Source organism: Electrona antarctica (assembly GCF_951216825.1).
Source record: "Electrona antarctica genome assembly, chromosome: 14".
NCBI classification, from domain to species: Eukaryota; Metazoa; Chordata; class Actinopteri; order Myctophiformes; family Myctophidae; genus Electrona; species Electrona antarctica.
In genome coordinates this window covers 25378313-25522491 of record NC_136795.1, presented here as the reverse complement: position 1 = coordinate 25522491, position 144179 = coordinate 25378313, and the positions used below count along the sequence as shown (strand labels likewise).

Genomic DNA, 144179 nt, shown 5'->3' with positions numbered 1-144179 from the left:
GCCTACCATACCAGGCCTCAGGCCTCAGGCCTACCATTGCGTGGCGTGGCACATCTATGCATGGAGTGAAAGGGGGTGTTGTTGAGAAGAACCACACGCATACTCACTATGCATATTTCCTTTGGGAAACCCAGCCATTTGGACAGTGGAAGGGAACTGGCACTGAACTGTAACTGCATCAAGTTGAATATATATATAGACCAATTTTATTATATTTTTATAAATAAAATTTCGAACAAATATTCGAAAGACATCATTTTATTGATTGCTAGTACCGACTGGTAATCTCCTATTTCTCTCTTATTGAATGAATAGTGTGATGGAGGCGTGACGTGACACACAGAATTGCAGGTTTTCAGTAAATGCGACCTACAGTCGCAATTACACATATGTGTGTATATGTCTCATGTCATTCTAAATCACCTGGGACATAAAGGCAAGCCTACACAGGTTTAGACTGCACAGTGTTAGCTCCCCTGTGGCTGACTCCCGCATGTCCCCCGGGACCTGATGCTTTGATGTGAACACTCAGACTTTCTTCTCATCCCCACCTCACTTCCATCGCCAGTGTTTATTATTGGCTGTAACTGGAAAGCCTCTGGTCTCTCACACCTCTCTCTGCCAAGGTCGGCACTGGCAAAGTCCTACTGCCCAAACAAGTAACAGGCCTCCTGTATTTGGGCTTACACTTAAGTTTGTGTATATCCAATCGCGGGGACGAGGAAGGAAACATTGTGCAAAAGGTTTGGATCAAAAAGCATTGTTATATCGCTCCCTGGCCCTGGCTCTGCCTCTGTCTGTGTTGAATGGCTATTGTCATTGTGAGAGAGAGCTAGGGACCCTTTTGACCCAATCCAGTCAATACATTATACAGTGAGGGAGATTATATTTTCTCCCTTCCTCTCTGAAGAATACAGTTGTCATCTGGTGGTTCCGCATGGTGCCTCCAGCTCCCTTGATGCTGTGCCTTTTTCCATGACCTGTGGCCCCAGAGTTGAGACAGTGTCATAGGCAGGAAGGACCCAAGGAGCACAAGGCTCCAGTGTGCAGCCGTCGCTCTGTATAATCCTCAGTGTTCATTTAACTCTTCAGAGTGTACAAATGGACCCTTTATGGTCCATTCGCACACTCAGTATTTTACTGGGCAGGGAGGCCAAGGATGGAAAATGTGGAAGGGGAGTGGAGTTTTAGCCAAGTTTGGTGATGTTGTTACAGCTGTGCCTCCGTTGCATTATGACCTCACCGGCCACGTCCAATCAAATCTAAAAGAACACATTGGCTGCAGCCAATCAAAACCGTAATAATTCAGACAATTAATATAAGGACCATGCACTGTAGAGAACCAAGCATTATTTATCTTGCTTCATTATTATTATTCCTATACATAAAGAAAACCAGAAAAAACACTGTATATAACACAAATAGTTTGTGTATAAAACAAGATGGAATTTCACAATCATATCAATGAATGATCAAGAAAGCTATAGTTTAAAAGTAGCTGCTGAAGTCGAGATGGAGCCATATAATGCTGCTCCAACAAATGATGACTAATATGGCATAAACCTAAAGCATGACGTCTTATAAGTCTCATTTTGAAATAGTTTCAAAGGAGCCATAATGTCAAATAGGCCCATCGGCCTTGGAGTTTTCACGTGATGATGACTGTTAACGGTTTGTGAGCTCACTCTGCTTTTGCCAACAGGGCTGGTTCTGCCTGGTGACTCATGCTATTAGGGATACAATATAGGCTCAACATCAGAGCAGGGGAGCAGATATAGACCTCTGCATCGGCATCGCACAGCCAGTGACTTACTAGACTGCTAGTTGGAACCAGCAGCACTGAGGACATTGCTCTTTGTGAAAAGCACACAAGTAGTCTTATTTCCCCAAAGGGATCACAAGAGAGTCTTCCTTAGCTTGCTCCTATGAGCAATGGGGAAATGTGAAAGGCAGGGCTGCTTTTACTATACAGTAAAGCCTGTCTAATCTCAGAGCACTGCACATCTCTGTGTGTGTGTGTGTGTGACGTGTGTGTGTGTGTGTGTGTGTGTGTGTGTGTGTGTGTGTGTGTGTGTGTGTGTGTGTGTGTGTGTGTGTGTGTGTGCGTGCGCGTGTGTGTGTGTGTGTGTGCAAGTTTGAGTGCTATGTGTGCGTCCGAGTGCGTGCGTGCGTGTGACGTGCGTGCATATTTTGTCTGCTCCACTGCCTGTGGGGGTATGTTTCAAGTCCATGGACAAAGTTGCAGTCTTGGAGAAGATCCAGTGTTTATCTTAAAAGCCAGAATCTGGCGTTGCAGCTGCCACAGAGAAAGCTCCATAAAGTGATGAATAACACGAAGGAAAGCTGGACTAAATTAACAGATTGCATGAATTCTTCGACGACTGGCTGCAATCATGTTAACTTAATGCATATTGGATGAGATACTTTCATATACGGTTTGACACCAACAGAACCACAATATTTGAGATAGCATTTCACTTAGTGACGATTGTTATTTAGAAACACATAGACACCATTTGTTTTCCATGGTTTATGTACTGTATTGTTTTATACTATGTCTTTCTGTCCTTTTCACTAGGTTTTCTATTTCCAAAAATTCCCAATTATCTCAGCATTTGCACTGCTGACCCAGACAAGTTCAAATAACACAGCTTGATTGTGAGGTTCCAACTCTGAGAAACAGTTCAAACCTCCTGGGACTTTAAGGAGACCCTGTAATGGAGAATGTGCATTTGCTCTCCAGCTTTGGTCCTTCTGGAGGTGAATTGATTTAACGGCCACCGTGAAATATCGCTCCTATCGTGGCCTTGGACCACACTTGCCCCCTAACCCTCTCAAGCCCCCCAGCCCCCCCACCCCCGCCCCCTCTAAAGAGCCCTGGATTCCAGGAAAAGTTGAAGTGAAGTTCTGGCTTCCATAAATCACAGTTCTACTCCCCAGCCGTTCCCTGCAGAGCACCAAGAGTGAAACATCATCCTCATCCCTTTCCCCGCCCCTCTCTCCATCGCCACCTCCCTGTGCAGACTGTGTGGAGTTGCACTGGAGAGTTTCTTCACCACTTTGCCACAACCTCTCCAGGTGTCTTTTCCACTTTCAGCTGGTCACTCTGTGCTCTGATCTTTATGGCCCAGTCTGTCCCACCTCAGTGGCATCAAAGTTGTGCTGCTAGCTTCTATCTGTCCCCCTGTCTTTAATTTACTAATTAGTGTTATACTGCATGTGGTCAAACTGTGTTTATTCCTTTATTGCCCCCTCAATATGCCGCGGTGCCGTTCACTGCTCACTGACTCTTATCTCTGACAGTTACAGTATTTCACAGGGCGCGCACGGCCTCAAATCTTGAAGACCTTGAGGGACCACTGCTGCAAAATGCTTTTAGGAACACTATAGTGTAGCTTATAATGAGTGCTTTTAAAGAGGTCACAACTTGAACATATGAGCTGTTTCCTGTAGGCCTACGTTATATAATACAAGACCCTCGCATTGGGGGGAAAAAAGTTACACAAGTTCTGTTTTTTCTTTCTCTTTTATTATTTTACCAGGAATATAGCCACTGAAATTCAAATTCTGAAATTCAATTCAAGGGAGTCATGTCCAAGACAGCAGCACCAAACGTTTCATGTAAACCGTCAGTCAGCTCTGTTTTATTGTGTGAGTGGAAAAGTGTTTTATTGATTGGCCTGTGATTATGTTTAAAAGGAGAGTGTGGCCCAACCCCTGTGAGCAATGGCTCTGTCTGTGCATGCCCATCTGACGAAGCCAAGCCGATTAATAAGCAGGGATAGGTTCACATGTGAGTGACATGTCCCACAAAGGGCAGAGTTTCTGGGACAGTCAGGCCGAGGGCTCACGACAGGAACTCTCGGCCTGGCTCTCATGAATAGCACATAAACAGAGAACATCCGTAAACAGTTTCGAAGGACCCGTTTGGAGTTTGTTCCAAATGGGTGGATGGGTGGGAAGGAGGGATGGAGCGAAGCAAAGCGACAGGGACTGCCTGGAGGGGTGAGAGCGTGAAGCACTGCAGCTGATCTTCCCTCCATGGCGGCCCGATGGGGAGGAGCAACGTCAGCCCTGCCTCTGTGTTCCTCTGGGACGCTCTGCCTGTACAAACAAACCGACTCCGGGCCTCTGGGCCTAATGGGAACCAGACCTGCTCACCAACCAAACCCCCTCTCTCTTTCCCTCGCCCTCCTCCCCGCGGCCCGCCTCTCTCTGATCCCTCTCCCCACACACACCCAATACTCCACCACCAACACACACTCCAGCTGATGGACGCACTTCAATTATTCCAAACAGACCTGAAACTATTCCTTCTGCTAATTTTCCCACATAGTAACGACTCATGACGTTCCAACTTTTCACTCCACACACTGACCCCTGTGACCACAGCAACCAAACGCTAATGTACTGACCTTTACTAATCTCCTCAGACAGGCTCCTCCTCTTCTCTCTCTCTCTCTCTCTCTCTCTCTCTCGCTCACACACACCCTCTCTCTCACATGCTCTCTCTCTCTCTCCATCTCTCTGTTCTCAATCTCTCACTCTCTCTGTCTGTTTCACTCTGCCTCGCTCTCTCTCCATCTCTGTTTCGGTCTCTCTGTTTCTCTCTCTCTCTCTCTCTCTCTCTCTCTCTCTCTCTCTCTCTCTCTCTCTCTCTCTCTCTCTCTCTCTTCTGTCTCCCATCCCCCCAAATTAAATTAAATAAGACAATACAATATTCAACAAAAGATAATATGTGACACTGCCAGATAAATGTGTGAAGAAATGTATTTCCGGTATGGGTATTGAAAGAAAATGAAACATAACATATTGATAACAAGGGAATATATTGAGTAAAATATGGTTGAATGAATATTTAACATCAAAATGTAGTGTACTGAAAAGATTTTGTTTGTTTTGTGCAGTTACAGTTTTTCACTATTGTTAACACACAAAAATAGAAAATTTGGCACAATTTGCACAACCTTCACTTCATGTACCTAATCGCTTGACACAATTTGCACTACTTCACACTCCCTTATCTGCGTTCCTTCTTTACACTCTGATGTCAATTACACACTACCTTGTGCAAACACTACACACAATGTTCTGTTTTTGTACACAAAATCTCAAAGCATCAACCTACAACACACAAATATTCAAATCTCTAAACATTTAGGTCTTTTGAGCAATTTGCTGTCTGGGACAATGTGAGCCCACTGGGCTGCTCAAGTGCGTGAGTGGTTCCATGCCCCCATGCAGGACCACATTCTCCTTTCCGGAATCCTTTTCAGCTTGGAGATATATGAACGGAACAGAGCTGGTATGGGTCCACTGCTCCAGGCCATTGTAGCTTGTAGCAACGTTAGTGTTGAGGCCTGTCATGACGGGGCTGAGCAGGCCGGTTTACAGTAATGTAAATTGTACGTAAAAATGAAAAAACAAACAAAAAGAAAAATATATTTTGGCTGCATATTTGACTGCTCTTTTATGTTTGACTATGAAAAAAGTAGGCCTACACTTAGTCATTTTACAAAAGGAGAAATGGCTCATTCTCCAGTCATTGTGTATTTGTTACCATTCATATGGTGTGTTCCTACGATTGTGTTTTCAATTTTGCACTTCATTGTGCTGTAAATGCTTGGCAGTGTGCAGCATATGCTTAGGTGTGTATACTAATGTGTGTATGGCTGTGTGTACAAAATTAAAAGAGATAAGAGATTTGATGGCAAAGAGTCATCATGCAAAAGGAGTGTCAGGGTTTAGCATTTGTTTTGAGAAACATGTGTTACCAATTGTGAAAAACTGTAAACCATATGGTCATTCATATTCTGTTGTTGACAAGGTTTGATCATAGGGGGAGCTGTGAGGAAAAGCCATGTTAGCAATAGTTCCAGGAAGTAAGGTAGCAGGAACATCTATGAAGGTACAGGAAGTGAGGCGACCAAAATAATGTTTGGTTGTGATTTGTCAAAGAGACTATTTTAAGGCCAATACTGAACCGTAATCAAAAATTGATGAATCACAGAAGAAAAAAATGCAATGCATTGAGTTTTTATTTTACTTTATGTATTACTTGATTTTCGAAAAATTGAAGATGTCCAATTTTTGGTTCGATTTATTTTTGGGATAACATTTTTGATACTTGACCCATTGGAGACATTGAAAGGAACTTTAAAAGATCCGAGTTTGAACATTTTCATTTTGAAATACCGGTATACCGATTGGTCAATTGAACTGAATTATTATTTTGTTTGATTAAAGATTAAGTCGGATAAAGATATTGCAATTTAACTTCAAAAGCAACAGGTTTTCTTTTTCCTTTTGGTCTGCGATGGTTATAGATATGTATTTATTATACCCTAAGGTGCTGTGACATTTCAGGCCCACATGCCAGTCTGATGAAGGTCATGTGAGCCTGAAACATCACACACTTTAGGTTGCAATAAATGCATCCTTCTCCAAATGGAGCCCATCCTTGTGCAAGCGTTTCTTCATTATTTTTGTTCAGTATCACGGTTTGTAACATGGTCGGTATCATGGTCACTATCATGGTCAATACCCCCCCCAGAACCTCTCTACAGATTGTGTTATTTCTTTTTGTCCTTTCTTTTTTTATTTTTGCCTAGCCAGATTTAGGATCTCTTTCTGGCATGTCAGATAATATCACCAGACAGTTACACACTTTGGTAGTAACAGCATAATTAGATCTCCAAACCGATGACGGAAACATGCCCTAATCACTGATTCTGTAGGGGTCCGAGACGAGAGGCATCGTGATCTGCCTTGGGGTGCTGAGTGAGCACAGCCCATCTCCGGCTAGCAATCTGAATGTTCTCATTGTGAGGGTTCAGAGTTTATCTGTGAATGTCCTCCCAGTCTCACTGCTGTCTCTTATGTGAATGTTCTGTTTCACTCTGGTACGAATACTGGCATGGTGTCAGTAGGCTGAGAGAAACAGCCCTTAGCTTCCACATGGAACGTGCATACAACACAAAGAAAACTGATTGTGAAAGACAACCAACAACATTTGATTTCACTTCATCAGAATATTCTTTGAGCGTCCCAAGATGTATGTTTCACATAATTAAATAACAAAACAATATTGAACAAAAACCCAATACAAATACAGCAGTATATTACACCAGACATTCTGCAGTGTATCAATTGAATCACTCCCTTTTACATCAGCCAGTACTTAGACCATACACATGAACACTGAGGAACAAAAGACTGTGGAACAAAAGAGTTCCACAGTCTGTTCAGTTGAGCCCGTGGGACTCTAAATCTTTTGTTTGATGGCACAAGATGATATTCTTCAAATAAAATATGAGAGTGGGCGGATGTAGTACCTGCCAGAGACAGAATTATTTTAGTATATACACAGCTTGAAAACCTGACTGAAGCGTTTGACCCACAATCTTTGAGCAGTCTAGCCAAAGTCTAGTTTTAACCAGAGACAACTTTTCTACAGATTTTTCCTTCCTTTGTACTGGAGGAAGCTATTAAGTATCTATTTAGTACTCACTGTGGATATTAACCGCTTCTGTGAATGAAAAGGAAAAAACAATAAATACAAAAGTTTGAAAAAACAAACAAACAAACAACTGTACAATGCACTGATTCCATATACTGCATAACACCAACACCTATCTGTATTCTAATGTTTAAGCTGCATGTTCAATATGATGAAGTGTTTTCTTTAAACAAAAATGTGAAAATAAACAAACAAACAAACAAACATCCACATATAACATATAAACATATATAAACAGGAGAAGACGTGTTCTTTCTGTGTGCTATATGGACAGTAAGCGGATAGAGGATATGAGCTCACTGCTACATTCATGAGGCGGCGTTCTAATTTTGACCTCTTTCTAACACCAGCCCAAGAAGATCGTGTTTAGCTTCCTTGTGCTACTCTATTTCCTCTTTTCACCATGCACATAATGGTGCATGTGTGTACACTTCATCATACGTATGTGCGTTTTCTTGTTCTCCCATTATCATGGGTGACATCGTTCCTTTTTCGATGCATGTCAGAATGGGCTCGAGCCTCAAGCTGGTGATGAACTGCCTGGCAGTACAATAGTACACAGATCTGTTGAATAGAGCCATGCCTCAAGTGATTGGAAGTGAATCACAGACACTGCACATGACTGTTGACTGGGCCCTGCCTAAATGCTCACTCACATCTGGGCACAACAAACACGCCAATGTCCCTGTGGGCAGACGGCAGTGATGAGCTGAACTTAACAGCTCACAGTATCTCCCTAATAGCATGGCGAGCCCTCTGGGATGTTCTGTTTTTCTCCTTTTCCACACATTTGCTGTGGGCCTTCTGGCAGCCAGAGCCGATGTCTTAAGTAGAAACCGACCAATGTCAGATTGCTGAGTCCGATGCCGATCCAGAGAGTCCTAGACCAAAGAGTATACCGATGTTTTGATCGATATTTTAGAAAGAGTGTTACTTTTATTGTGATAGTTACTGTAGTCAGTGTACTGTACTGTACTGTACTGTACGGTACCGTTTTATTATTAGTTATATTGTTATCGTTATAATGCTCAGTGTGAAAGGCCCTTTAGGCTGCTCAACAGTGCCACTTTAGGTCACCCGGCTGTATTGCAGCTGTTCGTACCCCAAACAGACAGACATAGACACATATACTGTACATAGGGACCCATTGGAGTGTTTGGCACCACTCAAACAGACAGACATAGACACATACTGTACATAGGGACCCATTGGAGTGTTTGGCACCACTCAAACAGACAGACATAGACACATACTGTACATAGGGACCCATTGGAGTGTTTGGCACCACTCAAAAAGAAAAGAAAAAAGAATGAAAGAAACAGATATTAAACTCTGCAACCTTTTCTTTTCTTTTTTTTATGTTTTTTTTGTGGCTTTCGCCTTTATTTTATATTTTTTATGGAGGGACATTTCCTGTCAGCCTACTGTCTGTTGGCTGACAGGAAATGGGGAGAGAGATGGGGGGAAGACATGCAGTAAAGGCCGTCGGGATCGGGAGTCGAACCCGCGGCACACTGCCAGACTGGATTACCAGCCAAGGTGCCTGGACCATTGAGCCATGGCCCAGGCCTCTGCAACCTTTTCTAATCAATTGAGGGAAAAAAAGATTTGCAGTATATTAAACTTCAATGAATGAAAATAAATTCTAACTTTAATTATACAATGGAAAACGGGTTATTAATAATACAATATAATAGGAAACGAGTAAATATAACATACACGCAAAACATTTTCAAAGTTCTAAAAAGGTAAAAAATGGCATTATTGTCAAAACAGTCAAATGATGGTCGGTATATCGACCAAACAGACATATCGGTCGAGCTCTAGTCTTTAGTGCCGTGCAAGCTGTGAGAGTGCATGATGGCCAAGCCCAGACGGGCTTCAGTTCAAAGCCCTCTGGAGCTGAAGGTGTGTTTCTGCACCGTCAGCAGCACAAACCAAGACATGCAGGTACCAGAACGTGTTGCAACGTCGCTCAGCCTCGTATCATTTAAGAGATTAAGAAAAGCAGAGGTGTGTCTGGGAAGCTAGATACATTTGTTTGAAAGTGATCTCCAATGTACATATGCATGCGTTTGTGTCTTTTGTTTTTCTATCCTTGTGGGGATCCTTGTGGGGAAACCCCCCCCCCCCCCACAAGGATAGTAAAACCAGAAACAAAAAAACAACCTTGTGGGGACATTTTTCTGGCCCCCATGAGGTATTGTTTTGTTATGGCTAAGAAAGATTTGAAAGGTTAACACGGTTACAATTATGAAAAGATTCAGGTTAGGCATGTAGGCGTTCTGCTTAGAGTTAGTTTGAAGCGTTTTTTTTGTTTAGGGTTTATTTTATGGTTAGAGATTACCTCATAGGTTAAGGATAGCCTAGGGTTAGGTTGGGCCAAGGTTAAAGCCTCATAACGTTTTTTGAATGAATTAATTTAAATTTTGTCTGTGTATGTTAATGCATACAATATAATTGGGGTATTCTGTCTCCCAGCTCTTCTTTTGATTGATTGATTAATTGATTGATTGATATTTGTATTGATTATGAATCCGAATCAGAAGCCTTTATTTGCCATACATAAACGTAAACATGTTAGGAATTTGTTTCGGTAGTGAATTACAAACATGTCACATCTAACATACATGAGACATTTAGATTGTGTCAAGGTCATGTCTCACCTAGACACATGGAAAGGTTTGACCTCATGGTCAAGATTCAATTTCAAGGTTCAAGGTTCACTTTATTTGTCTCCCTTAGGCGAAATGTGTCTTGGAGACAGAGTCACAGCTGTATACATTACACATTCACAAAAACAAAAAGAAAAACCCCATTTATCTCCTGAGAAAGCAGGCCGGCTCTATCAGCTCAATGGTATACAAATATCAGCAAATACCAGGTTAAAATTCAGGGTAGAAGAGAAAAGTTACATAGTGCTGCTTCAGAATTGGCACATCACAGGTTTACGGAAGCAAAAAGGTGGGTGAAAATTCTATTCATTTATGCATAGTTCCATCGTATTGTTATTTCCATAGGAAAAAAGAGAGGGAAGAATAAGAATGGGGGTAGGGGGAGCAAGGGGAAAACAAATCAATCAAGAAAAACAAACCAATTATCTACATATTATTTACACAATAGTAGCCTACCTGATATTGAAAAATAGATACAAAGATAGTAAGACGTGTGTGTGCGTGTGTGTGCGTGTGCGTGTGCGCGTGCGTGCGTGCGTGCAAGTGTGTGTGCATGTTTGTACATGCGCCTGTGTGTATCTGACTGAATGTGTGTGGGTGATAATTATACATTACCCTGAGGATACCTTTGCCCTGAACAGATCGACTGTATATGTACTCACATGTCAGAGTAAGAATCAATACTGTGGAAATTCACCACCGTCACCCTCACAACATTCAACAGTTTCATGTTTAGTGAGTCACTATATCGCTCTATCTGCAACACAGCAGCCAGAGCGAAACATTTACATTCCTTGATTTCTTATCATAACATGTCTATTATTAGCAGCTTTTGCCTGTTTTTCCACTTGCCCAGATGTAGCCATGTCTTGCAATGTAACAAATAACCTAGAATTTAAGTGTAGGTGGGCAGGTGGGTGTGTTCAGTTCAGACACGTTGAATCAGCGTTGGCCTCGATCCGCACTGATGTCATTTGTTGAAGTAACAGTAACTGGCAGGAAGAGTCGAACAAACATTGAAGGTCGTTGGCCCAGTCGAGGGAAATAGTCACTGGTCAGTTGGTCTGTGTCACTGATGTTTCAAAATAGGGATGACTCTACCGTGTGAGACTATGGAGAAACATCAGTTTCTTTGTTTACAGATGGTTGAATAATATGCCCTATATATCTTTCATTGTGCGCAAAAGCGGTCTCCTATTTCATCCTTCCTTTTATTTTCCTCTCTTTAATTCGACTACTTCCTCCTCATTGTTCCATTGGCAACATAGCAGCCCCCCCCAGAGAGTAAGAGGACATCAGGACACCTGGAGCCAGCTTTCATTCTGGTTCAAGTATGGTTAATGCCACATGTCTACAGCAGTGGTTCTCAAAGTGGGTGCCGTGGTGGCACCCTAGGGTGCTGTGACGCAAGTCCAGAGGTGCCTTTTTGGAATTGATCAATATCACTTCAGTTTAACCACTTATACCCTATACTTAGTAAGATGAACCACTAAACTTCCTCGCCAAAAATAGCAGATCTAAGCTTGTAGATCTGCTATATTTGGTGAATTTTCCCCCCAGAATAGGGATGCTGTGGTTCAAGTGGTTAAATGTTAAGTGTGAAGTTATTTTCAATCTGTCATAATGGAAACTACAATAGAGGGTATGCGCGTGACATCATCATCAAACCAGGAAGTTATGCAGGAACGACTACTGAGTGGCAAAAAACTACTTTCTGAAATTCTGGCCTTGACAACCCAGACATCCAAACAGAAAAGTCCTATCTGATTGCATTAAACAACGTTAAACAATGTTAAACTCACTTTGCATGTTGCTTTGCCACTCGATTTGCCACTCACTTTAAGCATGCGCATACCCTCTATTCTCTCAAGTTTTCCTCGTGACACCTCGTGATACTGTATCTTACGGGAAAAGATTTTTCATATTTACGTACCGTGATATGACATGAATGTAAGGTTCTATAAAGTAACAATGTAATTCAGGGGTGCTGTGGATGAAAAATATATTTACAGGGGTGACCTGAGATGAAAAAAGGTTGAGAACCACTGGTCTACAGTACAGTCTCAGGGAACCACTGGTCTACAGTACAGTCTCAGGGAACCACTGGTCTACAGTACAGTCTCAGGGAACCACTGGTCTACAGTACAGTCTCAGGCTGACGATGAAGATGAAGATGAAGATGGTCCGCCGGCTAGTGAGAATCAAGCGAGTGAAATGACTCCACACCCCCACACGACCCCAGAACACTCTCCCCACTCTCTCTCTCTCTCTCTCTCTCTCTCTCTCTCTCTCTCTCTCTCTCTCTCTCTCTCTCTCTCTCTCTCATCAAAATATGTGGGGATGTGTGGGATTACTCTCGCAGGAGGAACATGAACCCTCTGACTTCCTGCCCACTGATGAGGTCACCAGTCTCAGTGGGAGTGTCTGTGAAATGCCTGCTCGATAACGGCTCCGATGGCAGGGTGGTGTGTAGTGGGGAGATGTAGCAATGGAGGGGTGGATGACAAGTTGATGTGGGGGACTGGGGGATGGAAGAGAGTAGTAGGAGGAGGAGGAGAGACGCCTGTCCAGTGTCTGTCTCCAGTGAGCCCCAGGCAAAGCACAGCATGTGTTCACGTTATGGAGAGAACTCAGTTCTCTCTTAAAAAAGAAAAAAACAGACGGAGGGCAGGGGGGGTGAATACAGCGTGGCCAGGAAAATCTCACGAAATGGCGGCGACCGGTCCAGGGCTGGCTGAGAAACGCTGCTGATTTTCATTTCTTACAGATGGTTCTATGAGTAATTGGCTTGCGCGAGGCCATCCACGGAGTAAGGGGGAGGCATGGGGGAGCACGGGGGAGGCCCTGCAAAAATCCCCACAGTTGTTGTAAATCGATCTATGAATTCTTGCTACGCATCAGTGCTCTGTCAAAGCAGAACGATCCCCTTCACCCCCCTGAGGCTGACTTTGTTACATGGCCTGGCAGCGTGGGGTCTTCCATAAACCAGATTATGGTCCCGTGAGTGTTTACAGCGCGCATGCCGTCACGGCGATGCAGTCTCAAGGTCTTGAGGGCCATCTATATGTGATATGGAGAGTCCAGGACCCTGTGTGTCACATGCTGTTCCCTGTCAGCTGGTCTGCTTCTCATTTCACTGTGCTTCTCATTAACCACTTAAAACCCTATATTGGCCGGGGTCCCCTAAGGCTCTATACTACAGTAGGTCCACCCCTTTTCCCCTCAACACCAAATCTCTTCCTCAAAATAGCCGACAGATCTACAAGCTTGCTATTTCCGCCCGGATGTTCATCCATAATATACTGTAGACTCTACAGTATAGACATTAACCACGTGAACCCTTACTCTACAGTGTAGAGTAAGGGTTCACGTGGTTAATGTCTCGAGGGCCTGCTATCTGATAAAAAGAAGAGTCCGTAACCCGTCACATGCTGTTCCCTATCGGCTTCTCATTCTGAGTGTGCTGAAGGTCAGGTTTCTCTGAGGTGACTCCTGTTCCCCCCACGCGGCCCTGGGCAGGAGGACAGCTGGGCTGCTGCTGTGAGCCTGATAACCACCTGGTGTCCTGAGCCTGAGGCTGCAGGTACGACCAAGAGGGAAGGAGGGGATGTTCTCCATTGGCTGTGTCCCTCCCTGCACACAAAGCCATCTTGTGTGAAGGCAGGGCCCGGCCCAGCTCAGATGGAAGTGCTCTGTTGCCAAGGATCCATGATCTCTACATCCTGCTGCCTTGTGAAAGACCCCTTCAAACAAGTTTGCATGAACAAAGACCCATATAGACGCTGCGTGCTGCACAAGAGCGTAGCACACACATGCACATGCTGTACAGACACATGCGTGTACATGCACAATTGCACACATACGCACGCATGCCGCCACACACACACACACACACACACACACACACACACACACACACACACACACACACACACATCAATATCTCCCTCAATCTTTCTTTCTGCATCCTTGTCTGCCACCCTCATTCGTACTCCAAGTATTTCTCAAGAGGTCATGCTTTCATACCCAGACTCACACACAACAATGTAATTAAACCATTCCCAGTAAAACACACACACACACGCACACGCGCACACACACACACACACACACACACACACACACACACACACACACACACACACACACACACACACACACACACACACACACACACACACACACACACACACACACACACACACACACACACACACACACACACACACACACTCCCCCCTCATCGCCTCCCTGTGTCTCACCCCTGGGCAGTAACAGCATAATGCCTTCCAGATGTTTAGCTGTCGTATTCTTCCATGCATTTTTTTTGTTGCCAAGCCTTGGAAGTGAGTGCCCCTCACCCTCTCTCTCATAGTGCTAACGGTGCCCAGGGGGGTTGGGGAATAGGAGGGAGGAGTGGGGTTGGGGGGATCACAAGAACCTTTCAAGCCTCCTGCTGGGTCTGCAAAAAAAGACCTATGCATGCATCCTTTCCCTTTCACAGGGTAATCAATGATCTGCCCCCATGCCGGTTGGTGGGATTTCCAATGAAAAGACGCATAAATGGGTGTGGCTCACAATCACATCCTGATCACATTTGAGTGGAGGAGGTACTGTAACCGAGTCCCTCTGCAGCTGTCCCCTAGCCAGACGGGTGGTGGGTGGTGGCAATCGTATTATCTGGTTTTGTTTGCCTGGATAAATGGGAATGGCCTCTAGGCATGGTTCGATTTTGTTAAAAGGTACAGAGGTGGGCCATTTTCTTAACCACATGATCCCTATATATGTCGTCATATGCCGACAACAAACTCTGAAAATGGGAAAAACACCTCGCATGGCAACGTGTTGTGATTCTGAAAGTAATACAGAAGCAGGGCCGAAACATATCCCCACCAGCGATAACAATTAATGACCAGCGGAGGAATATCAAAAGCAAAGGCTGGTCGAACCCTTTGTGTCAGCCACTCCTCTTTATAACCCCACCACTCTTCCCTTTGTACTTCCCTTAGGCCTTAGCATGCTCCCTGCGACTAATTCATACTTTGTCGCTCAATGAAAACAGATCTTCAGCGGGGGGAAAAAAACGCATTGCATCCATGACACATTTTCAGTGGAGGATCTGTTGATTTCGTCGGGGGGGTCAGCCCATTAGTCGACTCCAGTGGCTATCTAGTGTAGAAAATCCATGATCGGCCTCGAGAGGCTGCTTATATTACGGTCTCCCTTTACGCTCCCTCCTTCAACTCTCCTCATTGACCGTCCCGTATACTAAGTTATCTTGTGTCATAGGCTCAGATTTATCGGCCCATACAATGTTCCAAGCTGTGGTCGATTAGTCTGTGAAATATCAGTATGCTCCATATCAGATCCTCTGGGACCATGGACTCTACTATAGTAATCCTCCTCTTTAAAACCAGCATCGGTTTCAACCAGGGATGCACTGATATGCCGGCCACATATTGGTATCGGCCAATATTTGCCTCGCCGACTATACCATCGGCATGTCTGCATACGTTGACATTCACAGATGGCAGTAGCAGATGTTTATCTGTTGTTGCTGGCCAGGTTGGGGTGTTGGGTATATATGTTGAACAGTTATTCTTTATAATGAAAATAAATTCTTCCTGGCACAAAAGGGGGAATAAATGACATTAAAAACGTATACATATAGGTGTCTGTATCAGTTATCGACCAAATTGTGTATGTGTATTGGCATCGGCCCAGAATTTCCATCCCTAGTTTCAACCTATGGGCTCCGATTCTCTCTATATCTCGTTTTGCTTGGCAACCTATAGCGATAGGTGGTTTTAGCAGATAGTCGGGGTGGGCGGGGGGTGGGGGGGTCTGTCTTTCTTCATCACACTGGAAAATGAACCAAAAGAGAAACACATACCAGTGTATTTCTCTTCTGGCATGGGGCACATGTAGGGACGCTGATGTGAGCCAACCCAACAACAGCATGGCAGGCCATGGGTCCGGTGGGTCCTGGGGCCATGAGTGAGGCCATAGCCTCAGACCGAAACCAGAGAAAATGGGCTGCAAAAGAGTAGGAAAAAACCTCCGGGCTGAGCAGCACTGTGAGAATGTGTCCATCTGTAGCGCGTTTTGGAACTGGCCCAAGACAAACAAGTTAAAATTAAACCACAGAAAGACAACCGCTCTCCATGTTTAAAGTACTCGCAAACAGGGGATTACCGTGTTACCATCGCGAAAGGTCTGAGAAATAGTCCATTTTGTGGTTTGTCTACAACCACAATGGAACCAATTGTCACAGTACCCCCCTGTCTGGAGAGCAGTTCAGGACTATATAGGCCTATGGAATTATTAACAGATCAATAACCAAGCCCCCTGTCTGAATACATGAAAGTCCTTTTGAACAGTTAACAGTGAATGAAATGGCTTACTTAAGAGAAGCTGTTACATAAAAGGAAAACAGTCTTTTCCAAAATGAGATACCGATTTGGAAAAACACCTAGCACATTTCTGCTGACAAAGTATAACTCATAACAGAAACACTTTTGTTACTACTGCCTATACAACCTGAAAGTAATTCAATCAGCATTTGCTGAAATGGAAAAGTTATATTTGAAATAAAATTGGTCATGAAAGGCTGCTCCAGCCTTCAAAAACATTTGAAAATCACTCCATGATTGTTATTTGAGCTAAAATGGCACATTGCGTGACAGGAATTCACAAACAAAAATGAAAGTTGAAAAAACTACTGTGATGCAAACCAATTAACCAAACTTTCTTCAGTTTTTAAATCGACCATTTCCTGCCAAATGTCCCTATAAAACCCTCTTTATCTAGTAAAACAGACGCAAGTTGGCTGTACTTGGTCTCAGGGGTGTGTACAGATAGACACCAGTGGTGCTAAAGCACCTGCCCTTTTGCCCTCTGGACAGAAAAGCCCTTTTGAATGTTCGTTTTTTGTACAGTTTGTTCATTTTATTTTTGTTTTGTACAGTGTATAATGTATGTGGCCCATGGTGACATCGAAAGCGTCTAATATATTATTTATGCCCCAAAATCTAGGCTAGGCCTAGCCCTATAGTAGATGGATCCAGCGAATGTTCCCCCCAGAAACAGGGGCCACTATAATATAATATAATAGGGCTCCATTTTCGTCACCGCTAAACCCCTTACCCCTAAACTACTTTGCCTTTTTTTTTTTTACTATTTTGAAGAACATTTTTGAATAGTTCAACTAGCCAATCTACATTGACACGTTGTGAGCTTGTAGACTGACCATTTTAACTATTCAAAAATGTTTTGCAAAATAGTAAAAATAGGCAAAGAAGTTTAGGGATAAGGGGTTTAGCGGTGACGAGAATGGAGCCCTTAAGTGTTTAACCCACTAAACTGGGAAGGCATCTTGTGTCATTTAAGATTTTAACCAACACAATAACCATTATTTTACAATTTGGCTATATTCAAAAATAGCAGCTATACAAGCTCTAAGCTTAGCCTGCCGCCATTAATTAATCCCTCGATTGCGTATTGCCATGGTTTAATCACGCGTGACACTTACTTTGAAGAGCCAAATATCCGTAATCGCATTTTACTATGAAACCATTCCGTGTGTGTTGACGAAGCTGGTGCTCGTTCTCTCGGTCGGTGGTGGAAAAAGTGGACCGCGAGTATCACAGCGCCTGCTACAGGCCGTTGAAAACGCTTGTCTGGGACAAAGCGTCCTCTGCAATGTCGCTTCTGTGAGATAAAGCCGTCTGAAAACAGAGCCGACAATGTTAGTGGATGCGCGCGCATTTTCAAAATGGCCGCGCCCATTGTGTCAGAAGCATAACAAAGCTAACTGACGGTAGATTTCGATACGATCGTATTAAAACATGCATTAATGAATACATCGCTGTTAAAACGGCTTTTCCGTTTGTGGCAGGCTACAAGATTCTACGTTTTAAAATTCCTATGTTCCTGGCGGGTAAACGATTAAGCAATTCTTTTTAACTAAAATCTTTGCTTCTGGGAGTTCCTGGAACAAAATATTTTCAATCCAATCCAATCCACTTCATTTATAAAGCACATTTTACAACTCAGAGTTTACAAAGTGCTGTACAGAAGAATAAAACTAAATACACTGTAGCTAAACACAGAAAACAACAGCAAACACACGAAAAATACAAAACGGATACAAAACATGGACCATGGAAACTCAACCGGGGTTAAAAGCCAAGGTGTAGAGGTGGGTCTTTAGGTGGGATTTAAAGGTCTCAATTTTGACCACTGATGTAGCAGCAACATACGTTTTTCAGAAAACTGTTAGAAGACATTTGTAGAATCGGCCTCTGGTCTTAATGGGTTAAAGATGACTCGCAGCTTAGTTCAGTATTATGTGCTTGTTGACAACGGGGGGAAATGAGCAATCTCCTTATGGTTTAGATTAGCGAGGGTGTAGGAACCCGGCCACACGTGTGACGCATTCTCATTCCCGGCTGCCACTTATAATGATGAATTCAAGGTAAATGTGAGAAACAGCCATCACATGTTCCCATCCAGTTCATTCTGACCTCACTAATTGTGTTTTCCCATGGGCTTAGTTGTGGCCTCCCAGTGCATGTATGTGGTTGCTGTGGTCGCCCCAACCATCCATATAGGACACCTATTTATAAATGCCCCCTCTCTAAACCTGAGCCCGGGAGCACAGTCAAATCTTGTGAACCTGGCCTCTCCTACCATCCTCTGTAGCCTACAACTATACAGCAACATGCACCTCTTGACTATTAGGGACAGGGGTGAGACAGGGGTGGCAGAAAAGAAGAGGGAGGACTAGAATGGGAGTTTTGTTTAATGCTATGGTGTCATCTAGTGGTGGTCATTAACAGTGTCTCAAATTTACTGTTGAGCCAAATTGAAAATAATCTGGAATTCTGTACCATATCAACTATGAAAGGTTTGCATGCTACCACCTTGACCTTTAAATAAAAGAAGACATACAGCATGCCTTCTTCACAAGCTTTTAATCATGCATCAAGCATTTTGTTGGGTAGCCTATGTGGGTTACTGAACAACTTGTATTTTGTATTATACTATTATTCTCTAATCTCTAATAATAATAATAATAATAATAATAATAATAATAATAATAATAATAATAATAATTCATAATAACAACAATAATAACAACTTGTTAGGCTACTTATTCTTTTTAAGTCTGTTTGTTTTTATGTTTTATTTTATCTGATATGTTATGATGTATGTGTTGTGTCATGTTGTGTCGCTGTGTCATTTATGATCTTTATTCTTTTTTAAGCACATGAGTCTACTGTCATATGGAATGTGTCTATACAGCCTAAATCATTTGACTCAGCGAGAGTAAACAACTTCATCAGAATGATGACTTGGGTGCGTATAGTCTTTCTGTTGGCTAATCAGTGGTAAGATTTTTCTCAGGGTAAATTATTGTCCATACTGTACAACTGATACATTCTCTAAATGTACTAACTTGTACACGTTATATAATAATGGTTTGGCAGTCATTTCACTGGAGACTCCTTGAACATTGTGAACCACATGGTGGAGCCAGAGATCAGCAAGAGTGTTTCTGTGTTTGGGGACAGATCACTGTTGAATACCTGGCTCAAACATGCATGCAGTGTACTCTAGGTCTAGGGCAGCTGCAGCAACTATAACTGTAGTACGCCCTTGCTTACATATCTCCCCAGTAACATAGGTCAAAAGATCAACACGTTCACATATGCTTTTCCTGTGTTCACATACTGTATGCTCTCCTCCCACCAAGGGATGCATTTCACCTCATGGACAGATGCCATATTGTTGAGTTTTGGATATCGTGCCAAAAGAAGGGGCAGGAGTCTTTCTCTCAGGAACAGTATACACAACCCTGTGCAGTCGTTTCAATATTTAGTTTCTTTTCCCTGGCGCATTATATAATCATTTACAATCCCCCATACATCCCACGCTGAGCCCCCTTTCACAAAAAGGGCAGATCAAATAATACAGCAAGTCCATGTTCATCATGTGTGTCAGTGTTTTATCATCCGTATATGCTATATTCATTGTGCTTATGTAGTCTTTTCTTTCTTTTCTTTTTTTTTTGTAACCCATTTTTCACCCCTGTGTCAATTATCTAATGTGATCCTGGGCTCTACATACCCTCCGCTTATGTAGTCTTAAGCATGATTCATGCTTAATTGCACAATTGTTAATGTAAATAACTGATTTGTAAAATGTGATGCATCAACAACTTTTTAACCTAGTTTATGCTATTTTAATCTGTGGAAAGTGTGCTCTACAATGTCCCATTGTTTTAATACAAGTACACCGTTCGTGTAGCCTACTTTGTCTGCAGTCCAGCTTTACGTTTTAATAGCCCTATGCTAAGTTGTCTCTGTGTCAAAGAACATTCTTCGTATAATGTGAGTATGGTACTAGTTTATAGAGGCTAACTATTCCCATATGACTATGATGTCAAGTGTTGTGTTTCCAGAGCAACAATACCTCAATTTTGGACCATCCTATGATCCTATACATCCCCAATCCCCTAGAGATAAGAGTAGTGGCCACTAGACTACCATCCTCCACTTATCTGCCACTGGGGAGGAAGGCTGGGCAAACCTGGCTATCATCAGAATGCAGGAAAGGGTAAAAGAGGTCACCTCAACATTAACACACAGACAGACAAACACGCATGCATGTGCGCACACACACACACACACACACACACACACACACACACACACACACACGCACGCACGCACGCACACACACACACACACACACACACACACACACACACACACACACACACACACACAGAGTACAAGACGTACCACATATTGTTTTTGGAGAAGCACTGACTCAGCTGGAGAGGAGTAATGATGAGGCCCCTTTATGGGAATGTAACTTGTTGTTTGTAGCCTTGACACCCAAGAGATTGACAACATCAACACACTTCTCCATTTCCAAACAGGAAAGAATGCTTGAAAAGAAGAAAGAAAGAAAATAAAGGCTAGAGAGAGAACAGTCAGAAAGCGGGAAATATATGGGGGAAGGGGCAGAGTGGAAAGAAGAATTGTGTCTTCTATCCCCTCTTCCCCTTCCCCCAAAGAAAAAAAAAGAGCTAATGAAAAAAGAATTTGAGGCCAACCCCCAAAATGACTGCCTCATGCTGACAAACAAAACACCAATCTGGTCAACGCATCAGATGAAAGACAGAAGGTGTTTGAGGAGGAGGAGGAAGGGGATGCATATCTATTATCTGAGGATAGTAAAATAGTGGTTTCGGATGCCATCAGCAGAGACCAGAGGAAGCTGCTGTGAAATCCAAACCATGTTTTCTGTGACAAGTGCTATCTAAAGCATAGTTAACACTTTGGCCTCTGATTTTTGAAATCTGCCTTCCTGTCACGTCGTCGTCTGCCATTTGTTTGAGTGGATGTTTCCCGTTCCTTATCTGGTTCCTGCATGCATTAAACTTTCCCCGAGCAGTGAGCTTACCGTAATAATTATTGTTGACTGGTCTCCAGAATTTCCATCACTAACTATTTAACCATGTGGTTTCTTGTATTCTCTTCTTGGGCATGTTGCACACCTCAGAAGAATGTTAAAGGAGGCCTCTGTGATTATAGGGAAAGCTGTGAACCCAACCCCCCCATGCACCGGGAGTTCAGTCCTGGCCAGGAAATGGCAACTGTTCATCACAGCTCTATTAATACCAGTGATATTTCACTGGAAGTGTTTGACACTAGTGAAGATTATTTTACTATAATTGGCAAGACAACAGAAAGTGAGAAAGTTGAGAATGGGAAGATCCCCTAAAGATTGAATGGAATCATGGGTAACACTTTACACAAGTGTTATATTTGTCACTAGAGTTATCCTAAATGACTAATAATTTTAACTAAGCTCTATAAACATAGACAAGCCAAAATACTGACCCAATCATTATTGTATTAACAGCATAGAAGAATGCAATAAATGCATTTAGTTATGTGCTCCTCATGAACTACTTCTTATTTCACTTCGTAGGCTATGCTCCTTTTTCGGCCAGACCGCACCAATGCAACACTGCGGCTGCCATTGGGGATAATGGTTGCAACATCTTGCAAGTAGTTGTGAAATGCTTACCATTCGTTTACATAATTCAAGCCTCATATATGCGGAAGCATGACCAACTGTTTAGGTTTGTGGTGAGAGAGTATAGTAAACACGCTCAAAACGGCAGTATGGGCAGGTAATTTTTGAGCAGTCCACCATTGGGCAGGCTATTAAAGAGAATTGTGTCTGACCCTTCCTGAGTATGAGTTGAGTATGAGTTGTGTGTCTGGGAGGTACAGGGTCTCTGTGTGGAGCTATAATAGGTTCAAGCACTGCAGGTTTTGTCCCTCTGTCAATCACACAGAGGGGGAGAGCGCCAGGTAGAAGGTTTTGAGTTGTTGCACTAGGTATGTTGGTTGGTTGGGGTGATACATTATGCTGCTGCTGATGTAGGCCTAAATGACTGTTAGGGCTGTAGGCTACGTGTCACGGTGTGCCTTATTGTCTCCACCAGGCCGAAGGCATGGGGAGAGAGTATGTTTTGCACTCCGTCCGTCCGTCCGTGTGTCTGTCCGTCCGTCCGTCCGTCCGTGTGTCCGTCTGTGAACAGCTAATCTCTGGCACCATTAACCCGGTCGCTGCCACATTTCTCACACACACTCCCTGGATGCCAACGATGAACCTCTGCCCCCAAATTTCCAGACCGGCCTGTTATAGCGCCACCAGGAGGCCGCTTTGTGCAAAACAAGTTTTTGGACAGTACACCTACAGATTTTGTCCAAACATCATGCAAATTGGTACACAGTCTCTCTAGAGCCATTCAACGAAACGGGTCTTTCAGATTTCTCAGACTCCATCCTGATTGGCTAAGATTGGCTTCCAAAGTTTGCAGGAGTGCTCAGTTTCAAACAAAATGCTGCAAATCATGAACACATCGTGTGATTTCCGTTAAATTGCGCACGCACATTCCCACCAGGCCGAGGAAGAAATGCCATGTGAACATTTTCAATTCTCAGCCTCATGGTGGCGCTATAACTGGCCGAAAAGGGTTTTTACCTCCAACTGCACGGATTTGTGGATAACTTTGTATGCCAACTCCCTAGAGGCCAAGGAAAAACCTTTGCCTGGAATTTTTCACATCTGCTCTTTATAGCGCCACCAGGAGGCCGACATAATGTAAAACACATTTTCTAATATTACTCCTTCAGATGTTATCCAAATTTCACGCAAATCGGTACACATGCTCTCCATAGTCATGTGATCAAGACGGGTTTGTTTGATTTCTCAAAATCCACCTTCATTGCCTACGATTGGCTTCTAAACTTTTCAGGAGTAGCCCGCTTTGTATCTGTTTTGTACAAAACTACTCAACGCAGCGTCCGATTGCGGTGAAACTGTGCATGCATATTCCCACTATAGGCTGAGGAAGAAATGCCACTTGACAGTTTTCAAATCAGCCTCATGGTGGCGCTACAACAGGCTACAACAGGCCGTGTCACACACACACACACACACACACACACACACACACACACACACACACACACACACACACACACACACACACACACACACACACACACACGATTATATTACTCCTAAACATTTTGCCAAACATCACACACGCTCCTATCCTCCTGGTGGAGACCTGTGCCCAGAAGGGCACTTTTTCTAGTTGTTTTTTGTTTTTGTACTGTATTATATTGTATGCTGCTGGTTCTTGTCTCCAAGACAAATTTCTCCCAAGGGAGACAAAATAAAGTAACATTAAACCTTGAACCTTGAGAGTCGGCTAATAGTTTGTCTATATACTCACGCCGAAAAACAAAAAATCAAAAAAACAGAAGATGCTATTGGAGAACCTAATTTGGATAGGGACACATGATCTGATGCAGGACAATGTCACTATGACAGAAAGAGACAACATGCATAGCACTCCTTTTCCTATAGTGACATTTCCTAGATTGACTATCACTTTCCTTCCAGACAAAGCACAACACTGCTGTTCTTCATGGTGGAAGTATTTGCCTCATTCACAGCAGCCTCATCAGCCTCAATCTAATGTCAAACTGGTGTTGAGAGCTTGCATTATTACTAGCTATGTTTTTGTAAGAAATAGGCCCCACCTTGAATCGGTTACAGGCAAGCTGTATAGGCATGTTATTGTCACATGACACACAAGAGTAATTTGATGAAAAACGAAATCACGTTTCTGCAACAGCGACTTTTTGTTGCATTTGTGGTGCCCCATACATATATAGTCTCTCCGCTGATTATAGGCCGCTTAGTGTGTGATTAAAATTTGGGGCAGACGGCGGTCCAGGCACCTAGGCTGGTAATCCGCTGGTTCGAGTGCCGATCCCGACGACCTTTGCTGTGTCTTCCCCCCCATCTCTCTCCCTGTTTCCTGTCAACCTACTGTAATTTATAAATAAAGGCAAAAAGCCCCCCAAAAATATCTTTAAAAAAGAAACCATTTGGTGCAGATACAATTTTTTGTGGCAAAATTGGCACCTCCCGTGCCATTATTTTTGAAAGCCAGTCCTAGCCAATCAGAATCGAATATGAATGTGGACCAATTTGGACAAAATCTGTAGGAGTAAAAAGGAATGACGGTCCAGTCATACATAGACATACAATTCCAGTGATTGTATTTGTATTACAGTTCAGGGAAGGGCTCTCCAAGGTGTTTGTTTCAGTCGGATGAGCTCTCCTTTTCGTTAGTAGGCTGCGCCTTTCCTGTAAGTATTCAAATTCCAGGAAACCCTGTCCAGTGGCTCACATGGTCAAGCCACTCAACCAACATAGCAAAGGCCCCTCAAATGCCAATAGTAACACAAAGAATCTATGGACACAGAGGAACCTCTGTTGAGCTCATATATTCCCCATGATCATATTACAGTAGAGCTTTTGCCCAGTCAGTTTGTGACTGCACCTTGTTCCTGTTCGCAGATGACTCGGCACTGCTGCATCATGGTCTCGGACAGGAACATGCAGTTTGCATGTTGAAAAGGCCCTCAGCTCTGAACTCGGTAGAATCTGCAACTGGCTCGCTGATAACAAACTATCTTTACACCTGGGAAAAACTGAATCCATTCTCTTTGGATCAAATAATAATCTCAGCAAGGCAGATGGCTTCTTTGTTAGAGTGGGTGACAATATTATCACACGAAAAGATGAAATTACCTTCCTAGGTTCCATCCTGGAGGAAAATCTTTCCGGTGATAAAATGGCCACCAACGTAATAAAAAAAGTCAACCAAAGAACAAGATTCCCATACAGGATCTCCTCACTGGTCAACAAAAACACCCTGAAGACCCTAACAGGAGCCCTCGTACAAGGTTTCTTCGACTACGCTTGCACCTCTTGGGCACAGCACCTCAAAGGCCCTTAAAACAAGGCTCCAGGCTTCCCAAAACAAACTGCATGGTCAGGCTACTACTTGGCCTCACTCCCCAAACCCACCTCACCCCTGCCCACTTTGACAGGCTGGAATGGCTTAGGGTTGACGACAGAGTACAGCATCTTGCAATGGGTCTGGGACAAGATTTGATATACCACCAAGATAGCCATGTACCTGTCTAAATACTTCCTTAATGTCAACGAAGTCCACATCCACAACACCAGAGGGAGTTCAACTAACTAACCATGTGCAACCGAGATTCGGCACAAAAAAGGGGCTAAATTCTTTGAGCTCCTATGCCACCAAAATGTGGAACGCCCTACCAACAGTCATTAAGACATGTGAATCCCTTGACTCCTTCAAACTGCTCTCAAAGGGCACCTACGGATGGCTGCAATTCGAAACTGGCCCCCGTAAAATCTGAATCTATATTTGTACGTCTCTAAATGTTATGATGAATTGAACATGGTGGACCCTATTGTAAACAAGTGTAATGAAATGTAATGTAACAAATGAAATGTACTGTAATTCTCCAAACTGTTAATAAATAATAATAATATAATGAATAATAATAAATACTTCAATCAATCAATCAGTAAATTCACAACAGATATATTGTTGTAACATGTTGTAGTAGCATTGTGTGGTTCTCTGTATTCACAAATTGTGTTTCTTAATATTTCAATGCCTGTGTGTTCAACATGCAGTGAGGTGGAGTCATGGACTGGCCAGTGGCCACCAAAGCTGACGCGGGTTTCGTTCTGAACAAGCCGGCCAAGCACAAGGTCACCTTATCAGTGTCCATTCACAGCATTATCTATAGTATGAGTCAGAGAACTCAGAGGTAGACTGGGACCTGAGACAGATGACACCACTCATGTACAGTGCAGAGTCACTGGAGAACTCCTGCCTGGTGTCAGGAGTATGAGTTGTACTTGAGCATGAAAGTTATTTGCTAGTTAATATGTGGCAAGATGAATGCAAATATTTGATTCATTTTTGAAAGAAGGAAGATGTACTCTCTTCCAGTCCACCAGAAAAGTGGTCAAAGGCACTTTGTTTCTCACTAAAAATAACTTGCTGCTTAGTTTGAATATGACTCATTTTGGCAAATGACACTTTGAGAAGATTTGCTTCATAAATATACGGTACAGCAGGCTATATTTTTCCATTATTGAGATATATGTCTATTTATGATTGCCATTTAAGTATGACGCTTATCTTAAACTTAACTGCTGAAAAATCACACAAAACCACAATTCATAAAAATGCTATTCTGAGGTTGGTGTTGTCGTGGAATTCTGGATCAATCAGCAATATGAGGCAATAGGATATTCTAGATGTGATGGTTATGCTTTAATCATTAAAGTTTAAGATATCATGGGGAGAAATACAATAACAATCAGGTCGGTGGTACGGTAGTTCTGCCGAGACGCACAGGGCTCAGACCTGCATAGTTATACTGTACAGTTGGGTGCCACCGATAGTGTCCCTTATCATTTGACCCATTTAGGCCTGACCTCAAATTTAAAAAAAATCCTTCTAAATCCTCCAGTTTTCTGAAATAAATATTTTCACGATTTTTCAAAAATAGCAGACCTACAAGCTCGTAGCGCGCCACTCGGTGGCACGCTATGAGCTTGTAGATCTGCTATTTTTCAATAGCTAAATTATAACATAATGTTTAAAACACCAAAAGGGGTTCCCGCCCAAAATGGGTTAACTGTCCTTTTGCGCAGATCACGCAAACCTCAGCTAAAAGAAAAGGACAATATCGATGGCCTCCAACTGTATACTGTAGCTGCTTCAAGGACAAGCTGAACCATAGCAAGGTATGCTTTAACATAAACAATATAGTTATCAGGCCTAGTGGAGACATCTAGGCTCTTACAGTCTACCAAATATCATTATCAAGATATTATCAAGTATTATATGTGATGGTAAAATATAGCGGTTAGATAAGAAACCATAACAATATAGTAAAATGAATAATTATTCCACAGTGTTCTCAATTAGATTTCATAATTCAGATCCATTGTGCCATAATCCATAAGCTCCCACATGTATGTACATGCATGGGGCTGGGGGATTAGCCTATGGCACAGTGGACCTAAATACAAAATCTAAGTGAGAAGTTATGAGAACACTAATATCAGAATAGCTTATTCTCAATATTTTGATGACGTGTGGTAAGTTTTGATTAATGAATCATCCTATCCTAATCAACTTATCAAGAGTGACATAGAACCCACACATCACAAAAACTGGTATGCTCCTTTAATGTTGTGCCTGGAATCATTACTTTATGTACTTATCTAACCAGTGGGCTCATCACATTCCAGTCTTTTTTTCTTCTTTTCATTGTCCTTTGTGAGCTCACTGCATGTGCACATCATCAAGAGCAGTGTAAAAGGGGAAAGCCTACAACAGTTTTTACCCTTTGGCTATGACTCAATCCCCCTAAATCTAATTTAAGGGGATTTGTTGTGAATCATATGTCATATGGAGGTTGCTTTCGTTTCCCTTTTCCATTCAATCAGTTCCTTGAAAACATTTCTTTCAGTTTCATTGTGCATGGGTTTCTTTCATCACAGTCTTGCATTATACTGTTAGACATCCAACAGAGATTGAGACATGGAGAAAGTGGAAATGATAACGATCAGAGTCTAGGGGCATCGTTTTGAGAGTGAGGGGATATGCACACTTTTGTTTTGTTTGGAAGCACTCTGCTTACTTTTCTGTGCCTTTAATCCACGTCGCCAGGAAACACATGGCCCTGCTCGGATCGGAAGTGTGCATGTAATGTGTGTGAAACACTTCATGAAAATCATGAAAACCTTTTCTTGTCATGCGAGTCGGGGTGTGCATGGATTTTCTGTTGCAAATGCAGAGGGAAAGTAGGACATGCCACACCTCCATGTTGTTATACTCTTGTGAATAGGGAGTGTTTTCAGGACATGATTGGAATCCAAATGCTTGTTTTCTTGACACAACCCCGCTGTTTCATGGAGTCCTCCAACACACATCTACTGTTCTTCTACTGATTAAACTCCCTGTGCTGATATTTATTTTTAATAACCCTTGACCATAACCCAGATTAAAGACAACAAAGGGCACGCAGCTGTAAATTCTCAGAAATCTTGGTCTTCTCTGTATACAAAATTGCTTCGTGGTTGATCACACACAGAAACACTGTGTTAATTTAACACTGAGAGAGATTTAACAATTTGGACAATCAAAATTAAATCATCACAGAACTTTACTGTGCAGCAGCAACATAAAAGGGGAATAAAAACAAACAAACAAGCAAACTGATTCTTATACAAATTGCCTATACAATTCTGTCACTTTCATTCTGCCAGGTTTTGAAACTGTGGAGAACATGAGTTCATAAGGTTTTGTTGATGTGCTCCTATAGTGACTCTGCATTCAGATGTGTAGGCCTTTGGCTGGTGCCATAGGCCAGTGGTTCTCAACCTGTGGGTCAGGACCCCCAAGAAAGAAAGACAAAAGAAAAGGAATGAAATTAAATGGAAAAAACAACAAAAAAGACCATTACTGCATCAAAAGGAATCAACAAAATATAATAAATGAAATAAAATACACACCTCATGACACAAGGCATTGTGAGCTTATAGCTAGTTTCACAATATTTAAATGCGGAACTTGCCTTTGACATACCGTTTGCCACAGTTCCATCATGATTAAACTCTGTCATATTATGATGGCGAAGCATGCCAAAAATAGCCAATGACACAAAGGCCTACTAGAAATCTGTCCTTGATAACTCAGAACTCTGGAAATTCCAAAACATTCCAAAGCACTCATGACCTCAGTGAATAATGGCAGTTGAGCTTACACAAATATCCTAATTTATTTGATATGAGAAGAGAGCCAACACAAAACAATATGAAATATCAATGATATCCAATTTCTTTACCCTAATGAATTCTATGACTGCAAAAATCTATTGCACTGTATGTGGTCCCACTGATGTCTCTGACATGTTTATCTAAGCTTATAACCCAAAAATGTATTTCATCCCTCATGAATGTTGAAGTTAAGCAAATATGATCGCTGAATTTAGTGAGTATAGCCTATAATCTTATCTTATCTGACTTTGCTTACTGAATAATACAACTAAATATGGCAATATTAGAGCAGCAAAATAGCATTTTTCATTGGAGAGTAGGAGTAAATATATGCATGGTTGACCTCAAGTGTGGGCATAATGATATGAGCAGCATGAATCTCAGAAAAACATGAGCACTTGTATTGTCATCTTAGTAAAAGGATCATGTTATGCTACCCTCGGATAACTGGATGTGGAGACTTTATTATACTACAAAATTGAATGAGTCCTGAATAGAATGTCTGACAGTATAACTTAAGTGTTACATACAATAGCCTAATAAAGAGCATGCACTTCAAGCTGCTGTAGCCTACACATAAAGTACAGAAACTTTAGACTAGGGAGAGAGACAGAGATGGGTGCAGAGAGGAGGGGTGGGGGCGGAGAGAGAGAAAGAGAGAGGGCGAGGAGGCGGTTTAAATAGTCTACTCTGTCTGATGATGCGTGTACTACTGCTGTGGGGGTATTCCAGTGAACCTATACCACGTGTTTTACCGTTAGAGTTGTAGGTAGTCTGGTCGGTGACGCGAGGTTTAGTAGATAGGCTCATAGGCGAGTCCATCACACTAGCTTAACTTCAGGAGAGCGAAGCGAAGGGGCGCTCAGTTGGACTTTAAAGGCATCACTTTGCTGTGTCACTTTGCTTTGTCTGTTGTTTCAAGGACTGTTTGAACAAATGAGTGGAAGTACATTTATAAGACTGTGTGTGGGGTTTCTCCTCGGTGCGACAGGTATGTTTATGTCCAATTCATTCATTTTCGGATTGCTTGCATGTTCTTCTCTTCGTGATCTATTTGTTTGACTATAACCGTTCACACATTATAATTAGGCCTACATTACATTGTATTACATTGCATTTGTATTGTATCATATTATATTACATTATAGCCTATTATATTGGCCTAACATTCTGAATGTTAGTTTGTTTCAAAAACGATTGTCAACAAAACAACATCAACATCATACAACAGTGGTACGGGAAAAAATAAATACACGGTGGTGTAGGCTACTTTATCAAAGAAGTGTATGTTTTCGCAAGTTTAGCTTGAAGCTTTAGAGAACTTTTGGAATACCTATGTGTTGTGTTAACCAGAAGAGGGCGGTATTGTAGTGAAAATGCGTAGATTTAGCTGGTTTGTAGCAAAATAAACATTTGGCTTTTTCGTTCACCTTCATTGTAAATAGGCTACTTTTTACACGTTAAAGTAGCCCTACTGCATACAGAATCTTAAGTGAGAGAAAGGTATGTGCACTCCCACAAAAAGTAGTAGGCCTAGTCTACTAGGCTAAACGTAAAAATTGGATTTCTCATAGTCATAAATTATGACTATGCACATTTCAGAATATTTGTTTGGACTATAATGAGTTGAGACGAAAAATGTGATCATTAGGCTACTTAAATAAGAATGAGAATCAACTTTATTGTCACATCAGGGTCTTTTTAAAGACTATTTGGTCTCTTTAGGCCTATTATTTATTTATTAGATGTAGGCCTATCATCATTTGTATTAATGATCTATAGGCCTATGTCTGCAAAGTGGGCTAAAAGCTGTCAAATGTGGAGTGGAGTAAAAAACTACAATATTTGCCAACGAGAAAGGAGTAGAATAAAGTACAACTTTTTTTACTTCTTTAATTTAGTAAAGTAAAGGTAGGCCTACCTCACAATTGTAGCCTACTTAAGTAGGCCTACAGTAAGCTACTTGAGTAAATACTTGTAATGAATGTTGCAGGCTACAAGGCCGCCTGTTGTTGACTGTCTCAACTGGTCTAAACATTCATTAAAACAAAATATGTGCTATTTGCACCTGACCATATGGTGGTGTTGGTGACCAGACTTTCTCCTTGTCCTCAAAGGTTCTCAAAGTGGGGTCCAGGAACCTCCAGGCGTCCATGGGAGGGGTTCCAGGGAGTCCCCTGCAAAAGCAGTTAATATAGCATCACAATCTTTTTAACCACTTTATCCAATATGTTGGCTATTCAAAAATATCAGATCTACAAGCTCAAAGCACGCCACTTCGTTCCATGCTGCGAGCGTGTACATCTGCTATTTGTTAAAAATATTGATGTTTGACACAAAACATTTTCAGATGGGGGTGTGTGGCCAAATATATATAGGCCTATCAATTATCATCAGGTCCTTGACATGAAAAAAGTTTGAGAACTACTGCTATAGTGTACACACAAGTCTCAAGGTAGATGGATTGGACCGTTATGTGTATGAAATGAGTAAGTGTATATGATTGCCAATCCTTCTGCAAGCATATCAAATCAATAGCATGGATGCAGCCAACCATGTTCCTTCCATTTATTGATTGACGTTGCCACTCTCGGCTTGAATATAATTCTAAAGCCTATTTTATTTGTATAATTTGCCAACGGCTTATCATGTAATTGAAGGTATGCCTGTGATCGACATGAAGCCCATTTCCACCAATGTTATGGAAAAAACTGAGATCCTGTAGGTCAGTGGTTCCCAAACGACCCCCGGGACCCCCAGGGGGGTCGGGACCCCCAGGGGGGTCGGACCCCCTGGGGTCATCTGGGGACCCCCTGGGGTCCCCAGATGATTAGCTTAAACAGGGTATACAGGGCATCTGCACATTTCTAATGCGACAATTTAAGGACTTTTAAGATCTTTTTAATACTAAATTGGCCAAAGTTTCAAATATTCCGTAAGAATTAGGCAAACATTGTGGAAATTAGCTTGTAGATCGGCTACTTCCAAATAACAGATTTAGATGTATACAGGTTTAAAGTGGTTAAACAGGTTTTGATGCAATACATTTTGCTGGGGACCCCCTGGAACTCCCTCAAGGACGACTGGAGGGTCCTTGATTACCCATGGACCAATATTTTAACAGTAAATATCAGTACAAATGCAGTAAAGATTCATTTATACATTGTTGTACAAATAGTGTTCCTCAGTGTTCACTCATCAAGGTAACACTGAAAGCAACCATTATAATAAGTCTTTGTATTGTTATTGGCTGTGTATGAAACAGTGGTGGAAAGTAATTAAGTACATTTACTTTAGTACTGTACTTAAAGGGGAATACCACTCATTTTCAACATTTTACTATGTCATTAATATACCTTAGAGTTGTTGTGTGGAAATAATAAAAAGGTTCCCCCATTCTGTGTTGCCTAGAACTGGAGGTCTGAAACGTGATCAGTAACATTACGAAGTTCATCTTTGTGATGAGATTATTCCCCTTTAAATACAATCTTGAGGAAGTTTACTTGAGTATTTCCAATTTTCTGTACTTTTACTTCTACGTCACTACATCTCAGAGGCAAATATTGTACTTTTACTCCATTACAATTAATTGAAAACTTCAGTTACTACTTTGTAGATTTTGATTATCGTTACAAAACATACAGTAACCACTTCAGCCCTATATATATTTCGGCCATTTGAAAATAGCCGAGCTTGTAGATCTGCTAAGTTTTCTATACATTTGAAAAATTGAAATGAGACATTCTGCATAATGAGTACTTTTACTTTTGGTACTTTAAGACATTTCGATGGGGGCGCAATTTTGCCAGCCGTAGACGGTGCTTTGTATATATCAACAAATGTTTATTCAGAGAACTGTTAGGATTTAGAAGGCATCTGTAGAATGCATTACTTATACACTTACATTAGGCTATATTTTAGTTTACCGTATTGAATTTCATTATACATTTCCTTAGAATCTATGTATGTATTCATGGTATTACATCTTTAGGTTATTTCCAGAGAAAGCTTGTGTAACATCTTGAAAACAGAAGTACATTTTGTGTAATGTATAGTCACTATGTTGTCACTGCCAGTAATAGAGAACATATATACTGTAGTCTGAGCTATACCCACTGTTTTTCAAAAGGAGAGGGTCAATAATAAGAGAGAATCATAAGTTTAGTAGAATGTAGAAAGTAGAATGATTTGGTTCTAAATGTGTGTTTTGGCATGGGATTGATAACACACAGAAAGCTACCACCTCTGCAATGCTGTCACATATTTTCTAGCACTGTGGGGTACCTATGACAATTATTCCCCCCAGATGGTGCCCATGGCCCAAATTTGGGATGCTGGCTCACAGACTATAACTGTGCTACCAACAGCCATTAAGACATGCAAATCCCTTGACTCCTTCAAAAACTCTCAAAGGGCACCTACGGACGGATGCAATTCGAAACTGGCCCCCGTAAAATCTGAATCCCCCCCTCACCCCCTTACTGTACTGTATATATTTATTTTCCATTTTTACCTCCTTACATGATTTCCTGTTTTTTTTTAGGGGCGCCAGCCCCTCCTATACACATATTTAATGTTTGTCTTTAGTTCAATCCTTCCAATAATAGACTATGCTGACATTGTTTATCAAAATACTTCTGAAACAAACCTCTATCCTCTTAATGTAACTTATAATAACCTCTGCAGATTCATACTAAGATGTCCTTATATGACCCATCACTGTGTTATGTATGAGACCCTCAACTGGTTAACTCTCAAATCTAGAAGGCACTTTCATTGGCTGATATTCATCTTCAAATGCATTCACTTTAACTACCCTGAATATTTAAAACAGTATTTGCATCCCTTTAGCTCACCATATAATCTGAGGAACACAGAGTATGCCTACCTCATTGTCTATTAGAAAAGAAGTCGGCCGACGTGCTTTCAAATACAAAGCTCCGGATGACTGGAACAATCTCCCCAGTTCTCTTAGATCGATTAACTCCCTCAATATCTTTAATTAAAGTCTCTATCCTTACTTATCTTCAAATACCCTGCTCCTGCTTCTGATGTGCCTCAGTTTGTTTCTTACATACAAACCTGCGAATATACTGTCATTTGACATCTATGCATGTGCACGTTTGTAGTTGTGTACTTATTTCATGTCATTAATGCATTTTACTGCATGTGCATACGTAACAGTCTGTTTTTGATTTGATCTCTGATTTTTGATTTATGTTCATTATATGAGTACTAATGTGCCTTATTCTCTGGGTGATTAGGTGGGGTGGGAGCGGCCAGCTTGGGAGAGCTTTCTGTTTTGTTTTGGCATGGATGTATTTGTTGTAACGTTTTTGTCTACTGTATATATATTGTATATAATATATTAGCGCCCCTCACTTCACACGGATGTGATTTTTTTTATATAGAAGTGTATATTTGTCTAAATGTGTCTAAATTTAAATTTAAATGTGTCTTCACTTAGTAAGAGACCACACCTTCGCTCAAGATTAACAGTTTATTGAAACAGAATGAGATGAATGCGGAGTGGAGTGAGGAACCCAAGGTAGGGCGAGACTCAGGGTGGGGGCGTATAGTCTCTGGAGCTGACGGTCATCTTTGCTCTGCTCGGAAAGAGCGGTTGGTCGTCTCTGCTCCGTCACTGGATTCCTAGAGAATCGAGGCGGAAGGAGGAGGTTGGGGTGGAGGAGGATGGCGATTTTGAAGAATAGTGAAAATAGCCGATCTACAAGTGCAGTACTCACAACCCATGTTTGGTCTGTCGTGGAGCAGAACAAACAACTTGGTTGAGAGACTGCAGGTGTATTTATACTGTGGTGATTGCACCGGGGATTGGCCGGGTGATAATGAAAGGCAGGTGAGTTTGATGAGGAGGGAGGAGTTGTTGATAATGAGGGAGGAGTGGTTAAGGACAAGCGGAAGGAGGTCTCTTCTCCCGAAACTACGTTGTATAAATACAACTTCCCTAAATTTGTCTAAATGTTCTGATGAATTGAAAATCAGACCTGTCTTAAGTGAGTGGTACTGTACTGTACTGTACTGTACTGTACTGTACTGTACTGTACTGTACTGTACTGTACTGTACTGTACTGTACTGTACTGTACTGTACTGTACTGTACTGTACTGTACTGTACTGTACTGTATAAGCCCTCCCCCCTGGCCTGTGTGTGTCTGTGTGTTAGGCTGTGCAACAGTGACACTTGGTGGTGAACAAACGCTATAGCGCTATTTCCGTGCTCAGACACAGCCAGGGACACAGGGACAGACCCAGGGACACAGCCACACACATAGCTGTCTATAGGAGTGGTTGCACCACTCAAAAAGGTGTAATGCTTTATCAGTGTGTCGTTCACAGTAACAGTCTTTGTAATGAGTTGTGCTTTCATGTGAAATGTACCCATTCTGCAAACTGTTAATAAATACTTCAATCAATCAATCAATCAATCAATCAATCAATCAATCAATCAATTCCGGACTTTTACTTGTAATGGAGTATTTCTATATTGCAGTGTCGATACTGCCACTGAACGCAAACAATAATACGTCTTTGTATTATCATTGGCTGTGTAGGAGTCCATGCCTCCTGTCCTATCGAGCTGAGCCCTCCCAGTGTTGTGGTGAGATATGGAGAGTCTGTCTCGGCTAACTGCACCACCTCAGAAACGGAACATGACGGCATGGGTTGGGAGTCTAAATCCGGGAAAAATGAACCTGTGTACGACGTCACCAGTGTTGTCTGGGATGTCGCAAATCTACAAGAATGGGATACCAGGCCAATATGCTACATCTACGTCATAGATGGAGAACAGTGTCACAAGACATTACCAGTCGTCGTTTACAGTAAGTCTTGATTGTACCAGTGTTAATTTCATAGACTAAATCTTTTCGTGGACTACCCTTTTCCACTGGAAAAAGAACTAAGCTATGATGACTAAAACTAAGACTAAATATAGGCTAAAAGATACAAACTAGACAAAAATATCAGGGAGGCACTATAGTGGAGAATAAATCCAGTAGATTGTAAAGACGTATGGTTGCGCTCTGAAAGTAGCAGATCTACAAGTACACAGCATGCAACCAACTGAACCAAGTGTAAAATCAGGAATTACGACGCCATCAAGGCATGCCAAAATCCATTTTTGGCGACAAAATCAACTGTAGATTTAGTCGATAAAAATCTTATGATATTTAGTCGACTAAAACTAGACTAAAACTAAAGCATTTTAGATGAATAAAATATGACTAAAACGAAAAGTTGCTGTCAAAATTAACACTGGATTGTATTGTCTTTGCACAGCACAGAATGAGACTTATTATACGTAGGCTCTACCACAGTTTCTCATATTTTATGTCTTACAGCCTTTCCAGACAGCATCAGCATCAGCTCAAATGCAGACTCTGCTGTGATGTCTGAGGGGGAGCAATACACCATCACGTGTGACATCCCTCGCATAGCTCCTGTTCAACATCTCACTGTGACGTGGTACAAAGGAAATGACACCAAACTCAGCACGCAATCTTTTGCTGATCGCACCAGCCTAAAAAACCAGACTGTGGCCGCTAATTTCACCTTTCATGCCAGTAGAGGGTATGATGGAGCCCGTTTGAGATGTGAGGCTTCTTTGAACCTAGGACCAGTAGGAGGACCTCAGCTTTCTATCTTTTCAGAGGAGTATCCGATTAAGGTTCACTGTAAGTATATCACATTTTTGTGTTGCTTCGTAATGCTTCGTAATGACTTAGCTCTGACATTTGAACCTCTTGAATTCAGTGGTATACAAGTCAGAGTTTGGATAAAGCTTACACCGTTAACAACTACTATTACATAGTAGTTAGTAACCCAGAACAAGTTGCTACTTCTAGAAATTGTTCAGTAATCTTTCTTGGACCACACAGCTGTTATAAGACCAAGGCACATAGTACCAGAACAACCCCCCAACAACCCCCCACCTGTCTGTTTTTTGTTTTCTTCTTTTCATGCAATACTTTTCTGCAAAGAATTTGGAATAATTTGTTGCAAAATGTTCCACTCTCTTTAGATGGACCAGACATAGCATGTTCTAACATCACAATATCGGAGGGTCAGAATTTGGAGGACCAGTGTTCTGTGACAGGAAATCCGTCTCCAACCATCACATGGTTTAAAGATGGACATCCCATCGATCAAGCAGTCGATCTGTCGAGGCACAATGCAGGCCTCTACACCATTGAAGCTAAAGGCTATATCAATACCAACAGAACTGTGCATGTCTTTGTGATGTGTAAGTCTCACATTCAGCCTTCACATACACCAGAGCCTATAACCGAGATAGACTGATTTCATTACATTAACGGTCCCATCAAAACTGGGAAAGCATCTATGTCATTTTAGATTTTAGCCATATTTTATACTTTGTGCTATTCCAAAATAGTAGATATACAAGCTCATAGTGCCAGTTTCATGCCACGCTATGAGCTTGTAGATCTGCTTTTTTTTATATCGAAAATGTGTGTAAATCTTTTAACATACTTTGTTTTTTATGCAAACATATTTAACTCAAATATTTGCCTCTGAAGGTCCCTGGAACTAAATATTTTGAGATGGGGGTCTCCGAACAAATACATAGGCCTGGGGGTCCTTCACACGAAAACGTTTGAGCACCACTGAAAACACAAGTTTCAGAAAACTGTTAGGGTTTAGAATTTGTAGAATCATCACAATCCGGAACTTTTTAAATTAATACAATATTATTAGCACATTGGCATTGATTGGATATGGTCCATTGAGAAATGTGTAAGGTAGGATACCTACTGGTTAACAAGTACAGTAGTAGCCTGAAGCTAATAAGCTCAATATGGCAAAAAAGGGATTGCCTCTTGAAAAAGTGGTAGAATTGCAGGAGACCAGGGTTCGAATGTTGTTCATTGAATGCTTCTCACTGTCCACTGAGATCTGTTGTTTTTTCAACTTAGGGCTCCATCTTGCGACACCCTTATCCCTTATCCCTAAACTAATTTGCCATTTTTTACTATTTTAAAAAACCTTTTAAAATATTTCTGAAACTAGCCGATCTACATTGAGACATTGTGAGCTTGTAGATCGGCTATTTGAACTATTTTAAAAGGTTTTTTTAAATAGTAAAAAATGGCAAATTAGTTCAGGGATAAAGGATAAGGGGTGGCGCAAGATATAGCCCTAGGTCGCTAGCCCCTCCAGCTTTGTGTGTGTTTGTAGCACGGAATGTGATGATTTGATTGGCTGATGTATGATGATAAGAGCGCCCGCGGCCCCTCACTTCACACAAGTGTGATTTTTTTCTTTATGGATTGCTTTCAGATGGACCAGAGATTCATTGTCCCAGCACCTACATTGGTGTTGAATATGCTCCCATCAACATTAGCTGTATGGATAACATTATTGGATACCCGTCACCTTCTATAACTACATACAGAGACCGAGACTGGGAAGAAGTCGTGTCCCTCCCAGAGAACCCATCAAGACACGACGCAGGACTCTATACGATCATAGCTTCAAACGGATATTCGAATGTCAGTCACAACTTGAGGATTGATGTCTCATGTAAGTTACTGCATATCACTGAAAAATCTCAAGATGTACTGATGAATGAATTGCATTGTGTGTGTGTGTGTGTGTGTGTGTGTGTGTGTGTGTGTGTGTGTGTGTGTGTGTGTGTGTGTGTGTGTGTGTGTGTGTGTGTGTGTGTGTATAACCACTTTCAATGTAGACATGTAATTTTAGGTGAAAATTGGCACTTAAAATAGAGAAAATAGCAGATGTATATGGTCTATTTTCGCTATTCCTCATATGACAAAGTAACCTTGTATCTCCAAATTTCAACATTTAGTTTTTTCATAATTGAATGTCCTACTCGTCACTACAGTGTTACACTGTGACTGTGAGCTATTTTTGCCACTGTCACTTTAATGTGAAAGTGTGTACGCACGTGGGTTTGTTTATAAATATTGAACCAATGAAAAGTATTTATTAACAAGAGCTTGTGACTAAATTTGTGACTAAATAATAACTACATTGGATAAAGTAGAGCGTTTCTTCCATTTTCTTGAAAGTAACAGTTTTGGACATTATACAATGTTTCCACCTGACAGTGACGATATGACATTTTATTTTAGATCTAACCTACCATGTATCATGTACCTCCAGATCCACCATCAGCAATAGTTGAGCTTGAGGACGATGAAGTTGACGTTGGTTCTTCTGTGGAGCTGAAGTGCGTCTCCAACAGCAACCCACGGCCTGAATATTCCTGGATTTATTTCCGGGCTGCCAATGTAGAGGTGAAAAATGAAGATTATGTATCCATTCTCCTCATCCACAATGCCACTGCCAACAACATGGGGTCCTACACGTGCATTGCCTGGAACACCAGAGGAAATGTCTCTAGAACAGCCAGAGTCACAGTTAAAGGTAAGGATCAGGTCCTTGTGTATAGACTACAGCACTGGTTGTACTGATTGGGTTGTCATTTAGGGATGTCGGATTGGACTTGAGGATAAAAAGTGAGGACGCCACTTGAGGATAAAAAGTGAGGACAGAAAAGTGAGGACGTCACTAGTCACTTCACACAGGTGTGATTTGTTTTGCTGCCGATCCGATTACGATCATTTGAAAATGACGTGATCGGCGGCAGTGGCTCAGGGGTAGAGTGTCCACTTGGCAACTGTAAGGTTCGATCCCGGGCTCCCCCAGAGTTAAGGTGGCCTTACACTAGCCGATTTTTTTCAATATGAAATCTGATAGCACCACACACTACAGGATAATCGGAGCGGGGCAGAGCAAATATCAAACATTCTTGATGTTGATCGGGCCGATCCCGATCGCGCTTTGAGCGGCCCCGAGCAGATCGATTGAGTCGGGCACCCCCCGAGCGTCAAAAAATGCCCGATTATCGGCTAGTGTAAGGCCATACCTTTAGTGTCGAAGTGTCCTTGAGCAAGACGATGAACCCCTAATTGCTTGCGGTGAGCAGGTTGGGGTTTCCTCCGCCACCGGTGTATGAATGTGTGTGTGTGAAGAATGTAATGCACAATCTATGTAAAGCGCCTTGGATAAAGGCGAAATTAAAAAGGCTATGAATCACTGGTTAGACAGGTACCATATACCTGTAGGACAGTGGTTCCCAAACTTTTTCATGTCAAGGACCCCCAAATCAACATTTATTAGGCCACGGACCCCCCATTTGAAAACATATGCCAGTGACCCCGATAAGGGAGGATTTTTACGGCTCTAGCAGTGATTCCGAAACAAGGACCCCCCTAGTTTCACACGCATTATGCTACGGACCCCCGATTTAATGGCATTTCTATCTCTGGTACCCCAATTTATATTGTAAAACCACTGTTAATTTAACTCTGAGGCTTCGTACACACCTTTCGGACACACAGATCTGTCCGACCGACCACTGATTACATTTTTATGATTTGATGCCTCCATGTCCCACAATGCTTTGCGCGATTTGGGCGGTGCTACGACACGCGGAAATAGATGCACATATGTCCAGTGTAGTTTTCTTGACTGCAGCAGCAGCTAGCGGTAGTTTGTCGAGGCCGTTTTTCACACTCAAAGTTCACTTGAAGGTCCGGATCAAGGACCAAGGACCAAATATTTGCATTTTGATTTTGGTCCGTTTGGTGTTCACACTGGACTTTGTAAAGCGTACCAAATATGTAAACAAATGACACGTGGACATGTTAAGCGAACCAAATAGTGAAAAAAAGAAAAGAGACGGAGGGAAAAATAACATGAGGGGGTTCGGGGAAATCACTGTCTACAATTTTTGGGCGCAACCTTCAGTCACACAGAGAGAAGAGAACAGCAACATGAATCATGATTGCAGGCAGCAACAACTTGAAATTGCATTAATTCTTAATAATTATTTTATTAGCCAAATAAGACAACAGATGAACAGAGGAGCAGGTGTTTGAACAATAATGTGCTTGCTGCTGGTGCATACAATTCACCGGAGACGTATAGCCTACAACAAAGTATCCCCGAATCCCGATAAAAAGGACTTTTCTTCCATGTGTGCACCTTAACCTGATTCGATATAGGCCTATGTTATTTCTGCGCATCAAATCGACGGGCATTTCCATGCCATCTTATGGTTGCATGTCGAACCAATGCTCCGTCGGACCATAGTATGCCTCCCCAGCTGCGCTGCAGTTGACCTATAACACGTCTTTTGCTATAGTGATGTAATCAATTCATCATTTAGGACCACCTGTGTAGCTTATTTAACATTTGCTCCATTGGCTCTTTATGCGTGCGGCCGTGCGCTAGAGCGAGACAGGATGATTTTAAATATTTCTCTGTCTGCGTCTCTCCCATAGAGCTATAAAATATATCGGGTCTCTCCCCCCACATGTGCGCGCGTCATAACTTTGCGTGGTGGCGGTGGCGCATGCTTAAAATAAACAGATCTACAAGCTTACATCGTGTAGCATACCATAAGTACCATTCGTGTCGATAACTTGTACATCTGTTATATTTGCGCATGTGAACCTCGTACGCTGCCATTACATTTCTACTCTAGGCTACTCATAGACATATATGCGTCTACTATTAAAATCAATAGTGATCCCCGTAAAAAAGACTTGCTTTTAGAACTAATTATTAATGCAGCCTCACAACTGCCGAGGCCCGACGGCTATTTTGGCTATCGTCCTGTATTTCTGTATATAGAATAGAACTTAGTACCAGACTGGACTCTCACTGGAGACAGCCCTGCGCAACTTGGACTCTCCAAGTTACGCACGGCCGTAGCCAAAAGAAGACATACAAACAAGCGATATAGTCTGTGTCACGTAACTCAGAAGACTACAGCCTAAACCCCACCCAGTGCTGTCAAGAACGGAAGTTCTCTCCTATTAGTTGGCGGTTAAAAACCACCCTTCTGTCCGATCTGAAGTCCCACCCTGTTCGTTGGCTGTTTTGACTACAAGGTGTCCGATGTGTTTGTTGTGCCCTCCGCCCCCACATCGGACAGGTTTGTCCGATCAAACGACGTGACTCCCATTGAAAATGAATTGGAGCAGCAATCAAATAGCAATCAGGCATCGCACACGGACCAAACATTTGTTCTTTAGGTGTGTACGCAGCCTGAGGCCTAGTTCACACCTACACAACAAATGTTTGGTCCGTGTGTGATGCCTGATTGCTTTTTGATTGCTGCTCCAATTCATTTTCAATGGGAGTCACATGGTTTGACCAAACATTTTTGTTTGATGAGGGGGGAGCAATCAGCAATCAGCCATCAAACACAAATGTTTGATCAAACCATGTGACTCCCATTGGAAAAGCATTGTGGTGGCCCAAAAAAACAAAAAAACGACCAAACATTGCTTGATTGGTGTTTGGTACGTGTGAATGCAGCCTCAGGCCTAGTTCACACCTACACAACAAATGTTCGGTCCGTGTGTGATGCCTGATTGCTTTTTGATTGCTGCTCCAATTCATTTTCAATGGGAGTCACATGGTTTGACCAAACATTTTTGTTTGATGAGGGGGGAGCATTCAGCAATCAGCGATCAAACACAAATGTTTGATCAAACCATGTGACTCCCATTGGAAAAGCATTGTGGTGGCCCAAAAAAACAAAAAAACGACCAAACATTGCTTGATTGGTGTTTGGTACGTGTGAATGAGGCCTGAGAGTGTACAAATGGAACCAAATGGACCCGTTAGGGTAACTCTCAGAGTTACAGACCCATAAGGGTCCATTTGGTTCCTAACTATATCTCTAATTGAGCTAGGTACCCCCTGTAACTCCCTCAAGTACCCCTAGGGGTTCCCGGACCCCACTTTGGGAACCACTGCCATAGGATACAGATACACATTCTGATTTTACACCACAATGTAGGCTATGTTGTGGCAGCTGATATAAGCATAGAATATTGCCTGAGCTATATTGTTTTCATAAAGTAAACAAATTTAGAATTTACGGTTATTTGGCAGTTTTCTCCCGTTAAGATTTGTATTAAACCATCATTCTAAGAGCACCACTAAAAAACATGACACTGCGTAGGCATACTGTAACAGGCTTTTACATTTATAGATACAGGCGGTGTCTGCACTCTGCAGCCTAGTGGGGGAGGGTTCTTTCCTTCCTCTCCTTTACTCCTATGATATTTAGCTGGAAGTCGTGTAATAGACTCAGCACGGCCACCACCAGTAGCTGCCTGCTTGGCTGCCTGCTTCCCAAGGCAAAGGGCTCTGAGTCTGCGGCCAGCAGTGAACTTAAAGCAAAGGAAAACTTTTGTTCAAGCGGAACATAACGGGAGGGGGCGGCAGCTTTTCAACGCGTCGGAAAACCCTCTTCTTCTAAAATCTAAATGGAGGATTTGCACTCTGTTCAGTCTGTTGTTCTTCTCTCAGTCGTTTTGATTTTGGAGTTGCTGTCGCTTTCAAACGGGTCAGAAACAAGTAAGTAAAAGTGGGCCAATTACTGAGATCACGTTTCCCTTGTTTTGGTTGAAAAGTCATTACGGTAGTTAGAAAGAAGGGTGACGGTGTGTCGCGTGCCGAAAATAGCCAATGAATCTACAATCTCACAACGCGTCGCATAGCAACGCGTTGTGAGCTTGTAGATCGGCTGTTTTCGGCGCGACACTGGCATAATAAAATAACCTAAAGGAGAAAGTCTTTGTTTTAGGAGCAACAAGCGCGTGCTCGCCTACGCCGCGCGTGCATACAACCATACGGGAAAATTGGCCCAGGCATGCCTAGATGCTGCTGCTGTGACGCGTGAAAGGAAAACGTTCATATTGTTGAAATTAGGCCTATTAGCTGCTGGGTCAGGTGTGGTCTTCAGAAGGCCAGGGCTTGAACCTGGAGGAAAATAGCGCCGTTAAAGCTAGGTCTGATAAAGTTGGCATCAAGCACCCACTTTCATGAGTGTGTGTGTGTGTGTGTGTGTGTGTGCGTGTGTGTGTACGTACAGTGTGTGTGTGTGTGTGTGTGTGTGTGTGTGTGTGTGTGTGTATGCGTGCGCGTCGTGCGTGTGGGTGGGTGGGTGTATCCTTCCTGATCCCGAGCCCTTTTCCTGTATTTTTAGTCTACTGAGTCACAGCCTTTGTTTTAAGTGACTTAACCATTGTATCTCAGCTTTGAACATTGGAGTGTTGTTGTGTAGACATGGAAAGAGAGCGAATAGGGGGGGATAAAGGAATGCAATGACAGTTTCCGCCTCACTTTTAATTCCACAGGTGTGACGGCAGAATGCCCCATCAAAATAACGCCAGAAAGGATGGTGGTACAGTATCGAGGCAGTGGGGTTGCAACATGCAACTCCATTGCCCCCATATCCAGTTCCAAAGAAATATCCTGGAGGGTCCTTCAAGGCAAAATCATTGGAACCCAGTGGTCTGTGAACATCCATGAAGATTGGGATGCAAGGCCCGTTTGTGTCGCAACATTTGACGGAATTGGACAATGCGAGAAAGCTCTGGACTTCACTATGTATAGTAAGTATTTAATGTTATGCCGTTTTTTTTAATGTTTCAACTTAAAATAGAGAAATTTCAAATTTAAACAATTGACTTGATACACATTTCCTCCCAAGAATCCCCAGACAGTGTTTCCATCCATGTTGTGAACCAAACTGGACCGCTGGTTGAGGGGACATACCAACTGCGATGTGACATCATCAACGTGGCTCCCGTACAGAAACTCACCGTGAAGTGGCTTCCCATCGGAACCTTCGCAACGTCATACAGCGAAGAGACAAGGACAGCATATGACACGTCGTCCACAAGGGCACCATATAATGTATCATCCACCATCAACATCAGTCTGGACAGAAGTCATAATGGAGCCGAGTTCAGATGCGAGGCTCATTTGGATTTGGGACCAGAAGGACCACAGACTCCTCTAACCATGACTTCCAGTCTCCTAAACATCACCGTCTACTGTGAGAGCAATATGTGTGTGTGTGTGTGTGTGTGTGTGTGTGTGTGTGTGTGCGTGCGTGCGTGCGTGCGTGCGTGCGTGCATGCGTGCGTGCCTAGTCCTTACCTGTTCTAATATATGAACACCAAATTAGGTACAGTGTGGGGAATACGATGTAATAGATAGACATTATTGATTGGGAGGGAATTGTTAATGGATGAGCTTGGGAAAGGCACTAATATTATTAGGCAAGTGGTCTGCGTGCGTACATTCCCTGGGGGGGGGGTCTGCAGCATGTGTATATTCCTGAGACTGACATAAATACGTCTCTGTGTGGCTGAGACACGCATGCATGCACGCATGGCATACGCCCCAGAGTTTGTTAGTTATGTTAGAACATTGCAAAGTTGTCGCTATGATATCGGGGAGAGCGAGAGTGAATCCATGTTACTTGTCAGTATGGCTAAAGCCAGGCTAGAGGCTTGGGGACTGAAGGTGCGTTCAAACCTGAAGATATATATGTTTCCAGTTGCTTCAGTCGCTTCACTTTGGTCCCGCAGGTGTAAAAAAAAAAGGGGGGGGGGGGAAGTCCTTTCACGCCAGCTCACTCGTTTCTATGCAAGAGCTGTAGCTGTCTTCCCCCTCTTTTGAGTGGTGGATTATATTATCGATATATTATGATACAACAGATATAAAAAGTACACAGTAATTAAACTTTGGGAGTGTATTAAACCAAATGGGGCCACTTGCGCCAGCTCACTCGTTTCCATGCAATAGCGAAGAGCTGTAGCTGTCTTCCCCCTTCCTCGAGTGGTGGATTATATTCTCGAACCAATGCTCATTCCATTTTGTGGTCTTTCCACCGGGTGCAGCAGATGAAATAGGGGTGTCACAGTGGCAGTGGCAGTCGCAGCGCTGGGCCAGGTGCGAAATTGTATAGGCCACTGTTTGTTGTGTTGCAGCTGTAGCAGAGGAAGCATGACAGTGGCGTAACACAGAGAATGGTGGCCTGTGATGCAGGTGATGCTAGGGGGCGGGCGTGTGAGGTGTCGCATTTGCCCATGTAATGTGCTTTACAGAGTCAAACGTAATCGACGCAAGAAGCATTACACAACGGAGGGTGAGAGAAATGTCTCCCCTTACGTCAGCTCCCTTGCGTGATCCGTCGCAACCTTTGGCAGCAGAGAGGAAGAAGGCTTTTCCTCCTCTGCTCAAGTTGCTCAACCCCTCTTTCTTGAAAGAGGATGACACTTCCGCCGGCACATTGAGTTGTAAACGTAAACACGATCGGCATGGATATATCACATTGAAAGTTAAACAGGACAACATGACATCATCGTTCGAAGCACTGCTTTGCATACTTGTCATACTTATCAGGCCTGAACTGCAGGCCACTTACAAGCTTACAAGGCGTTGCGGAGTGAGCTTGTAGATTGGCTCGTAACAAAAATAAAGTTGCACGTGTATCAGTACAGTTTGTACAATCCAATCTAGTGGACGAATAATTGATTGAACATCATAGGCACATTATAGAGTCTATAATGTGCCTATGATGTTCAATCAATTATTATTATATATTACTATAATATAGACCGACACAAGCCTACAATAGCGCAGACTATGTAATGACTAAATAACGTTGCGTTTTTTTTGTGTGCTTTTGACTCACCCTCCGTAAGGCAAAAACAGACTGTTGAGGCCTTAAGTCAATGAGAAATTTTAATTCACTAATATATTAATTATTAATTATTAATTCGTTAAATGGAATTTAGGGCTTCGTTAAGACCTCATAATGTTATGGTCAATGCCTGTGTGAAAAGTGATAGCGATTGGTGCAGCCAGTGAGGAGCAGTGACAGAGTTTCAGACAGACAATAATAGACATTCATTCAGACATTGAGTGAATTATAGTTACATTAGGATGTAACTATAAATACAGTTTGAGATGTCCAATACTTAAGTACATAGTATACTAACCATGGGTTATCATGTAACAGCAAAAGTATTATTGCCATGTACAGATCATGTAAAACATTTTCTGCCTATATATATATACAAGAAAAAATATCACATCTGGGACCCAGATTAGAGGAAGAAAATCTCTGCCCATGCAGTTCCACATACCTCATGTCTATACCTGTGTGTCTCTCTCTCTTTGTAGATGGACCCATAATCAACACCACAAAACTTCCAACGAGGATACCAGTGTTCAGAGGTTATCCCGTGGACCTCGTCTGCGAGGCCGATGGTCACCCGCCGCCAAAGATCCAGTGGTTCCGCAGCTCAGTGCTCCGTATGACCGGAGGCAACCTCACCGTGTCCGAAGCCGGTCGCTACACTTGCAATGCCACTAATGATGTTGCTTCCAGAGCCTTTACGGTGGAGGTGATTTTAAAAGGTAACAATATTTTAATTATATTTAAATCATTTAGTAGTTTAAAGAAAATGAGAGATAGAAAGTGTAGTTGTGCATGATTGTTCTTCTGTAAAATATGATATTTTCCCGTTATTAGGAAAACTGGATCTCTGGCACACTGTTTGAAGCTAGAAAGTGTACATAGTTGAGTTGTGTGGCTTATATCCTTTAGGTCAGGACATGCATAACACAAAAACAGTAAAATCCGACATCCGACAAAAAACACCAGCAATAATAGAGTTAAGTTATAGAGAGACTTAGAGGTTTATTGTTAGTTCAATTGTTTTTGCATTTGCATGATTTATACAGTTAAGGCCAAGTTATACTTGCCGTGTCTGTGTAGCTGCGAGGATCCACCAGTGTCTTATGACATGAATATTGTCACAGGCTCATGTTAGTGGGGACATCCGTGTGGATCAGAGATATTATGACAGTGTTGTACTTTATGTACGGACAAAACTGGGTTTGAGGAGAGGTTGAGTGAGGAGATCTGTCGCTGTCCATTGTATTTATTATAATTTTTATAATTATGCAAATAAAATGCTGCGAAGTCAACAAAATCGGACATCGCACCACTTGGTGCAAAGTTGCGAACACTCGCTTGGCACGGTCACTCGCTCAGCTGGTGCCTTGCTCTGGCGTGCCTCACTGGGCTCAAGTCCACTTCTGATGCCATGCTTGCCTTGTTGTAAACTTGTTTTGCACGTGTTTTTAATGGTAACATGGCCTTTTTATCTTTCACGTCCGCATCAGTATGTGACGAGTTGGGAGTGAGAATGTGTTGCACAAGTCCTTCAGTTGTCTAGAAGATTATTAGATTGTGTATTGCATTAAGGGCCGTGTCGCTCTTGCTCTTGTACACATGCGCATCTGTAGACATTTTTTTTAATAGCGATATGCTGTTCGTGGACCCTCGCACGTGGACGCAAAAAGTATAATGAGGCCTTTAAAACTGTGCTTTATAAAGTTTATATTACATATTAACCTTGCAAGTGTCATACCTTTCATAATGTTCATTTACACATCTTGCTTCTTACCATTGCCATATTTTCCTTTTCTTTTACAACGCTTTATCCGGGTTACTAAATAAATACTCAATAGATTAATAATGAGCTCTCAAAATTCCCCCAATGGTTTTCCTCAGTTACTCTGTGCTCCTTTGTCCCTGTTCTATATGTCTTGGTAACTACTTAGAAATTGTATAATCCCTCAGCCTCCAGAGTCACCACTAGTCTCTTATAGTCAGTCACCACAGGTTTCATAGTTGCATCCTTATGGCACAGGTTTGACACCTTCGGGGGTCAGAAATGGAGGCGCTTCTACGTGAACAAGCCTACTTGGCCTGTTAGCATATTAATGGGGGTGTTGGTGTGTTTCTGTGTTTCTGTCTCTTTCATCGCAGAGGACTACCTGCCCCTCATAGCAGGCTTTGTGGCCGTCACTGTAGTGGTGATCTCTGTCATCTTCGTCTTCATCTACTCAATCTACTACAAGAACACCAGGACGCGAAGCTACAGTCTCAAAAAGCCCAAACTGAGCACCCCGAATGGCAACGTAGCTCATAACGGCTTGGACATGCAGCTCCCCATCCCCATGACCAAACTCTCTTAGCCTCACATCCGTTTCTACCACAAGATGGAGGGCTATGACTGCTTTAAATTGCAGAACCCCTCAAACACTTAAGTTGTGTGTGTGTGGGGGGGGGGGGGGGGGGGGGGGGGGGGGAATACCACGTACTGCTGTGTTTACATGGATTCAGGCAGACGGTAGAGGGCAAACAGTATATCATTATACTGGGAGAGAGCACACTGTAAAATTAGGTGATGCTGGTAGAACATTCCGGCAAAGGTATTGACGAGAATAGGATGTGGCTGAATTAAGAAAAATTCAACCGAGATGTATACCTCAAACCTGTCTTCACTTCCTGGATGAGCTGATGAAATTCACCATATATTTTGTGCTGTTGCAGAATGGGATGCACCTATGTGGGCTTTTTTTCTGTCCCTTTTTTACACAAACATAAACACAAATACACAAAGTGTAGTTCTTCACTATCCATGTTGAAAAGTAATCATAGAGAGAAAGGTGCATTCATATACATACCGTATCACAAAATAATTGTATTTTATAATCCTCATCATCCTCATTCCTCACACTACCTAGTGCCATTCTGTTGGACTGCTAATTTTTCCTGTGACGTTGTGTCTCTACGTCTGCCTGAATCCATGTGAATCAGCTGGAAGACTCAGGAATAGATACATAACCATCTGGAGGTATCCCTGATCCCTGTCAACCTCCCATAGTACATGCACTTTGTGTCCTTACATACAAGTTGCTTTCTATGAAGTCTGTATTAAGATAACATCTCACCAAGGCGATCCACTCTCTCCATTTCGTTTTGGAAAGCCTGAATATGAAATTCAGTAGTTTCAGCTTGGGATGTTGGGTTAAGTGTAGGCTACTACTGAAGTAACCTGACTCCGCCAGATGGGGCAGCAGAGAGTACACTGGGTTCCCCCCTCGGAGCAGGAGGGGGGGAACCCAGTGTACTCTCTGCTGATGATGTAATGCAGTAAGCATTACATCATAGTCAAGTCAAGTCTTATGGCATGTCAGAGAAAATGTCCTCTCGGCACAAAGGGCTCACGATGCTATTATGTAAGGTTGCTTTCTTTGTTTCTGATGATTTGATCTCAGATTGACGTTGGGTTCTTACCCTCCGATCCTGACACTGTAATGTGATGTTTGTATAAACAGTAAAAGCTTTCAAAATCGTAGCACAGAGCTGCAAGTGATGTCCTGGGGTTTTGGAATAGTGTTGACAAAACTTCACTAACATGAGATGCACTGTTTCTCTCTCATCCCTTACTTTCTTCCTTTAATGTGTGACATTGATCATTTGAAAGAGCATGCCAATGTAGACCGATCTGTGAACATTTGTGCCTGCACATGCCAAGTCCACTGAGTTTCTCAACCTCTTTGTAACTAGCCTACTCATTCTGCACTCACTCTGCACTATAGGAGTTTGTGGCTTCACTGTTTTACTGTCTTATACTGTAGTTATACTGTGTGTAAAGCCCAATTTATACTTTGTACATCAGCGCTGCACACTGAAAATAGCAGATAAGCCTGTGATGCGTTGAACTTGTAGATCTGCTATTTTTGTGAGCTTGTAGCTCTGCAATTTCCGGATAGATTAAGTATTAGGGTCAGAGGTTATGAAGAGACATACCATGTGTTTGAACTATGATCCAAATGAGTACCAACATGTTAATTAAATATGATGTTTGTACAGTCATATCAATATTTTATGCAGATGTAAATCATATTTATTTTTGGAGACAAGAACACTGTATAGTAGAAATTGGACTGCAAGGAGGGATTTGATGCAATGAAAGAGTGATGAGAAAATTAGACATTCCTTGATATTTGATTATTTCAAATAATGGGATGGGATGGATAAGTTGTAAGTATTAAAGCCCTACCTCTAAGTGTACAATATGATCTTTGGAGGTAGCCCCCTGTGAATACTGCTGTAAAGTATTTTTTTTCATCATTTGGTGTAAAACTATGTAATTATTAAAAAAATGTTTTGTTTTTAAAAATGTCATGTTACTACCGGTATATATATATGAATAGTGTCAGTCTGGACAATGCAACTAAGGAGGCATAAAAAATGTCCTAAGGCTTACATGAATAACATTTACACATCTTTGAGTGTTTTATTATATATTTCATGAACAATGTTATCTATAAGAACTAGGCTTATATCAATGTTGTTAAGAAATATCATCATCATCATCAGAAGTTTAATGTTAGAATGATATTCACCTGTGCCCCTGTTCCAAAAATGTGTTTTGCAAAACAGGCCAATGTGAAAAGAGTGGGATATGTTCCTCAGCCTAGTAGGAAAGTCTGTGAAAGATTTCACGTAAATTGCATGCTGCGTTCGCAGCGTTCATGATTTGAGGGTTTTTTGTTCAAAACGGGCCAATCCTGCAAAATTTGAAAGCCTATCGGACAGATCCGTCTTGAACACATGATTATAGAGATAGTGTGTAACGATTTGCGATTTGTTTGGACAGAATCTGGAGGAGTAATATTAAAAAATGTGTTTTTCAAAAGTCGGCCTCCTGGTGGCGCTATAACAGGCCGTTCTGGAAAATTTGGCAGAGGTTCATCGTTGGCCTCCAGGGAGTGTGTGTGAGAAATTTGGCATCGACCAGGTTAACGGTGCCGGAGATTAGCTGGTAACAGACGGACGGACGGACACACACACACACACGGACGGAGTGCAAAACATACTCTCTCCCCATGCCTTCGGCCTGGTGGAGACAAAAATAGGATAGCACGAAGGCCTTGTAATGGCAGCTTTCGATATTACTAGTAAGTAAACAACATCAGGAAGAAGCAGGACTCAACCATCAGGATTCAAACTCCATTATTTTATTGTATAGGGGCCTATGTCATCACACCGGAGAGACTATAGTGTCTCCCTCCAGAGCTTCCCCCAGCACTCTTTCACCCACATGTCCCACACATATTTTATACTTTCAGCAGTGTACAGAGTTTCAGGAGTAACAAGAGATGGGCATTCCTTAAATGGACTCTATTCTATAGTTAACTCACACAGTTTGAAATAGGTTTACATGAGTCGGCAGTCTCTAATGAGTTTGTCAGTGAAGAACAGGTGGTAATTAGAGTGTTAAGTATCATCTACTAGTCGGCTACATTAAATTAATCAATACCATAGTGTGTATATGCATTTTCGCCACCACAGCCTGCATGGGGAAGTGGACTGGTCCAAATGGAATGCAAAGAAAACTATTTGATACAGCATAGTATCCTCCTCCTACTTTTGGGGAAACGACACCTTTGGGATCGCTCCACCCCTCCCATCATATGGAAGAGATTAGTTGCGATAACGGTTGGTGAGCTGAGGACGAGGCTGCAGTTCTGTTCTCCCACTCTGGGACCGTACTTGAAATGTACGTGTTATTGCACCGCGCCAGCGACAACATGTGGAAAATAACGACGGGCATGTTTATGTTGATCGGAATAATTGCATTTGCAGGTAAACGTTATACAACGTCTTGTTGTTTTCACATGATGAACACAATAATATAACATATCCTTTAAACACTGTCTCCAAGACAGAAGTGTTTAAAGGAATTCACTTTAAAGTCATTATAGTGTTATGACTAGGATGCTGTTTTGTTGTTGAAATAGCCTGTTTTATGTAGCTATAGAGCTAATAGCATGGTCTGACTTTTAATAGCCTAGTATAAGTTCCCAAATCGGTGGTGTTATTTTTTCTTGGCCAAGAAGTTTGCATCGTGGAGTGAAATAACAAACGGATGAAAACATTTCAAATCCAACTTAGCCAAGTCGTGGTTGCTTGATTCAGAAATATTATTCTAGTTCTTTTCCAGACTTTTCTCCTCTTGAGATGGGCTGAGACATGAAGGCAGCCGGCAGGGTGGGTGTGGAGGGGGAGGAATGAGCCTGAGATAGGAAATTAGGAATGATAGGAATGAGGTAAAGTGAAACTGAAAGTGGAGATGTGGTTAAAAGGACTAACGCCCACTAGTAGATCGAGTAGACTCAGTACTTAGTAGGCTCTGGTAGGCTATAGCCTACAGGTCGGGTAGCCCACAGCATTCAAGGTTCAAGGTTCAAGCTTTATTTTGTCTCCCGAATGCAAGCGTAGCCCTTATGCCCATGTCGCCGCAGAGCAGCGCCACACACATCTTTCTTTCTTGCAGCATCAAGGACCATAAGAAATGGCCCATACAAAAACTGTTAATTAACTGTGAGTCGACGACACCATAAAGCATTACACTTGTTTACAATAGGGCCCACCATTTTCAATTCATCAAAACATTTAGAGACACGCGAATATACACAACTATATAGTCAAAACAGGAAATCATCATAGGAGGTAAACAGGGAAAAGAAACATATACTTGGGGGAACAGGGGTGGGGATTCAGATTTTACGGGGGCCAGTTTCGAATTGCAGCCGTCCGTAGGTCCCCTTTGAGAGCCGTTTTGAAGGAGTCAAGGGATTTGCATGTCTTGACTGTTGGTAGGGCGTTCCACATTTTGGTGGCAGCTACTTTTACGCATCCAACCAAACAAATACTAGGTCCTCACTAATTATCATGATAAAATGGCACAATTTTTTTCTATTCTGTTTGTGTTCATAGGAGGGCTGTGGGCAGTTCAGAAACCCGTCCACCAGTGACATCATCGTTATCGATGGGGAATCAAAGCTAATAGAAACTGCAGGCTTCGTAGTCCTGAAAAGTTGCAATGTGAAAATGGAAGCCATCGTTCTCACGATAATAAAAATGACAGGTTTCTGAACTGCCCACAGCCCTCCTATGAGACACAGACTGAGTAGAAAAGAATTGTGCCATTTTACCATGATTATTAGTGAGGACATTATGAAGATAGGTTGAAAACTAAAATTGGTGAAGTGGTCCTTTAACTGTCAAGTGTTAACGATGTGGTACCCTTTGCCAACTTAAAGCGAAACACTAACACTACATAACGTTATCATGTCACATGTGGAAGACAAACTTTGCGCTCCCATCCCATGGGCACAAGACCGCAATGAGAACTTTGATTTATCATCTTCAGTCAAAAGTAGGCTATAACCGATCCACCTACTTATCGCCTATTGACCTAGGTTGTATTACATTTTGCAGACTATAGGTTGTGTCCTTTTTTGTTTGCATTTTTGCATGTGACATTTCCAATTTGTAACTTTGATAGAGCCAAGTAGTTCTAGTTCTGGCAGTTTCATTAGTGTCTGTCTGTCTGTCTGTGCCAGTAGAGATGAGTCAGTGACAGTGTCATCGTCGAGTCAGAACATAAATGATTTCCACATGGTTTAATTATGTTACACAATCATAATCGAGCAGCGACTTGCGAGCTTGATGACACCATCAGTGCCTTAATTGTTCTATACAGTTCCTCACAGACAGACAGACAGACAGACAGACAGACAGACAGACAGCTAATTCATGACATTAGACATTTCCACTATTAGACATGACAATGGAGTGGACTGGGATGAAAGATGAAGTGTGATATAGGGCTAAAGTGTATTGTGGCACCTATATGCCATATCTTTAATTTGCGTGACATTTGATAAAAGATCATGAGTTGCAATGCTGTTCAAGAAGTTATCAGCATTTTAAAGAAAGTGCCATAAACATATAGATCTAAACTAGAAGAAGAAAATATGCTCATGGGGCACAGAGCAGAGGTCAGAGGAAGTGTGTCAAAAAAGTGGAACATTTTGTGGTATCCCACAGTCATTAATAGTATCCTCTATAAAAGTGTTCTATAGGAAAGACTGGAGTGTGGCTTTTTCAGTTTCAGCATTTATATCACAAGAGAGCTTGATTGTATATTTTTCATATTTTCTAACTTTTATGTTCATTTTTTTTATGTGTCTTTTGTATAATTGTACAACTCGTAGATAGACGTGTGAACTCATCCTGCCCCCTTGAGCTGAGCCCTCCCAGTGTTGTGGTGAGATATGGAGAGTCTGTCTCGGCTAACTGCACCACCTCAGAAACGGAACATGACGGCATGGGTTGGGAGTCTAAATCCGGGAAAAATGAACCCGTGTACGACGTCACCAGTGTTGTCTGGGATGTGGCAAATCTACAAGAATGGGATGCCAGGCCAATATGCTACATCACCGTCATAGATGGAGAACAGTGTCTCAAGACATTACCAGTCGTCGTTTACAGTAAGTCTTGATTGTACCAGTGTTAATTTGGTAGACTATACATTTTTTCGTGGACTACCCTTTTCCACTGAGGGGGGGGGGGGGGGGGGTGTTCCCAGGGTGCCGGCCCGATTCCGGCGAGCCGCCCCGCGTCAGAAACGGTTGAGAAATGACAGAGTTACCGTGTGGGGGTCCCTCTACTGTACCCTCTACTGTACTGTACTGTACTGTCACTGTACTATACTGGCACACCCAAAATCACCATATATACAGTTAATATATGCGTGTGTGTTTGTGTGTGTTAGGTTGCGCAGTTGCGCACATGTGGTGAAAAACAACCATGCTGTTTTCGTGCTCAGACACACCCAGCCAGCCACCCAGCCAGCCACACACATAGTCACTTAAGGAAGTGGTTGCACCACTTAAAAACTGGAAAATAGAGCCCATATGCTACATTACTCCAGCCAACGATACTCAGTGTTTACAAACATTGACAGTCACACTCTATAGTGAGTAACTTATGATTATGATAATGTAATACAGTAGGTTCAAATTGGAAATACGTTATCATTATAGAGAGTATGCGCATGCTTAAAGTGAATGGCACATCGAGTGGCAAAGCAACAGGCAAAGTGAGTTTAACATTGTTTAATGTTGTTTAATGCAATCAGATATGACTTTTCTGTGTGGATGTATGGGCTGTCAAGGCCAGAAAGTAGTTTTTGCCACTCAGTAGGCGTTCCTGCATAACTTCCTGGTTTGATGATGATGTCACGTGCATACCCTCTATTGCAATTTAACTCTTTGTGGCCTTTTCCACCATTATGTTTACAGAGGAGCCAGACAGCGTGTCCATCTCTCATTCAAGTCATACAGGACCAATGGTGGAGGGCACTGCATACCAGCTGCAGTGTGACATTATCAACGTTGCACCAGTCAGGAATCTCACTGTGATCTGGTACAAAGAACAGAAGACCATCATCCACATGCAGTCATATGACAGTTTGACTTCAGTTACACCAGTGAATGAGTCATCTACCCTCACTATCACCCCAGGCAGAGATGATAATGGAGCTCAGGTCTACTGTCAAGCACAAATTAACATTGGACCATCAGGTCCAAACCCATTTCCATCACAGCCACATATTATGACTGTATACTGTGAGTTTCAGTTCCTAAATCATATGCATATTTATTACATAATAACTTATCATTGGACATTTTTGTTCTTTTTGCTCTCTAATATTTATTTTATTTACTCTCCAGACCCACCAACCTTCGTCAGTTCCCAAACAGAAACAGTGGATCAAGCTGATGACATAACTTTGGACTGCACCGCTACAGGAAATCCCATCCCCACATACAGGTGGCAGTGCTCTAATGCAAATCAGGAGAAGATTGGAGATCATTCTGTTATTACCACCAAGATGTTTCCAGGCATTTGCAATTGCACAGCCTCCAATGATGTGGGCATTGAGACCAAGCAGTTCATCATCAATTTACCCAAAGGTAAGACAGTGTTACTAATTACTATCATATATTATACAGCCTAATTTATACTATGATGATGTATGATAGTTTTGCTTGCCAAAAATAAATGTTTTTCAAGCGAACAATGCAAAATGTTCCTTTAAAATCAGTTATTTTGGGAAAACAAGACCTTTGTATTATGACGTATAACGTAGGCTCAGGTACTACTACTAACATCACCAACTACCATTCTAATCTATTCCCTTTCAGTGTTTAATTCTGTTTATAATTCAATTTCCTCCATGCTACTGTTCTCCATCAGGCAGTCACCCTGGGGCTGGGACCACTGCTGGGATTGTTATGGCTGTCTTTGTGGCTGTCTTAGTGTCTGGCTTTGCAGTTTATTACATACGAAATAGAAATGGGAAAGGGGATCAACAAGGATATGGAAATAATATTATATAGGAAAAACATATTTTGAGGGCAAACGTTGTCCCCACTGTTGGGGGCAACTACACTGCAGATGACTGATTCAGAACGCTGCAAAATCTTAAGAACATTGATAATATCACTCCAGTTCTTTACTCTGGCTCCCTGTCTGCTAAAAGCAGAGAGATTGATTACAAAATGCTACTGTTTTGAAACTACTGAATGTCTTAGGGCCAAAATATATTTTTGACATAGAATGAACCATTCCAGACCACTCAGGTCTTCTGATCTGCTTTCAGAATCCAGATTCAGAACTAAACATATAGAAGCAGCATTCAAGGTTTCTGCACTAAATATCTGGAACAAAGTGCAGGTTTGCTACAACTCTCAATTGTTTTAAATAATCAAAACTAAAGACCGTTTTGTGCCTTTTACTGAGGGTTATTTGTTTTTCTGTTTTATTATTATTTTTTATTCTAAGCTCTTTCTTTATATTCAAATGTCATTTTATAATGTGTTTATTTTGCACTCTCTTAAAGTCATACTGTGTAAGTTCACTTTTTTAGTGGTTTTGTCCTTGTAAGTAACACATTTCTAGAATAAAAATGAAATAAGAAATACAAAGTTCCAAAGTACTTCCTGTGGGTGCCTGCATCATTCTGGTGGAAGTGTAGGGGCAGACACCGGCAGATAGCACTTAAATGGTAAAACATGGTGCATTTATTTAGCACGTTTATCCAATGTGCATTGCATTGACCCATTCAAACACACAGACAGTGGAGGAAACCATGCAAGGCACCAACCTGCTCATCGAGAGCAGTTAGGGTTTCAGTGTCTTGCTCAAGGACACTTAACACAAGGGAGGCCGTAAATCAAACGGCCACTCTACGTCCTGAGCCCCATAATTTAGAAATGTGCATAGCCTCACAACACATTTACGTGAAATTGTTGTTTAACCATTTCTCGAATGTGACCACTCAGAATGTTATTCTGAAAAATATGCCAGTGGAATGCTTTTAATTGAAAAATGTACACAGTATAACTTTAAAACTTAAAATGTGTTATTGTTGCATTGCAAAATATCCTCAACACTAGGACACTGTAGCATTAGTTTTGGTGTGGTTAGTCTGTGTTTTTATTTCCAACTGAATTCTGGGAATCTCAGTTACAACAGACAATGGCGCAATCAGAGGTGCTGTGGTCAGTTCAGAAACCTAAAGTGAAATCATCAGTAGGCAGGCTTGGACATTTATTTATATGGGCATATGCAATGTGCACATCCTAAATATCCAACCTGCATAGAGGTAGTCGCTGTCATTGTCTCCTGGTGACCTTTATGTGTGGAATACTCATAGTGTTAGTGTCAAGTTTATTTAGGTTTATGAGAAAATAAACAATAATACATAGAACAACAACGGTTAACCTAATAACCCCTCACACTTCCTCCACAGTGAATCACAGTCGCACAACATTCTGGGCTATGGTTGGACCACCTGTGGCCATAGCAGTCCTGGCTTTAATTGGATATGTGTACAAAACAAAAAAAGGCAACAATTCTGTCATCTGAAAGGGCTGCTGCTAACTGGACAGACCTACCAAAGACATTATGGATTACATATGGATGCACAATTCTGCATGACTTTTTAATGGAAGCAGTGCCATTTTGTAGTTGTGCTTGTAATTAGTTTCTCGTTAGCCTAGGATATTTGCTGTTTTGCATGCTTAAAGAAAATGTTATTACACATACCCACTGTGCCTGTTCAATGAATGAATGCATGTACCTTAGCTGCCTTTTATATTTTCTTTCAGCTTTTCACACTTATTGTAAAAGGCTATATGTCAGCGCATCTGTCTGTCTGTGTGTGTGTCTGTGTGTGTCCGCCCGTCACTTAGCGTCAATTTGTACAGCTAATCTCCGGCAGATCAACGTGAAACTACACACACACACACACACACACACACACACACACACACACACACACACACACACACACACACACACACTCACTCTGTGGAGGCCAGAGGCTAGAGCAGAACCTCTGCCCCACATTTTTCACATTGGTCTGTTATAGCGCCACCAGGAGGCACATTTTTGCAAAACACTGTTTGCAAGAGTGGTCCGTTTTGAAAGAAATGCCTCAAATCATTAATGCAGCATTCGATTGTCTGAAACTTTGCACACACATTCCTGCTAGGCCAAAGAAGAAATGCCACCCTTTTCACATTGGCCTATTATAGCGCCACCAACAGGCTGATTTTTGCAAAACATTTTTTTCGCTATTGTTCCTGATTTCCTACAGATTTGTCCAAACATACAAATCGGTACACATTATCTCTATAGGGATATCATCAAGACGGACCTGTCAGATTTTTCATATTTCATCCTGATTGAGATTGACTTCTACTTTTCAATCTGTAGCTTTTCGGGCACAAAGTTATCTAACCCTAGTGAGACATGATATTCATTGTGTTAATATTGCATCAATGAGTGACCATCAATGCATCCATTGATCAACTGACTGTCAATTGTTTACATTGGGTTAGACTTGGTGAACAATAACAAACAAAAAAGAGGAGCACACACACCAGTATTGTGTTGGCGGTGACCACAGAGTAAAAGATGAAAATTAAAAACGGAGGTTGCACGCTTACGGTGCAGAGTATAACTTTATTAAACCAACGTTAGGACCACGGAGGCCTTCTTCAGGATTTTAATGTGAACATTAACAAATGTATCATTTCTTGTATTTCTTGTTTCATATACTATTGCAAGCTAGCTTTGTCACAAGACTGTTGCCTGGTTAATAAGTTAAACTATCAATGTGGATGAACTAGTCAAGAACACTCACATATCTGCACTGTGGACTATAGAGCTATAAGCTATTAAGTCAACAAAGTCACAACAATCATGGGCTTTGTTACGTAGCACAATTCTGTATGTATGCATTATATACAATATGTGTGTTTGTACAGTACACCCCATCGAATGCTAAGATTACCTCTTAGTAAAGTCATGATGATACTGAATGGTTAGGTTAAAAGTCAAACCAAAGTTAGTTTAACCTGCTTCATGACCTAGACCTCAGGTTCCAGATAACCCCTGGTTATATGTGTCTATTATAATGAGGAAAAATACAGTGAGTCTTTTTGTTTACATTTCAGGTATTTGTGGGTACTATGCATATATTATGTTGATATTTTGTCAAAGAATTGTAATGGTGCTGAAAATTTGACAGTGAGCAGGGATATAATACTGTTTTATATTATGCACTGATGCATTTCAATGTCTGTTCTGCATGTGTTCTTGACTTTATTCGAACACTGGAAACAGTGACCACTGCCAATAATGTTTCTGTGATAACAGCTTTTTTTGTTCTGTTATTTTACTGTTGTGATTTGTGACAAATGAATGATTGAATGACATGTAAAGTAAAGTAAATAAACAGAACCAATTTGAATCAATGGGGGGGTGGGGGATGGGTCTCAACAGTTTATGATGTATTAATTTTGTTTTTTAAATGCATTGATTCACAGAGTAGCTTCTAGGTTGGAATGCTGATTGAGGAAGAGTCACACTAGTGCATTGGTTTCCAAACACTGGGTTGAGATCCATTTGTGGGACACATTTTTATGCCTGGGTCCCTTTATTTTTGGTTTCCTGCATTTTGTTAATCGATTAAAAAGAAAATGTAAAAATAATCCCAAATCATGATTTTTTTTTCCAACGTAATTTCATGAATAAACGAATGAAAAATCTAAGAAATTCCATAAATTAGAAAATACATGTTTAAGAAGTAGTGAAATCTCATTTCTCTTTTGGGTCACACTGGCTAAAAAGTTGGGGAACTACTGCACTAGTGTATAGTGGCTTTCACTGAACTGTGTCTGCCACCTTTTGTCCGCCCCTTTGGACCCCTCTCTTATGCTATCTGGCATACATTATCCAGTGCTCAGAGTGCCATACTAATTAGTGCAAACAAAAGTGAATGTAAAGAAAGACATTTTACCCCATATTTGTCATTAGCCTATAAATCCCCTATAAATACAAAATACAAAAATAAATAAAAGTGTCCTTAATGTTTAGTAAATGTTGTTCCCTGTGAATTCCTTGTGGAAACACTGTTTGTGTATGCTCTGACTGTGTTGCTATAACAACCTGGCAGTGTCCATATTGTTTCAATTTGTCTCAGAGTAGGGTGAAAAAAGTCTTATTATAGGCACACAGGCTTAACATATTTTTCTGCAGAGACCTTGGAGGGAATGGCATAGCTAAAGTGCACAAGAACGCTGTACATTGAGATAAGCAGCTGTGCTTTCCATAAATATCCCAATAAGCATCCAGTTACTTTCTCTCTCTGGCAGTTTAGTCAGCATGAGTAATAAACATGAAAGCTCCACTTGCTGATTTAGCAAAGCTTGGAATTAAAAAGCTATAGGTCACGTATGGAAAGTTTGGAAACTGAGAAATGCTTCACTTGATTTGCAGCTTTATAGTAAAGTTATGGAACGTGATGCACCGTGAAAGTGATAGAACATGACTTCCTGACCTATATGAACTTAGAAAAAAAAATTAACAATTAAGTTTAGGAAGAAATATTTGAACTGGTATTTATATGTGTAGGCCTACTTGTGTACTGCCATAGCCATACACTCCATACAGTAACGTACATATAAAGTTGGACAGTTGTGAAACACTGACATTGGAGTTTATGATAATAGATTAAGTGGGAAATGCAGATAGAATATTGGAAGTTATATTTTTTGTAATAATCTTTGTGCAGCAGTATAGGCTATAGAAGTATGGATTGTTGTGGGCTATATAGACCTACTGTAAACCAAACATTCTGTTCAAATAGGCCTATTTGAGTATTTGTCATCATTAAATGTAGACATATGGTACCAGGTAGGCCTACTAGGTAGGCTACATTCAAATCATGCAATGACAGCTACATCTGCCCTGCAGGCTCTCATCTCTTGATAGCCTTTACAGAGAGTAGCACTGACTGAGTAGCCTAAATAAGGAAGGAATTAGATCAGAATCATTTCAATCATCAAGTGCTGTCCTATAGGCTAGTGCAGCTGATCCTACATCTCATTTTATGACGATTTAATTATGAACACTCTTGGCTGTCTTTTCATAGGCCTATCAGCTGTCAAAAACAAAAACCCCTCTCTATTCAATTAATGTATCTATCGTGCTGCATTGATCGCACGATGGTGCGATTGCTATGAAATCAGATCTTGTCTGCAAGAGACACCGTCCTACTACGGAGTATAAATGAGGCATTACCCCCACCCCCCGCCACCACAAAGTCAAACAGGATGAGGCCGGGGGCCCTTTTGTTCCAACATAGTTCACTTTTGAGTTGCCAAGCACGGCCAAAGTGGAATTTCTTTTTTTCCGGATTTTCCCTCGATCTATCGACAACGGTGGACACACTGCAAAAACGATGGGAAACTACGTTTTGAAGTGGATTGTAACGGTTTGCATGTTCTATTTGGGTAAGAGGCAATGCAATGGGCTACGGCGTTTTATAATTAGTTAGAACCGTTAGATTATTAAGTGAGTTAGTTCGTTCCAGTATCCTGTTATTTTCATCTAAAAGCCTACAGTAGGCTATAGCCTAGAGATCCTCATCAGCACATGTAAAAGTGAAATAAACATTGTTGTCTATATGCAAGTGTTGAAGTGTGAATTTTAGGCTAAACATGGTGCTTGAGTATATAACACAATTACATAATGACTAGTTTGTATGCAGATAGATATGAACAGGGATGAGTGGATGGATGGTGGTATAGCCTAAGCTTATAGTTGACAATAATTGCTATCTTATGCAGTGTCAGGTGAAGGATGCTCCCTGGTCCTCAAACCCTCCAGGGTTGTGGTGGCGTTTGGGGAGCCTGTGTCAGTCAACTGTGAAGCTGTACGCCCAGTGCGTGTTCTGGGCTGGGAATCAGCCATTGGCGCAGCCCATACTCAACAGGATCTGTCTGTCCAGTGGAAGGTAGACAGTCTCATTGACTGGATTGAAGAGCCCATCTGTTACGGAGTATTTTTCACCGCCCCGAGGCAATGTGAGGAGAAACTCAACCTCATCCTCTACAGTAAGTTCCTCCCTTTAAGATGTGTAGTTTACAGTAAACATGAATTAGCTCTGAGGAAGTAAATACCACAAATATGGATCATGTCTGTGACACACGCACTAATATTGCAAAAATACCTGTGTGTTCATTTAGAAACTCCAGACAGTGTCTCCATAAGTGCTGTGAACCACACTGGTCCAATGGTAGAGGGAAAAGAGTACCAACTGCTCTGCGAGGTCCAGAATATTGCTCCTGTTCAATACCTCACGCTGAGGTGGTATAGAGGGCAGACTGAGGTTTATAACCACTCCTTCGCAGACCTCACACCTTCCTCCCCTGTGCAAGTGTCTTCTATTCTCATGGTCACTCCGTCCAAAGCTGACAACAGAGTACAGTACAGGTGTGTTGCAGAGCTTGATCTGGGGCCAGAGGGACCACAGCCTCCTCCTACGGTGTCTTCTGAGCCTCTTAATGCCTCTGTACACTGTGAGTCAAGAGCCAATGCACAAGCTGCTGTATTATAAGTTATTTAATGAGTACTGTTTGTGAAAGTATTCAATGTTGGGGCTGCATGCAGTAATCCCAATGACCCTCTTCCTAGATCCCCCAACATTCCTCAGTCCTGAGCAGGAAACGTTTGACTTTGAAGTGGATGCAGAGGTCATCTTAGACTGCAGTGCTACAGGAAATCCCACACCTGTATACACCTGGCAGTCCTCGGTTTCTATGCCAGAGACATCAGAGGACCAAGCTGTCTTTACATCCTCCTCACTGCTCCCAGGAACATATACCTGCACTGCCTCTAATAGACTGGATAAGAAGAGCAAGCAATTCATCATCAAAGAAAAGTCTAAAGGTAAAATCCTGACTGTTATTGAGGGGTGCTAGCCTCTCCTATATTCAGCTATTGTGTAGATTTTCGTCTTACACAAACATTAAATTCCCATTGACAATGAATGGAGAATTTACGTCATATGTGGACGAGCAAATCGTCTATTTTTGTCCTACACAAAGATTAAATTCCCATTGACAATGAATGGATGATGTACGATGATAAGAGCGTCCCTCACTTTACATGCATGGGTGTGATTTTTTTAAATTACTAAATGGGTAAATAAATGAACACTGTGTGGAATGTGGACTCTGTAATGTGCACTGTAAATTATTGGTATTCATTTTGCATGAATGTTACAGAAATGTTTGTTGTTGTTTTACACAGGTGCATAAAACAAGGACCACTGTGCTGCATGGAAATAAAAGAAGTGTTCCCCTAAAGAAACTAAAATGGTGCTACCCATTTTGGAAGGAGAGTAAAACAATCAACGTCTACCTAGCATGTATTCCGTGGCTCAATTATATTTAAGAGGATGTTATTGTTATTGTTCAGAATTCATTTTAGGGGAAGCTGTATAGACTCATTAATGATTGGTAAGGTAATTGTACATTATTCATGGCTGTCTTAAAACAAAGGTGTGTGCACTGTGCAGTATCAAATTTGGAATATTAGTTCACTAATATTGTCCTAATTTTAGTAATGTAGCCTACCGGTATACTGTCTAAAATGTTATACAGTGATTCAATTAAATTCTGTAATATGATTACAAAAGCATGCACTTTAAGTTATAGTACTAATAATTAAATAATATTTAATTATTGATTATGGGAAATAACAAATTTAGATTAAAGACAATGTGTTATAACATTCAGGCATAGATAGGTTGATGTTATTTGCCATCATTGTAAATAAGAACTGTTTCTTAATTGTTTATCTTTATAAATAAATAATAGATCATTAAAGGTGATATTTAAGAATGAGATTTACCATCATCATCAGCATCATCATCATCAGCATCATCATCATCATTATCATAGGCTCTTACTCTTAAACTAGTCTGTGCCACCCCTTTTAGTTCTGTTTGCAACCTAAAATCAATACAGTGTGGCAGCATTCCGGATACCGTTAATTTGTTTACATTACAGGTTTCTCACATACATGTATGCAAAACAAGACAGCATCATGTATGCTATGTGGATAGTGGATACATCTATTGTACTATACTGAGTGACTGAAGTAAATTAAGTTGGACCAGGGCTTGATAGGCATGTGCAGACTGCAGAGCAATGTGTAACATGATGCATTGTTGTTAGATTCTTTTTGGCAGGCAACACCATTTACCACTCGTTTAGTATTGAGCATGGGGCAGCAGTGTTGTTTATTTTATTTGTATTTTTATTTATTTTTCTCTGACAGAATCTAGTTGTTTTTGTTTAGTTTTCATTTTTATTTGTCTACTGTTCTACAATCCGGTCCAGTTGGTGGCGGTAGTGCACCTATTAGTTGGTTTGCAAAACGCCAATAAACACAAAAGAAGAAGTGTTTTTCTCACGTGATCAAAACAATCATGTAGCCAGCCTGCGCCATAAACCCCATAAAGAAGAAACAGAAAATCACGCAGCTTGCGGGAGCACCAGTTTCTTGTCTTTTGTGACAACTTTATGGCAAACTAAACCATCCAAGGTGGGATTAAGCACGCTGTGCACATTGTATTTTATATATTTCAACCCATTTTGTGCGCATAAGTAAACGTCGTGATGAGTTCCATTATGCGTTATAATAACATTACAAGTTACAATGTCAAAACTCACTAACTCACTGACTTACATTTCAGATATGCCAAAGAAAGACGTGTGTCAGAAGCAAGCATGTGCAATTCAAACGTGTTTGCAAGGTACATTAATACTTCTCTTATGCTGCATGTTTTTCTTTCTGCTTTAAACTAAACTCGAGTAAAATTGTTCTTTACTGCCTTTCCCCCTCTATTGCAGCTAACAAATACAAGGAGAGCATGTGTCAGGATTTGATCAAGGACATGCGTCGATGCTGTGATCTCTTTGGTAACCACTCCACCTGCTGTGAGGGATTCTTGAGGCCTACAGTGAACAGAGCCACATAGATAACAGTATTGTTGTGATGGTCATACCTGGCCTGCCCACACCTGAATTTAGCTGAAGACTCGTCCAGATTTTTTACACTCTCTCCTGCTGTGCGTGGTTGGTTGGGTTGCCCAAAGATGATCATGATCTCCAAAAATCAGAGGCAAAGTTAACATGCATTGATTGATCAGTCAGTATGGAATGGTGTCATTATTGTTACACACACCACATTGATAGGCTGCCAGACAGGGCCTTACCCTAGACGCAATTTGCAACTCTAGATTTTTTTTATAATGGGGTGAATCTGTTGGAAGTGTTGGACTTTGGAAGCACTTGTTGAAGTCACTGAACGGCCCTGCGTACCACCTGTTTTGTTGCATTTGCACATAATGCAGGAGGCAGCAGCAGGAGGCAGCAGCGCGACCCGTTAATAAAAACGAGTGCTGCCAAACTCCAACACTTAGAAAAAGAATCACCTGCAGAGAATTTCTACAGTGTCTACAGTGGATTTTTATGAAACAAAAGCTTGGCAGATTGAAAGGATAATTCAAGCTTGGCCTAGAGCTGCAATGTTGGTGAGTTTAACGTTGTTTAATACAAGCAGATCTCAAAAGCTAATTGGATGAATGGAGAGTCAATGGAGGGTATTGCAACTCTAGATTCATCGCATTTAAAACAAAATCTAGAGTTGCAAATTCTAGATTTACCCCCACTCCAGAAAGTCTCCTGATTTTTCACAGTTTAATGTTGGCAGGTATGATGGATGTGCGTGGATTATGCAAATACTTGTTATGTAATGTTGTTGTTATGCCCAAATGCTATATTTAGCACACGGCATGAATCCATCATAATTACTCTTAAGAGTTAATTTCCTCCAGCTATGAGCTATTATGGATAGGCTACCATTAATACTATGACCTGACATCCTGTACACTTTCTAAATTCTTTGAGGAACTCCTCTTCAGTCATGTGCTCTCCGCTCCAGTTGCTGCCATGATTACAGCCTTTGCGCCTTCATCTCCTGCCCTGTGGTTTTTCTCCAGATGGCTCTAGGCCTTCCTCTCTCTATCTTGCCTAGCCGGGTTACCATGTTAGAGCATGTTTTGGGATTTATCTATCATGTGATTGATCTGGAAAGGTGATGACTGTAGCAGAATGGATTAGTTCTGACTGCAGACTGATTACATCACATCAGAAGTGGATGAAGTTGCTAGTTGTAGGATACTGTGTATTGACTGTAGGCTTTGTATAATATTTTGCTATAAATGTACATTGTAATATGTCTAGCATTGAAAACGTCTATTTGCAACGCTTTGGGAGCCCTTCTACTATTGCGTACAACATTTCATGATATTGATGATGATGATAAAGTATGTCGAGTCGAGTGGTGCGGTCAAGCAGCAGCAAGGCAATACTATTTCCACTCCTGTCATCACAACCTTGAGTATGGAAAATGTTGCTGATGGATGAAACCTGATTTCCAAAATAACATTTATGGTTTATGAGAAACTTCTAACACAGGCACAGTTTTGTCATAATACCGTAGTTGAATTTCCAGTGTTTAAAATTATATGATGCCCTGTCTTTAGTTTAAACGTCTTGATCTGAGTTTTTTCTTCTTCCAATGCTGATCTAAAGTATTTGATGGCAGCAAAATGAATGCGCACAGCTTTTTGTTTGGGATGTTGACTAACAATGTAACAAATTGTAATCCTATAACATTAAATGGCTTGAAGACAAAGATCAAGTTTCATGATTATTGCATCTGACTTGGATTTAGACTTAGACCTTTGGATCTGTCTTTTCTAGATTAGCCTTGGGACCGCAGGCATTTTATTTCTAATTGTCTTTTCTAGAAGACTATCCATTTTATCCATTGTAGTGTAACAGTCTGTGAGCCACTGTTAAAAAGGACCACTTTTCAACCTACCTTTGTATAATTGGTCCTCACTAATGTTTATGATAAAATACCAAATTTTTCTACTCAGTCTGTGTCTCATGGGAGGGCTGTGGGCAGTTCAGAAACCCGTCCACCAGTGACATCAATGGGGAATCCAAGCTAATAGAAACTGCTGGGGGGAGTTCCAGACCCCCAGGAACGCGCCCAGGGGGCCGTGCCGCCCGCGTCCGAAACGGTTGAGAAATGACAGAGTTACTGTGTGGCGGTCCCTCTACTGTACCCTCTACTGTACTGTCACTGTACTGTACTGGCACACCCGAAAGCATCATATATACAGTTAATACTTGCGTGTGTGTTTTTGTGTGTGTTAGGTTGCGCACAGGTGGTGAAAAACAACCATGCTGTTTTCGTGCTCATACCCACCCACCCAGACAGCCAGCCAGCCACCCACCCACATAGCTCCGTAAGGGAGTGGTTGCACCACTCAAAAAATCTGCCTAATGATGTCACTGGTGGACGGGTTTCTGAACTGCCCACAGCCCTCCTATGAGACTTTAGTAGAAAAATAAATTGGTATTTTATTAACATTAGTGAGGACCAATTATATTGGTCCTTACAGGATCTCCTCACTGGTCAACAAAAACACCTTGAAGACCTTAACAGGAGCCCTCGTACAAGGCTTCTTTGACTATGCATGCACCTCCTGGTACCACAGCACCTCAAAGGCCCTTAAAACTAGGCTCCAGACTTCCCAAAACAAACTGGTCAGGCTCCTACTTGGCCTCACCCCCCGTACCCACCTCACCCCTGCCCACTTTGACAGACTGGAATGGCTTAGGGTCGACGACAGAGTACAGCATCTTGCAATGGGTCTGGTCCACAAGATTCGATACTCCACCAAGATACCCATGTACCTGTCTAGATACTTCCTTAATGTTAACGAAGTCCACACCCACAACACCAGAGGGAGTGCAACGAACCATGTACAACCCAGATTCGGCACAAACAAGGGACTAAATTCTTTTCGCTCCTATGCCACCAAAATGTGGAACGCCCTACCAACAGTCATTAAGAGATGCAAATCCCTTGACTCCTTCAAAACAAAGGGCACCTACGGACGGCTGCAATTCGAAACTGGCCCCGTAACCCCCCCCCCCCCCCCCCCCCTTAATTTTTCCCCTCACTGTATATGTCTCTTTTCCCTTTTTACCTCTATGATGAATTCCTGTTCTGTTCTTTGACTATATAGAAGTGTCTATTTGTACGTCTCTAAATGTTTTGATGAATTGAACATGGTGGACCCTCTTGTAAACAAGTGTAATGCTTAATTGGGTCGTCCACTCACAGTTAACAGTCTTTGTATTGAGTTTGTGCTTGAAATGTACTGTAATTCTGCAAACTGTTTCTGCAAACTGTCCTTTAAGCAAATATCTGATCTACAATATCACAATACGTTGTGATATGTTGTGATCTGCTATTTTCGGATTTTTATGAAAACGTTGACATTTTTATCATTTGAAAGGTTTTGACACTTATTTATTTATTTATTCAAAATAGGAATGACAGAGTGAACGTTTTAAAGTAATATTGAGGACCATTTGTCCCACAATTTACTGAATTGATTACATTATTTAAAAGGCTAAATTAATTAAATTATTTCATAGTGATGTGATGTCATTAGCCTTTTGAGACTTGGCTTTGGACCCTTTTTTGACGTTGCTGCCCATAGATATATCTATGTTGCTGCCACCCTACGTGAGTGAATACGGATGACGCAGTGACGTCGAGGCGGAAATCATTCCGCTGGAATTCTCCAGAAACTACAGGAGGAGTTGATGCGAAAAATTGATCTGCTATAAGTGTTAGTTTTTGGCAGAATAGAATAGAGGAAGCTTCTGGCATCACATTCTCCCCAAAGAGCTTTTATTGCCACCGCTATTACACACATTTAATCCGTATCATTTACGTAGTCGGAACATTCTTGCAAGCTGACGTTATTTGCGTTAGCATCTTGCTAGCATCATGTCCAGAATAGACTACAGCGTGTGGGACAACATTGAGGTATCGGATGATGAAGATGACACGCATCCAAACATCGACACACCCAGCCTTTTCAGATGGAGACACCAGGTACAGTAACTAGGTTTGTTTTAGTTTTAAGGTACTGGACAATGTAGTGACATGAGTAACATAAACAACCAGTTCGCTAGGTTGCTAACGTTTGCTAACTTCATATGTATGTTGATGACACAGAACGGTGATGAACCCTAGTCAACCATATTTCCATCAGTTGCACGATAGAAAACTGAAAAATGGGAGTTATATTTAATACAAGGAGGGTAAGGGAGTTGATGGCAACAGGAAATGCAAATATTCACCTTTTCTTATATAGCCCATAAATGGGAGTTCACCCAAACAATATGAGAGTCTGAGCCTAACAAGCTAGCCTTGGATCAAGAGTATCATAGATGTATTTGATCCATTTTGCCATTTGCATATCATAGATACAAAAGTAAGTCAGACTCCATAAAATACATCTATGATAGTCTTGATCCAAGGCTAAACCTAAGCAAATTGGTGATGTGGTGGATACCAGGACCTGAATGGAAACAAGACGGTAAGGACTTTTTTTTGGTGATATCCTTTTGGACCAAGTTTGTGACTGTACTCTGTACTGTTTACATTTCTGCCAATAAAGTGTTAAAATTAAATCAATCAATACACTTCATCAGGCCTGTATCTATTTTGATGTACCTGATAATGATCTAGTCTTCTCATGCTCTTCTGCAGGCACGTGTGGAGAAAATGGAAGAGTTTCAAACAAAGACTGAGGAGTTAGAGAAGGCACTTGCTGAATCCAAGCGTAAGCTGGCTGATGCACAGAAGAAAACACGCCAACTCGCCAACTCTGCGACAGATGACGCCAAAGCGGAGTTAAGCAAGGCACAAGCCGAGGAGAAGAGACTGAAAAAAGAGGAACGGGAAAGTGAGAAGAAAGTGGACGACCATCAGCGGGAAGAGAAGAAGATGCCGTGGAACGTGGACACGCTCAGTAAGGAGGGATTCAGCAAGGTGAGACAGGTCGTGAGCTATGTTTGCAAGTTTTAAGCTGCTAGAGCAGTGGTTCATTTAAATTGGAGACGCCCCAAAATAATCATAGTTGAGCTAGCAAGTTCACCCTGACAAGCACTTGAAAGGTTTGACTCGGTTCCACAGATAAATATTGTGAAAATTGCCGATCTACAAGCTCACAAGGCCTTGCAATAAGATATTGGCTATTTTCACAATAATTGTTATATTATTTAACAATTTGGCCACTGTTTGACCAGTTTTTGAGGGGCCCTCCTATGTCCACCTTTTGAGGGTTTGTGTAAACACAAACATTGAAGACAAAAGTGTGTAAACACAAACATTGAAGACAAAAAAGTGAGGACGCAAATTGTGATTGGCCAGATATGAGATGATGTATGATTATAAGAGCGCCCCTCACTTCATACGGGTGTGATTTTTATAGTTTGTTCATTACCTTTCTTTCTTCCGTCCGTCCGTCCTTCCTTTCTTTTTTTGAGGTCTAAGAAGTCCTTAAATTGTCACTTAACTGTCATCTGAGCCTCTGAAGACCCCCCCAAAATCATGTAGGGACCCACATGTTGAGAAGCACCTTAGGGCAGCATTGTAGTTCTTGATGACATATTCTCATGCTTCCCTCTTGTAGAGTGTCGTCAACGTCAAGCCAGACATTGGTGAGGAGACCGAAGAGCAGAAAGAAGAAAAGCATAAAACCTTTGTGGAGAAGTATGAGAAGCAGATCAAACATTTTGGTAAGAAGCATTGCCCCTCGTTGGTGTCTCATTCCTTATTGTTGCATGTCAGAGGCATCGTCCTATTCTTTACTGCATGATGAAGGGCTGCAGTACTCTAGCTAAGAGTAGTGAGGATCTATCATCAGTGTTATTTTTGGTACAGGCATGATGAAACGTTGGGATGACAGCCAGAAGTACCTTTCTGACAACTCCCATCTAGTATGTGAGGAGACTGCAAACTACCTGGTCATCATGTGCATCGACCTTGAAGTTGAGGAGGTAAAAGTTACAAAGAAATACTTTAATGAATCATTTCTGCTTTCTAACCAAGGCACACTACAATGTTTATCACATATACAGGGGTGCACACAAGCGGTGCGCCAGTGCGCATGCGTCGTCAAAATGTTTGGTGCGCGGTCGATCAAAGGCATGGAGGCGCATTTGCACACCAACAGCTGAGAGACAGGGATTTAGAGAATGCTGACAGGCACTCAAAAGGAACTCAAATGAGATGTTAACGTCCTGTAAGTAGACTTAGAAATAAAACTAGTGTTGACTAATCATTACAAGTGGCTCTTATTTTGATGAGGAAGTCAGAGGACAGGAAGTACGTGCTTTTCAGTTGTAAACAAGCTAGATGACAGTTTTTAGCTGTCAAAGTGCTAGTTGCGAAACCACGTTAGCGACCATATTTACAATATGAAAACTATCGGTCACTTAAACAATGTAGGTTACACACACTGAAATTAAACATGGAACCTGCAGGCACCATTAGGTGAGTAATTAATTGTATATGTGTTGGACGTTTGTGGTTGTGCTAGTGATAAACGGACACCTGCTGCCAGTGGGATCATCCTACTGCTGCTTAACGACTACACTGTCTGTGACTAGGTGTACTAGTGTAGCGTTGCATCTGTTGCATCTGCCCGTGTGAATGCAGCATAACGTTGTGGCAGGATACAAACGTCCGTACCGTACCCCCCCCCCCCCCCCCCCCCCCCCCGCGCTGTGCGCACCAAACTACATGGGCATGTGCTCCTTTGAGTACTAGCCCAAAATAATAGTGTGCACCCCTGCACATATAGGCCATAGCTGTGGCAAAAGTGATCTAACTAAAATGCACTTCTGCCTGGATTCTCTTTTTTATTTCAATGGCACAATACATTTACACTGTCCGTCATTGTAAACTAAATTCTACGAATGTTGCTTCTTTCATAGAAACACGCATTGATGAACCAAGTGGCTCATCAGACTATAGTCATGCAGTTCATTTTGGAGCTGGCCAAGAGTTTAAAGGTGGACCCCCGTGGCTGTTTCCGTCAATTCTTTGCCAAGATAAAGGTGAGTGTCTGTTTGTTCTGTGCTATATTTTCACATGAGAGGTTTTTGGTGCTGAAATTTGAGTGGTGATTTAGAAATGACACATACTGTACGAATATGCATAAAGGCATACCTGCCCTGATGAAGACCAGTTGGGGTCGAAACATGTTGGCTTTTAATAATTTGTAGACATGATTAAAGTACCTTGATTTTACGCCCTCTCCTCCGTTATTGTGCTCAGGTCTTTCTTCTTTTTTTATGCATAAGTCAATTTGATTTACAAACCAACAGCCAAAAGTCTGTGTTTTCTTTTTATTCTTTTACTTTTGTGTTGAGTCGAGCCTGACCCCTGATACCAGGCTTGCATTCTCTTAGAGAATGTTCTCTAGAGAATGTTTAAGTGAATATAGTGGATATATTGATTTTATGGACCTTGGAACACAGACAGACTCTTCTAATGTTCTATGCCACCGCACAAAGTTTAGTCATGTCTGAGCGAGTGAGTTACTAGAACAGAAAAGTGAAATACAACAGCATCGTGGTATATGAAACCATGGACCCCAGATGCTCCATTATTTAGCACCAAAGCAACTTCCTAACTAAGTGATATATCCCCTATAGACTGCCGATCAGCAGTATCAGGATGCTTTCAATGAAGAGCTGGAGTCCTTCAAAGAGCGGGTACGTGGTAGGGCTAAGATCCGTATCGAGAAGGCCATGAAGGAGTATGAGGAAGAGGAACGGCAAAAGCGCATAGGACCTGGAGGCCTGGATCCTGTAGAGGTTTACGAGACCTTACCAGAAGTAAGACTTTACTATTGCCACCTAAACCCTATACTTAGTTGACCGTTTTTTACCGAATAAATATATATATATAAGTAGGAAATACATTTCTCTACTGGCCAAGGGGCAGACTGTCTCCATAATATACTTACCATAGACCATATTTACCCACCTTTGGCCATACTGAGTTCCTGTAGCAGATTCATGACCACAAATGCAGTCCTCTGGTGGGTGTTAATTTGGGACTAACAGTTAATGACCATTAATGTTGGTTATCTGTCATTTATAACTCACAATTAGCATCCCTAGCAGCCACAGCCCCCTCTTAACTAATCCCTGAATGGTGGCAACCCTACATTGGCATTGCTATGATTAATGACTACTGATACAGATTGCTGATGCCTTAAAAATCACATGTTTTGATTTAAAATTTGTTTTAATTTTCGTTCAAGTCCTGATACCCTTTTTATTTGCAGGAGATGCAGAAATGTTTTGATGACAAGGACATCTCCATGTTACAGGACGCGATCAGCAAAATGGACCCGACAGTAAGTTAGATTCGTTTTTTGTCGTTTTTATTTATCTTATATGGGAGTGGCTGATAAAATTATATTAGTGTTTATTAAAATGTCTATATTGTCTGTACCTAGTTAAATGGTAATATGACGAAGACACAACCAGTCAAATGGTTGGAGATTTGCATACTAAGTATCTTTTACTGTAAAATGAATGTGGTAGTCAAAATGGGTATGTTACGTTATTTCTTTTTAAAGTTTAGCCATATATAGAGTGCCAAAGTTTGTAGTCCTAAAACCCAGAAATCAAGTTAGAAGTTTTGCACTTTATGGTTCCCTCATCTCAAAAGTATTTTTTCTTTTATTGTTTTATGGATTTCTGGTTAGATATCTGAAATAAAATGGTCTGTGCAGTTAAGGCTTCAAAATAAAAAAAATCCAATCTGTACGGTAGAGTATGTTAATACTAGTCTAGTAGCTCACTGGTAAAAATGTCAGCATTTAAGCACAAAACCAGGTTCAAATCTGGGGTAGAAGAGGAAAGTTACATAGTGCTGCTTTAACATTGATTGATTGAAGTATTTATTAACAGTTTCCAGAATGGGTACATGCAGGGCTCCAGCGTGCGACCTATTAGGTCGCATATGCGACTTAATTTATTAAGGGTGATACTTAAAATTGAATGAGGTCGCACAGGTGCGACTTGCTGGAAGGATGAGTGGAGGAAAAAAAAACATCTCGCAGTGCTTGCCCGTTCCATTGATTGAAAACATTGGACGTTCGCCTGACGCCCAGTGTTCAAAGAACGATCGTTCACGAAAACCCACAAATAAGCCCTTCAGATTTGGATGGTCAGAGCGGCGCGATTACATACAAAGTCAATTCAAAGACGAGAATTGCGCAAACGGGCGCGGCGCGACCTGCCGCGGTACAAACTGGACGAACCGAGGCGAATATATATTCAGGTCTGAACACAGCTTATCCGACACAAATTAACTAATCTTTCTCAGCTGTACAATTTCACTGGAGCGCGCAGCGCGCATATCTAACTGCATGATGATCAGTCATGATCTACACAGACAGCCGACTCCCGACCCAAACACTGAGTGAAACTTAGTAAACGTGTTGTTTGATTAAACATGTGCCACGAAAAATAGCTTCCAAAGCTTGTTATGTTTGCATCGAGGAGGTAGCCTATGTGTCCATACCATACGTGAAAATAGCTGATCTACAAGCTCACAACGCGTCGCGTCCGCGACGCGTTGTGAGCTGAGTGACTTTGTGGTGGGTTGAAACCATCTACAGTGTTTTGAAGTATAACCAGGTAGGTTGCTGTTTTTTACACAGTGACCTTTGTAGGGGGTTTTATGATTCAAACCTTTAATGGTGGAAACCACTACATAAATAAATGGCGCCCGATGTGGGGGCATGATAAGATCATGTATTAATACCACGCTATACAAAGAAAAAAATGGTGCTACCTAATTTGTGGTGGCGCTACCAAATGAAAAGGTAGGTGGCACCAGTGCTACCTGTGAAAAAGTTAGTCTGGAGCCCTGGGTACATGAAAGCACAACTCAATACAGACTGTTACTGTGGACGACACACTGATAAAGCATTACACCTTTTTCAATTAATCAGAACATTTAGAGACGTGCAATTGCAAATATACACTTCTATATAAAAAAACAGGAAATCACGTAAGGAGGTAAAAAGGGAAAAGAAAAGTGGGTGAGGGGGGGGGGATTCAGATTTTACACGGGCCAGTTTCGAATTGCAGCCGTCTGTTGGTGACCTTCGAGAGCAGTTTTGAAGGAGTCAAGGTATTCGCATGTCTTAATGGCTGTTGGTAGCACAGTTATAGTCTGTGAGCCAGCATCCCAAATTTGGGCCATGGGTACCATCTGGGGGGGGGGGGGATAATTGTCAATCAATTCATAATCCCATGCCAAAACACACATTTCAAGCCTATACCTGTACATGGAACCAAATCATTCTACTTTCTACATTCTGCTAAACTTATGATTCTCTCTTATTCTCTCTCCTTTTGAGAACAGCCGTTTCGACCGAAAATCAACCGATAATTCCCAGTAGGTTACTTATTACGCCGATCTTATCTAGCCGACCGGCTCGTCTGGAGCCTACTGGCTGCGATTGGCGTTGATGACACGTTAACCGATCTTATCGGTCTATTCAGGTCTACTGGACATGCTGGGAGCCTACTGAAAATGACAAGCCTCCTCATACCCTCCCCTAAACTTAACCGCAAGCATGTCGCAGCGCGGTCCTAATATTAACGCATGTTCGCCAACCTTAATCCTGTCGGTTTTTTTATCAGTCGGCAGGTATGCCCATACTCGTCGAAAACAATCGTACTGATCCGAACTGATAACTGCGGTCTTGTCCATTGATAACAGTCGAAGCGGGTGTTTGAAAAACAGTGGTAGGCCTATAACTCAGAATATGTTCTTTATTACTGGCAGTGACAACATAGTGACTATACATTACACAAGATGTACTTCTGTTTTCAAGATGTTACACAAAGCTTTCTCTGGAAAGAACCTAAAGTTGTAATACCATGAATACATACATAGATTCTAAGGAAATGTATTCTAAGTGTATAAGTAATGAATTCTACAGATGCCTTCTAAATCCTAACAGTTCTCTGAAAAGAAAAACATGTCCATATATACACAGCACGTCTATGGTTGGCAAAATTGCTAACTCATTCATTAATTAATTTATTCTTGACAGAGTAAAAAGTATGAATCGATTATCCAGCCGGTTCCAGCCACAGTTAATGTACCTTTGGATTTGGGCCACCACTCACTCACTCCAATCAATCAAAAAAAATCTTACTTTACACTTCCGCTTGTGCCAAATGTATTCACGATCCCCACTATCCCAAACCAGTAAATATTATTTTCATATAGGCTATTGATCCATCTCATTTTCTGGTAGTGTTATAATACAAGACGGCACACACATAGCTACCACTGGTGAAATGCTATCACATATTTTCTAACTATTGATTACTTACTTAAGTGGCTAAATGAGACTACAGAGGTTGTTGGAAACCTTACATGTTTTCACGCCGAACACATTAATTTGTGATGTGATGTTGAAGTCATGAGACTGGTCTAGTTTGTTCATTCGTGAATGTTATATTGCTGAACAAAATGTAAGTATCATTGACTTTCATTTACCACAGAGCTTATAATAATCAAATGCAAAAATCCCGTAGACCTTTTGTCGAGGAAACCTAGAAGATGCTAACTTCCTCCTCCTGCCTATAAATAAAGTAAACCCTGGACCACTCTATAATTTATATCTTTACTTTTATCTAAATTATATTTATATTTTGAGGAAATGCTTAGAACACTTCCTATTCAGTGTGCAACATCACCAATAGTCTTGTATGTGCAGATTCTGATACACGCTACACTAAGCGCATGATTTGATCTGGAGATAATTATCTAGTGTACAAACGTTTTTCCAGTTTTAAATGATTGAGACTGTTACATTGAGTTTGAATTCAGTCTTACAGTTGTAATTACCTTTCTGCGTCGGGAGAGGCCATAAAACATGATGGATGATTGCAGCTTTAAATGGCTCATCTAATGAATGTTGTTGTTCTGTGCTCTAGGAGGCCAAGATTCACATGAAGAGATGCATAGAGTCAGGGCTCTGGGTCCCCAACTCCAGGGATGGCATTGGGGGTGACCGAGACGAAGATGGTACCTACGAGGAGGTGAAACAGGAAGCGGAAGAAAAGAAAAATGAATGACCAACACTGTTTTTATGATGACTTGTTTTCGCAAATGTGCTCACTGTATTGCTAATCCCTATTATGTAATATGTATGACTAGTTTGTTGCCAGAAACGTGGGGAAAAATCGATGACTTATCTAAGACATTCAGAAAAGGCTTTCTGCTTCAGGCCTCAGTAAAAATGTATTTGTATGATGCTGCGTAATTTGTTTTGTCTGTGCATGTCAGTACATGGGTGTCTGTAATTTGCCAGGCAAAATAGCCTCCATGACTTTTAGATCTAGCCTTTTATTTTGGTATGTCATTTATTTAATCATGTTTTTTTTTTTTGATCATGGAATATCTGAATCACATATTTGAATGGTGAAATTTCCCATGGTTGTATTACTCAAGTTCCCTTTCTGTATATCCAGGATGCATAGCAGAAATAAATTTTGTTGCATATTTGGTTCTATTGGAAAAATGATCAATGAAAAGTCCTCATCTAGACTGAATGATAAACCATGAAATCCAAGACATGCTAATTTGTAATCGACCAGCAGGTGTCGTCCCCGGTGTTCTAAAATTGATAAGAATAAGATATGTTTCTGTGCCTCTGTTTACCTTACATTCTACCAAGGAGAGGTCCAAACTACAGTATAGCGTTGGTTGGCCGCGGGCATATTATTTAATTTGGTAAAGGCCATCTTTCTGTTCGACTGTTTTTTTCACTCACTGTCAGACATGTATTCAGGGTTGTGAGGTTGTATGGGAGTGGCTCTTTTACGAGGGCTGGTTTCGAGAAGCGACTGTTTTCGTCACGACTAGGCTTTCATGAGAATTCAATTTTCATTTTCACATCTCATGTGAGTAGGCGGGGGTGAAATACAGTCATCATTCAGAACATGAAGCGACAGAGGTGTTCCAACAATACTTTTTGCTTCCGCAAGACAATAGAAGATCTGACTCTCATCTCCATATGGTAAGATTCTTGGACCTGATTACTTACTAACATGTCTGTCAAGTTCAGAATTAATGTGGCTGACTTGACAATTCGATCGACACAATTTATAACCAAAGACCCACTACACGCGGGTGGGCGGCCATTCGCTGACGCAGTAGTCTATCAACATTACAGTGAGTCAGTGAGTGGACATATTGGTACGTTGACGCTGCTTTGTTTGCTATTCTGTAAACAAACAGGTTGCAACCCCGGAAGGCCTTTACAAATCTATTGGATTAATCGCCCAATATGTACTGCTTTCCCCCATTCCATTATATGACATGATTGACTGCCCAAATAAATTATCAGCTGTGTAGATATTCAGATCTTGATATTACTCTGTACTTCAACTTTGTGTGGATAAATGTATTTATTATGGTGGTGGTATTTTTTAACGTAGTAGCCTATGAAGTATCTATGGCTGCAGCACTTTTACGTCAACGTCTCCCGTAGAGACCGGTCCGTTCTTCATTCTCACTTTATCAGTTGACTGTTGATATATTGCATTATGACTCTGAGCTTCATCATGCAGTACAACTTGTCAACCAGTAGGTATCTATCTATCCTACCTACCTACCGGACACCAGGAAGAGTAGAGAGAGGGAGGGGGAGGGGGCACCTGACTGCTGGGCTTGTATTAACAGTGTTTCTCAATGTTTTTCATGTCAAGGACCCACAAATTAACATGTATTTGGTCGGACACCCACAAGAAAGTATTTTGTGCCAGGAACCCCCATAGGCTACAAGATTTGTGTTGTTAAAATGTTTCAAAGATATTGAGTTATTTAGTTACCAGTATTTAAGCAGATCTGCAAGGTCAGATCAGTTAATAGCTGATGCTATTAACTGATTTAGCTGGGGACTCCCTGGACCACTGGGTAGGCCTGGAACTGGACCCCACTTTAAGAACCAGAATGGTTCAAATAACAATTTATTCATTCAAATAAGTTCCTGATTGCAGCTTCCTAACACAAATCGTACAAACAACTTGCTGTTCAGTGATTGAGCAGCTCGACACAATGTCTGGCCCTCTGATCTCCAAGAGCGCCACCACCAGGGAAGGAGGAGCACGTCCTGGTCCTTGTGAAGCTCCTCACAGTCCTGGCATCCATGTCTACCTGTTCTGGACCAAGAAGGAAGGGGAACGCTACCTGTCTCACACAGAAGGACAGGTCACCGCTGAGGACCTGTGTATCTGCGCTGCAGAGGCTGTTGGTAATAGAAAAGACACCAGTTAATGTATTTGATATAGTTTTTTATTAACCCATCAAGACCTGAGGCCGATGTACAAAGGCCTAAATCAGTAGTTTTCGTAATTCAAAATTTCAAGATTAAAAAAGAAAGAAAAAAGTAAGGGTGCACGATTATGAAATTATGACCGATCTCCGATTATTTGCAGGATCATATCTGCCGATACCGATTCTGACCGATTCCGATATTATACAGGGGACAAACAAGCCTAGGCCCTAGGGGCTTGGCCCAAAGCCTGTTAATAAAGTATATTCAGTCAATCAATAAAAAGCCTAGATACTCTTTTCCAAGTGTCTGTTTTCAAAACTGAATGACTACTGAATGAGATGAGTACACAAATTAAATGTAGAATGTTTTTCCATTTTTCCATTTTTTGCTGGTGGTCTTATTTTTAGACCATTCCGATACCGATATGGCATTTTTATGGCCGATTCTGATTATGCTACCGATTAATCGTGCATCCCTAAAAAAAGAGCACGAATAGCAGATGTATCAGCTCGCAGCACGGTACAAAATGACGTGCTGTGAGTTTGTACATACCGGTATGATAGTTTTGAATAGCCAATGCTACAATCTTAAACCCTAACCACACCAAAGGGTCCAAACGGAGTTAACGCTAAAACCGACGGTCTCGACCCTTTGGTGTGGTTTGGGCCATTGAATTCCATGCGTTGAATCACTAGGGTCAACGTGGGTCAACGTGCAACAAGACATCACACCGCAGGGACAACGCTAAAACCGTCTTGACCCTTTGGTGTGGTTAGGGCTTTATTCTAAAGTGACACACAGATGCTTTCCCGTTTTTAATGGGTTGAAATACACACTAGAATCCTGAGAGTTAATTTACTCCGAGAGTGTACAAAATAATGGACCCGTAACACCAAGGACTTTGGTTTGAGGATTGTTTTGATATTTTTAGTTATACAGACAATGTTCTCAAGTGGGTGTACCGTGCCTGTTTCTACTCCAGAGGTTACTCCACTATGCCATCCATTGTTTGCACTCTATGATCCAAAACTGGGCTGCTGGTATAGCCCCAACCACGTATTCGTCCCAGAGAACTCCGGCTTTGAACTGCACTATCGCATGAGGTTAGTCATTAGCGTAGAAGGGAGGTAAGGTTAATATCCTGAATACATTCACATACTGTATGGTAGCTTAATATTTAAACTGTTTTCTTTTAGGTTTTACTTCCGGAACTGGCATGGGATCAATGAGCCAACAGTCTCCCGTTACGCTCTGCGTTCTAGTTCAGAGCACAGAGGTTCCCCTCTCTTGGAAATGACGTCCCTAGAATACCTGTACTCTCAGGTGTGTTTTATAATATAGTAATTATAAAGGATGTTTACAGGTATTTAATCATAATAACAATCTATATAGCACATTTCTTAACATTGTACATCTGTACATTTGTACAGATAAAAGGAAATAAGTACTGTATACATTTATAGTGAAATGGTTACGATTCTCCTCAACAGGCTAATTCAGATTTTGTGAACGATGTCGTGGCGATGGATGAGTCTCAAACTGAGGCAGAGCTACATTGCTTCAAGAACGAGAGTTTGGGAATGGCAGTGCTGCACCTCGCGCACCAGGCGATGCGTATAGACTGCAGCATACAAGAAGCTGCCAAGAAAACAAAGTAATGCATTGGATAAGACAAAAGCAGTGTGCTATCAGGTCCATCCAACTATGGTGTCAACGCTTTAACCAGATTATATGCACATATTCTCTTTTTCACAGCTTCTTGCACTGTATTCCAAGATCCTTTGCCAAACACATTGCCAAGAAGAACTTCTTGACCAAGATCAGGATCCGGCGAGTCTTCAATGACTTTGTGCGGACCTTCCAGCAGCACACGGTGGATGTGGGGAGGCTGGGTGTCCAGGAGGTCATCTACAAGTACATCTCCACCCTGGAGCACCTGTCACTCGCATTTGGCACAGAAGTCTTCCCTGTGTGCGATCTGAAGTTGAGGGAAGATGGGGAGGGTAGCGGGTCTTATCTCAGTACCACCCATGCCCACGGTGTTTCAGAAGACAACTTTGCTTCCCCGGCCACACATGAAATAATGGTTTCTGGCACTGATGGAATCCAGTGGCGGATATTGTCTGGACAGAAGGTACGTGATTGGTGATACCATCATTCTGCTCTGCTTGGTGTTCTGCTCATGTAAAGTTTATTATTGTTGTTTGGGTGTGGTCTGTCACCCTCTAGGTTTATTATTGTTGTTTGGGTGTGGTCTGTCACCCTCTAGGAATGAAAAAAGCGCTTGCATTTCACTTTTAATTGCACATTCATTCATTGCTTAAAACGTTTGTTGCTTCTACTGTCGTTATTTGCTGTTATGAATACAGCTTGGAGCATTAAAAGAGAGTTGCGAGCCCCTTTTTTCATTTATGATTTGACTGATTTTGCAGACAGAGTATGGGTTTTAAATTTGCCTTTGACTGTCACCCTTTAGGCCCAGGCTAACAATTACTTCAGGACCGATTATACTGGCAGCATGAAGAAATCAAAGCAACAGCCCAACCAAGAGGACGCCGACTCGTCGGAATGGACCTCCTTCTGTGACTTCCCTGAGATATCCCACATATCCATTAAGGGAGCCACTGTGTACATTACCACACAGGATAACCACTCTGTGGTCAGAGCACTTGACTTTCATTCTGTCTAAAAGCAGTAACGTTTTAATTTTTTAAACGACGAATGTAAGAATAATAGGTCTCTATTATAGGGTCTGAACGTGTAGTGTGCAATATTCTCCGATTATTGCACACTATATGTGCGTGTAGTTCCTTAATGTCATTCACTGTCACATCATGTATGGTATATGTAGGAGGTAGCGCAGATGGTAATTGGTAATTCAGTGTACGTGTGTTTTATGATATATGTGGATGTAGGAGGCTAAGATGAGCTCCAGCATGCAGGCTCGTTCCTTCATCTCCCTCTTAGATGGATACTTCCGACTGACTGCGGATGCCCACCACTATCTGTGTCATGAAGTGGCATCTCCCAGGGTAGTGATGAGTGCTGCAAATGGCCTGCATGGACCTATGCTGTGAGTAGGCCTGTCACAATTAATACATAATTGCAATTATTTTAGATAATTGCAATTATTTTGCATAAGCGTCACCTGTGGTGGTGTGGAACGCGTGTGTCGAATTTGAAGTCAGTGGGGCGAACGGTTCTCGAGTTACGTGGATTACAGACAATTAATCCTGAATTTAAATGTTGTAATCGTGACAGCCTTAGCTGTGACTTGTTGTTATGACCCCCAGTCTAGGGTTAGGGGAAGTAACATAAAATTGACAATGACAGTGGAATTTAAAATTGAATATATATATTCCCACAGAATGTAAATGTTTACACAAAAATGTTCCGATAATACAATGGAACATAAACAACAGATCTAAATAAAAAATAATTCTAAAAGCCAAATCGAATCAAAAGGTTTGGGTGAGAGGACAGAGGAAGTGATTATCTGCTGCCGAAGCTGACAGTCCTCTCCCCATAGTCTATTTCTTGAGTCAGCTTTATAGTCTATCTATGGTGAGTGTTCTCCAAGCCAATGCAAGCAGGGTTCATCAGAGTCGGTCAATCCCTGAAGGGAACCAATTCTCCATAGGCAGCTGGCAGACTCCAGTGATCAATGGACTTGACTATCCATTTGCCACAGGCAGCTGACAGTCACTTAGCACTCAACACCTCCAGTTCTCCACCTCTCCTTCAGAAACAGAAAACAACAAATAATACAAAGTACAAACAAACAAGCAAACTCCCAAATAACCCAATTACAAAATATACTGTACACATTCCTGGCCGTAATACTTGTTTTCTGTTTAATTTAGTCCTTTAGTTCTAGTACTAATTTATATTGACCTCTCTTCACACAAGAATAAAGACACATCATTAATAATATAACTCTCTCCAGTGATGATTTTGTGCTGATGAGGCTAAAGAAAGAGAATCCGGATGATGGAGCCTTCCTGTTACGCTGGAGTGTTGTGAACTACCATCGAATCATACTGGCCGTGCTGAATAAAAGCCAGGTGAGAGAACAAATAAAGCACTTTACTTTAGCAAAGAGCTATATACTATATTGATATTTTATCGATATTGTAATATGAGACTAGATAGTATCATCTGGATATGGGATTGATATGATCTTGATATGGCCTAAGTGTTGTCTTTTCCTTGTTTTTAAGGCTGCATGTTCTAGCTGTTCTATTTGCCTTTACCATCTTAAATATTATATTATTCATGGTATTATTATGTTATATCTTGTATATTACTGATGATTGTTTATAACAAATCGAATTGTGTAAATATAAATATATATATATATATCATCTCCATAATATCACTATATCAATACAGAGGAAAAAAATATTGGGGTATTTGATTTGGCCTCTATTCCCCAGCCCAATTGTAGTTATACTATAGTAAACTAGTATTGAGGAAGTGTGTGTTTGTGTGTGTGTGTGTGTGTGCGTGTGTGCGTGCGTGCGTGCGTGCGTGCGTGCGTGCGTGCGTGCGTGCGTGCGTGCGTGCGTGCTTGCTTGCTGGGACCCTACTACCATTCAGAATGGACTAGCACCTACACACAAGCAGTTCCGAATTCAGCAGAAAGACTCAAAGTTTTGCCTGGAAGGCTGGGACAGGGAATTCTCCAGTGTAAAGGAGCTGGCAGACAGCCTCAAGACATTTGTACTCAAGTCGGGTACAGACTGCTTCACTGTGAAGAAATGCTGTCTACCTAGACCAGCAGGTTAGAGAGTGTGTGTGTGTGTGTGTGTGTGTGTGTGTGTGTGTGTGTGTGTGTGTGTGTGTGTGTGTGTGTGTGTGTGTGTGTGTGTGTGTGTGTGTGTGTGTGTGTGTGTGTGTGTGTGTGTGTGTGTGTGTCGCGCGCACACGTGTAAAATGTAAACTTCAATATTATGTATTATGTAATCTGTCTTTGTTTTGGCCTGAAATGCTAGGGAAGCCCATTCGCAGCACTGGATAATTTTGAGGGTTTTGTTTATGTCTCAGAAATGTGAGATACAAAGAAATTGTGAGAAAATAACTCACAAACTTTATGTACATGTACCGCTGTGTGTGTTTGTTTTCCTCGTTGCATAGAACTATCCAACCTGCTAGTGATGAGGCAAAGGGGAAACCACTGTGTTGCACTGAACCTAGACCAGCTGCGATTCCATCAGATCAAAGATGGGGAGTTCAAACAGGTAAAATGAAACCATCTGTGGGCATTGCTACTGTAGGACCTCCTCTAGTTGCACCCTTCTGGTTTTGATACTTCCCTCTGACTCTGTGATGTTCTTTTTTACGAGTAGGAGCAACATTTGGGTCGTGGTACCAGAACCAACATTTATTCTGGACGTCTGCTGGTGTGGGGTGGAGGCGAGGACGAACAAGAGGATGAGTACAACAACAATCTCATCGACCGCAAAGGGATCCGAGTTGTTCTCAAAATCCTAGACCTGAGCCACAAAGACATAGACTTAGTAAGTAACCATTGGTAACGCAATATGATCCTTTGCTTACACTACCCACGCGTCTATGAATTAAGAGTACCAGAAGGACTTTGGAGTGCTGGCTATTACTTTCTTACTGTCATCCTTTGCTTAGCGTCTAATAACTTTGTCAGTGTTTCATGTATTTGTTGGTTGCTCACTTGATAATCCTTCCCGTTTCTTTGTCAAGGCATTTTTTGAGACGGCCAGTCTCATGAGTCAGGTATCCCACAGTCACCTGGTGTTTGTGCACGGTGTGTCGGTGAAAGGATCTGAAAGTAAGAGCATTAACACTGTTGAGCTTTATGCGCTTGTGTGTGACTTCGTTCCTCTTCTCAAACACTTCCCCATCACGCACAGGATTTTACTATCCAGCTTTTCTGTTTTTTTCCTCCCACAGAACCACAAACCTATTTTAGACCTCACTTCTACATTCTCATAGGTCTGACCAATATTTGAAACCAAGGCAATTAACCTTAATCTTGCTAATGTAGTTTAATCAAATAATCAAGAAGCAGGGTTCTCTCTCTCTTTCTCTTTCTCTCTCTCTCTCTCTCTCTCTCTCTCTACATCATGTGTTGTGAGCTTGTAGATCAGCTATTTTCACCCAGCTCTACATTCACATATACCTCTTGTCTAGGTGGTTGGCCCTGACAAGTTGTGCCTGCTTTATTTCCCCCTTGCTTCTTCACAGACATAATAGTAGAGGAGTACGTGGAGTTTGGTCCTCTGGATGTTTTCCTTCGCAAAGAAAGGGCATCTGTGACTCCTCAGTGGAAATTCATCGTCGCAAAACAACTTGCCAGCGCCCTCAGTTACCTTGTGAGTTCACCTTATAACACGTGTTCTTCATATTAAGCATACATTATATCTGTAATCTACTATATTTAGCCTCATTGTCTTATTTGAGGTTCAAACGTTACATTCTTGCTTGTGTTTTATCCTTTCTTTAAGTATGTATATTAAGTAATGCTCAAAAGGAGACACCTGCAAAAAACACATGAACCCTAGGCTATCCTGTGCAGTTTAGTGCATGATCATAGTTGTTGAGTGTGAACATCTGGTCCCTCCATCTTTGTGGCAGTTAAACACTATTTGCAGATCACATCATTCTTTAGTGTACTACCAGTAAGACACCCTGAGGGCGAGAAGCGACCTAGGTCGCGTGCACGCATCCGCCTGGGTGACGGCAGACGGCAGACTGCTGGGCGAGCGATGGCACTTTATCATGGGGGTCAGATCAACATATGGAATGAATTCTGTACTGGCCATATACAGTATGGAGCATGTCCTGAGTGTACAGGGTTTGATGAGGTCAGATCAACATATGTCAGAACAGGAAGGACAGGTGGGGTAGTATCAACATTTGGAATGTCAGAACAAGTCAGCTTCATATATGGAGATCTAAGGGTTTGAGGTCAGATGTAGAGTTGCTGGCCGTGTCCATATATGCAGATCTAGGTGATGAGGTCAGTGTCGTGACTAGTGATCTTCATATATGGAGATCATGGCCATATATGGTGGCGTGACGTGTCACGAGGCATGATGTCACGAGGCGTGACCATATATGGAGGTGTGATGACACGAAGCGTGACCATATATGGACTGGCGTGGGGTGACTAACTAACTGACAGACGGGAGATGCAGGTTTTCATAGTAAATGCAACCTACTGTGGCAATAAACATAGAAATGTTACCTGGTTATTCCAGAGTCTCAAAATGGAGAAGTCCATGAAACAGTATCTGGTTCCTAAAGGTATATCATGTACAAAACTTGCAGTAAACTTTTAATATGCCACCATACTGTATGGATGTGTTATATGCATATGTACTGACCTCCAATTGCTTTTGTCTTAACTTTTATCTTAACTCTCTTAACTGTAGACTAATTCTCAATGTGGCAAGTTTAATATACCAGTTTATTTTTTATTATTAGTTGGTTTTAGTCCTTTGTCTTAACAATTCTCTGTATAGTATATACTAAAATATCATTTCCATTTTGATCAATACAGGAGAACAAGCAGCTAGTTCATGGGAACGTGTGTGGAAAGAACATTCTAGTGGCACGGCGCGGTCTGGAGCCTGGCACCTCTCCCTTCATTAAGCTGAGTGATCCAGGCATTAACCTGAACGTCCTTTCACGGGAAGGTACGTACAGTATGTACTTTAACTGTCAGAGACAACTTCACCTCAGTAGAAACTAGTGCAACACTTGTGTGCTTTCATCTAGAGTGACTGCTGTCTTATTTAAATCAGATTAAGTCACAGGAAGCTTCATACATACTACTTCCTTTGGTTTGTTTCCCCTTGTCTTGCTGTTCATCATATCACAATGTACCATAGAGGATGTTAAATGCAGTAGTAGTCCACGTTGTACTGTGTTCACATTAGCTGTGAGCCTGTGACAAAGTGACAGGCAATGCATTTTCACTTGTCACTGTGTGACAAGCTACAAGCTACCCCCCAAAAAAGTTTAGCTGGCTTGAGCTTTTTTCAGACTCACCACTCACCTTTTCCACTCATTTCCACTCACCTTCTCTGTCAACACTTGCTTGTAATGGGGGAAACCGAATAATTGCATCAGCCTGTTTCCTTATAGTTTCCTTTACATTTTTCTCGCTCATTGCTCCCACACAGAGGCGCAGACGTGATGACGTTAGCGAGCGTGTTGCACAGAAATTCAACTGTGACTCGGCAGCTACTGTAGCTGGCAATTCATTTTGTAGTTCTTGTCGCTGCCTGTGCCAGTGTGAATGCACCATTAGAATAGTTCACAAATGTTATTCCACTCGTGTGGATCTCTACATTTAAAAAAAGACAACACATTAAGACTTTTTTACAACTTTCAACTGGCATCCCTATTTTGGGTATGTCATTATAGGTGAAAATTCTAAATCTTCTTTTTTATTCAAACATAGGGAAAATAGTACATTTACAAGCTCACAATGCGTCACATTGTGACACATTCCACAATGTCAGCCTTGATTTGACATTTGACAATGACCATACATTTCAGCAACAACATGGATTTCCTCTGTACATCGTTTGTTCTTGAGATCACATAGCTAATTGTGTTTTTTGTGATTGTGTTTTTGTTTTGTTTTGTTATGGTCTTCATTACAGAGCGTCTGGACAGGATCCCATGGATAGCTCCTGAGTGCATTCCAAATGACGCACGGATTCGAAATGCTGCCGACCAGTGGAGCTTTGGTGTCACACTGCTAGAAATCTGCAACAATGGTGATCTACCCATGAGTGGTGACTTATTGTCTGAGGTAGGGTTAATGCCTCTGGCAGTCTACCATATGCCTGGTTTCACAGCAGCAGCCTTGATGCTGCTGTCCTGAGAAGACGTAAAATGTCTCTTTTGGGCCTCGAGATGCTCTATCTGACCTCTGAACTCCTGACCCTCCCCTCCCGCCAACAGAAAGAGCGATTCTATCGGCAAAGGGGGCGCTTACCCGTGCCCCCTTCTCAGGAGCTGGCCAGCTTCATCAACATGTGTTTAAGCTATGACCCCGTGGAGAGGCCCTCCTTCCGTGCTCTGCTCAGAGAGCTCATAGACATCATGAACACAAGTAGGTCCTTTCTTATCAACTGCAATGTGCAGATGGTTTCCTTTCGAGTCATGTCACTGCATTCAATAATCAAATGTTTCACAACTGTGCTCAGGTCCTGACATCCCTACCAGTGAGTCACAACAGGATGCGAATCATAGTGTGTTCCACAAACGCTACATGAAAAAGATGCGGGACTTAGGAGAGGTGAATTGTTAATTTTTGGTCTTACTTGTTAATGTTCTTTTTAATGATTTTCTCGTCAACACAAATCTGTTGGTTGCAAAGTAGATGCATGGTTTGCCATGTGGCAGACCTGGGTTTGAATCCAGGTGCTTACACGTCCTCATAACAGTTAACTACCCTATATCTGTTCACTTTCTTGGTTTGCAACATTTTGCAATGTGTTTCATTTTGGAAAATAATCTTCTTAATCATGTCTGCAGGGTCACTTTGGAAAAGTGACACTGTATCTGTATGACCCAGCCAATGATGGCACAGGAGAACTAGTGGCAGTGAAGGCTTTGAAGCAAGATGGAGGTGGCAGCGAACTCCATGAGGGCTGGATGAAAGAGATTGAGATCCTCAAGTCACTCAACAACACCAACATTGTGAAGTACAAGGGCTGTTGTACTGAGATAGGTGAGTCTTCACTCAGCTTGTTAATCTCACTATGATCGTTTTTGCTATACACTCACGGTAACCTGCGATGTGTGAGAGTCATGCTGCATACGTGTGCCTTTATGGTTGCAATATTCAGTTGATTAGCATCGGAAGTATTAGTAATAGGACCATGTTGTGGCCCTGTTCATTATTTTCCTAGTAACTTTTATTTACAGTATATCTCAAAATTCTGAGTTTTTTAGACATACGTCACATCACAATTTCAAGAAAAAAACATAACTTTTTATTATTACTCTGTGGCAGAAATGGGCTCCCATAACAAACAACACAAAATATTGAGAAATAGGAACCAGAGCTATAAATGTAAATCCCCATTGGACTCACAGCACGTGTATGACACAGATAGAAATGGTTTCTCTGTTGGCAGGAGGACAGGTGGTGCAGCTTATAATGGAATATCTGCCACTTGGGAGTCTCAGAGAGTACCTTCCCAAACGTAAACTACGCATGTCCCAGTGCCTCGACTTTGCCCAGCAGATCTGTCATGTAAGCTAAGTTACTGTACCAACTTTGAGTTTGGTGATATACAATAACTTTATTTTTTTTGGATGAATTGCTATTTTAAAATCCTCTTCCTGCTATGTATCTTGATTTCTCCTCTTTTTTGTTTTTTGTTTTCAAAAAGGGGATGGACTACCTCCACACCAAGCGATACATCCATCGAGACTTGGCTGCCCGCAATGTCCTGGTAGAGAATGACACTTTGGTCAAGATTGGGGACTTTGGGCTGACAAAGTACATTCCTGAAGGAGATATCTACTACCGTGTCCGTGAGGACGGAGACAGCCCTGTTTTTTGGTCGGTTCACGCAACATTGTGTGGTTTATCAACCGCTTGTACTATATACTGTATTTGTATGCTTTACACTGTAAATCATACAATCCTGTAACTTTCACAGGCAGTGATGGATAGTAACTAAGTAGTATTTCCAATTTTCAATAATTTTACTCCACTACATCTCAGAGGCAAATATTGTGCTTTTGCTCCACTACAATTTGGGGCTTTTTGCCTTTATTGATAGATTGGAGAGAGACGGCAAACAAGGAGAGAGAGACAGGGAGTGACATACAGCATAGTTTGTCAGGAACGGGACTCGAACCTAACCTGACTCCGCCAGATTGAAGAAGCTTGCTCAAATCACAGTTCACACTCGTTTCACAAACTACTTCCATCTGGAACCACTGTAGCCCAATCGCTGAATTAGGCGGCCCCTTTTTTTTCAAGCTACTTAGCAGGTGATTGGCAGATCCCGCCCGTAGCCGCCGCTTCGGTTCATCACTACTGCGTCAGCGATTCCAGATGGAGGCTGTGTTGTGAACTTGTGAATCAATACAGCCCCCATCTGGCGGAGTCAGGTTAACTCGAACCCGCGATGCGCTGCCTAAGGCTGCATTAGAAGCCTAACGTATTATGAACACACTTATAAGACATTACAATCTTCTCATAACCATGTATAATTATATTTATAAGCGCTCATAAATAATCATAATACTTTATAACCTTAATTATAACACATTATAACCATAATCATAACACATTATAAACTTTATTATAATGACTTATAATATCAAGTATTATAATACTTCATAACTTGCTATGTATTCCATGTTTATAACGCATTATAAAAATATAAGACAATATAATTTTCTCAAACGTTTATAATAAATTATTACAAATGTTAAATTATTATAAAAAGTTCATGATTATAAAAATAATCATAAACTTTATCATAACACATTATAAAGCTTATTTGGGATGCATAACAAGTGTTACCGATGAGGGCCCCAAATTACACCAGCACGAGTGTTTATTTCACTCATTTATTTATTTATTTTTTCACCCCCCTCCTTATCTAGACTAATTATTGGACAGTATTAGGATGTTGATATTCATTTTGTTCATCCTTAGGGCCCCAAAGCACGAGTGTCTATTTCAAGTGTTTTTTACCCTAGAAAGTATTAGTGTCTATTTCAAACAAAGTGTTTTTTGACTGGGGTGTCATATTTTGACGGCAGTTACTGCCTGTTCATATTCATTTTGTATTCATCTTTACGGACCCAAACCATACCCTAGAAAGCACAAGTCTATTTCAAACATAAAGTGTTTTAGGTATTATAATACTTTACATTAATAAGTCAGTATAATAAGCTTTATAATGTGTTATGATAAAGGTTATCATTATTTATAAGTACTTATATAATTATAAATGTTTATGAGAAAATGATATTGTCTTATATTTTTTATAATGCGTTATAAACATGGAATACATAGCAAGTTATGAAGTATTATAATACTTATAAGTCATTATAATAAAGTTTATAATGTGTTATGATTTAGGTTATAAAGTATAATGATTATTTATCAGTGCTTATAATTATAATTATACATGTTTAAGAGAAGATTATAATATCTTATAAGTGTGTTCATAATGTGTTATAAACGTGGGATGCATAGCAAGTGTTACAGACTAGGTCTACAATAGGGTATTGATACAATGATACTGTTACGTAAGTGAGTTCTTACTTCCATCACTGTTTACAGGTACGCCATTGAGTGTCTGAAAGACAGCAAGTTTTCCTTCTCCTCTGACATCTGGTCTTTTGGTGTCACACTGTATGAGATCCTGACTCGCTGTGAGTCTCGCCAGAGTCCTCCAACAGTACGTGATGGATTCTTCACTGTAAAATCCTCAATATTTTGTATATAACAATATAACACTTGTGTGTGTTTTCGTACTGATGATTTCACTGTTGTCTTAAGTTCAAACATGAAAATGCGCAGTCTCTTGCCTCAATGTTGAAACATACTCTTATATGCTTTGTTATTGTAGAGGTTCTTTGAAATGATGGGGAACGTTCAGGGTCAGATGACTGTGATGACACTGATAAAACTACTGGAGGGACACAAGAGATTGCCCTGTCCCAGAGATTGCACACATGAGGTAAATTTTTGTAACCAATTTCACCCAGTGTCAGTTGTCTAATGTAATGCTGGGCGCTCCATTCCCCCAACAGAAAGGAGATTGGCTATTTTCAGCAAAGAGATTTGGTGTAGGCCTAAATGAAAAAAGACGGGTACAGAGTGTAGAGAGTTTAAGTGTTTAATATATACATCATTGTATTTTGAATGAGGCTAATGATTCCATACTTCTTTCCATAAGGTGCACATGCTGATGCGACAGTGTTGGGACACGGATCCTGCAGAACGGCCAACTTTCAGCTCTCTCATGGACAGCATTAAAGCAATTCGCCAAACATATGATTTCCAGCCGAACTTAAACGTCTCCATGGCCCATGTTCAATCATGAGGAGGACCAATATTAGTCTCTCTCATGTACTCTCCTTTGATATTGCCACAAGATCTACCATCTATTCCAAACCTGTGGGCCAGTGCCCACTGGTGGCTGGCATTAGGATATTGCAATTCGGCCCCCAATTAATTGGTAAAACACTAAGATATATATATATGTATATTTTTTTTTATGGAGGGACAGACAGTAGGCTGACAGGAAATGGGGAGAGAGATGGGGGGGGGTGACATGCAGTAAAGGTCGTCGGGATCGGGAGTCGAACCCACGGCACACTGCCAGACTGGATTACCAGCCAAGGTGCCTGGACCATTGAGCCATGGCCCAGGCCAACACTAAGATATTAATGATAATATAACATTAATATTTAAAAAGATAATGCAAAAAAAGTATGTTTCCTTTAAAACTTTGAAAATGTGTTTTCATCGTGATACTGATAAATTGGAACTTAAAGTAAGCTATACTATGTTAGTTTCATTGATCCAAACACAATAAAAGAAATTGATCATTAAAATGAAAATTTTCTGAAAATCCACGTGGCCCACCCGTGGCTGCTGTGTTAAGTGGTCAGATGGGTGGTCCGGTGTCCACAAACACTTTTGAGATATTCAAGTGGGCCTGAGAAAAGGTTGGGAACCGCTGATCTCTCTCTCTCATTCTCTCTCTCTCTATATATATATAGTAGCTTATGTCTAACCTACAATGCCCTCTGCCTGCAGCCGTTTATCCAGCTAGCGTAGAGTTCATGTGGATGAAAGCATACTTCTGACATTATTAAACACCGTATAGGCCTATATAATTTGCATATATCAGAGAAAGTATAAAAAACACTTGTGTAAAAATGTATGTTTTGCAAATGCTATTTCTTTTTAATTATAGTTATAAATATAGGTTACAATTTCTTTTTATACAATGGAATAAGATTGTCATCAATAAATCTTTTTTGCACCTTTTTATTACATGCTTGAGGCGTGTGTGTGTCTGTGTCTGTACTATACTGTCTGTAGGCTACTGTATGTATGGTACCTTACCGTAGGCCTATATACTGTATCAAACTGTGTTTAGGCTAGGTAGCTGCCATTGTTTTGTTTTTTTCACATGCTTCCATGGGCCAAAATTGCACGTGATATAACAAAGACATTGGTTGATAATTTGTTTTTGTGTTATTTGTTTTTATGCATGAAACATGATAAAATGAAGAAATGCCTTTTCACATGATTTATTTACCTCTGATGAGCAGACAACGTACGCGTTTCGGCCTGGTCGGCCTTCAGCGCTGAATTCTGAATCCATTCCAAGCATTAGTTTTGCACAAAAAGCAAGCTAAAAATATCCATAGCCGTCATGACAAATGTGATGATGAGATCAGCACAAATGTGATGAGGTCAGCACATTTGGGCAAGTGGCTATGGGCCGGCTGTTTTTAGCCCAATAAGGAGTGTTTTTTTGTGCAAACCTAATACTTGGAATGGATTCAGAATCATGAAAACCCCCTAGTTTGACATGTCACATGCTACGAGCAGAGGTTCCCAACCACTGGTACTAGTACCACTGGTGGTACTTGAGCCCCCCTCTGGTGGTACACAGAGGAGTCGCCCAAAAAAGGAGAAAGAAAGACAAAAGTGGAATGAAATATTTATATTACTACAGGTAGTTCTTCTGACCAATCAATTGGTTCAAATAGGCTATCCAGCCGTGCTGAAATGAGCATGACAACACACCTAGCCGTTAATCGAAGATTTGAGAATGGATTAAATCACTGATTAGTGATTTGACAGAGTTTTGTCAGAGCAGCAGCATTATTGGTTTAGGAATGGAACAAAAAGGGCAGGTCCTGTATTTTAACAGCAGTTATTATGGTGGTACTTGGAGAACCAAATAGTTTCTGAGGTGGTACTTCAGTATCAAAAGGTTGGGAACCAATGACTTAGAGCATAAGGAAAGGTTGACATTTTTGCCTTATATTCGGAAGTTAATGGTATAGGTCACAAGAAACCCCTATAAAACGGTCAGCAAGTGGATTCATTAATGTATGTATATAGACAATATTTAGGCCAATAAAAAAACACTACGGTAGCCTATACCACATTTCCCACTTTAAACAAAAGAAGCCTGTCTGGTGCCGGACTATAATATTTATCGTAGACAAGTGATTATTACTGTGATTTATACTGATGATGAGCTTGTAGGTCTGCTCGTCTGCTATTTTCTCAACTCCGCCCTCGTCACGTGACGTGAGAATTGCATCCCCCCTCGTCCAATGGGAGGCCGCGCTGTGGCCATGTGTGTATTGTTTAAACTGCTCAAATCAGACGCTTGTTGTTTCATACACAGAAAAACTTTCCACACTGAGTGATGGCGGCCGCAGTGTCCGTTAGCGCAGCTGCCAGAGATGAAAGCACAGATACATCAACGGGGCCCAGCAACAACAAGTTCGCCTCTTCTTCATCATCATCCCGTCCACTTCTTCATGACAACTACGACCTCGCCGCCGGAGACCACCACGCAAACTGGATGTCCAGGGGGGAACACCACCACCACGGACACTCCGAGGCCCCACTGCCCGGCGACGAGGACAGCTCGCCGGGGCAGGAGTGTCAGCGCAACAGGGTCGACGTTGAAGAGTTGACGTCGTTGAGCCCCGAGGAGATCGAGAGCCGTTTGGACAGAACTCGACGAGAATTCTATAATCGTCGAAAGATCCTCGTCAAAAACCTGCCATCCGATGTCAGCAATCAGGTGAGATGTGGAGATGTCCAGGGCATTATTTTGTTGGGATTGTTTGGCTGACATAAAGTCAATCTCCATGCCTGCCCTGCTGTCATAGCAGCTATCTGGTAGCCTGCCATTGAACGCTCCAACTAGCTGAAGTAGCGTTTATTATTAGTTCGCTCAGATTAGAATCTGCAAACTATTTGCAGACCTTTTTTGTTTTTGCCAAATTACCTAACGTAATTCATGAATGTATCCCTGCCGCTGCTAAACCCAACGCTATCAAATTAGCATGTTAACGATGACCCATGGCGAATTGACAGATGACCGTGTCATTGTCCTCCATGACCTGCTGCCAACTCAGGCCTAGTGTGTGTGTGTGTGTATAGATAATAATCAACATACCTCATTGATTATTAGATGTTGGATGCGACATGTCTCGTAGTAATATTGGCTTTTGATTGATCAGGGACACGGGCGTTTAGAGGAGATGCTAATCAATTAAGTAGTTGTGTAATTGGCTGTTAGGCAGCAGTAGTAGGGTTTTTTTCCACATGATCCCACACTGTTTGGAACGTGCTTGACTCGTGGGGAACGCTGGGCCAGCCATTGTATGAATGGGAGTGCTGGGAGTTCGAGATGGGAACGGGAGCTGTGCTGACAAAAGGTGGAAGGCGTAGAGAGGGACAAAACCTTTCGGAAAATGCTAGACGGCATCGCCATTCGTTTGTGAACAGGCCAAAGGCATTGTGGAACAATTTCTCTTACAACAATGAGTCAGTTATTATTTACTCCACATTTTTGTTCTTTCTTGCGCTGATAATTTGAAGTCTAATAATACAACTTTGCTTTAACAATGTCACTATAGCCAGTGCACCTGTGAAGTTCAGAATGTAATTACATACTGATTTTCTTTTATTTCAGGAGGTGCATGAGCTCTTGAGCCAATATGACCTGAAGTACTGCTTTGTAGACAAATACAAGGGCACAGGTTGGTATAATGTTTAGTTTGTGTGATGTATTGGTACTAGTGTGTGCTTGAGTCCATACCACTTCAAAGGTAGATCAATATAATCTAATTATTAGGTAGTAGGCTACTATGTATTAGATTCTAATGCTATTGTTTCATTAACAAACTGATGTGGAAATAACATGACTGTTATTGACTTTCTCAAAGGTTAACGGTTCATATTCAACACTACTGACATTCTTAATAGCAATGATACTAATTAACATTCAAAGCGGGCATTCACCAGAAAGCAGTTTTCATTGACATGACTCTAAATTGACCCAGCTATTGAACTCTTGTCTTGAGAATTAATGAATAGCCTAATGAGTAGCCACATTACTTAATTAAAATATTTTTTAATTAGATGAAATGTTGAGAACGGACACTGAAGTGACTTGGATGAATTGTTGAACGGACACTAAAGTGACTCCCAGACAGATTCATCCTGGCCATTGTACATGTTTTATGGCCGATTCTGGAATTAATATCCACCAAGCAAGAATTTTTGACTCTGGCTAATTTCTCTGAAGGCTGCAGTTCAGATGTTGACTGAAATGCCCCTTGGATTGCTGAACTCTATCTTGAATGTGAAGCCATGTTTTAGGAGTGGTGTGAGCGGCTTACCCCTTTCTAACTTTTCATTGTCACAGAAAAGCATGCATACTGCATCACTTTATTACAGGAAGAGATTGTTCCAGCTGTGAAATATGTCCACTGCATTAAACTATAGATGGATGCTAGGACACAACATCTTACACAACACAGTGCTCTTAACTAGCACTTATCTAGCTACCATCCAGCTGATTCCAGTATTCGATGCCGTATGGTTTTATTCAAAAAAGAGTAACACTTTATGGCAAGTGCCTGATTATTTATTTTTTTACATTATTTACTTCGCACTGGCTGGTTTGGCATCTTTACTGCATAATGTCCTACAAGGAGACATTTGTTTCTTACTGTGCATTTCAAGTTTTCTAACAATCTGTAACTTGTGACTGAGTAGAGTTGTGGAATTCGCACTACTAGATTACATGTATATATCTTTTTACCATAAGAGGGTTGTGGCCAGTGGACTGTAATTAAAACTAATCAATTTAGGCAAGTTCCAGATTAGGAGTCAAATCTTACCGTTGAGGTGGACCAATCATGTTGGTTTTAAATTTGATGGGGGTTGCCATTGGTTGTTTAAAAGGTAGGGCTGCAACGATTCATCGATTAATCATAGTCTAATCGATTATTCAATTGGTTGTCAACTAATTTAGTAATCGATGAATCGAATCGGCAACTAACCACTAGATTTTTTGGCTCTGGCTTGAATATTTATTTTTAAATGCCCTATTTGAGTTCAGAAGAGTACTGTTCCTTTTAGACTGACATGTAGCTATTTTTTAATCAAATTATGCAGTCAGAATAAGCCTAAAGGCACCATGAGTTGCTTTAATGAATTTTAGTTTAGTTTGTCTTTTATTTGAATATCAGCCTAATCAGCTAATCAAATTAAAATTTGAATGAATTATATTTTGTTAGTTAGAACATGTCTAAAATAACCTCTTTTAATATTATATTTTTAAGGTGATGGCTAAATAAGTGTCATAATCCGATTAATTGTTTAAATAATCAGCAGATGAATCTATTATGAAAATAATCGTTAGTTGCAGCCCTATTAAAAAGGTTATTCCATGAAGCTCAGTCGGAACTGTACGGCTTATACTCATTGGTTCAGTGAGTATTTGGCATGTATAGAGAGCTGGCCTTGGGAGACTAGTCTGCGTTAACCCATTTAGACCGGAGTCTTGACCTAAGTTTTCTGAAAAACTTCAAATGTTTATTGCCAGGTGAAACCTGGCAATACCTAAACGCTACCTAAACGAATGAATAACATTTTTCATTTGTCAACAATGGCACATCAACAAGGACATAACGCATTGAATTGCAATGCGGTCTTGTAGATTGGATCATTTTATTGTCATAAAACTCTAAAGTGATTAACTGGATTAATACATTTAGTACATTTTTATATAAAACAAATCAACTGGAACTGTTGTTTTGTAAACTTCCCATTTTGAATAAACAACTTCTCTCTCTCTCTTCTTATCCTAAGCCTTTGTCACGCTGCTCAATGGGGAGCAGGCGCAATGTGCCATCAAAGAGTTCCACCAGTATGTGCTGCGTGACCGGGAGATCTCAGTGCAGCTGCAGCCCACAGATGCTCTTCTGTGCATCGCCAACTTGCCCCACGCGTTCACCCAGCAGCAGTTTGAAGACTTGGTGCGCCCCTTCGGCAACCTGGAGCGCTGCTTCTTGGTGTACAGTGCTTCCACCGGCCACTCCAAGGGCTACGGCTTTGTAGAGTACATGAAAAAGGACTCGGCCGCCCGGGCAAAGTCGGAGCTCCTAGGAAAGCAGCTGGGCTCTCGAATGCTGTATGTCCACTGGACTGAGGTGGGCTCTCTGACCTACCCTCTGCTGCACTCTAGATGCCTGTGTGTGGACCGCCTCCCTCCCAGCGTACTGACGGCCCAAGACCTTCGCAATTCCCTTGCCGACACACATGCTCCCATCTTCTGCCAGGTCCGGTGTGACACACACGCACTCACGCTCATGTTTGTATTATAATTGTGAGGACTTTAAAAGTCATTGGCAGCATTTTCATACCAATTTATCATTTTTTCATGTTTAACAGTTAAACATGAAAGATGATAAACTCGAACCCCATCCCCTAAACCTAATCCCAAAATGTCTAATCTAACCACAACATGATCTTTCTAATTTAACGAGAGAAAAGATTCTCTTATGAGGACGAGGTAAATTGTTGCCACAATGTCTATTTCTAAAATACTACTTATATATTTGTGGGACCATTAGATTAGAATAATGATAATCACACTGTTCTCACTCTTATCACTCTCATGTCCTCATGAGTAATTGTGTATTTGCCTGTTGAGGTGCAAGCCCTTATGTGTGAACGTTTCTTGTATGTAGGAGATACCTCGGGTATTAATTCTCTCAATTTAGGCTACATTTCATCAAGAGTTTAATGGTACAGCTACTAGCTGCTGTTGGTTTAAATCTAACCGTAACCTTTTGGAAAGTCTCAATGAAGTAGAGCTTTAGATGTCTGACTACTGCTGCTGCCTGCAGTGAAAAATGCATGATAAAAAGACATTATGGGTCACAGGCAGCTCCAAAACCAAAAGGGGATTATATTTACAGGGTTTCTGCATATCCTTAAAGGCTTTCAATCATGTAAAAATTAGGGATGTGTAAATGTGTCCAAAATGAAAATCGATTTGTATAATTCAATATTGACGATTAATCGTTTTTTTTTTAATCGATTAAACATTTTTTTTTAAATAGTTCAAATCCATGAATGACAGCTGTTGCCTTTGTGAAATTTATAAAGTCTCTGAGATTCACATCTCCAAGATCACTGTCACAACACTTTTTTTTGGGCAAATGTCCCCCTCAGAATTTAATTTAACCACTTAATCCTAGTATTCCTATTCCGTGTGGCATTAAAGTCTTAAATCTAACCTACATAAACTCTGTATTAAATATGTTTTCTCAATGGCCCTCACCTTTGCCCTGCTTTTCCTGTGGCCACTCTCCAGAGTTTCTATAGTGATGATGAACATAGCTGGTTTCCATGGCAATGACCACCTGACTACCCCAGGTGGTGTCATTCAACAGGCGTTTCTGGAATGAGAGAGTGGTGTCCCTTTGGCATGATGTGCATAGCAACACGTTCTGTCTGTTCCACTGGGTTGAGATTATTTTCTTTTGTCAAAAGCTGTGCTAGGGCTGTACGTTATCACTTCATTAATCATAATCAAGGCAAAAGTTAGAAATCGTGATCATTTGAACGATTTAAAAAAAGGGAAAAATGGCAAATACAAGCTCAGAAAACATACTATGTGAAATGTTGTGAGCTTGTAGATCGTCCATTTTGTATTTTTGTAAGGCACCATTGTACTACGATGTATACTACAGGGTTAATCTGACTAATTGAGTTAGTCGATGGATTATACAAATACTTAATAATTCAAATATTTTGGTGTTTATTCGATGATCAATACGATTTGTTTGAATTGCTTCTCTGTATTTGATTAACCTACATGAGCAAGAGTAAGTCTGATTGGTTCTAACTGTTTAGATATATATTCGGTTAATTACCCAGCCCCAGGTTGTGCAATATTCAAAGCTCACGAGTCACATGATCGTTTGACAGAATCTGTCTAACACAAGTAATCGTTTTAACAAGAAGCTGTTGGGCAGGATTAAAGCTTTAAATGTGATTCTTAACTTGAGGGCATCCATGATGGATGCAGAATGTAGGGCTCTTGCAGTTGCAGATCTCAACATTCAGAATTAAGAGGGTGGTCTGCAAAATATAAATTTCTTTCCATTTTCTTTCTTTCAATACATTGTCGGAACAAGGGAGATAATTAAACCAAGCATCCAAATGAATGCTAACATCCCACAGATGTTTAAGATGGTAGTTGGTAGGCCTTAGGGGTCATCCTATCTCATAGGAGTTTGGGGAAAAATGGGTACTGCAAGGTAAAAGATCATTGCATCATGAATCTAATGCGAGTAGTTTGATACTGTCAATTAACCGAGACAAATCTCAACTCTTCATAACCGTCATGGGCCAGAGGAGCTTGATTAGTATGTGTGAAGTACTGCACCATCTCATATTGCCTAAAAAGCTTGGACATTTTGTGAGATCGATTTTCAGTGTACGATCACAGAAATATTTGCTTGTCTTATCAAAACCATCTTGGTAAGAAAATTAGTTAAGTTTTGATATTACCAAGAAGGTCACATTTATTTCCTAACGACAGGGCTGAATGCACAAATGTATAAAGGGTTCTTGTGTTGGCAAATTTCTACAAATGACGGTATGTCAGGGATATGTTTAAGCCCAGAGGGCTATATTTTATATTCTACCTCCACATGTCTGTTCTACACTGATGTAGATGAAATATACTTTTATGTTGCCACAAAATGTGTGAATGGCGGTACATGCTTTTTATAGCCTCTACACACACAACAGACAACACCGTATCCTGATGTCTAAATGCTTCATATCTGCCTAGCAACTAGTTGTCTAAGAGGATCTAGTTATTGAACTTGTTCACATTATTGATGGCCGTGGCCCTTTGGGTTGGCCATACTGAGCATATGGTATCGAAGTGTGCCTCATGCGGTGTGTGTGTATTCTACAGTTGGCTCAGGGACAGGATGGAAGCTTCCGGCGGTTCGCGGTCATGGAGTTTGCCACAGCAGAAATGGCTGAGGAGGTTCAGCGACTGGCTGACAGCAGAGTGCTGGGAGGGACACACATCCGGGTGTCATTCTGTGCCCCTGGCCCCCCGGGAAGAAGCATGTTGGCTGCTCTGATTGCTGCCCAAACTATGGTAAAGCTGCCCCCCTGCGGCTGAAAGTGACATTTTGAGATCGAGAGAATGTTTGGAAAGTCTGCAGAACGACGCAAATTACAGATTAGCAAATTGAGGTGGTAAATCGTCTGCTTGAGCAGAAAATGTATCGTCTTCAGCCAAAATTCTCTGGGCTGTCTGCCTGTCTGACAAGGACACCCAGAAATGTCCATATTGTCGTCTGGGCCGTTGTAATTACAGTTTTTCTGGCATGCTGATTTGGGTCTTTTACTGAATCCTCTGCCCTCTTGTCTCTTCAGGCTGTGAACAGAGGGAAAGGTCTCCTCCCTGAGCCCACAGCCATGCAGATCCTCACAGGTCTCAGCAACCCTGCCACCCTCAAGATGCTCCTCAACCCCCTTAACCAGGGGCGCAAGCAAGGTGAGGATCATCATGCAACGTGCCACAACCTTCCAATTATTTTTCTTCTTCCATTAACCACTTAAACCATATACATTTTGTTGTTCAGGGTACTCCATGTGTCTATACTTGGTGGTACCCTCATTACACCAAGTCTCTGATTGTGAGCCTGTAGATCTGCTTTTTCTGCAGAATGTTTGCCTATTGCGGTTCATGTGGTACTGGTTATAGAGGATGGCTGCAACTACGGCTGCAACAGTTAATTATATATATATATATATATATATATATATATATATATAGTTAAACATAGTATTATTATTTTTCAATAAAACAAATGGTGGCAATTCACTAACTGCTATATTGGTACAACACTTTAGTATATCGAAATCCTCACGTGCACGCACGCGGTCTTTATGTGCATAGCTGCGTAAAATGCGATATTCAGGGCTTTATTAGAGCTCAATTTGACTTTGATATTAAAATAAACGATGATCGCAGAAAGCTAGCGGATGTTGTGATCCGTTTAACCGGAAATTACATCGCCAGATTTGGTCAAAATTGGCATAATGGTGAAGTTACCGCCACCATCAGGACTGGGTAGGATTGCCGCGTGAAAATGAGATATAGTGTGTTGTCTGGTGCTGGTACTCTGGTGCAACGCACAGGTCCTGGGCCTGGTGATAGCAGGAGTGGACCTGGTGAGACGTAGGAGGGGCCCGGACAGGAGACAACCCACAGAGCCTAGTCCTTCCATGCACCAGAAGTGTACCTCCCAGCCCTGGCAGAGTAGTTCTGGAGTAGCCTGGGCACCATTTCATTTAGGGTATATGATCCTGTCGGGATCGGATGATATCGTTACGTCATGTTGTAGTATTGTTTTGTAGTCGACAGGCAGGAACAACGGGGCGGCAACTTCCTTTTCCCTCAAACCGATTTTTCTCAATAAAAGCTACTGGCTACGAGAGCTTTTATTGAGAAATCTGTTTGAGGGAAAAGGAAGTTGCCGCCCCGTTGTTCCTGCCTGTCGACTACAAAACAATACTACAATATGACGTAACGATATCATCCGCTCCCGACCGGATCATTTTGAAACGGAGACCAGGCTTTCCTCCGAGGTGGTGGAAAGCCTGGTGAGGTTAGTTCTGGAGTAGTTCCAACGGATTGTGTGGGACTGATTGAGGGTAGCTACCGGGACATAAGTCGGGACTTGATCACCCCAGCTGGGTCGCCTGAGAGGGGTATGATGTTGGAAGACCCGAAACCACGTTGACCTCAGGATACATCACTGAGGATCACCCAGGTGCATCCATGCGATGTATTTTTAGTTATTGTTAGTGTGTATATCACAGATTTTTCTATTGGCATTAAAATGATGAATTAAAAATATGAATAGGTAGAAGGCACAATCCACTGTTAATTAGGGTGGCCATAAAGGGGTTAACACTCTTAATGCCCAGCGTCATTTGGAACCATTAAATCAAAGCGCCCAGCGATTTGCAGCTTCAGAGCCCATTTCAAGGTGGCACGGCGCCATCTTGGATAGTGCTAGATATAATAGCATGTAGCCAAAAGACCCTTTGGCGGATCGACAACCAACGGAGGTATGATTACTTCTAACGCGACTAGCAAAGGGACCGTGAGGGGCTGTCAAACACAATCTTTGGTTAGAAATAATTGGAATCATTGATTTAGAGTTACTGTATTTTTTTCTGATTAATCTCCGTACTGGGCGTTGGGTAATTATTTAATAGGACGGAGACCTTTTTTTTTTGCTGGCCAGAGAACTAGTTCAGTTCTTAGTTCATCATTCAACATTTTGAACTAAAGTTCATGGTTCCAAAAAACTATTAGTTTTTTTTCTTTTTTTTCTCCTTATTATTACCACAACCCATAGCCATATAGAACCTCAGACTTTATTAAATAAAAAAAACCTTGGGGGATTAATAAAAGTGACAACTTTTACAATATCTCCATTACCATTATCCAAATTAATTCCTTATTTTATAGAAAATAGCTCATGCAATGTGAAATGCCACCTAATTCTTAATCCTTTTCCTTGTCTTTATTATGGACCAACTTGTGAAAGCTGCATGCTTTTATTGTGAAGGGTCTCAGTTCTCACAGCCTGCATATTGCCACGTGCTGAAAATAGCTGATCGACAACGCGTTGCGTCCGCAACGCGTTGTGAGCTTGTAGATCAGCCATTTTCAGCATGGAACACGTGTACGATGAAGAATAAATCAGGCATCACTGCGCTTCTGTGGAGGGAGGGAGGGAGATATATTTTGTTGGCCGAACGAGGCGATCATGTATGGACAGTTGGACATCTATGGACAGCTATTTTTCGTGGCACATTATGTTTAATCACAACAACGTCACGTTTACTTTACCTCCTCAGTGTTTGGGTCGGGACATGTAGGACTGTATGTGTCTGCTGTCTGTCTACGTGCATATGCACTCTGTGCGCTCCAGTGAAATTGTATGGCTGAGAAAGATTAGTTAATTTGTGTTGGATAAGCACTTATTGGTGTTTTTTCCGCTAGATATTAAGGAGTAGTTAGGGTGTGTTTTAGCGGAGGTTTCAGTTGATTCTTCATAGCCATATGAGTGAAGCGGCTGGGGTGACATGTTTATCAAACGCAGTACTTATATGAGGTGATCTAAAATCCCTGTATGGGGATTACAATGCAAATAAAAAGTACATGACCCCCGTGGATTGACGTCAGACTTCGGTGCTTTATGTAGGTCTGCTTGGAGCTGCCTCCACCATGCCACTGATATATACATTGTCTGTTTGTGTGTAGGTCTGCCACCATGCCACTGATATATATATATATACATGGTCTGTTTGTGTGTAGGTCTGCCACCATGCCACTGATATATACATGGTCTGTCTGTGTGTAGGTCTGCCACCATGCCACTGATGTACTGTATACATTGTCTGTGTGTAGGTCTGCCACCATGCCACTGATATATACATTGTTTGTGTGTAGGTCTGCCACCATGCCACTGATGTATACATTGTTTGTGTGTAGGTCTGCCACCATGCCACTGATATATACATTGTCTGTGTGTAGGTCTGCCACCATGCCACTGATATATACATTGTCTGTGTGTAGGTCTGCCACCATGCCACTGATATATACATTGTTTGTGTAGGTCTGCCACCATGCCACTGATATATACATTGTTTGTATGTCTGCCACCATGCCACTGATACATTGTTTGTGTGTAGGTCTGCTTGGAGCTGCCCCCACCATGCCACTGATATATTGTTTGTGTAGGTCTGCTTGGAGCTGCCCCCACCATGCCACTGATGTATTGTTTGTGTGTAGGTCTGCTTGGAGCTGCCCCCACCATGCCACTGATGTATTGTTTGTGTGTAGGTCTGCTTGGAGCTGCCCCCACCATGCCACTAATATATTGTTTGTGTGTAGGTCTGCTTGGAGCTGCCCCCACCATGCCACTGATATATTGTTTGTGTGTAGGTCTGCTTGGAGCTGCCCCCACCATGCCCCTCCTGGCCAACCCTGCCCTATCTGCTGCCCTCCTCCAGATGCTGCTCCAGAACCAGGCTCAGGTCCAGCAGGTACAGTATGCATGTCTGCCGCTCATCTTTTAGAACGCAGTTTCCCAACAGTGGGTTGGGACCCATGTCTCGGTCACTGAGCAATTTTTATGGGACTCAAGTAAATATGTTCTTATTTCTGTTTCCTACATAAAAAAACATGAATTTCTTTTTATAAATCTAAATGTTTAAACGAAAGAAATCACAACTTTTCATCAATTAATAAAAGGTATTTGATGTATAAAATGAGAAATCAAACGTCTATACATTTTAAAAACGTAGTGAAAATGGCCGATCTACAAGCTCTCAAGGCGAGGCAAAGTGACACATTGTGAGCTTTTATCTCTGGCATTTTCACTAGTTTAAGTCCAGGGCAAACCTCTAATCTCTTGGGTCATGAGCTAAAATGAATCTGTGTTTTTAGAACACTGTTTCTCAACCCACCAGTGGTCCCTGGGGGGGGGGGGGGGGTCCATTTGGTTTCATTTCATGCTCGAGAGTTAAATTATTGTTAAATATTTTCATTACATAATTTCCAATAAGACTACACAAGACAAGAGGAGAATGTAGAATTATTTTGGTCAACGTTATGTCCTATGGTTACCACATCAATACAGCATGGAATTGTTGACAAAATCCTATCCAACGAAAACAAAATATTCTTTAATTTTGGGTCAATGGGTCTGTGGCTCAAATTCTGAATGAATAATGGCCCTTGATATAAAAAGGGGTAAGCCATGGACGTTGGACGCCCCTTTGAAACCATTTGTTTACAATTTTTAAATGGTCATGACTCATTTGGACTGACGTTGAGAACGTGTTTTAGACCATCAGCCTGTTTCTTTTAATCCCTATCTCTCTCTGTCTGTATCATTCCTGCTGCACAGTACAAATCCTCAGCCCTCCTTTTTGTTTTTCACAATTAGCACCAAGCCTTTCTGGGAAATCATCTTCTCTGGGCTCAGGTGCTGCACAATAAAGAAAACCGTCTGGTACCTTGTGTGAGTGATAATGATGTGGGTTTGACTTTATTTATGTGTGTGAGGCAGTGCTAGGCTCGGTTCTTTTATTTGCTGTGCCGATTAACAAAATGCTGAGTGGGTAAGTGCTCTGAGAGTTTTGAGTGCTGTTGAGTGATGTGGTGGGTGTGCCTCTATTGTGCAGAGAAGTGTAAATGAGTAAGGCTCACTCAGGACATCTGTGGTGAGTAAGCTGCGTTGCTTTCTGGTCCTGTGGCAGCGATTTTTATAAGTGTTGCTGTCAGGCAGAACCTTTATATTTCATCATAAATCTGTGATTTATTTTATACGTTGTTGAAATAACGTACCAAGTTGTCATACAAAAGTACCAAATTGTTGATCTACAACAAGCTTGTAGAGCTGCTATTTTTATCTAAAATGCTTGCTTACAGTATGCCCAAAATGGGGATACCAGGTTGAATTATGTATAACCCACAGACCGAATTAACCACTTTCACAGATGAATATTTCACAAAGTATTAACAAGAGACTGTGACCAAATGATGACCACAAGGTTTCTGCCCGGTAGCAACGGTGACATAAACCTTGCGCTGACACTGACCCTTGCCCCGTTCCTCTTGCCCCTTCAGGCGGGACTGATCGGGGAGAACCCTCTGGCTGCTCTGTCGCTACAGCAGGGAGTCCATCTGCTCGGAGATCTACCACAAGGTCTGGCATCTTGACTTCTATTAATCCATGAAAGCCACAACTCATTTCAATCATTTGGATTCCATAGAAGCCAGCGTGTCTACACACCAAAAATAACATGTCGCAGTGTGAAGTGTTAAGCTTGTAGATTGGCTATTTTCGGTCATTAATCTTTTTAAAATGAGTATTTAAAGTGATCAAACTAGCAATAGAATACAAGTTTAGAAGCATCTTCCAGAAACGTGAATGGTCTCAAATGTTATGATTTATTCAGCTGGTCGGCCTAAAACATCATTTGATTTTTCATTCTTGAGATTTTATTAAGCTTTATTTCATGTGTGAAAATCTATAGGTATATGTCGCGTGCACATGCTTGCGAGCGAGCACCGATTTAAATAACTTCTTAAATGTAGGCCCCGAAAATACCTCAAAATGTATTATATTTACTTGCGTAAACACCTACAGTAGGCAACAATGGATGGACCGTCACCATTGATATCCAAGGTCGGTCATTCCTATTGTTTGCTGTGACACTCTGTGTCAGGTTTTGTTAGTGAGGTGTGAAAACTGAACGGCTGTGCGGGCTTGCATGCATCTTCGAACTACCAGGGCAGTGCCCAGACAGCCCTACCGCACTCACCCCTGGTTGCAGCCCTATTTATTTTTACATGGTTGACTGTCGTTGCATCAATCACAATCTTGACGACTCCACAGGTCATTAGTCAGCGCTTTGTGTTATGCCTTGTAGCGCTTTAGTTTGGGGCGCTAGCCCCTCCTATATCCAGCTTTTGGTGTGTGCGCAAACTTTCTCCTACACAAACATTGAAATCCCATTGACAATGAATGGACAATTTTACGTCAATAGTGTCTGAGGAAATAGACTGTCTATTTTACGTCATTGTGATAAGACCTTCACTTCAAGTGATTTTTTTCATAGACTGTTTTTGTTTGTCCCCAGGTGGGGTGGTCCCAGGTCTTGGCCTGCAGACGGATCCTCTGTGCGCCCTCAAGCCTCTATCTCTTGGTAGAACCCTAGTAAGGGAGCAGGAGTCTCCCACAGCATGCAGCCTCCCACAAAGTCTGTCTCCTACCTTGCAGGGAATTTCTATGCCTCTCATGGGTGGCATGATCGGGACAGAGGGTCTCACGGCACAAGGGGTAAAGTGGTCATACAGAGGCAATTCTTTCCCGTTGCCTCTACTCAACTGTTCCCCCCCCCCCCCCCCCTGAAGCTCTTTGAAACCTGTCAAACTCTGGTAGTTTCTTGCTTTCTGCACATCTCCAAAGCATAGATTCACGACTAAAATGTGGTCTTCAGAACAGCACTCACTGAATACAAATTCAGAAAAGTTGCGACGGCCTAACCGAACACTAGTGAGAGCCTCACCAAATGCAGCAATTGACGATGAGAAAGTATGGAGGGGTATTGATTAACGCAACAACAGCGATCCCTATAACCCCACCCGGTGGAACGGCCCAAATAATTCCCTCCCCAGGCTATGGCCAGGGTATAAGCTGACTAGGCCATTACCTGTGATATAAAACAGGCCACTTTAACCAGCCCACTTTAACCCCAGCTATAGTTTGTTAGAGGTTAATGTGGGCTGTGCCTGCTACAGCTGTAACAGAGCTGATACACTGGCACCATTCTCTCCCTACAACGAGGTGGACTGGCTTGTATTTTGTCATGGTGCATTTGATGTAGACTCTGTGGATTACCTACATTCTGGAGGATCAAATGTATACATAATTCATAGAATATGGAATACTAAATGAGAAAAGATGGAGAAACAAAATGTACTATAAAGCTCGTCTGCTTAGATTTCCATGGGGGAGAAAAATACTTGACATTTACATTTATTACACAGATGAATATTTACATCACACCGCGGAACATGTGTACAGGGCCTTTAAAAAAACCCATTTCCTCATCAGGTGTCAATACTCGGAGATGGCCCTAAAGAAGTGAATCTTTCCCAGAATACCTTCTTTAACGTCCACAGCATGTTTCCCTCAGGTGAGATGTCACCTTTTCCACTCATGAGTCGCTATGCTTTCTGCCATGTGCTTAATCCCTTCTTGGATCTCGGCACTGACCCTGAGGTGGGACTGAGTTTTCATGCCAATCTTTCTCTTTATTGCACAGGTGGGAACTGCAGACCCCACCCCTACAGGAAGAGGCCTACGCTCAGCAATATGTCCAACCAGCGTACAAACGCTGGTTGGACCAGCGTACACTCAAATTACAACCTACGCTACCAGGAGTCGTACAGCCCAGATTACACCCGTCACCAGGTAATCGATCCTGTGCTCAGTGCTCCCACTGCATGCCAATTAACTGGCTTTGATATTGACCACCTAAACCCTATATACTTGTAGGCCAGTCAGTCTAAGATTTGACCCAAAAGAAATTGCAATAGTAATCGTTCAAGGTTTTTTATGATCCTTAGGGTCATCCAGGCGGGGGGGGGGGGACACAAACTGTCTTTTAAAGTGAACGTGTATGCTGGCACTGGGAACTGGGGTTTATGCTAACAGCTAGCGGTAGAGATAGTTAATATGCTCTCCTCTGCAGGGTAAGGTCACACTTAATACCCCAAACGCTTGGGGGTATTTAGGACCATTAAATCAGAGCGCCCAGCGATTTGCTGCAACGGCGCACATTTAGCGATATCCCGGATGTAGCTGATCTGATCTGCTAAAATGGGGGGGGGGGTCAGAGGGGGGGAAGAGACATTTTGGAATCTAATGTTGCCCAACAGACGCTCCCAGCCTGTGGAGTGATGCGATCGGTATCTCCGTCCTTTTATTAATCTCCGTCCTGAGTGCTGGGCGTTGATAGGACGGAGAACTCCGTTTATGCTGCTCAGGGTGTTAACCTTTACCATGACGCACATCCTGCCTGGCTGGGCATTGCAGTGACCTGTCTGATACCCATCTGGTGTTTGTCCTCAGGATCCCCTGGCCCACCTGTATGAACAGCAGGAGAACCTGGACACTGGGGCCTTGGCAGGCTTTGGACAGCAGGTAATAATACCCTCATGTGCATGACAGTGTGAACAGTCATCCTCTGAGCCCCTACCTATACAGTACACGAGATGTGTGAAATGGCTTCTGTGAGAGTTTGATGTTTGGATGTGATTCCTGGTTACTCCTTACCTTTAGCAGACTTGTATGCATATGATGATTTGGACCATCTTGGCATGCGGCTATATGCTGACTAGACACTTTTCACACACACTTTTCTACGAATATTTGGCAAGTTATTGAACGACGGTACAACCAAAGAGTGAAGGTCCTTGAAGATTGGATGAGTTTAAAGAACATATAGAACAAGAAAATCCTGCATTTTAGTTAAAATGAGAATAACTGCCTTTAGGGCACAGACCAAAGTACTTTATCATACCGGTGTATATACAATCTATCTAACTATCCCAAAAGGGCATTTTGAAAAGTTCTTCAGGGTTCTTCAGGGCATACTAATCTGACTTGTTTCTGGTTTTTGAGGGCGTTCAGTACACTCATGCAAGGGACTTGGCGGAAGACTGGATTTCTGGTCTATTTACAGAATTCTAAATGTTCTGAAATTAAATATTTTAAATTGAATGTTTAAATATGAATACCATAGGTTTACTGGTGTCATAATAATTATGGAATGGAAGGGGCTAGTAAAATGGTGTGTGTGTGTGTGTGTGTGTGCAGTCTGAATTTATGAATGGACATCGCCATATCATCTCTTGAGACACAGGTTCTCAAACACCAGGGACCATTCGGGTCTATAACAGAGTTTGATTTGAGGGGTCCCAGAGAACTTAAGATGCCTTGTTGCAAAGCCCTGTTCCTGCATATAGTTTGACAGAGTATAAATTGGGCACATCAGTCTTTCAAACTAGAGGATACATTTAGTAACATAACGTAATGTATCCAGGCTGGCAAATGTTGTGTGCAAAACTGGCTAACTGGGGTTTCCTCTGTAGTCTCTGCAGCTGTCTCATCATGCTGACTACAGCTATGGATACTCTACAAGTCCACCCCTAAGTTCATACTTCAGCTCAGGACCTGGGCTGTCCAACCCCCCTTCCACCCAACTCAACAAGGTAAGCCCTGCACTGTACATTCCTGACTGCTACAGTGCAACTTCAAACATTTATGTCTCCACCTTATTATTTAATTACGTTGGATGCCCAGGACGGAGATGAATCAAAAGACGGAACATTAATCATTCCATAACCAAGCGCACCGCTCCACAGGCTGGGAGTGCCTATTGAGCAACATTCTGTCATTTCCGGTTGGGATGTCATCCAAAGTTGTCTGAGGAAAAATCTTAAAACGTGAATAACTCTCTCTAAATCAATGCTTCCAATTCTAATAAAAGATAGTTTTTGACGGCCCATCACGGTCCTGTCTCTAGTCGCGTTAGAGGTAATCATACCTGATGCATCCTGTTGATGTCGATCCCCTCGTGGGTGTTTTGGCTACATCTAGTTACTTCAGCTACATCCAAGATGGCGCCTTGTGCACCTTGAAATGTACTGGTTCCAACTACATCCGGGCATTCAAGGTGTTAAGATCAACATACGAGTTTCTTTTGTTGTAATTAAGTTAAAATTTACAAAGACATTGATCACTGTTACAATCTCAAATTGGCATGCGAGAGCAATGAATGGCAACTAATGATGAATGGCATGTTTGACTATAAAAGACCCCACCTTAATGTATAAGGCATTTGTTGTGCATAACTCAGGATCCCAAAGTATTAACTTGTTGCAGTCAGTGACAGTAAATTGGTTATTTCTCAGGCTGTGGGAATGCCTCCTTTGAGTCTCACCAACAGCTACCCACCTGGCCTAGGGAATGGCATCAAGGTAATTGTCTTTCTCTTTTTTTTTCTGTGCTGGTTTTCTTCTGCTTTTTTTTTTTTTTTTTTATCACATTGGAGAACATTTATAGAACTGACAGCCTGTTTTTCTAATTGCAGACCCCCATCGGTGGCCACAAACGCGTGTTCTCCCGTCTGATCCCATCTCCCGAGCCAAGCCCTGAAGGGGGCTACGTGGGCCAGCACTCTCAAGGCCTGGGTGGACATTACGCAGACTCGTATCTGAAGCGCAAGCGTATATTCTGACTACAGGGGAGTGCCTCATGCTGTATTCCTAGTCATTTCAACAGCCAGGCCATGATGAGCTCTGCAGAGCTCCTTCAGTCTCTATTTTAGCGTGGCAGTCCATTGACTTCTCTCCTGTGCGCTCCCGCTAGCAACCCCTGGAGGGCGTTAGGGAGTGCAGCATGTTGCTATCCGGACAGTTGCGTGCCAGTCTATGGGAGTTTTTGATGTGTTTTCCCTCTTTTTGTGTGTATATATAATTTCAGTGTGTTGTTAAATTAAGTTTTTAGTTTTTTTATTTGACTTTTAATTTCATTCCAATTTGACGATAACTTTTCTGTTATATATTTTCAGAATCATGTACAATGAGAAAATATGGTAAACAGTTGTTCTTAATCTAGTTAATCCCTGTTTAGTGACCCTGTGTCAACTGGTCAGAGCTGTAGATTGTATAGTCTATTAATATTTTAATGGCAACCATGTTGGCTTCATAACCCTTGCCTCATGGACCGCAATGTTAGATAATAATTGCACACAAGGAAAGGGGCAACTATACGACACGGTATGAACTAAACAATTTCTATAACGTTCTGACCTTTTTTGTTTGTTCCGACTGCCTCCCTGGATATATATATAAAGTTCAGTATGTTTAAAGGGATAGTCTAGAGATTTCTTTCCTTCCAACCTGTTCAGGGTTATTTGTTCCTTTTTGTAAGATTCAGGCCTATCCCCATAGTCTCATTGATCTGTTCAGTAATCATTTACTGGGTTCCTGTTTATTTATTTTTTTATTATTTGAGGTATTTAAGCTTTTGCCAAAACCCCGTTAACCCACTGGAATATTATTTCAACTTTTTTTTTGTCTTGTCTTTGAACCGCACCCTTTTGTCTTGTCCCAACATTTGGTCTCTGCACTGGTTGTTTAGTGATTTACTTGGAGGGCACGGGTTACATCTCTGCTGTGTTCTTACCGTCTTAATCTGCCATTTTAGGAATTTGCCTCTCACTTGTTATTTGTGGAGAAGTTAATTGATTTTTGTGTTGGTGGCAGTTATGTCTGCGTTAACTTTGGATGTTTTGTGGTCTCAGCGACACATCTGAATGGCATGGTTAAAGGAATATGGTGTGCCTTTTTATCATAGATCTCACATCAGGTGCTGTGCATGGGGACACTTATACATTCTCTTCCTCACTGAGAGGCTTAAACTAAATGTTTCGTTGTACATCTTGCCTCAGCTAGTCCCCAAATGTTAGGTTGTCTTTAGCCTGCATACCAGCAGAGGGAGGTGTTCATCTTTGGGGCAGTTTGTGTTGGATTACATAGCCTACTGATGACAATGACTGGTTCAGCCTGCATTTAAATACTTGAGATGTTTGAAGTTTTCCAATCACAAGTTTCGAGTAAACACAACAGTGGGAGTTCAGTCTGCCCAGGGGAGGTATTGGTGGAAGATGGTGGCGGCAAATGATTGGTCAGTGACGGTTTCGTATTTTGATTATTGCCCTGGTTGACAGTTTGATTGTGATAACCCATTACCTCTGATATTTTGATGGGAACTGCAATTACACTTGAGCCTTAACAGTTTTTTCTGTGATCTTATCCCTGTGTGGTCTTGGAACTATATTTCTCATATCTCTGTTTGCTGTGTAAATACTTGAGCTTGATGAATTTCCTCTGAGTCCTAAACTCTTTTCTTATATCTGCCTCTGGTCTGGTGTTTTTCTTTTTTCCCCTTCCCCCCTCGATTTGAATCTGCTGCTCGATTTTTGTGTCGTTTGCCAGTGTTTGAGAGACTGTTTAGATTGCTAATGTGTGTATGGACCAAGGCAAGAGATGCTGCTCTAATATATGATCCATAATGTACACTGCTTTAGTTATGACTGATGCACAGTAAAATCCTCAGCAATAGAAAATTGACCCTTTATGGGTCCATTTGGTAATGTTATCTTTTCACTTTTTTTTTTTTCCTTTTTTTTTTTTTTTAGTTCAACGACTGATTTTACTGTGTAGACTGTGCAACTGACTTGTCTGTGTGAGTGAGACGTGAGGAAGTAAATGTGTATTTAAAACGACTTGTGTTCTCGTTCTTTCACACGATCATGGGTGCACTTAATAGTCTAGAGCTTACATGTCAAAGTAGTAACCTCATCTGGGAAATAAAAGGGAAAATGCTCACTTTGTCAATGCGTGCTCATCCAAGGCCTTGATTGCCTTCATTTTCTTTATTAAAATCCACATTTGAATAGTTGCCATGGTAAAGAGATCCGCGTTGGGTAATTTCCAAAATGTCCGTGACCGTGGTAAGAAATCAAATCTATGCGATTCATATAATTGTCGCATTACACTTTTTATTTTGGTTTAGCCAAGGGAGCTGTTGAGAGAACCATTCTTAGAACCAATCAAAGATTCATGATGCAGAAATGGCGACCTTCTGAAAATATGTTCATTCATGAACTAAATACTTGGTTGGATGGGGCTCCTTTCATTAACTAAATACTTTGTTGGATGGGGCTCCTTTTACACAAATTGCCTATTTTCAGATCAGATGAAAGTAAAGTGCATTTAATTTGGAAATCAAAGTCCCACTCCCAAAGTCTGGAGGAAGAGTTGACAGGCACAGAATCCAAGATGTTTAGAGTGAAGTTGTCGGTCAGCTTTGGGGTACCATGTAAACCGCTGTAGTCAGGGAGCCAGTCACCCAGAATTTGAGAGGACCTGTGATGTCGTCATGATCTCTTTTTACCAGCAGCTTGCTAAAGCGGCTGGTTAATGTTTTGATGTGACCTCCACACAGCCCGTAGCCTACTCTATAAAATGTTCAACTCTCGTTTTAGGAAACATTGACATGTCAATGTGTTCGGTTGTCAATCAAACCAACTGCGTGAGTGCTGTCAAGTGGAAACCTCATAGCTTTGAATTGATTGTGACATTGACCTTTGATCTTTTCAACTCTAAACACAATCTCTTGAGGGCAGCCTACTGATCAGTCCCACAAAGTCATGTAAATCCTCCCATCTGTTCTCAAAATTCTTTCTTGACCTTGATTGTAAGCCTGACCTTTGCAACTCTAAACATAAATCAAATAAAATGGGGCAGTCTGAAGTAAAAAGTAATTTAAAACATTTGTTTGGAAGGTAACTTTTCCAACACTAGTAGATGGTCGTGCAACATCCCCAGAAAAAAGGACTGAAAATAAAAAAGACTCAGCCATGGAGTTCCTGAACTCGGATTCTTCCCAAAGATAGTGTTAGCCATAAAGTTTGACATTTAGAGATGGATTTAATTAATAAACAACCTTTTAAAAAACAACTCTGATCAGCTATGATTATACTGAAGAATAGGCTGCTGATAACATCAAGATGGGCACAGAGGAAAACAAGCTGAAATGTCACCTGTTTCTATACTCGGGCTGAGCAGGGAATGCTAAGGCTAAGGGACAAGCAAGGTCTGTTTTTAATGGATTCAATGTGAATGCACATCCAGGTGTCAGATTGTTGGCATTTAAAAGCTCTTTCCTGTAATGGCAGTGATCAGGAGATTTGATTAGTTGATGATTGATTAGCTGCTGATTTTGCCTTCAGTGGAGCTGTGCTGTTGACAAAAGTTTATTTATGTTTAATTTGTTCAGCACTTGATTAAGAAATATCCCCATTGAAGTTTTTTTTTAATCCAGTTCTCAGAGGGAAAACATTTTTATATCATGGTATTATGCAAATTGTGAACTCTATCTCTAATACAATATAATGTGTCTAACGGCTACTTTATTACGGCAAAAGGGAGTTCCACCGCTCCTCAAGCCTGTGGTAGGCTAATCTGGTGCATCTCAGAGGCAGGACGGGTAGCAAGAGGAAGGAAGGCACCGGTAGCAACTCGGACCCTTTTTAATTCACAGGGTGCAAGTAAAAATTTACGTTTCGGTGTATCTGTCACATCTTCGTCAGGTTATACTGTAGGTAAAGGCTATTTTATTACTGACTGTATATGTCCTATACGTTTTGAGCTATTTAACTACATTTTATAATGTAAGTCAATTGGACTCTAATCGGGCTGAAACTTAGCCACATTTTTGAGTCATCCAAATCCACAGTCCGAGATCCGCATTGGAGCCACTCAGCCACACACTGTTCCCATGTGTATTTCATTGGAGCCACTCAGCCACACACACTGTTCCCATGCGTATTTCATTGGAGCCACTCAGCCACACACTGTTCCCATGCATATTTCATTGGAGCCACTCAGCCACACACTGTTCCCATGCGTATTTCATTGGAGCCACTCAGCCACACACACTGTTCCCATGCGTATTTCATTGGAGCCACTCAGCCACACACTGTTCCCATGCGTATTTCATTGGAGCCACTCAGCCACACACACTGTTCCCATGCGTATTTCATTGGAGCCACTCAGCCACACACTGTTCCCATGTGTATTTCATTGGAGCCACTCAGCCACACACACTGTTCCCATGCGTATTTCATTTTAGCCACTCAGCCACACACACTGTTCCCATGCGTATTTCATTAGAGCCACTCAGCCACACACACTGTTCCCATGCGTATTTCATTGGAGCCACTCAGCCACACACACTGTTCCCATGCGTATTTCAAGATCCACATGATTTGATTTGAGTTTTTTTAGCATGGCTCTGCAGCAGTGGTGAAAAAAGTTATTTTATTTTTACTTAAGTAAAAGTATCAATTCTGCAATGAAGAAATTACGTTAATTAAAAGCCTGGTAATCAAGACTTACTGGCTTCAAAATGTACTTAAAGTACCAAAAGTAAAAGTACTCATTATGCAGAATGTCCCATTTCAAGTTTTCAAATGTATGAAAATCATTCATCAATCATTTGAAAATTTCACATCTAAAAGCTCAATATGTCGCATCGTGACGCATTGTGAGATTGTAGATCGGCTAGTTTCAAATAGCCCGAAATGAAGTGGTAAGTGGTTAATGTACATTTTGTAATAATAATCAAAATCTACAAAGTAACTAGATCCAAGATGTAGTGGTGTAGAAGTATTGGAAATACTCTAGTAAAGTAAAATGACCTCAAATGTACAGTGCTTAAGTAAATGTACTTAATTACTTTCCACCACTGGATATGTCATAGGTGTGCGACTGTGCGTTGTCACAGGCTGACCATGAAGTCCGAGATTCACATGAAGCCAACATCTTCCCATTAGTATTATTCTGGCATTTGGAAATGTTATTTTGGCATTGACAGTTAGGCTAATGCTTGTTTTAGCATCTCTATTTTTGTTCTCGTGCCCACTGTCTGTCTATACAGGGTTCTCTGAGGGAACAACTGTGGCTCAGTAGATGGTATGTCATACACATTTATAATTCTGCCTTTCATATTTCCCCCATTTCCACCCACACTGCAGCATCAACAGTTTTCAAATGAAGACAAATAAGGGACAGTGGTGTCTATTATTTGGCCTTGGTACAGTTTTACCGCTGGTTTTACGGTGTCACAACTAGGCTGCCTTTGTATTGTAGCACAATCGTGCTTTCCTGTGGTGCAATAGTCAGAGATGAGAGAAATCAAGTTGATTCACGACTGTTGAATCCTCTTGGTCCACTTAGTAGATGACGCATTCCAACATGATAGCTGGGTTACCACCTCATTGTATAATGTAAAGAATTACAAAAAAAGAAGAAAAAAAAAGAAAATACATGAATATAAAGTGTTACCAAATTGGATTTGTTTTTAGCTATATTAGTCATGGAAATCAACCACAATCCTTGTGTCACCATCTTTGTAATACAGTGTTGAACACATTGATTTTCCATGGGAAAACTGCACGTTTACCTTTGTTAAATTCAAAACAGATTTTGTTTTTTTTATTTCTACACTTTAATAAGATCATATCATGGTAACAAAAAAAACATCGCATGGATGCACCTGGGACGTATCCTCAGTGATTCCAAATTCCAATTCCAAATTCCAAAAAATATCCAAATTTCATTATACTTTAAGTAGCATGTGACATGAGTAGCATTAGTTTTGCACGAAAATACTCCTTGGGCTAAATTCGGCCATAGCCACTTGCCCACATGTGCCCAAATGTGCTGACCTCATCACATTTGTGATGACGGCTATGGGCATTTTTAGGCAAAGTGTTTTTTGTGCAAAACTAATGGATTCAGCATCATGAAAACCCCCTAGTTTGACATGTCACATGCTACTTAAAGTATAATGAAATTTGGAATGTTTTGCCTTATATTGGTTGATAATGGTACCCCAACTTTCAGCAGCTGTCACAAAGTTTCCCAAGGGAGTTGGGTTGGAACAAATTTTCTGTGATAGTAGACACCTTTATGAACATCTGTGAAGAAAGCTAGTGGTAAGCATTTTTTTCCCAGATTTGCCACAACTTAAGGTAACTTTACCTAACTAGTAGGCCCGTCTAGAGTTTAAATGGACTGGTACCAGTCAAAAGGAAGACATCGAAGAGGAAGGATGGATGGGGAAGTAGAACAGGTCAGCTCCATATATGGAGATCTATAGGGTTTGAGGTTTGAGGTGAGATGTAGAGTTGCTGGCCAATATTGATGACATCAGGGATCTCCATATAGAGCACCGAAGTCTGACGTCAATATCTGTAGAGGGCGCAAATCCACCATCCAGGTTCATGTACTTTTTATTTGCATTGTAATCCCCATAGGGGGATTTTAGATCGCCTCATAATAACTGTTTGAAAAATAAACTAATCATCCAGGCCGCTTCACTCATATGGATATGAAGAATATACTGACTGAGAGAAACGCTATTGTTACTGCTACTGAAACATCATATATGAGTGACTGACTGTCGCAAATGATACAGAGACACCTCTCTGACAATAACGCAGAGACGGCTTGATTATTTTTGGACCACAGTGCTTATAGAGCACTGAAGTCTGACGTCACTTTCAGTAGAGGGCGCTAGTCCACAGTTTTGTGTATTTTTTTATTTGCATTTATGTCGCTTCATATAAGAACTGTTTGAAAAATAAACCGAGCATCCCGGCCTTTCTGTCAGGGGGGTGGCTGTGCGTCGTTAATGATGTCCATTCATATTTGATACAGCCAGTTTCTGGAGAAAATGGAATTAATTAATTAATGCAAAAGCCTTGAAACTACAAGGGTATGAAAGCAATGTCGCTGCTAATATACGTCACGCCCAGCTGTCAACACATTGCGTTCCTGAGATTCCTCGTTGACGTAAGATCAGCTGGCAGTGACTCGACTCGTAGTAACCACGAAACATTAAATATCAATACAAAAAATAAAAACAACTTGATTAACATTGTGCGACGGGCAGCTGCAGCCACCCCACCTACCCGGAAACGCTTATTGTGTTACTCTTATATATTTGTACATTTCCACCTTCAGTCGATGCTTCATAACCATATGAGTGAAAAGGCCGGGATAATCGGTTTATTTTTCAAACACAGTTCCTTTATGAAGAGATCTAAAATCCCCCTATGGGGATTTCAATGCAAATAAAAAGTACACAAACCTGTGGACTGGCGCCCTCTACTGACAGTGACGTCAGGACTTCGGTGCTCTATATGAAACTTAAGATGAGCCCATGAAATTACTTCTGTGAACCAGGGGAATCGAGGGGACGAGTGAGTGATGTCAGGACCTCGACGCTCTATATGGGCTTAATATTGATGACATCACGTGATGTCACGAGGCATTCGCAATGAAATGGCCCCTACAATCCCCCTACAATGCCTCTGCATTATTAATAAATAATTATATTGGATTTTATTGGCTGTTAGTATACCTGGCATAGCTGTATCATATCTTGCATAGGCCTATTGGTAGCCACCCTAAGCATAGACGTAACCCAATGGAGTGAATAAGAAATCCATTCAGGGAAATGGAGATGACACCAGAACCTAATTAGAGTGTTTTCTAATGCTTAACAATGGCTTCTTAATGTGGCTGCCAATGAAAAAAGAAAAGATGGATAAAACAAAGCACAACAATGGAGGTGTGGTACCATTATGTTAAGTAATACAATGCTGTGGTGTGCCACTGCGATGGTGTGGGCGGCCATAGCGGAGTGGTTACTGTAGGTACGATTTTAGGCCAGGTCAGCAAGAGCAAGACCCTTAACTCTGAATTGCTTCCCCCCGAGCACTGTAGAATGGCTGCTCACTGCTCCTAAATGCAGAAGACAAATTTCACCTATGTGCATAATGTGACAAAAAAGAACACCCCAAAGGAGTGGGGGCTATTCTATTTCTATGGTCTGTTAGTAGCACACAGTCAGAAAAGATCCAATAGTCAGGAGTTGAGTTGAATTTTGAAGCAGAATTTATGGGGGTGGGGAGTCTGGGGGAGTACCTAGGAGGAAACTGTGTGTCCTTGTCGCCAGTCTGTCACTTGATTCCAGGCTCCGGTTGCATTTCTAGCTCCACTGGCTCATCAATACCGGTTCTGTGAAGCTCTGAGTGGCATTCAGAGTGTCCCCAAAGTAAAGCACCGTCTCTTGAGGTCTCCCAACTCCATATGCTGCAACATGAAATAATTTCTTTCAAACTCCCATGTCAGCTACACACCCTCTTTCTGTTTGAAAACACATCAATGAAAATGGACCTTGCTTCCAGTCCAGAACTCTGGTGTACATTTGGGTGTTTCTCCATTAATAGGTATTGTGAGCTGCTTTCATGTTGTTAGTGATGGATGGATACTTCTAAAACTGTAAACTGTGACTATAGCCTGGAATTCAGTAGGGGACACACATGCATGCGTGCACACATACACAATGCAAATACACATGCAGTTTAGAGTAAGCAGACCACAGCTAGGTATGATGAACAGGCCAATATACCACCACTGCATAACATAAAGAAAAGGTCCAGGGATCACACAACACATAACTTGCTTGAAATGGAACTCATATAGCCCTACCATACATGTATATATGCAACTACACCACATAATGTATGGGCATACAATTTCTCTCTGTCGCTCTCTTTCTCAGAGAAACAAATCATGGTACATGACACGACATTTAGTACTCTTCATGGTCCTGCACGTGTGGAAATGCCTGCAGACTTTGTGCACACAAACACACATGTGTGCATTAGATGCCAGGCTATGCCTCACTGTCAGGAAAGAGGTGCGGATTAATATTTCATGGCCTTCCAGAGGAGGAAAGGGGGAGATCCAATTCCCAGCATTCCCTGATGTGTGTGCATTTAGTTTGGAACAAAGGCCAGGCCGAACGGGAGGTCTTTCTGTGATCATCCATTTGTGGTTCACTATAAAATATATTGACTAATCTTAAAATAAAAGAGTATTAGGACCAGTCTGCCTCCACTATAGCCTTCCAATAAATAATGCTGTGCGCCCCTCTCTCTCTCTCTCTCTCTCTCTCTCTCTCTCTCTCTCTCTCACACTCACACTCACACTCACACACACACACACACACACACACACACACACACACACACACACACACACACACACACACACACACACACAGAGAGAGAGAGAATGAATTAGGACGAAGGTAGCTAGGCTTACATGTCTTTCCATGGCATCTGCACCATCAGATTGAGTCCTTTGGCAGTTCAATTATGCCCCACAATATTAATGCATAATGTGGAAAGCCATTTGTTTGGCTTGGTCATAATAAATCATGCCACCCACTAAATTAACTGAGCAGCTGAATCAAGCTAGAGGAGCTTGAGTCCATACTGCACTGTCTCGCCCATGGTCATTTTTGCTATTACAATTTTTGTTATACATAAATTGGCAATGTTCACAAAAACTGAAAGTAAGAAATAGCTTAGTGATTCAAGACTGTTACATATTCAAAGCATGGCCCAATTTATGTGTAATCAAGGAGATAACTCCTGGCATAAACATTTGATTAAATCTCACCTCCAGTATAATCTTATATGCAAATTCTCACAAGGATAAACCGACAAGCATCAATTATTTGGACTTTGCTTGGTTTTAATAATCAGGGCATATGGACTGCAACAACCTTTCGTGGTGGGTGTGCTGATACTACGCTGGACTGGACATGCGCAATGTCGGTATAATTAGTGTTGTTAGGCAACAGGTAACATCAGCGCAAATCAACATTATTAGGCAGCGGTTTCTGTTGCGTGTGATGTCAGACCATGTAAGTCCTGCCTCATGCACTGCAGGATCTCTTTCTATAGACAACTTCCTGTCTGGCTTCTGTTTCAACCTGGGGGTGTTGTCCTGGACAGTCAGCTGTCCTTCAACTTAAGGCACACATTACAGCGCTCACTCACTCACTCCTGTAGGTTATTCACACTTTATCACATTCAAAGGATTAGACTCTTCCACACCCAGGAGTCATCTCAGTTCCTTATCCTCAGCCATCTCAAAACTTGACTACTGTAACTCCCTCCTCATGCCTCCTGGCATGCTCACGTAAGCCCTATCAATGCTGTAGCACGCCTGGTCTTCAACCAGCCAAAATCCTCATATCTCCTTACTTTTCCGCTCCCTCAATTGGCTCACGTTTTTATCTGAGTACAAAACACTGAGGTTGGTCTACAAGGCAACCAAAGGCATAATCCAACCCTCCAATCTGAAGCCGTAATCTGAAGACTCATCTCTTCAGACTATCTCCCTCCCTAGCACTTCATTCACTCATCATTCTCTTCTGACCTTCTCTTTCGATTGATGAACAAATTAAAGGACCACTTCACCACTTTTCAACCCAGCTTCATATAATAGGTCCTCAGTAATAATCATGATAAAATGGCACCATTTTTTTCTACTCCGTCTGTGTCTCATAGGAGGGCTGTGGGCAGTTCAGAAACCCGTCATCAGTGACATCATCGATGGGGAATCCAAGCTAATAGAAACTGCAGGCTTTCTAGTCCTGAAAAGTTACAATGCGAAAATGAAAGCCATCGTTCTCACGATAATACAAATCTAAACATTCTTGTAAAGAAATCTTGTTTAAAAAAAAAGGAATCTGCCTAACAATGATGTCACTGGTGGATGGGTTTCTGAACTGCCCACAGCCCTCCTATGAGACTGAGTAGAAAAGAATGGTGGCATTTTATCATGATTATTAGTGAGGACCTATTATGTGAAGATAGGTTGAAAAGTGGTGAAGTGATCCTTTAAGTTCCTAATAATCGGCATCACAATGAAAACTCTTTTTAAAAAGGTTTTAAGGAAATACATTTTTTTTACATTCTTTTTTAAATTATAACATTATCATTAAAATTGTAGTGTTTTGCCGATCATGTGGAGGCCCACTTTCAATATGCTCACGTCACGGTCCACCAGTGGACCCCAGCCCACAGGCTGTGGGGTTCTGTGCTAGCCTGGAAACCAGACAAATCTGACCATGCCAGGCTAGTTCTGTGCAGCATTGTGGAGGATAATGGGGCGGTAGTGGCCTGGTAGAGCGGCCGGATGGGAACCGCAAGTTCCCAGTTCGATCCTGGGCTCCCCAGAGTTAGTGTTGAAGTAGCCTCGGAAACCCAGACGTTTTTATTTCCAGGCTTTCTTTCCAAGTGGCCTTGAGCAAGACACTGAACCCCTAAATTCTCCCGATGTGCAGGTTGGTGCCTTTTGCATGGTTCCCTCCACCAGTGTATGAAATGAATGGGTGAATGTACGTAATGCACTTTACATCTATGTAACGCGTTTTGGATAAAAGCACTATATAAACGCACCATTTACCATTTATAATAGGGTGTCATTGAATGTGCCAATACAGCCTGATGAACCGATGCTCAAAGAGCCGTGGCCAGCACTGCCCCAACTGGGGCCTATATGGAGGAGACAAGACCTCATTCATCACTTCTAAAATGTATAGTGTTAATCTATTTAATCTCTTTTAAAGTGTCAGATAGACGTGAGCTGACACTGTTGAGCACATTGTCAGCCGGTGGAATAGTTATATGATTTGTTTGGTTGTTTTGTTTGTCTTTATTACTTTGACTTTGCATGTGTTTTTGCATTGTTCATGTTATTCTTCCTGTCCACTGCATCCAAAGCCTTAGCCTGGCTAATAAGCCAGACTCATATCACACTGAAGGCTGAGTTGAAAATTTGTTCCTCTGCCTATTGGGAATGTGCGTGCAAAAGTTCACGGAAATCACACAATGTGTTCATGATTTGCGGCATTTTGTTCGAAACGGAGCCCTCATTTTCAACGTAGCCGAATATAGTCAAAAAACAATACATCAAACAACATTATAAATCAGGATAAATTACAAAGGAACTTTATACAGAACAACCATCAGTAAAATAAATCAATTGAAGCAGGAGCAATAACAGTGAAAAATGTTCTGGAGCATTCCTTTGAACTGACCGAAGGATGGCAGGGAGCTCAGTTTTAAAGAGTTTTGGAGTTCATTCCACGGAGTTGGAATGAACTCCGTATGGAGTCTGAAAAATCTGAAAGACCTGTTTCGTTTAATGGCTATAGAGAGACTGTGTACCAATTTGCGTGATGTTTGGACAAAATCTGTAGTACTGTCAAAAATGTTGTTTTGCAAAAAGCGGCTTCCTGGTGGCGCTATAACAGGCCAATGTGAAAAGGGCAGAGGTTCAGCTGTGGCATCCAGGGAGTGTGTGTGCAAACAGAGTGTGGCCAAGCCAACGGTGCCAGAGATTAGCTGTCCACAGACTGACGGACACACGGACGGACACACACACACACACATGGACGGACGGAGTGCAAAACATACTCTCTCCCCAAGCCTTCGGCCTGGTGGAGACAATTAAGAGCTACATATACATTACTGTATATATGTTGAACATGTCTACTAAATGCGAAAGGGAGCTTTTGATGTTTGTTGCAAAAAGGTAAAATGTTTTGTGTGAGATATAGGTCAGATACTAAGATATTAGATATTAATGGATCAAATAATATTATGGACTTCCAAGACATAGTTATAAGGTACGGGATTGATAGGCATTCTCTGTTCTTTTATTTCAGAATTAGATCTGCTTGTAGAGCCTATGGGGTTCCCTGGGGAGCAGAATTAAAGGACCATCCCATTCTTAACTTATTTCAAAATGCCCCTAAACGAATCGTGTCATATTAATATGATCAACTAAATGCCCAGAAATATGCCCCCTCGACAGGAATGAAGGCCTGAAGTAGGGATATAGCTGATGAAATAGATTGGGAGGTCATTTGGAATAATGTGGCTGGAGCATCAAAGAATCCAAATCATCAGTATATACATTATAAGTTTTGTCACAGAGCGTATGTAACGCCGAGAATTAGGCACCGAATGGGATTGGCACCTGACCCACACTGCACATTCTGTGCCCCAGGAACCCTGGGCTCATTTGTTCATATGGTATGGGAATGTCCAGGGATTTTCGAGTTTTGGGGAAGAGTTACAAGGACTTTGACAGATCTGTTGGGAGTACAATTTCCGATGGATCCATATGTACATCTGTTAAACGATGATTCTATGTTACCTCTTACGGCAAAGACACGGAAGGTCTGGTTGGCTGGGCTTACGGCAGCCAAAAAGATCATAGCCCAACGCTGGAATCCCCCAGATGATGTTTCAAAAACACATTGGCTGCAAAGCTTTCTGGACATTGCTTATCTGGAATTGTCGTTGGCAAGGATTAATCAGGCCCAAGAGGCCCAATATTGGATCAATATTATTTGATCCATTAATATCTTGAAGGGTATCTGATCAGACCTGAAAGACTGAGATGTAATGGATGTGTTGTGGGTTGATTATTCTGTGAATAGGATGTGGAGGAGGGAGGGGGTTATGTGTGTGTGTGTGTGTGTGTGCGTGCGTGCGTGCGCGTGCGCGTGTGTGCGTGTGAGTGAGTGTTTTGAGTTCAATTTTGTATACTGTAAAATGATTATGCTGTTTTTGCTTGATCAGAAAACAAATACAATTTTAAATGAGAAAAAAAGATATAGGTCAGATTTCAAGAGTGCTTATGTTGTGTCTACTCTGAGTCTCAGTCAGAGGTTGCTCCTGTCTATTACCCCTAAAGATGGTGAAATAGTCTGAAGTGATCCCATTTACCACAATCTCGGCTTTGGAAGAACTTTACAATGATTTTCATTAAAATGACAAATTTGGCTTCAAGAGAGGATCTGACATGTTAATGATGTCAGTCTTGCCTTATGAGGTGTGGACAGATTGAGGGCACACGAACAGAAGAAATGTCTCCAAACTCTCGGAAATAATTTTGGTTACTAAATTTATAATCTGTATTCAAGAGGGAAATTGGCCCAAAGGAGAGCCGCTTTAGTGGATAGGATTTTTCTGTTTTGTGTATAACAGAGATAATGGCCTGCAGAATGTTGCAGGAAATCATTTTCAATTCCTTGCCTAATGATGACTTCAATTAACGGCGGGATTAGGATATTTTTATATTCCTCTTAAAACTTGTGGGAGGATCTGGGGGGGGGGGGGGTATTTGAGGGTAACAATTTAATAACTTCAGTTAATTATAGACAATGCTTTACTCGTGAATTTTTGTCTTCAGCACTTTACTAGCCTTTTCTCCATATCTTTCTTTTACGCAATGATGGATTTCCTTTCCTTTCTGTCCTCTGATTAGTTAAGTGCTTGAATCTCAGACTCAAGCACTTATATAGAGACATGCATTAATCTGTCTGAAATTTCTTTATTAGGAATAATCCCTTGAGATCTCGTTTTCAATCTATTCAGACTATAGGGATGGTCTTCCTGCTAGACCTTGGGCGCCTCCTTCGGCTCTGCATGGGGCGTGGGTATCTCGATGCAAGCTTCTGTGACGCACACGGAAGCTTGACATTCGGTAGGCCAATCAGAGGCAATGTAAACATTTGTTTTCTCATGCCAATAAAGCTCCTTTGGATTGAATTGACAAGTCCCGGAAAATATGTGCTGTGATGATTGGCCAGTAGTCACTTGAGTGTCAGCGACGCAGCGTGCCTTCCACACTTCCGCTTGATTTCCGCATTAGTGCGATACCCGTCGCTCCAATGAATTGCAGCGGCCAATGAAGTATCTAGATTTGTATCTGCATCTGTGGTGCCCACGGTGGACTATGCATAGCAGAGGCGTTCCTCTTCCCTGAGCCAGGTCTAAGCCTGAAAGCATACCAAATTTATTTAAATACTTTTGTCTAGGAAATCATTTGACTTGGGTGTGTCCCAAAAAATGCAGCTGTTTCTGCAGTAACTGTAGAAAGCCTGGTTTTCATGGACATTATGCTGACTGTATCCTTTGTCCGTGTATAGCTCAGCTGGTAGTGCTCTTGTCTTTGGAACACAACATCATGGGTTCCATCCCCGGCACCACATTATGATTAGCACGCTTGGGGGTGCGGCAAGTTGTGCAGTACTGGGAGCTGATGTGTGGCGCTCCATCTCAACATTCCATCTCCCATTGGTCTATATAGCACCGACAATTAGCCTATCCGACCTATTTACCTATATTCTATTGTCTTAAAATATAGAAAGGATTATTTAATTGTTTTCTGTATTTGTTTTGGCCCTTGGTGGAAAGAATCAAAAAATTGTTTGTGATAATAAATTGGCTGTGATCACAGGAGCATCTTTCCAAACAAGCATTCATAAATTCATTACTCTAATCTAGAGTGCCCTGAGTCTGGGCTCATGGGAGTGGAGACAGAGTAGCAGAGGATTCGAATGTTTACAGAAGGCTACTTGCATCAACCTAGCTGCTCCTCTAAAGACAACTTATTCACAGAATAACTGGGTTTGAAATAATAATAATAAAATGTGCTAAACTGCTAATGAACTGGAGGATTTATGTGCATAAATATGTGATAAATAATGTGACTATATGGTTCAACTGTAACCAAAGGTTTTCAGTAGAACAGCAGATTGGAAGGCAACACTTTGAAGGCGTCAACTTGCTGTTGTATGCTGAGAACATACCTGTAGATGTATTTGTGCTTGTCGTGTATTCATCTGTCTGCTCCAATCAATGCTAATACTTTGTCACACTGTTTGTTTAGAAAGTAACATGAGCTTTAATTAGGAGGCAACCACATACATCCCCTTTCTCAGGGGATGTGCAACATTGTATGTAACAATGTTGGTGAAGTTGTGAGAACGTGTTGATACTTCAGCAAATCCACTTTTGGTGTAAAATGTTGGTCCATAGTGTACGTGCTTCAATCAAGTGATTGGGGAAGTGTGCCAGCCATGACAACTACTATTTAAATGTGCTCCTTCTGCCTGAAGGCCTCTACTTTTGTAGCTTATTCTTTATGAAATAAAATGTAATTTGGTATCTGTATGGTAGAGTATATTTACAATATAAAATTTTTGTGGTTGTATTGTGTCTCCCCTGCTCTTATCTTGAGACATTTTAATCGTGTCAAAGGTCATGCTCACCTACTATAGACACAGGATCTGACACTAAATTTGACCTGATGTTCAAGATTACATGTATTCCCTGAGCAAGCAGGCCGGCCGGTTTAGCTCGATGATAAAGCTTTCAACACTGGGTTCAAATCCGGGGTAGAAGAGGAAAGTTACACAGTGCTGCTTTAATCATTAATTATTAACTGCACAGTAAAGGCGGAGAAGGGGAACTTGGACACTATCAAGCAAATCACAAATCATTGAGTAGATTTTTCCAGCAGACAGACTGAGAAAAACAAAGAAATGAAATGTGTAGCGGCTAGCATACCATGCATAAATGTGGGTCAAGTGCTATCACCAGTATTTTAAAGGTCCCCAAATCATTGTTGTATTGTTGTTTGATGTGCATGCACTTCTTTCATAAATGATCTCGCCTTTATTAAAATATTAACTTATTCGCTTAGTTTTTTTATTATTGTTATATTATTACATTATTATTGAGACGGCAGGTCGCATTTACTATGAAATCGTGCATTTTCTGTCAGTCAGTCAGTTGGTTGGTTGGTCACCCCAGGAATACCCATATATGGTCATGCCTTGTGACATCACGTGACATCATCTGGGATGGAGATCCCTGATGTCATCAATATTAAGCCCATAGATGGGAATGCCCATATATGGAGATCCCTGATGTCATCAACATTGGCCAGCAACTATACATCTGACCTCAAACCTCAAATCCTTAGATCTCAATGGAGCTGACCTCCATACGTCTTTTAAAGTGAACGCGTATGCTGGCACTAGGAACTGGGGTTTATGCTAACAGCTAGCGGTAGACCTGGAGGCGTGGCAAATGCTATTTGACTGTTTTGAGTAGCCAAACAGCATCGATCGCACCACCAGGTCTTAAGTAAAGTCATAAGACCAGGTACTCATAAGACACGCAAATATAGGTCCCTATACGTCATAAAGGTCCAGAACATTTGCCCACCGCTATTCTAAATTCTATAGAGATAGGTTCAGGATCCATGGGCAACCAGAAAGAACAGCTAAACTAAATGAGCAGAGCCTTTGTTGAGATTTTTAGATTTTTTTTAAACAACCTATTCTGACCATCTTGAATGAGCCTACCGGGCCATTCATTGCTCTTGGCGCAATGGCGCCCCAGGTATAGTTGCCTAGTACTTTGCCTGTTCATAAAATGTATAAGTGGTGTCCTTTTGGTTCAGGTTTTGAAATTCAGGGCCAGGCTCTGAAAGAGTACATGGGTCTTAGTTGGCCTAATTTTCTAGAGCAGACATTTCTTTGATTACTTTATGAAATGACTGGAAAAAATAGTGTGTCAGACGCACGCACGCACGCACGCACGCACGCACGCACACACACGCACACACAGAGAGACGTAGACTCACATCTGCCCACTTGTTTTAGGTCACAGGCCAGCCCTGCTGTGTCAGCCTGACAACAGAAGCTCTCACATACACACACACAGTAACTTGGTCACAACAGGTCATTTAATTTACTCATCTGTCACATGCACTATTGCACTCACATGCACTCACTCGCATGCACATGCACAACCCACACATGCTCACAGTAAGCCCGCCCTGCACGACCCACACAATCACTCAAATTGTATAAAGTTCTCACACATAGTAACTTAGTCAACAAGTCGCTTACTCATCTGTCACATGCACTCACACGCACGTTACACGCACGCACAGTTTACCATGTGTCCAATGGTAAGTCAACTCAGACTTACCATTGGACACAATCACACTGACCTATATGCGTGCATGTGTATATACAACTGTATTTTCCCGTATAAAAGACAAACACAAGGAGAACACACCCTCATTTTGTATTCCTGTCTCCCTGTGTTCGAGTTGAGAACCAGTGTTCTGGGGTCCTCCTGACCTTTGGCCCCCTGGGCATGGGACCAGCAACAGGCCTGATCAGGGATCCAGCTCTGGCTTTGGTACATACAGTATAGCCTATGGTCCCTGTTCTGTTGTGATGAATTATAATTACAATCTGCATGCAATCGAAAATACATCACAGATTAGCCAATACAATCACAAGTGATATTATGACAGCCAGAGGAAATTATTCTATTAACTAAAACTAAACTCTTCACTGCCATTTGTGTGAATTAACATGTTTGAACTTCTAAACCTAAATTACATATATTGAACAATTTGTGTTTATTTCCAATCTATTCCAAATTTCCAGAAATGCGCATAGGCTATAGCCTGCTCAGAAAAACAAATAATGGGATAACAAACGCTCAAAACCCACAACCAACCACGCGTGCACTTGAGGGGAGAGAGAGAGATGGAGAGAGAGAGAGAGAGAGAGAGAGATGGAGAGAGAGAGAGAGAGAGAGAGAGATGGAGAGAGAGAGAGAGAGAGAGAGAGAGAGCGAGCGCTCGCTCTTGTGGCCAAGCATTCATTTATCATTTTTGTCGTCGAACTCATAATGGGTAGATATGGCCAACCATAAGGATCACATTGTTAATTTTACTTTTAATTATGTACTGTGGAGACACGGGAGCAGGAGCAGGAGCTGAAGGCAGAGAACGGGTTCTGGACAGATAATCATGATTTGATATGAGAGACTGTCACTGCTTAACTGCAATTTAACCTCGCACTGAAATGACTGGATCCAGCATTTTCATGGATGAGTCGCTCGAGTCGCCCACTGACACTGATTCGGGGTAGCTACGCGCGCACTGAGACGCTGTACAGCTCTGAGTGAGTAGCCTACTTTGAAGACAGCGAGAGGATTGCTTTGACTGTAAAAGCGAGCAGAGCAGACAGACAGACATGTACAGGTAACAGGCAGCAATAATACCCACACCCGCGCAGCAGCCAAAGCGGTAGGCTGCTATGTGTCTCTGCAATAAGAGGGTTGATAAAAGCAATACATTCTTCAAATAACTGATGCTGTGCGCCATGGGCGACGAGGATTCAAAGTTCAGGAGGAGCAGCAGTGTCGGTGAGAGTCGTCGCTCATCATCATCGCCGACCACTTGGATAAATCAATGACTGGTTTACTGGCAGGATCACAGCAGAAAACATTTGAGATCTTTTTGGCTAAAATAGAGAGGCAGAAAAACAACGAGACCAATATGGACGGACAACTCTCAGTTTCATGTCACCACTGTGATAGTTAACGAGTGGCGTTTTTTTTATGTATTAGTTATTCAGGTATACCAATTAAGATTTAATTCTGGACGGGACTTGGTCACTTTGATTAATGGTTAGCCTAAACACCACCACGGGCCACGGAGATCAAGTACAGCCACGGACATGAAGCGTGTGTTTGTTTCTAAGTAGTAGGCCTAAACGAATATAGCCATAATTCTTATTTTGTCAATATAAGTTCGGATAAAAAGGGATCCTTAATTTTTTTTTGCACTATGATGGAAGTACCACCACCATGTTCGAAGAAGAGCCTCTCTCTTTCGCTGCCCGTTCCACGAGAAGGACAGGCGACCCTGAAGCCTCCCCAACATCTCTGGAGGCAACCTCGGACTCCGATCAAAATCAAACACCGCGGATACTCCGACACGGACAGGCACCACCACCGGCAGATCGAGCGCTCCAACGCCGTGGATACAAGTGACAGACCGGGACTGAGGAAGTCTCGGATGTCCTGGCCGTCCTCCTTCCATGGAACCACGTCCATTGTCAGACGGTAGGCTGAGGGTTTTCTGTGCATGCACCCCGACAACCTATTTCTCCACATGACATGACACAAGGCAGGCTTGTGCGTAAAACCGGGGATACGGTACGTAGCCTACTAAATGCATTTAATGAGTGCTTAATAATTGTGAATTCCCGACGGGTGGTTAACTAATGAAGTGTTCAATCTGTATTAGGAGGCGGGACGCGTGCGCGTGGGCTTGCAGCTTGCACGGTGGTGGTGGTGAATGTGATGCGTTATGCGTCTTGGATGAGTTTTGAAGCGCTCAGTCGGACTCGACTCGGACTGCATGCTGCAGCCCGCCCGCCCACTCAAACACACAAGCAGCATCGGGCAAATATCAATAAACGTTTATGGGAGCGTGTGCATGTTAAATGTAGGCTACCGAGCTTTGATAAGAGATACGGCTCTGTCGTTTTAATGGCATCAAAGGTCTAGTGGTGGTGCGTTCGTTCGTGCATGATGCCTCGCAGGAGTAGGACATGAACACTGTCACTGCGCGCTCTCCATGCAGGCTATAGCCCTATAGCCTGTCCGTGGGCCATGTTGGCAGAACTTGGCTCATTATAAGGAACAACAATTGGGAGTCAAGCTGTGTCACAGAACTATATACCATCAATCAAGTGTTGTTCGTTGTTGATGGATGGATGATGGATGGCTTTATTTTCTTTAAATCATTGCTAGATGCTCCTATAGCTTCAATCTATGGGCTTTTATCAAAAAGCATCTAAGAATTCAAAGATGGTAGCCTATACTCTTTGTGTAAAAAAGTCCTGAGGTTGGAAATCATGGCTGACAGACTAAAATATTTCAGTGGATGAGTCATAAAACAATATGTCAGTCCGTCCCCTCACAACAAATATCCTGTATAATCTCCAAACGAATGATTTTACTCACTCACATCATGCATAGACGATAGTGTCCCTTGAATTATTTTGGTCTAATTCCTCTATTCTCCTTTAGCCATATTAGGCCTAATATAAACTTTCAGAGCATCCTGATTCCAATCTAAACACTGACATATTCTGATTCACAGTTTATCATACCATTCTCTCTCTCTCTCTCTCTCTCTCTCTCTCTCTCTCTCTCTCTCTCTCTCTCTCTCTCTCCCTCCTTCTGATTCTGTATCTTATTACAGCATCTTGTGGTGCCTCCAGCATGGGTGTATAGGACCTGTCTCTTTTGTTCTCCCCTATTCCAAGTGTCAATCGAGGAAGGCTTGTCGACCTCCAGCGCGGCAGTGGCAGCAGATGATTATGATTATTACAGTAATAATATGGTGTTTGCCCCCAAGGTTGGGATGGGGGGCTCTTGGGAAGAACCCAGTCGGGCTTCTCTCCTGTCCTGTCATTGATTTATTGATTTATGTATTTTCCGTGTGCCACAGCAGACAGCCTCTGCATGCAGCAGGCAGGCTCCTGGGAATAGGGCCAACCGACTGGAGTTGTATTTTAGTCCACAGGAGCTCTGAGGCAGTCCAAGTGTTCAGCACGCTGTGACTGTGACTCCACCTGCCCTACTCCGTCCGTGGGCGGCACATCATGATGGGATAGAGTGAGAGGGGGAGAGAGAGCAGCAAGTCCACCCAAGTGTACATGTGTGTGACTGTGTGTGTGTTTGTGTGTGTGTGTGTGTGCGTGCGTGCGTGCAGTGTGTGCGTGCAGTGTGTGCGTGTGTGCGTGCGTGCGTGCGTGCAGTGTGTGCGTGCAGTGTGTGCGTGCAGTGCGTGCGTGCGTGCGTGCGTGCGTGCAGTGTGTGCGTGCGTGCAGTGTGCGTGCGTGCAGTGTGCGTGCGTGCAGTGAGTGCGTGCAGTGTGTGCGTGCAACGTGCGTGCGTGCAGGGATGTGCAGAAAATGTTAGAGAGGCAGCGGCTGAAGTTCCGTAAAAGTGCTCTTTTGGCAGAATAATTAGAATAAAGCAGATCTACAAGCTGCACAATGCGGTGCGCTGTGATGAATTGAGTGCTTGTAGATCTGCTATTTTCTGGGCATATGCATATCACTTCTGTGCACACATACACATGTTTGTGTACGTGTATACGTCTTAACATCAACGAACACATTGGATGTTATTGTGCACCATATAGGTCATGTTTGTGATCAAGCATTCAGGAGGATGTGAGCATGGGTACTCATGTAGTGTAGTATATAAGCTAAGATGTAGTGTGTTCTATATGTGTGTTGATGAGTGGGTTGTACACAACAGAGTGTGCGTGCGAGCTGAAGCCTGGGTGGATTGAGCCACATATCAGTTGGGGTTGGGGGTGTGTGTGTGTGTGGGGGGGGTGGGGGGGTGGTCCATAGCAAAAATGGCAGAATAATGGAAGCTGTGAGCCAGGGTGCCTTTGGCGGCTTCATGAACAACTATTTGGATCCGACAGCTCTTGTTTTAGCCTATGGCTACTTGGCTAGCTTGCATTGAGCTCATGCAGGCTTTGGTAGGCTCTATATGGAGCATCTTCATCTTCTGGAAACTCGCTGCAACACTATTGGTCAGCCAGTTGACTTGGCCTAGAAACTAGCCTCGGTCCCAGGCTTACTCATCTGTGAAGAGAAAAGCCTGGTCACAACCTAAGGCAGAGACGGTATTGGCGGAAGTGTCGGGCCGGAACATCCGTCAGATGTATTTCCCCCGGATATGATATTTTTCCGACCAATCACAACACTTGTTTCATTCACGGAGATGTAAACAGATTTGTAAAGCGTCAATGTAATTTCCTTGAGCGGTACTTCCGCCCAAATCCCACAACCTCCGCCCCAAAAGATTTATACCGTCTACAGCGTAGGTCTTGTCCAGCGTGCCTAGCAACAGACTCGCCAATCAGTCAGTCATCCCTCCAGATTATGGGATGTAGTCTAAAAGGCTAAAAGGGTTTCGACCAATGGGCACGACTCACGGGCTTGCAAGGTACTTTGTGACTTAGACACATAAAGGACACTACTGTGCATGGGCCCATCAAACTGCTCTTTGAATTTTGGCATGCTGTTAGGTATGGTCATAAGGTTTTCAAAAACCATCGCAAACTTATTTGGCTCGCCCCCTAGTGGACAGTTTGCAACTTTGGAATGAAACAGGCATTTTAAGCTCCCAGCAGCCATCGTGGACGCCATCTTGAAAATGATGCCTTTCAAGTTGTTCATTTTCCGTAAACTTTTAGTATGTTATTTAGCACACCCAATGGTAACAGAATCCATTGAAAAATCTCTTCTATCAATTATCTGGGGTTCCAACCATATACTGACATATCTAATAGTGGTTTCATTGCAAACCGACCACTAGGGGGAGAGCCAAATTAGTTTGCAATGGTTTTTGAAAACCTTATGCCCATACCTAACACCATGCCAAAATTCTAAAAATAGTTACGAAGTGCATAATTGGTATGATTTTTTACATATTAAATCCCAGTTTATAGGCATTTTAGCTAATTTTAGCCATCTTGAAAACAATGCCTTTCTAGTTGTTCGTTGTTCCTAAAATGTTAGTATGTTATTTAGCACACCCAATAGTAACAGAATCCAAAAATCTCTTTTATCAATTATTTTGGTTTTCAACCATACCTACGTATCCAATATTTGAGTCTGTGCAAACAGACCACTAGGGGGCGCTCCCAACGCGTTTGCACAACTTTTTGAAATCCTTATACCCATACCTAACACAAGGTCACAATTTTCTGGAGCTGTCGGCCTGCCAGCCTGCTCTTCAGTTCATCACCAGCGCAGCAAATGGTTTAATCCGACTTGCCGAACTTTCCTTTTTGCTTCATACCGTTCCGTAGAGACGATCTACACGCACGGTCTATATACCAAATGAAAGCCCTAATTTTGTAGTTTACATAGAACTTTGATTTGAGCGAGTTGTGACTCAATGAAAAGACGAGTGTTCTTGTCTCTGTGCGTGTGGAGAAAAAAAAAGAACGGCACGAGGGGGGGAAGATGAGACAAAAATGGAGCCCTAAATCCCCAGACTAAACAGCTATATGGTCTGATGGTGTCTTAGATATCTTTGGGGCTTTTCTGCGTTTATTTCAACAGAGATAAACTGAGGAGTGACATGAGCAAGGGTCTGTTGGGCTCAGGAATTGGAAGTATAAAATATTACAGTCTAAAATGACACAGATAGCTAAAAAAAATAGCAGATCTACAAGCTCAGTTGTGAGCTTGTAGATCTGCTATTTTTTGCAAAGAGATTTTGGTGTAGATCAAAAAAGGAGGCAACTCAAGTATAGAGGATTACAAATATTATCAAAGTATTCTGGAGGCACCCCTGGAAACCCTGCCCTATGCAACTGCATACTGCATAGTCTGCATATAGCAAGAAACAGGCCTGAGCTATATGTAAACAAACGCCGGTGCACGTGTTGTGCAGAAGCTGGTTAAGTGCTTCACTGCAAAGTCGTGGGATATTCTGCCACAAATATGATGTCTGTTTATATCGCATATAATTTGCTGCACAGATTAGAGTGAAAAACATTTCACATTTTCTATGGTCAATTGGTCATGTTCAATTAATTGTACATATACAGGCAAACAGAAGGTTTTTTTTAAGCATAATCATACCTTTTCATCAATATTCATAAATCGTCTGGACAGGACCAGAGTGCATCTGTTTTTCCAACTGGCTATGTATTAAAACATTGCCTGGGGTATGTGCCCTGCACAATATTATAAACAGTCATAACATATCAACAGCTTTTGTTAGTAGGGAGTAGTTATTTAATGTGGACAATTGATGGGCAACTGCAACCGTTTAAACAGACAAAAATACCCCAGTCGGACACATGTGGTCATTGCCTCACCTTGCAAGGAGGTATAGAGCGTCGCAGTCCCGCCCCCTACCATGGACCAGGAAATGAATCCCAATGCATTTCTTCCATAGACATTTCAAAAAGTATTTATTTAAAGACGGTTACACCGCGGACAAAGCCAACTCGAGTCGTGACAACTCATGACAACACAAACAATATTTTGGACCAAACAAATAATCACAAAGAAGAAAAACAACAAAAAAAGTGTTGTAACCTGCCGTTTTTTTCTTCTTTCTAATTATTTGTTAGGCCCAAAGAATTGTGTTTGTTGTCATGATTTGTCACGACTCGAGTTGGCTTTGTCCGCGGCGTAAACGTCTTTAAATAAATACTTTCTGAAATGTCTATGAGGAAAATGAACGGAGAATCATTTCCTGGTCCATCGCGGGACTGCGACGCTCTTTTAAGTAAAACCATGTCTCCCCAATGGCACCTTCTCTGCATGTCCAATTCAAATTCACCAACCATGGCAAGTTATGCATGGGCATTTTTTCTAATTCTTCTGATGGTCATATCATAATTGAAATCATTTTACCTATAGAGTATGTAAGTAAGCCTTACTGAGCCTGAGACGCTTATCCGACACACCAAAGGTCCGACATGCGCGGAAATCACCCGTCGCTCCTGACATGCGTTGGTCCAAGATGCGTTGTGCCGTGCTTGTGGTTAGGGTTAGGTTTGGGTTTGGTGTAGGTTGTCGGTCTAATGACTGTCAGACCTTTGGTGTGTCGGAAGACTTGGAACTAAAGCCTGTACCCCTAGCCCTAGGGCAGGAGCCTATCTATTGTTTCTGTAGCGTGAGGCAGCTTGATGTACAAGTACACCCCCTGGACATAACGCTAGTATGTCGCAGGGACTTACCAACCCTTGATGCTGAGTGCCAAGCAGGGAGGCACTGGGCCTCATTTCTTTTGGTCTTTGGTATGACCCAGATGGGGATCGAACCCCAACCTCTCAGTCTCAGGCCACTGAGCTTACCTATATAGAGTACCTGTGTTTAAATCTATGGTTTCATGAAAGACATTTTTTTATATAGGCCTACCACTTTAATTTCATTAACCACAGATCCAATACATTCTTGGTTCCTGTATGGAAGCGAAAGCTTTCTTCCTTAATAGAACCATTGAGAAACACTATTATAAAATACAAGCGTCTTCTCTCTCACAATATAATTTTAATATATTTCCCATAGGAACTAATGGGGAGAGTGCTGCTACGCTTTCATTGACTGCAGTACAATCTGCAAGCTCTCAGTCTCATATCTTAAACTTACAGATTTGTGTGTCCCCACACTTAGTTTTAGTACACAAACAAATAAATATAAATATATATTTTATAACATTGTCTTTTTTCATTTCCATTTCTGCTAAGCAGCAAGCTATATATACTTAGATGATTTTGCTTTATAGGATACATTCGCATGACTGTTAAGACGAAGCGGAAGTGGCGGGAGGTGGGGCATCTGCTTTCCCCCTTAATCATCACCAGTTAGTGTTTGGCCATTCGGCTTCTGTGCTCCAGAGTCCAGACTGGTATGACCGGAAGCATGTGAATATTGTGGGCGGCAACAGTCTTGCCACGCGAGACTAATGTTGTGTGACGGCCTCCCCACTCTGTCTGTCTGGGGCTGTCACTTTCCCAGTAGGGGAAGTGAGTGGCAGAGTGGAGCAGATCCGGAAGTGGAGCGACCCGAGGGTAATCAGGGGAACCCTAAGGCTGGGGAAACTACACTCTGCTGTCTCTTCCTATCATCCTGTGAAATTGCTGGTATTTTAAACAGTTTTGCAAGTGTCAGTGTTCACTAACTGCCACTATTCATGCAGTGTGTGTGTGTGTGTGTGTGTGTGTGTGTGTGTGTGTGTGTGTGTGTGTGTGTGTGTGTGTGTGTGTGTGTGTGTGTGTGTGTGTGTGTGTGTGTATGTGTGTGTGCGTGCGTGCGTGCGTGCGCGCGTGCGTGCGTGCGTTGTTCATTCCCTGTAGTTGATGAAATACTGTACGTGCATTTGGCTACTTGTTTCAACAAGTCATGTAGGCTGCTTATTGTAGGTTTATGGTGGAATTGGGTTGGATTGGTGTGTTTGGACATATAAAGTAAAAATAAATACCTGAATAAAAAACATACAAATTAGGGTTGTCTCGATCGGATCGGGTGATTGGAAATCGGGGCCGATCACGTCATTTTCAAATTATCGGAATCGGATCGGGAGCCAAAAAACCTGATCGGGACATCCCTACTATCAATATTATATCCATATCATGATATTAGACTGGACATTGTCTGTGATTTGGGATATTGTACTATTGCCATATATGGCTATAAAATATAAATATCGGATCGGGAAAAATCGGTATCGGCAGATGCTCAAAATCAAATGATCGGAATCGGATCGGGAGCAAAATAACGTGACATCAAAATCGGGACATCCCTAATTAAAATGCATTTCATTGATTTTGGTACTTTTTCTGTTTTTCATTTGTCTAATATTTCTCCTGTAAGACCACCCAATGAGGTTTAAATGCACAAGGCTGGCTGTGTATTTTCGCTTCCCGATTGTAAACTTCATGCTTCTTTGGCAATTGTGTGAATAGGAACAGACTGGAATGCTGATGTATCAGGTAGACAGGGCCATATGGCTTCGCATTACATTGACTTCATATTGAATTATGTCTCTGAAAGAAACCAGGAAATGTACCGTATAGGCCTACATGAAAGTTAACGTAATAATAATAATGTGTAATCCACGCATGTAAAAAAGAAGTGAAGTGCTTTGGTGAGTCAAGTCTAGTAATTGCAATGAGCAGTTGGATGTGAACAGAAACATTGATTTTTAATACTTAAATGTACAGTTTTTGGTACAAGGCAGGTAAGGCAAGTTTATTTTTAATAGCACATTTCAACAACAAGGCAATTGAAAGTGCTTTTCATAAAACATTAAGCATTAAGACAGAAGATCATGAGTGCAATAAATGAACAAGAAAAGTGCACTCCTCACCTCAGAGTGCACTGGTGCAGGCAGGAAGTCGATCAGTCATAGCCAATCGGAATGTAATCTGAAAGATCTGACAGATACATCTTGATCACATGACCACGGAGATATTGTGTATTATTGTGTTCTGGTGTGTGAGAGTTTTGGACAGTGTTAGGAAAATGCTGAATGGTGTTGAATCTTGTCAGGCGGACATGAGCAAAGACATGGCCCCCGGCCTGGCAGAGAAAATAAATGTATATATGAATATGAATAGAATTAGAATGCAGATGAAATGATACAAAAGAAACCCCAAAAAAACATGGAAAGAAAGGCAGCGGAAAAGCCTGTGTCAGTTTAAGTTCAACCGTGGTGCAAACGTACAACATGCATGCAGTACCAATGTATTAGGCATAATGGTACACACATAATTCACCAACACATACCTTCCACTGCCATGTCTCGGGGTCCGGCTTAACTAGGCTTGCATATTCTTGTTTTTATGTGAGTTGAATAAATCTGTTGAGCATAGAAAGTACATTTACTCAAGGACTGTTCTTAAGTAAAAGTTTGAGGTACTTTTCCTTTTCCCCCCCGATAATTTATACTTCTACTCCATTACATCTCAGAGACAAATATTGTACTTTTTACTGCACTACTGCACTACAATTATTTGACAGCTTTATTTACTTATTTACCGCAAGCCCTATATTATACTTTTCTATTCGAAAATAGCTCTACAAGCTCACAACTCACTTGTAGATCTGCTATTTTCAATCAAGTAAAAGGAAAATGGGCCATTCATAATAAGTAGCCTACTTTAACTTTTAGTAATTTAAGTGTATTTCGATGACAATACTTTTGTACTTTTACTCAAATAAAATGGTGAATACAGGAAAAGCTGAGTACTTCTTCCGCTACTGCTATTAGGCATGCATGACATGTTAATCACGTATCAGTGTTAACACAAGACCTGAAGCCGATTCTACAAATGTCTTCTAAATTCTATTCTAAATCAGTGGTGCTCAAACCTTTCCATGTCAAGGACCCCCAAAATGTATTTGGCCACGATCCCCTCCCAAAATATATTGTTTCCGGGACCACCAGAAGAAAAGATTTGAGTTAAAGATTACATTTTCACCATTTGTCAAAAATAACAGATATACAAGCTTGTAGATCTGCTATGTTTGAATAGCCAAAGTATAAAGTGGTTTTAACAGGATAATGTCACATTTGCTCGCTCAGGGAAGTTTCAGAGAGAAAGAATGACCAATGCTGAACCAAGAGAAATAGCTCTTCCTCACGCAGTTCCGTTGCTATGGTAACTTGTTTTGTGCATTTGTAGAAAAAAAAGGATAGATTTATCCAAAAAAGGCAGACCCTCCAGGCACTGATAGGCTTTAGTGATGTGTCACTATGCATGCACAGCCTCTACCACCATGCATGCATTATAGGACTTTGTCACTGTCGGGTGGAAACCTTGTATGTCCAAGTCAAGACTGTGTTACAGTAGATTCATGTGTAGGCTATCATTTATAAGCTCTTGTTTATACGTTACATTGGTTCAATATTTATAGACACACATAACCAATTCCTTCTTTCACAAAAAACAAATATAATAGCAAAAATAAATCCATTAGCTCGCAATTTTTGTGTGACACTGTAGTATGACGAAGTTGGGTATTCATTTACAAAAAGAAAAAAAAATATGGAGATACAAGGTTTCTGCCCAACGGCAACGACTTGTGAGCTCATGAGGTGAAAAGCGGAATAACAATTCACTGCTCTCCTCCAGCACTTTAAAAGTAGTGTAAGTGATTTTCTTTGGTTAAAATAAGTGTTAAAAAGCTCTATATTGTGTGAGTACTCATTGCTATGTATAGAGTGTTTGTTCAGTAACAGGAGTCTCCATGTCTCTCCAGCTTTTTATTAAGCAGAAAATGCATTTTCAGAAACCGAAACTGAAACTGGGATAGCAATTTTATCCTACTGACTCACCTGCCAGTGAGGAATAGAGCCTTCGCCCTACTCCTCCTACCCAACACTCCCTGCTGACAGGTGTCGCCCCAGCCCAGCCCAGTAGGAATACGTGCAGTGTGTAATATTACCCTCCCGGCTTCCTTTCCCTGAACACAGGCTAATTGTTTTCGCATAGACGTTCGACAATCCACATGCATCATGGTGGATTTGAATCCACAACCTCCACTGTGATTTTGTATTTGTATTTATTTATTTATTTTCTATTACCACTTTTTTGATTTAATTGTTATTTGTCTACCCCCTCCCCCCAAGGCTGTGTGATGAATAAACCCAGCTTTTGCATGTCTCTGCATGTTCATACTATGTGTTATGTTTACATTAGATCAGTGGTTCTCAACCTTTTCTGGATCAGGGCACACTTGAACATCTCAAAACCCGGACCACCCATCGGACCACATACGATACAGTAGAGTGGACCCGCTGACCAAGTGTTATGTGGACAGCTGAATGCTGTGAGCATTTATAGAGCATGTTTATTTCAATGATCAATCAATCGATTGTGTTCTGGCTTGGATCAATGGAATCTTTTGTATAACTATTACAGCTATTACAGCTTATACAGCTACAATGTTTGAGGAGCGAAATAATGTGTTATCTTTTACTCTTACAGTAGTC

At 41.7% G+C, this 144179-nt stretch overlaps 5 protein-coding genes and 2 long non-coding RNA genes across 11 annotated transcripts; 6 read left to right on the top strand and 1 right to left on the bottom strand.

Moving 5' to 3' along the window:
- The first annotated feature begins 30221 nt into the window (after positions 1 to 30221).
- On the top strand, positions 30222 to 60901 carry LOC306937502 (hemicentin-1-like). 3 transcript variants are annotated; one of them, XM_079521328.1, is made up of 13 exons: positions 30222 to 30475; positions 36059 to 36328; positions 36848 to 37180; positions 37528 to 37749; positions 38805 to 39047; positions 39651 to 39914; positions 44711 to 44968; positions 45067 to 45414; positions 47553 to 47789; positions 55299 to 55574; positions 56388 to 56714; positions 56820 to 57062; positions 58904 to 60901. In XM_079521328.1, the coding sequence occupies exons 1-13, from the start codon at positions 30421 to 30423 to the stop codon at positions 59017 to 59019; spliced, it is 3192 nt and encodes a 1063-aa protein (XP_079377454.1). In that variant the 5' UTR covers positions 30222 to 30420; the 3' UTR covers positions 59020 to 60901. The 3 variants fall into 3 exon arrangements, with proteins under 3 accessions (XP_079377454.1, XP_079377453.1, XP_079377455.1); XM_079521327.1 differs by having other exon boundaries at positions 57346 to 59043; XM_079521329.1 differs by lacking the exons at positions 55299 to 55574; positions 56388 to 56714; positions 56820 to 57062; positions 58904 to 60901 and adding an exon at positions 49210 to 50288.
- A 1875-nt stretch (positions 60902 to 62776) lies between these two features.
- LOC306936045 (vascular cell adhesion protein 1-like) lies at positions 62777 to 65338 on the top strand. Its single transcript, XM_079519466.1, has 5 exons — positions 62777 to 62954; positions 63291 to 63557; positions 63690 to 64022; positions 64138 to 64392; positions 64756 to 65338. The coding sequence occupies exons 1-5, from the start codon at positions 62903 to 62905 to the stop codon at positions 64761 to 64763; spliced, it is 915 nt and encodes a 304-aa protein (XP_079375592.1). The 5' UTR covers positions 62777 to 62902; the 3' UTR covers positions 64764 to 65338.
- Positions 65339 to 66486: 1148 nt separating this feature from the next.
- LOC306936905 lies at positions 66487 to 68213 on the top strand. Its single transcript, XR_013791562.1, has 2 exons — positions 66487 to 67591; positions 67669 to 68213. It is a non-coding gene; the product is annotated as an uncharacterized lncRNA (long non-coding RNA).
- Positions 68214 to 70140: 1927 nt separating this feature from the next.
- LOC306936470 (hsp90 co-chaperone Cdc37-like) lies at positions 70141 to 79008 on the top strand. The gene is made up of 8 exons (XM_079519970.1): positions 70141 to 70500; positions 71161 to 71442; positions 72086 to 72191; positions 72337 to 72452; positions 73392 to 73514; positions 74115 to 74297; positions 74753 to 74824; positions 78438 to 79008. Exons 1-8 carry the CDS (start codon positions 70393 to 70395, stop codon positions 78576 to 78578), a joined length of 1131 nt encoding a protein of 376 aa, XP_079376096.1. The 5' UTR covers positions 70141 to 70392; the 3' UTR covers positions 78579 to 79008.
- Positions 78790 to 80665, bottom strand: LOC306936471. The gene is made up of 2 exons (XR_013791497.1): positions 80529 to 80665; positions 78790 to 79506 (listed from the first exon to the last, which is right to left on the bottom strand). It is a non-coding gene; the product is annotated as an uncharacterized lncRNA (long non-coding RNA).
- tyk2 (tyrosine kinase 2) lies at positions 79415 to 95052 on the top strand. 3 transcript variants are annotated; one of them, XM_079519968.1, is made up of 24 exons: positions 79415 to 79522; positions 80543 to 80758; positions 81765 to 81885; positions 81979 to 82105; positions 82273 to 82436; positions 82538 to 82916; positions 83259 to 83441; positions 83698 to 83855; positions 84729 to 84846; positions 85382 to 85565; positions 85919 to 86022; positions 86131 to 86301; positions 86501 to 86588; positions 87005 to 87132; positions 88323 to 88458; positions 89434 to 89585; positions 89738 to 89888; positions 89983 to 90074; positions 90314 to 90509; positions 90919 to 91037; positions 91177 to 91349; positions 93093 to 93210; positions 93382 to 93492; positions 93712 to 95052. In XM_079519968.1, exons 2-24 carry the CDS (start codon positions 80563 to 80565, stop codon positions 93856 to 93858), a joined length of 3516 nt encoding a protein of 1171 aa, XP_079376094.1. In that variant the 5' UTR covers positions 79415 to 79522; positions 80543 to 80562; the 3' UTR covers positions 93859 to 95052. The 3 variants fall into 3 exon arrangements, with proteins under 3 accessions (XP_079376094.1, XP_079376093.1, XP_079376095.1); XM_079519967.1 differs by having other exon boundaries at positions 80505 to 80758; XM_079519969.1 differs by having other exon boundaries at positions 79432 to 79522; positions 80587 to 80758.
- Positions 95053 to 96197: 1145 nt separating this feature from the next.
- raver1 (ribonucleoprotein, PTB-binding 1) lies at positions 96198 to 115796 on the top strand. Its single transcript, XM_079521059.1, has 14 exons — positions 96198 to 96597; positions 97495 to 97561; positions 99681 to 100150; positions 102808 to 102999; positions 103281 to 103401; positions 106873 to 106973; positions 108562 to 108640; positions 109578 to 109777; positions 110555 to 110636; positions 110766 to 110914; positions 111575 to 111646; positions 112597 to 112716; positions 113419 to 113484; positions 113598 to 115796. Exons 1-14 carry the CDS (start codon positions 96214 to 96216, stop codon positions 113742 to 113744), a joined length of 2250 nt encoding a protein of 749 aa, XP_079377185.1. The 5' UTR covers positions 96198 to 96213; the 3' UTR covers positions 113745 to 115796.
- The last annotated feature ends 28383 nt before the right edge of the window (positions 115797 to 144179 follow it).

Bases quoted from the DNA above. Each gene is read 5' to 3' on its own strand.
- LOC306937502 (XM_079521327.1), top strand. From the start codon at position 30,421: ATGAGTGGAAGTACATTTATAAGACTGTGTGTGGGGTTTCTCCTCGGT. The intron at 30,476-36,058 runs GTATGTTTATGT...TTGGCTGTGTAG, and splicing joins GTTTCTCCTCGGTGCGACAG to GAGTCCATGCCTCCTGTCCT. The intron at 39,915-44,710 runs GTAAGGATCAGG...TTAATTCCACAG, and splicing joins AGCCAGAGTCACAGTTAAAG to GTGTGACGGCAGAATGCCCC.
- LOC306936045 (XM_079519466.1), top strand. From the start codon at position 62,903: ATGGGAAACTACGTTTTGAAGTGGATTGTAACGGTTTGCATGTTCTAT. The intron at 62,955-63,290 runs GTAAGAGGCAAT...TATCTTATGCAG, and splicing joins GGTTTGCATGTTCTATTTGG to TGTCAGGTGAAGGATGCTCC. The intron at 63,558-63,689 runs GTAAGTTCCTCC...GTGTTCATTTAG, and splicing joins ACTCAACCTCATCCTCTACA to AAACTCCAGACAGTGTCTCC.
- LOC306936470 (XM_079519970.1), top strand. From the start codon at position 70,393: ATGTCCAGAATAGACTACAGCGTGTGGGACAACATTGAGGTATCGGAT. The intron at 71,443-72,085 runs GTGAGACAGGTC...TCCCTCTTGTAG, and splicing joins GTAAGGAGGGATTCAGCAAG to AGTGTCGTCAACGTCAAGCC. The intron at 74,298-74,752 runs GTAAGACTTTAC...TTTTATTTGCAG, and splicing joins TTTACGAGACCTTACCAGAA to GAGATGCAGAAATGTTTTGA.
- tyk2 (XM_079519967.1), top strand. From the start codon at position 79,446: ATGAAGCGACAGAGGTGTTCCAACAATACTTTTTGCTTCCGCAAGACA. The intron at 82,106-82,272 runs GTGTGTTTTATA...TCTCCTCAACAG, and splicing joins TAGAATACCTGTACTCTCAG to GCTAATTCAGATTTTGTGAA. The intron at 91,038-91,176 runs GTAAGCTAAGTT...GTTTTCAAAAAG, and splicing joins TTGCCCAGCAGATCTGTCAT to GGGATGGACTACCTCCACAC.
- raver1 (XM_079521059.1), top strand. From the start codon at position 96,214: ATGGCGGCCGCAGTGTCCGTTAGCGCAGCTGCCAGAGATGAAAGCACA. The intron at 100,151-102,807 runs GTCCGGTGTGAC...TGTATTCTACAG, and splicing joins ATGCTCCCATCTTCTGCCAG to TTGGCTCAGGGACAGGATGG. The intron at 111,647-112,596 runs GTAATAATACCC...TTTCCTCTGTAG, and splicing joins TGGCAGGCTTTGGACAGCAG to TCTCTGCAGCTGTCTCATCA.